The sequence below is a fragment of the Glycine max genome, chromosome 14 (genome assembly GCF_000004515.6).
Source record: "Glycine max cultivar Williams 82 chromosome 14, Glycine_max_v4.0, whole genome shotgun sequence".
NCBI lineage: Eukaryota > Viridiplantae > Streptophyta > Magnoliopsida > Fabales > Fabaceae > Glycine > Glycine max.
Window position 1 is genome coordinate 5237997 of NC_038250.2, and position 142267 is coordinate 5380263.

Below are 142267 nucleotides of genomic sequence, written 5' to 3' on the forward strand. Positions count from 1 at the left end.
ATGTGACTAAATAACTTATTTGTAATTCAGATTTTTGCAGTTTTCTTGGATGCATCGATCTTTGCTTATAGGTCCAACATGTTATTAGTATTCCATCCGTGATAATATTAAGAGTGTCTTTTTATTTTATAACTTTTAGTAATAAAAAATAATAATGATGTATATATTTAGAATCTAATATGAAACATATATCATGCTTGGTTCCACGTTTAAATGTGATTTTTCAACATTTTAAATGTAATTTTAAAAAAATAATAGTTATAGTTACCATGTCACATATCTATTGAATATCAAAGTTAATTTTAGTCCAGAAATCACGTAAAATAAAATAAGTTTCCCTCACAAGCATAAAACCAAACATGTGGATAATCTTTTTTTTTTTAATTGCGTTTGTTAGATTTGTTTTAAAGGCGTTAACTGGTATGAGTGACAAAATTTTATAACAGTAGATTCGAATATCACCTTCATAGGGAGGAAGAATTTCAAAGAAAAACTACTCATTAAAAAATTTCTTGTATTTTAAAATAATGTTTTTTTTTATAAAGTTCCTTCACAAGACTCCACCAACAATGTATTTTTTTTTATTAAAACGATGATTTCCCGTTGGTGAACTGCATTACCTTTCAGTTTGACTTTTTTTATTATAAAAAAGTCAACGACCAATTATTAGTAATATTTATTAATGGAGGTATCCTACAAAATACTTGTCACTTATATACAATAGTTCTCTGTTGTGTGATATATACTGCGATATAATTTGAAGATAATGGCTGAGTAGAGGTGATAGCAAAAAAGGGCTCAACTCAAGTTAATCATGTAACCGTGATAATTCTGACAAAACCCACTATTATTAGGTAAACGAAAACAATAGGAATACACCTGTAATACACTTTTTAAATGTATTTTTATGTTTAAATATGTTTTTGTTTTTATAATATATATATATATATATATATATATATATATATATTACTTTTACTTGACTTTATGAGTGTGCAGGTTTCATCTTTTACAAGATGTTTCACCTTTTTCTATCCTCTTATCTTGTCAAGTTATCCTCTCTTTCGTATTTATTTATTTACTTTTTTTTATATTTAGCTCCACCTCTCTTTTCTTATGAAAATTTACTAGGAGTATTTCCTTAAATAAATAAGACAATAATACATCTGCATATAATCTAGTTATCCGCTATGGTTCTTGACAGTTCACTTAAATCGCAACTTGACTCACTTTTATCTATCTTTTTTTGTTTTCAAATTCCATTCATACGCTGCGAATATAAATCGTTATCCTTTTTATTCCTTCTATCAAAGCAAACACTTTTGTTCTGTTTGTCTTCTAATTGACATGACATTCAATAAGCCAAAAAATCAAAAAAGAGTTTCCTTCATCGCACACTCTTCACACCCAGAGGAATCATCCCTATTCGATTCAATAACTTACAAATTGTACATCTCTCAGTTGTAATAGAAAGACAGCCTGACCTTCATTAAGAAATTCATCAACACAGGTGGGAGAATTTCACAAAGACATTGATAAGGAGGTGTAAATTGAGGTGTTGCAGTGTGTTGTATTATTTTGAGAATCAATCACCATTTTGATCATGAAAGTGTAACATGTTATATTAGTCTGAAAAAATAGTGTTTCTAAATAAATTCTTAAAATTTTTAGTTCTTTCATTTAATTCTTAGACTTAACTATTTATTATCATTTTGATTCTTAAATTTATGTTAATATTGTTAATTACTTCAAGTCACATTTTTTTAAAATTTTGGACTAATGCGATTGACCAATTGCACTTCCAAGAACTAATTATTTGAAATTTTCTTAGTTTCTAGAACTAATGTAACAACACTATATACTTTCTGGTAATTAAATGATGGTTTACTCGTTATTTTGATTTAAAAATGAGCTTAGGCATAAGCATAATTGTTTCTGGACTAAATTGTATCTGGGAAATTAATAGAGCAATGCCAAAGTAAAATGCCTATGTTGGCCAACCAAAAAAATCATTTTATTCCAATGTTTGGACGGCCAAGAAATGCATATATGAGTGAAGGTATTCTTCATGCTGTAGCGGACTTTTTAGCTTTACATCCATGCAAACAATGCTAAAAGGATAGGGGGGGAAAAATCATAATAATCAGATGTAGTTTTGTTCCGAACTGATTTCCAATTTTTCAGAAAAGAATCTTTGCATGCTATCCATAAACATTTGCATGAAAAGCAAATCGATCTGCTAGTTTCATCTGTTATAGTAACCACACCACATAAAAAGAAGACAAAAGTAGAAAAGAAAAAGGCTTTCTCTGTCATTAGAAGTGTGATCATCATTGTAAATTTGTAGAAGGGGCACTGAAAATTAGGAACTTCAAAAGCTATGAATAAAGAAAAAGCATTTTACAGCCATGCCTCCTTCTTTTTCTGGTTCCATATATCATATATGAACCTGGCTTTTGATCACCAACAATACTGAGACGTTTCTCTTAGCCAGCAATATAGCCATAAAGTTGGGACCAATTATATGCTCTACACAACATAGAGAATTACTTTCCGGCAAAAGGATTAATTGATGGAATGTCTTCACACCTGGCTTAGTTCTATTTCTTTCTTAAATTCACATGATTCTTAGGAGTATATAGATCTTTTTTCCAAGTGTTGTTTTCATTGGTATAATAAAGAAACAAAAATAAGTAGCTAATGCTTTAGTCTTTCTTTTTCTCCCTTTGTTTACAACATAGTATAGGTGCAAGCATCTATGTAAGGCATGGAGAAACATGGTTTTGTTGAAGATCAAAATATGTGACATTAATTAAGATGGCATCCAAGTCTAAACTTGGGCATGTGCCACTGCAGGCTCAAGAACCTTGACACTTGGCAAATTTCTCTTTTGAACCAACTGTTTCATCAGAATAAAGTGGATATCTGTTTTTAATCTCAAAAGGGGATTGTCCGTCCTCTTCAAACAGTCTCGGGACCTATAAATTAGGGCTATGACCTAAAGTTTTGAAGCATATAAGCTGAAACATCTTATCTGGCAGAATGCCAGCCTTAAAAGCTTTATGTAGCTACTAGCAAGACAAAAAAGTGCTGATTAATATTAAAATGGAAGCAAAAGGAGGAAGGAAGGCTATTTCACCCTCAACTCTCATCTTTATATTTTCTGTACTAGAAACACATAATATCCGAGTCAGACCACATGTTGGGGAGCACCTTGAAGATACGTTTTTCCACTTTTTTTCTACTTAAAATGGTAGCAGCATCTTGAAACTTAAGAGGTGGTACCTAGTTTGATGATGAAGGTTGTGAAAGTTGATGAAACTATATGCTCCTCTGTCTTTTTATTTTTTATTTGAATGTCATAATCCAATGTCCATCAAAAATATAAAATCTCAAAATATTGTTTTCACAAAACATGCTTTTAGTCTTGGCAGCTTTTGCCAAGTACCCATTACTAACTAATAATTTTCAAACCGGCAGCAGACAATTGGCAAAGTACCTCTTTCCACAGAATTGTCTATTGTTCCAGCAGATTTTTCCTCTTTGCAATATGAAATTATTCAACTAAGAAACAAATTTGATTATGCTGGTTTCGTGTAAGTTTTCATTCCTACCCGGAGCATTTTGGCTTTCCCTGACAAAAACAGGATCATTTGGGAATTTTGAATAAATCAGAATCAATTTACAAGTAATACTAGACATCACGAAAAGATACTTAATGTTGCATAACTGAAGTATTGCTACATTATTGTGTGTCAATTTTCAACTTTAAGAATATTTTATGTTAGAGATCATAGATGTTCTCTACTAAAGGCAATTCTACTCAAGCAATAAAATTACTCTGAGCCGCAAAGTTCCAGCAAAAGATTTGGATTGTGACAGTTGCATACCCATACCCAAGACTTGAACTCTAGAGTTAAAACCACTAGATAAGTTGGATCAATCAATCACATGTCAGTTAATCTATGTCCTTAGTAGAATATAATCAAAAAGTTTTTATTTCCATGCTTTATAAGTATATAATATATATGTTAATTTTGATATTTATTAATAGAGTATTAAAAAAATTGGATCCATATAAGATTTGTATATATGATAAGAAGTTTGAATTTGATGGTAAGTTTTAAAATAAGATTATCTAATAAAAAGTTATTAAATAGATAAACATTAGTGTAGTTATAGTAGCATAAATAGGTTGATTCTTTCTAGCTTGTATATATCTTTTGTTTTTAAATATTATATCCCTCCCACGACATCTTTGTTTCTTACTATATGATATATGCTAGAATCACTACAAGAGACATACAGTAAGTTAGTCAACCTTGGCATGCCAAACAGGGAAGGGATAGATTGTTAATGGAAACCTTAGCTGATTTCTGCGTTTTGAAGAGCAAGTTCAAAATTGATGTTACATTGTTACAATATCAATCACCTCTCCGTGTGTTTGGGTTCCAGTTTTGAACACACATAATTCCTAGTTTTGATGTCAAATTCATATATATAAAAATACAAAAGCTATGAATCTTGCTTTAAATTGGACGTGGATCCGTGATTAAAACACTGAGCCAAACATGCACAATTAACGTAATGAATTTAAGACAAGCAAATGAGCAGAAAGGGGTGTTGTATTCATGGCTAATGTCACATACATATTTTTATGAGTTTAATTTTGATGCACTGTTGTTAATTGATCAAAAGTCATTTTTGAATAGTAATTTTTAAGGTAATTATTATAAAATTAAAAAAAATATATATCAGTCATGATGATTTGTAATTATATTGATGCATAATATAAATCATAAGAAATGCTAAATCAGAAGGAAAAAAATCAATTTATTTGCATGGGCCATTCAGTTATGACGAAATTGTTAATCATAATACAAAATCAGAATCAAATACAAATCACCTTTTCAACTTATTGGCATAAAGAAAATAAACAAGATATCTTTGTGATGTGCCATACTAGAGTTTTCTTTTCCTTTGCTTTTGTTATTGATTAACATAGGACCGACACAAACATACACTTCAAAAAATTGAAGTCAATGCCATATGCTAGTGTTAACGGAATTTTGCTTTGTCAATGGAGCACACAACTGAAAAAGGAGCAGATAATAAATTCATCACAACAATAGGGAAGGGAGAATAAAAATTTAAAAGGAAAGAAACACGGAAAGCAAAGCATATGGACCAAAGCTGCTGAGCTGGTTTCGTTTGAAGAATCATAAAGGGTTGCAAATTCAAGTTTGTTAAAGCAAATCATTTTGCAGGATTCCCTTTGCTAGTTTGGGCTGTATTTCAAAAGTTTAATTTATATCTCCAATGAGTGTAATTTATACATCTTATCACACTGTAAAAAAATATTTAATAATATTTAACTTTATCATTATATTAATTAATAAAATAACGTGATAAAATGTAGAATTTTATTAAGGTGTGCTTGGATATAAAAAGGTAATTTTAAGAGAGGACGCTATTTTAATCAATTTTTAGAATGATGAGAATTTTTTTAAAGCAAAATTAAAAAATTTTGGATAACACTGAAAATTTAAAATAAAAGAATTTGAAAATTCTTCATCTTATTCATGGTTTCAAGGTGAACACTTCCGTCTTAAAGTTATGATGTATTCTTTCTCTTTTTTTTTTCCTCTCCCTATTTATTTCTCTTTCTCTTAATTTTAGCTTCTACAAATAATAAACTTATCACATTTATTACTTTTTTTTTTAATTAAACAATAATTTTACAGTTAAAGATAGTATTGAAATCAATAGATCAAGTTCTAAACAAATGGTTTGAAACACAAGAAATTTAAATTATTTTATCCAAATAAGGTACGCTTTTCTAATTGCTGAAAAGTGAACATGACAGATAGAAAATGGTCTGAGAGACGCCTACAAAATGTACAACGGGAGAGAACATAAATCAGAATGAAATAAAGGTGTTAGGACTCGGTAATCAAATGATTCAGAATCTGATTTCCGTTAGAGAGAAAGATCATTATGGGTAGAGATGTGATTTTCAATGAATTCTCTATACTGCATTAGAGACCTACAATGATGGACAGTGGCTGAAGAACTGCTGAACGGTTATCAGAAATGTTATTCTGATTGAAGAATATTGATGCAATAAAGACATGGAAGGAGACATGATCATTTTGAAAGTAGAATCATGAAAAAATAAAGTATAACTCTTAGTTTTAGGGAGCTCAATTGTAGAGCAGCAGAGTTTAACATGTTAATCTCACCTCTCTAGCAATAGTACTTTGCAGTTATTGTGTCTCTGATGTTACAGTTTTGTTTCAGTTTGTTGTAACAATCAATTAGAGTTAGATTAACTGCCACACTATAAATACTACTTCAGCCTTGTACAGAACAATTTAGAAACCATATGATTCAAGTTTCAATTCAAATATGTCTGGATTCTCTTTGGTCTCATTTTCTCTCACTTTCGCTTTCTTACTGGATTTCTATTTCTGAAAAAGAATGTGGGTTCTAATGCCAACCTGAGAATGAATTTTGTGAATATCTTGAAGACATTTAATTTATATTTACACAATCAGATGAGACTGTACAAGGAAATAATGAAAATAAAAAAAGGAAACCTCAATAAACATAGCCCTTAATTCCTATAATTTATCACATGCTTACCCTTTAATCCATACTAAATCAGTTTTTTTATGAGAATGAAAGCTAAAAAGAACAAGAGAAGCTAAAATCTAAGGAAAACTGAACCCATGGCATTAGCAAGCAATAAGTGATGCATGGGTGTAGGACAAGACGAAAACAAATGAAGTTTATCCTCAGAATTTGCTCCGGACTCGATAACCAATCAGCGCAAGCATTTCCTTCTGGTAGGGTGTGACTGAAAGTTAAATCTCACGAATGATATACGTACTAAATATACAATACAAAACTCGCATGAAAACGGGTGGCAATTACCTGCGATTTTTTTTTTCTATTTTCTAAGAAAAACATTTTAAAATAAATTTATTAGAAAAACTGCAATAACTGTTTATAAATTTTTCATGTGATGTTTTATAAAAATAAAACAATACAAATATACACAAAAATTGTAATTCTTTTTGTAAATTGTAATCTTTTATATATGTTTACAAAAATTATAAAAAAATATTTTAAATGTATACATTGATTCGTGTTAAGTGTAATTATGTATTTGTAAGTTATAATTCAATTTCAACTAAAGTAACAAATAAGAATCGTTACTGCGCTGTATGACATGGCTAGATGAAAAAAAAGTGCTTGAAACAACAATTTTGAATTATTACTTTATATAATTACATGTTTCATATCATGTCCAACTAAAGTAATGCTATTTTGTTGTATATGATGTCATCACTCATTGAGAGACAAAAAAAACTTTAAATCTTAAAGAAGTAATTTTAAATCGTTATTTTATATTGTTTGAGGCTTATGTGACATGTCATGTGATCAAACTAAACCATCTATGATTAAAATTGTCTCATGCCAATAAATTATATGATAACAAATCCATTTAAAAAAAAAGTTTATAGAAGTAATCCAAAAAATTCAATTAACCCTATTATGTAGGATTTGACCTTTGTCCTATTTACTTAACTTTTATCCTCATAGTATAAACCATACATTGAAACCATTTTGTCATCTCCAATCATAATGTTAAAACCACTTTAAATGCATATTGATTCAAAGCCCAAATCTAGTGTTAAATTATTAGTTCTGACCATCCCGCCAAAAGAAAAATGAAAAATACTAAACGGGAGAGGAATAAAAGTTGTACTATCTTAAATCAGTTGGAAGAAACATCAACAGTAATTAGTACCATAAACAAATATACCACCAAAAGAGAAATCTGCCACTGTTTCATTTGTTCATAATCACTACTCTCTCCACTCCTATTTGAAGACATAGTTGACTAAATTATTTTTTTAAAAAAAATAGCTAATTTAGATATTAACATTAAATTTGTCATTAATTGTAGTTATATTTTTCCAAATTTATCAATTAATATTAGTAGAAGCTTATTCATCTTATCCGATCTTCATAGGAGAGAGAAAGTGACAATTGAAAGTAACATTTAATAATATATTAAAATAAATGAGGATATTTTAGTCAAAAAAATAATTAGTACATGAGATATGAAATAAAATCTTATAATAAAGAACAAAAAAATTTGTTAATTGTCTTATAAATAAGAAGAGAGGGAGGGAGTACATTGAATTGAATTAAAATATAACAATTAGCTGTCTTAAAGGCTTTCAAGGAAAAGGAGAAACTACATTCAAGAACAAACAAAAAATTCTTGAATTGGGAGTGAACTGAACCCAGAAGAAGAATCACATAAATATAACCTCGTTTGACCAATCTGCTACGTACATAATATAGGGTGCCATACTAAACATGCAACTGAGCCAACCAGGCATAAAATTGTAGGCACGGTACATCCATTTGCCTAAGAAATCAACCGAGTATGGAGGCACCTTCATAGGTGGAACGTTCCAAGAGAAGCATGCTGACATCAGTATCTTTGATAATTCTTCGTCTCCATAATAGCTGATAAATATTTGCTTATTTTTTTTAGATACCGGCTCAGAAAAACCTCACTCAACTTCTTTGATAATTCTTCGTCTCCGTAATGGCTGTGTTGTAATACTCCCTGGAGCACTGTGTGCTTTCCTCTTCTCTTCCTTCCTTCTCTTAGCATCCGCCATAACGCACATTAAAGCAGAAGCCTTGAATATTGGCCTTGGCAAGTGCCTATGTCTGTTGAGCAAAACAAAGGAGCAATAAACACAAGACATGATTAACTGTTTTGCGAAAAATATATTTGACAGAAGTTTGTCTGTCGGGTATGTTCCTAAAAAAAATTGCTTGATTAAATCTTCTTACCTTGCAATACGGTTAACTTCAGGGAGGTGCTTATAGCGTTTCTTTATGGCTTCATGATACTCATGCTTCTTCCGTTCCCTTGGGAGAATCTGTAGCACGATCACAGGTAATCCTCAGTCAATGAAAGGTCTCTTTCGAATAGAAATAAATGTTAGGATAACTGACAGATAAACAATTGGGAGACAAACAATCGTCCCAATTATGATAATTTAAGGGTCTTAAACATAGATGATCCACAAAAATGAAAAACAAGTAAACTAAATTAAATGTATCTGGATCCTCGCAATTCTACTCCTAGTATAACCTTGTCATTAATTTGGAGCCATGAACAGAAAATTTAGGCCCTCCCTTATACTAGCTGATGTCTATGTGTACTAAAATGACAGCCATGCTACGAGCTACAATGAGTAGATCCAATTCAAAAACAAGATCAACAGAAAAATTAAATAAACGAACATAATTGAGATTCATCTACCAATGGCATAAATATTCCCCAAATGATGCTGCAGATATGTTGACACATAAATTATTTGACTCAAATTTCAGCAATACACGAGGTAAGGAAGACATCTTACTACTCCAAGTTGCTCTGATGCTTTTGCCTTCCAGAGCCTAAGGTTAGTGTCATCGCTTCCTGAAATCACATAACTTCCATCACCACTGAACTTGACACAAAATACCCTGCATAACAAAGTTAAAGATCAGCTGTCATAAGAAAATATAAATCTTAGTAAGTAAACTCTGCAAAAACAGCAATAGTATTTTGTTACGAGAAATGCTAGGAACACACTCTCTAACACACACTCTTTTGCACACACACTTCTTGGATTGGTTTAAATTTATTGAAAATGACAAATTTTTATGGGTCCCACATCACATTTAATGATTATCTCTCCTAATTTTGTGATTTTCAATAAATTTTAAGCAATTAGAAAGAGTATGTTTGAAGAAGTGTATTAGAGTGTGTTGCTAGCATTTCTCGTTGGTTACACATCCAAGGTTTACAATGGTTGAAAAGTGACACGAGTAATCAAAGACAATAGAATGTTTGATTTCGTATATAAATTAAGCGAACCTTTGCATTCTCTTAGTATGATAAATCTCCTTGCTGTGACCACCATTGTACTGGAAAATTCTGACCTACAAATGGGAGATCATTACTAGATATGAAATCATTCTTAGTATGACCAAATGCCAAGAGATTAAAAACAAAATTCAAGGAACTAACTGTTCTATCATAAGAACCAGTGACAAACTCTCGTCCAGTTGGTGAGTAGTCAACATCCATCCTGTAGAATGAAATATAAAAATGCAGGTATGATACATTCTAGAATTACCAAAAATGCAATATTTATAGAAAAAACTTCTTACACTGCAGAAACATGATCTTTGTGAACACATTTAGCTTCATCTAACTTCCTAGCATCATAGCTATAGCAGTTACCATCTTCATTTGCCTGCATGGTAATGAAATTTGTTGAAAGAATATAAAAATATCACTACTGAATATTGATAGTGTGATACAATTAAAAAAGACATTTCAACCCAACAATATCTCATGTCAGCCATAAATTCAAAACCCTAAACAATAATAGCTTCAGAACCATCAAATAATATCGTCTGATAAACTTACAGCCGTAAAATTTATGGGTTCCATGGGGTTCCAGCATATAGAATTTGTTTTGGTCTGCCACAATGAAGTTAAAAGTTATTATAATTATTAACATATTTGGAATAAACCATATTTGGAATGATAACGAGAAAAAACTAAACACTAAAAATGTTGTTGAGAAATGTGCCAATGATATAACTGTGTAATTGAAAAGCAAAAACATAGTAGGAACCTCATTTAACAGTCCAACAATTAAATTGATGGCAATAAAATAACAAAATCAAAAACTGCAGCCATAAGTCATAATTTAAATCAATAATACAAAGTAATTACCATCATTATCATTTTCCTCACTGGGGAAGACATACGCAAATCATACAGAATTATACTCCGGTCACTAAAATAAGAAAACAGGTAATTCACGCATAAGAGGTAAGTACATTAAGCCAACCAATATTTTTACTGATTTATATAGTAGATTAAAGTAAACATAATTCAAAATCTATATAAGTAAAACTTCAACAAAAAATGCATACCAAAAGAAACAAATTAGTCCTCTTATTATATATTTCTTTCCTTTCAATGAATGAGATGATTTGCATTGTTCTCCAGATTAATGACAAGTATTGGAATATATAGTAGATATCTCACTATCATGAAAATATCACAGAATAGTTTAGACTTTAGAGCATAGTTGTCAATACCATCGTCGCAGCCAACCCCTAAAGTGGGATAGCGGATTGCAGGATGACGGCTATTCTAATTTTTTTTTAACCTATTCTGAATTTTATACTTACCTATTCTAATTTTATATTTTTACATACATATAATTTGTATTATATAACAATATATGTATTGTTAAATAATACTCATATTCTTTTTTACCTAATATATAGGATTTAGAATTTTTATTATTATTATATTGTGTTTTATTTAGTTTTTATCATTATTATTAGTTAGTTGATTATATTTTTTACTACTATAATTATTAATTTGCTATATCATATATTATGCTTCATTTAGTTTATTATATTATATGTTATGCCTTAAATATTTTTTAATAGTATTATAATTATTTAGTTTACTATTAATGGTTCACAGATTTTTTTACTGCCTAACCCGTTCACAGATAACAAGGTAAAAACCCACAAAGAAACATTGGACTTGGGGCCCAAGGCCCAACAGAATAGAAAAGAGAAAAACAAACCCTAAAAGGCTAAAACCCAAAGACCCGACCCATCTAACCAGGTTCTCAGTTGGCTCTCGCCACCACTATGAAAGTGAAAGTGAAACGTGATGTTTTGAACTTTGAAATCCAAATCGCACTCAAATGGAAGAGCGAAGGTCAGCAGCAGCACAATGTGGTTCATGTTCTGCTGCTTTCAAGCTTCTGTTCAAACTTCAAAATCTAAGTTGCAGTTGTGAAACCGCAACACAGACCGCAATAGCGCCATACCACACCAGTGCTATAACGAACGCAACAGCCGCTCCTTCAATCCACCCCACAGCAGAGGTCATCGTTGCGGCAAGTGGCCACTATTGACTACATAGCTTTAGAATATCACAAATGATCCCTTATGCTGATACTAATAGGAACATTCCTTAAGACCAATGTCTACCATTCAACAACAAAAATATAAAATGGTATTTTCTCACACTAAGGAACCTATTTGTATTACAGATTCAATCATGTTGACAGTACTAGGGCTTTAATCTTGGAAATGGAACATTGAGATGCAACACTAGTCTAAAACAAGCAGTAGTATCAACTAATTAAAACAGTAGAAATGACAAATAATCAATAATTGAGAAAATAACACAAAATTCAATGAGATTAGCAAAACAATAAACAAGCAACAATACAAAAAAGATCCGGATATGTACAGGGGAAAACTGAATTGTATAATAATCAATATTGTAGTGCTCGACCTACAGGCAATCTCACATACCTAGCTGAGGTGGCCAAGAGATTTGGTTCTCCGGGATTAAACCGGACAGAAATTACTGTATCTGTCCCCCATTCAAAACTGTTTATTGGCTGAGACCTGCAGGAGGGAAGTAACAATAACATGAAATAAACATGAAATTTAGAAAAGTCAACTGTGATTTTAGTAAAATAAGTAGAGCAAACAGAAATTGATCAACACCTATTGTGATTCCATATATCTACTTGAGCACCAGCTGTGGCAAAATGCTCGCCATCCCACTGGTGATCAGCACCCCTAAAAATTAAAGAAAGCAAAACAAAGTTCAGTAAGCATAAAAAACAAACAAAATAACAAGCTTCAATATCTTCCTCTGGGATAATTTACTCCAAAACTTACCAAAATGCATTCTTCCAAACATAAACACTTGCTGGCTGCACAAAAGCAAAAATGGTTTATAAAATTGTGAGTTAGTAGAATACCCACTGGAGTTAAAAAAGAAAAAGTAAAAGAATACCAGCACAATATTTCACCTCAACAGTGCTCTTAGTTGAGTCATCTGACTCCATAAGAGTAGTAAAGGAACACTCCAGAGTCTGATACTGAGCACAAATTCCAGGTTACATCAGAAAAATTAGTTATTGAAGCTAAAAATGAGAGCTAGATATAATAGGGGGGGAATTGAAAAGGTTGATTCTTACGTGCAATCAGTTCCACATGACACAAGAATGTGTCCATCTGTTGATGCTGTCAAGCCTCGTACAGCACCACGGTGACCAGGAAACTGACAAACTATCCGTCTTTTTTTTCCAAATATAACAAGCAACAATATTAGATAAACAAGTTGATGCATAAGCAAATAAACTATTTTGTTTACATTTTAGGGAATATCATAGATAACAAGTATATCTCAAAAGAAGTATAATTTCTGTCTTATTTGTTATGAATGAACCCTAGTTTGCTGTATCAAAATATGACTTGAGAAATAAATTTATTACCTTGCAGCTAAATCCCAGAGACGAATATCTGTTAAACAGCAAAGACAAATGTTACAGGTTTTTTTATATGTATGCAACTCAACTCATCCAGCACTGTATGAAGATAACAATGTATAGCGGATTGAGCCTAATGTGCAACAGAAGGATAATGCAATAATGCATAATATCAAACACCCTATAGAAGGAAAATCAATGAAAAAGCGAACCAAAATGACACAAAAAAACAAGGATTAATAGTAAAAGTGAATGAAGATGCAAGACATTTCCCATACAACTATTTCTTATCTCTAGCCTGGAAATATGTTATGATTGATTCTGCTATTATAATGTATTATGCAATATGCAAAGAGAACCATACCAGTTTAAACAACTGTGTTTCATAATCAGCAATGGTAATGCAGTCAGAATGATAACATTTACTTACATTCTTCCCGCAAATAACAAGAAGGCTTCAAAAAAAACTAAAAGAGTAACTCTACACAGCCTAGAAAAACTTGATAGAGGTTGGCCAAATTTTCCAATATTAAAGGATGGTTGTTGGATAGATAAGTCGCAGTAGTGTTGAGTACTCAGTACTCACATATCCAAGAGTCAATATTCAATAATGATGTCAACTGTCAAGTTACTAACTCATTCTGGCAGAAGAATTCTGGTTGTCTAGTATTGGATTATGAGTTTCATATATATAGATATCTACACCCTTGAATAACAGTCTCCCCTTATCTGGGACATTTCTAGTACTTCCTGAATTTAAAATTCAGAATCCAACCCACCATATTTTGGAAATCCACAACATAGCAAAACAAATTTCCTCCTCTTCTCTTCCAACCTTCTCCATCTCCAAACCAATACTACAATTCAACTATTACTTCCTACAAGTACAAGTACACATATAGCTGCAGGGGCATAACTATATAAGGAAAAATGAAGTACCTCCATCCATCGAACTGGAGAATATCCCTTTCAACTGGCTAGGGTTTCTCGTCATACACGAAACAGCGTCTATATGCCCATCCAATGCTCCAATAAATGGTCTTGCAAAAATCTAAATCCTCAAACATTAAAAAAAACAAAAACATAATAAGGAACAGATAAAAAACTTCACATAAAAAATATAAACATACTGATTACTAAACATCAAAAAACACAAAAAAGGGAAAACCTGACCTTGTCCAACTTCACTGCATTAACAGCACGCACATACTCCACCGCTTTCTCTTGAGGACGAAGGCTGGGATCGTAATTCCGGAACACCCTCTTTCCGAAATCAAAAGGGCAACGTTAGAAAAGGAAAAAGATTGAAAATTTAATCGAATTGAGCAACTAGAAGAACGCTAGTGATGAAGGGTGGTGTGCATTGAATCACCTGAAGGTCTTGACTTCGTTCTCGGGTGAACTCATCCACGGAGCGTGATATAACTTTGACCTTCATTGTGAGTAGAAGCAGCGGAGAAGGAGAAGCCAATCAATCACTCTGTTTTGGTTCTTCAATCTCTGAATTGGAACGCAGAAAAACCCTAGGATGATTGGTGGAGGGAAGCAAGGTTCGAGGCAAAAGGGGTTTTAGAGCTGTTTGATTTACGGCTACAAAATGTAATGTGCTGTTTTCGTTATTGACACGGATACGGGTCGGGCCGAACAATTCGATCCGTTTCAATGAAAAAAATCCAAAAAAACTTTGTATCGAATGTATTACTGTTTGATGCATGCATGGTTTATTGAAAAGATTGCCACGAACACACTTTTTACATACACTTTTAAACACGTCTCATTTAATTAGATGAAGAGATTTTTTTTTTAAGTTTATTGGTTTTTAAATAATTTAAATAATAATTTATAATTAGTTAATAACAAAATTATTTTATACGTTAATATATAAATATTAAAATTTTAATTGAAATTTATCATAAATTATAAAATATTATAAGTCTTATATTTTATTTAATGTTTTTTGCTTCTGATTTATAATTTTTAATAAATTTAAATTAATAAAAAAATTGTTTGAAAAGGTGTGTTGCTAACACTCTTATTATTTATTAATAAATTAATCAATTTAATATACATGTTTATATTTGGTATAAATTAAATAATTATTATAAAGTCTAATAAATATATCATATTAAAATTATTATGATTAAATGTATAAAAAATTATAAATTTTTATTTTTATATTTGTGTATAAAATAATAGAAAATAGTAAAGAGAAATGGTATTTTGTTATGGTCATATTATTCATTTTGTTTGGTAATAAAATTTTAGGGAAAGGGAATGACTCCCAAGTTCAAGTCCAATAAGTAAAAGTTTTCGAATCGAAAAAAAACTTATATTTATATTCATTCATAAAGATGAGTGAAACTACATACAAACAAACCTACAACATATTTTTGGATATGAGATCATGTTCTACTTGACCTATCCTTGAATTGTAGTCTTATTATTTTGTGAAATCATAATGGCAGTGAAGGTTTCATTTATAATGTCATTTGTTAGGTTACTAGTGCAGTTGTGGATTATGTTTAAAAATGGGTCTGTTTATTTTTTGGTGGGCTAGAAAATATTTAATTCAACATAATCTATTACAAGTTGGTGAGTTATATGAGTTGCCTAACCAATTTTTTAAAAATAAAATAAAATATATTTTTTTCTATTTTCTATTTTTCTATTGGACAAATAGCAAATTATTTGTGAGAAGATGGGGGTAAATCTAGTATAACATAAAAAAAAATTGTTATATTGCTATTTTATTTGTCCAATTTCATATACAAGAATATAACATATTATTCGACATTTCATTAAACTCTTGAAACAACACTATCTAATTATTTAAAAAAGAGAAAAATATTGTTATACTATATTTTACCCCCATCTTTTCACGCACATTAGGTGAGCTTTTATAAGTCCCAATTTGATAATCTGTTTATATCACAATTTTCCCATTTCATCTCACTTGTTTCCCACACCGTTCTCTCTACTCCATGCATAATTAATTTTCTTATTTTCTTCTTTGCATGCTACTAAAAATGTCTCCTCGTGTTGGTGGAGCAACCTAAAACCTATAAATTAAGTAGGAAGATAATTCTCACCTCCTCACTTTTTCCACCACCAAGTTCGAGCTTGCTAGACTAATTAAGGTGAGGGAGAGGGAGAACATTGAAGCAAATTTCGGTGTGTGGAAAATGGGAATGAAGAAAACTTGAGGGTTTTGCGTTTTGATGCTGCACCCCTTGCATGTTGTATTTATTCATTAATTTCTTTGGTGTTGTTTTCATTTTGCTTGGATTCATGGCCTATATGTAAAAATCTTCCCGTTGTCCTCTGTTTCTTTTAGTTCTATTTTTTATTATGTAGTGTTTAGAAGTAAAATATGTTTGTTGGAAATCATAGTTTTTAGTGATCGAAATTTTTGAAGTTGTCAAATGGTGTTTTGATTCATGCATGGTTTGATTTCTTGATTTTCTGTGGTGTTTTATATGGTCCACCGAACTTCGGATCTATCAAAATACAGTGGCTTTGATGAAGATAAAAAAAATGTTGGTGTTGCGCATGTGTGCTTGCATTGTCGTTTAAATATTTTTGGGATCCTGCTGGATGGTTATGCATGTTGTTATTTTGAAGTTGTACTTCTAGATAAGTGTTATTTGTTTGAACTTTCCTGGCAATTTTGAGCATGGTTTTTGTTGAAGTAATGGTTGGATTACGTTCCCTTATGTGTTGGAATGGTATTCTTAATTTGTAACGTGAAACAAAGTTGATTTGGAAGCTGAAATATGGCTTAACTAGATTGAACTAAATGCACATTCTTATGCCCGTGCATGAATTGTCATTCCTCTTAATTTTTGTACAAAAATTATGGAGATATTTTAGGGAAAAAAGAAACATGCGAGAAGATGACTGTTCGGATTTTTTTTTCATGTTTAGAAAGAAGAAGAAAAAATGAATTTACATGCAGGAGCACGAGGACGTGACATAGTCAGATTTTTTTTCCGTAGAATTTTAGGAGACTTTTAATCATACAGAAATATTGCTTGAAAGCTGGATGTGTCGGGGTTCATCCTTTTAATTTTTAGAATTTTGGAACATCATTTGAGTAATTAGTAAAATTATGGTTTTAAACGAGTATTCTTGAGCTGTCTTATGTTTTTTATTTTTTTTTAAATTATTTTATATTGGTTTATAAAAGTTTAATGTGTTATATTTTGAAATAGGTTATATATATATATTAGTTCAAATATTGTTATCATTATTGTACATCGAAAATAAAACAAAATTCTTAAAAAATATATAAAATAAAAACCCTTTGATTATAAAATTATTCATAAATTTTGACAAAAAAATATAGTCATAAATATCTGTTGAGTTGATAAAACCATATAAACCATATTCTTTAGTATCTCCTAAATAAATAATAAATATATATAGGATGGTGAAAGAAAGGGAACAGTGGAGAGCAAACAAACACAGACAGACAGAGAGAGAGAAAGAGAACCAAACCAAATAAAGCTCTTGGTTGGTTCACCCTTGTGCTTATTTTTTGTTGCTGAGAAAGAGCAAAGAAGAAGAATAAGAAGAAGGTTTTGATCGGATGCGATGAGCACACAAGGACAAGTGATTGATGAGGCGGTTCTGGATGACATAATCCGGCGCCTAACGGAGGTCCGATTGGCCCGACCCGGAAAGCAGGTTCAGCTCTCCGAGTCTGAGATCAAGCAACTTTGCGTCGCTTCCAGAGACATCTTCATTAACCAGCCCAATTTGCTTGAACTCGAAGCCCCCATCAAGATTTGTGGTACCCCTTTTGCTTTCTTCTCCTTGTCTCCCCTCAATTTGCTCCCTTTTGTGTTTAGGGTTTAAAAGTACTTCTGGGTGTTTCTTGTTTGTTGCAAGTTCGAACCTTTTAGTTTTTGGGTGTCATGGGTTGATTGAAAGGAAATGTGGGTTACCCCTTTGGTTTTTTGGGCATGTGAATTTGTTTGTCAGCTTTTCTGTGTGAGCCATTCATGTTTGTTGTTATGTTGGCTGCCTAGGGTTTAACTCAACCTCTTCCTTTACCTGGGCTTGAAACCATAAGGGTGGCTTTGTCTTTAACCGAACACAATGGCATTGAGCTATTGCGAGGTCACTTGGTGGGATAATATTGGGAAAAAATCCAAGTCCCACATTGACTATAGTAGACTTTGATGCTGTCTTAGAATTTGGGTTTGGGTTTAACTCAATCCTGAAAGCTAGTAAGTGAAGTGAGGGTTGCTCCCCATTTATATACATTATTTTGGTCATATCATTAGTCAATATGGTATCTTCAACAGATAAGACTTTTGTTGTTGTTGTCGTTGTTTGTTGAATTGTTTGCTAGCTTTTGATATATTGACATGTTTTACATTGACCGCTGAGGGCCTGAGGCTAACACAACCTTCCTCTTTATGAAACCATGAGCAAAGTTTGGTCTTTAATGGAACAACATGGTGTTGAGGAATCCATGCAGCCGACCTCACTTAGCGGGATAAGATTTCTGTTGTTGTTGTTGAATTGTTTGTTAGTTTTTCTATTTAGCATTGCCTGTAGTGTTATTTTATGGCATGGTTGAGATCTCTCTCTCTTCGCTTTTTCAGGTGACATTCATGGGCAGTACAGTGATTTGTTAAGGCTATTTGAATATGGGGGTTTGCCTCCTACTGCCAATTATCTCTTTTTGGGGGACTATGTGGACCGTGGGAAGCAGAGCTTAGAAACCATATGTCTTTTGCTTGCGTATAAAATCAAATATCCAGAAAACTTTTTCCTGTTGAGGGGGAATCATGAGTGTGCTTCCATTAATAGGATTTATGGGTTTTATGATGAATGTAAGCGAAGGTTTAATGTGAGGCTTTGGAAAGCCTTTACCGACTGTTTTAACTGCCTTCCTGTGGCAGCCCTTATAGATGAAAAAATATTGTGCATGCATGGTGGTCTTTCCCCTGAACTCACAAACTTGGATGAAATCAGGAATCTACCTCGTCCTACTGCAATTCCCGACACTGGCTTGCTTTGTGATTTGCTTTGGTCTGATCCTGGTAGGGATGTGAAGGGTTGGGGTATGAATGACAGAGGAGTGTCCTACACCTTTGGCCCTGATATGGTCGCTGAATTCTTGACAAAGCATGACTTGGACCTTGTTTGTCGTGCTCACCAGGTCACTGTTTTTTTTTACAATACTCATTCAGTTTCTATAATAAAAAGGTTAAGCGTACGATGCTTTACTGGACACTGACATTATAAATTTTATGTAGGTTGTAGAGGATGGGTATGAATTCTTTGCTGATAGGAAACTTGTTACGATATTTTCAGCTCCAAACTATTGTGGTGAATTTGACAATGCTGGTGCGATGATGAGTGTGGATGAAAACTTGATGTGCTCATTTCAGATTCTTAAGCCTGCAGAGAAAAAATCAAAGTTTGTGATGTCAAACAAGATGTGATGGTTGGGACATCACTGTCAAGTAATTAACCAAGGTTTTGTTACTATTGCTTTTATTTCTTATGGTATAGGTGTGCTGACTGAGCATACATTACAAACTGCACAATATTGGTTATGTGAGATTTTTTTGTTTTTATATTGTTATTCTGCTTTTCCTTCTGACAGGAGGAACGGTTCTTATATTTTATATAAAAATGGTCAGTTACTTTTCGAAACAAAATAAGAAAGAGGATACTTTAATCATTTTTTATAATGGGGTTGCATTGATTTACTTAAAAAACCCATATCTTTTTAATCCAAGTATTGAACAAGCATTGAACTATAAGAAGGCTCAAAGCTCAGCTTAATTATATAAGGTCTAGCTGTATTTTCGAATTTGATTTATCAAATAACAAATATCATTGTAAAAGCAAATCATCTTACTGACTTACTGTTATTGCTGCATTGTCAGGGTCAAAGTTTTATATTAAGAAAATCCAGTTAAATGACTCAAATCTTTGCGATGGCCATTTGTTTAGGGTGAATTTGTTTAAACTAAGTAACTTTAAAATAAGTGTTTTTTATATAAGCGCTTTTTTATGAAGTAGATAGGATTTACTTCTTAAAATAAGCAGAAATAGTTTAGACAAAACACACTAAAAAATAAAAAAAACTTCTTATTATTAAAACAAGCGCTTATTTCAACAAATAAGTTTAAACAAATTGGCCCTTAATCTTAAAAGAAAAAGGGGTTATAGGATATAGCTTGTTTTTAAGACCCTTAATTCTCAGAAGTTTTTTTCCATATAAATTGCTGAGAAAAACTCTGAAACACTTTTTATTTTTGAGTGTTTTTTTCTTCTGAAAACTTAATAATTATAAATTTTATTAAACATATATTTTGATTAAAAAGCATTTTTTTCATAAAGACAACACAAACAAAAGGGTCCTTAGTTTGAAATGACTATATTTCTTTTGCTGCATGATGACTACCAAATGTGAAATATTCTTGTAAATGTATTTGTGAGGTTTGTGTTCTCTTGTTACTAGTTATTATGAGTTATATACACTGGTTAGTTTAATACAAAACAATATTTGGTAAGTAATTTTTCCCCTGTTGATGAAGGGTCACTCACTATTTTACACTATAAGTGCGTGTTTGGTTCAGCTTATTTTGGAGGAGTTGTAATTTATTTTTCCAACTTCACGAGAGTTTTGGAGAATAAGTGATTATTTCTTCAATAATAATCTATACCAAATGTGCACTACTTTGAAACAAAACCAACCCTCCCTTGTGTGCAAGAAACCGACAAATAATAAGTCTAAGAACAAAGCTTAGATACAATTTTTTAAATGCTTTTGGTGTTAATCAAAACTGAAGTTTCACTTCATCACTCAGCTGTTGTGTGTTAATTATTAACTTGTTATTTCCTCTTTTTATCTACTATGGTACAGATGTATTCGTGGGGTTAAATTAAATCCTGAAGATTTAGATTGAATGGTCTTAAGTTCCATCTATTCTAGGTGATGATGATGAAGAGGCAAGTTTACTGCTATAACATCCAGTCAGGCAGAGAGCATGAGGGACTACAAGAGATATTAAGCACTATTGGATGGCCATAAAAGCAAAGGCTTTTATCTTTTTATTTTTATTTTTTTCCTTGTTTCATAATTATTCTGCAACACAATATGTACATATATGTGTTGTAGATGCTGTGGAAATGACCTTATTTGCTCTGAAAGGTCCTCTTAGACTATCGATTTACACTGATAGAGCAGTTTGTGATTGTGGCCAATTTTATTCAGTTAGTAAAGGTGCAATTGCTGGATTTTATGGTTTGATATTGGTCTGTTTTTGTACTGTTTGATCAAAGATCACATGCCACTCGTTAGAATGATTGGATTTTATGGTTTGATATTGGTCTGTTTTTGTACTCTTAGTCTAATGTGTTATATTTGTTTCCTATCTTTAAAAATCAGTGTTTGGTTTATAAAATCTTTTTTTTTTCATTTTTGACAGTTATGTTCATGTTCACCGAGAATTATATTTCATAGATTTTTTTTTGGAATATCATAAATATATTTTTTATATATCTAAAATGTTCTTGAAAATAAGAGACATAATTACATTTTTACATTATAAAAAACTCTCTTTATGAGAATTTTGAATTCTCACCCTCTTTCATGGAAATTTTTATTAAAAAATGATTTTTGCAAATATTATATTTTTTAAAATGATTTTTATAATTGTCATACTAAATAATAGAAAATTAATATTCCTAACCTAACCTAACCTAAGATTCCTTCCCTATCAAAACACCCCTAAAAACAAAACACATGTTTAATCTTTAAATTTTTAAAATGCCGTAATTTTTCAAGGTAATATGTCATTTGATTATTATGTATGAATTTTTTTCTTAAAACTTCCAATATACTACAAATTAATTTTAACTTTAAAAAAAAGTTTAGATTCATTTTACCTTTCGTAATACTTAATAGAATTCATTAGTAGTAGTATCATTCTGTACGAACGTTGCAGTTGCAACTTGCAATTACAAACCAATGTAGTGCAATAAAAAAGAAGAGGTAATTTTTAAGACAAGAGTAGAGTCATTTAGAGAGAACAACAAGTCCAAGTGATCTAGAATTATTCTTTTTAAGTAAGTCGAATTTAAGTCCTGTGAATAAAAAATATTTAGAGAAAATATCCCACTAAAAATATTTAATCAAATTTTCTGGCAAAAAATATTGTAAATCTTTTTTTTTTTTCGTATAAAAAAAGGTGACCGAGAGAGCAGGGTGGGAACCGGAGACGATGGAGAGCATATAAAGGCGCCCACTCTTCATTTTTCCTTGGTTCAAAATTTTCACTCTTTCTCTCTCTTTGGCAGAGTAGAGTGTTTGTTTTTGTTTTGTAGGGTTTCAACTTTCAAATCCGCATATTTAAAATCCAAATCGGGAATGCTACCCTCGCAAAAGCGCTTCTCCTAACCCCCCCATTTCCAGTTCAAATTCCCTCCGTTTCGCGATCCGTCAATGGCGTTGTTGGCGGCCAGTGGCGGCGACACCGTCAAACTCTTCGACGCCTCCGCGGTCAAGCCCGGCGTATACACTCCTGCCGGCGATCCCTGCGCCCTCAGCTTCACCCCTTCTCCCGGTTCCCAAGTCAATTCAGTCAAGTGGAACCACACCAGTGAGTCCATCTCATCTCTTCTCCCTTTTTCGCTTTCTAGGGTTTGCATTTCCCCCATATTCTGGTCGATTGCGCTGAATTTGAGTTTTTTGCAGATTTGGTTGTGGCCAGTGCTGGAGATGATAAGAAGATCTCGCTTTGGCGGAAGAACGGGAACAGCATGGGGACCATTCCTGTCGCCGGCACTGATAGTGGAGACAACATTGAGGTCTTTTTCGGCAAATGCTTAATTATTTGATGTTTTGTTTGCAGAACATTTGATAAAGAATTGGAAATAAATTGACACAAAATGCACACAATGTAGCAATACACTTGCTCTCTCTCATGAGACAACGCTCAGAAGTCTTTTGCAGACCACAAACTTCAAATGGCGACAGCTTTTGCTTAATTACACACTATAATACATAACTGTTATCAAGGGAGTTTCTGATTCTATAACATAGAACTAACTAGGTAATAGTGCAGGATGAGTTATTTTCTATGATATACTCTATTAATACATTACTACCACTAACTCTACCCATAACCACCAATGTGACAGTGATAAGAACCTCGGGAGAACTGCATCGCAAAAGTTAGATGTTGTAGCCGGAGAGCCCATGGCCCTATAAACCCCTCACTAGCATCCCGTACTTCCAATTTGGGACACAAGTCCCATACCTTGCAATTGAATCCTGAAATCTCACCCGTGCGGGCCTGGCTATGCACTAGCCCTTTTGGCTAGTTCTGTGCAAACACTGCAATGCTGTTGTTACCACTTGTGTTGGTCATTTTCATCTGAGAGACATGGTGGAAGGCTACTTATTAGAGTTATATATCTAATACTACAGGATTTAGCTCTTCTAAAGTGAGATGCATAGAGTGAAAGAGTGACAATGTGTTCATGGTTGATTTGAATTAAAGCATTTTGTAAGCATAATCCACTTTACATTACCAGTGGACAGGCCTTGCTTCAGAGGAGTCTAATCCTATAATACTTAACTGTGCATGTTAGTTATCAGTTCCCATCAACATTGTGCCCAAATTTTAAAGCCTTGTCTTGTTCTATTTTGCCTGAACATTGTCATCTTTGCACTTGTTTGTAGTGGCTGTATTAAGAATTTCAGACATGTTAGATGTAGTGTTACTAACTTACTATCAACACAAACTTGTGTGTGAAATTCTTGGGATAAATTTAGTGATATTTTTAAGCGAAAACATCAATGAATCTCCTACAACCTTTGATTCGATTAACAGAGAATTGAACTTTGATTGCACATGAGGGGGAAGACTATCCCGTCAAAGTTGGCTCTTTTTGGCTTTTTCAGAAGAAGCAACAAAGGCAGGGAGACCCCTTTGTATAAAGCTTCTATTTCTTCTTTGGTGGTCCTTATGGGTCATAGTTTTGGCACAATCAGTCAGACAATCTGTTTCTTGTTTGTTCTTTCTGTTTTACTTCATTCATTTTTCCCCCCCTAAAACCTTTTTTTTCCTGGCAGGAATCTATATTGGCCATCAGCTTTAGCAACAAGGCATCCAGATATGTATGTTCAGGAGGAACTGGTCAAGTTGTAAGGATATGGGATTTGCAAAGGAAACGCTGTATTAAATGGCTAAAGGGTCATACTAATACTGTCACAGGTGTAATGTACAATTGTAAGGATGAACATTTGGCATCTATCAGCCTTAGTGGAGACCTAATGCTTCATAACCTTGCTTCTGGGCAAAAGGCTGCGGAGCTCAAAGATCCCAATCAACAGGTTTTTCTGCTTTGTTGAACTTGAACCTTCTTCTTGGTGCTTGGCTTTGCATGTGTATGGACTAATCTCCCATCTTTGAAATTGTAAGACCAGATGTTGAGAGTTCTTGATTATTCTCGAGTTAGTCGTCACCTTCTTGTGACTGCTGGTGATGATGGGACTGTACATTTGTGGGATACAACTGGTCGCAGCCCTAAGGTATGCAATATGCTCACTTTATAAGTATAAATAGCGTATGCTGCAAAATTCTACGAAAAATGAATTTGGTTGATATTTGAAACCATGAATTGATCTTCTCCATTCAAAATAATAATAAAGAATGCTTGTATTTGTAACATCTTTCTCTTATACAACCTTCATAATCATGTCTCAGTAATTAGTTTGGTATTATTGGAGTTTAATGAATTAGCTCTTTCTGTAGTAAGTTTCTCCTTTCATTCCTTTTAATTTGATTTCAAATGGATACCTTTTAGTTGACAGTATATATTTTCTTGATTCTTTTTCTTTTATTTTTTTTGAAAAAAAAATAGGTTTCATGGATAAAGCCGCATTCCGCACCAACTGCTGGTATTAGCTTCTCTCCATCCAATGACAAGGTTTCATTTTTCATTGCTAGTTTAAATTTTACAATATGCATAGTGAGACTGTTTCATCCTGCTGTGAACTTTTGACCCATTCTTTGGGTTACAATAATTTTGCTTTCTAATTTCTTTCTGTAATTAACAGATCATTGCTAGTGTTGGCCTTGATAAAAAAATGTACATTTATGATTCTGGATCTAGAAGACCATCATCTTACATTTCTTATGAAGCACCTTTCTCTTCGTTGGCATTTAGAGATGATGGTTGGATGCTGGCTGCTGGAACTAGTAATGGCCGTGTGGCATTCTATGATGTTCGTGGAAAACCACAACCTGTTGCTGTTCTTCACGCTTATGGTAGTTCTGAGGTAATTTTTAGCCTTATCTACTATGTTTTTGTCTAGACCAGTGTGGTTTAATCCATTTAATATTTGTCTCATCTGACAATAAGATAGATTTCATTGAAGTTAAAAATTTCTTGATGTATTTTGCATCTAACACTGACATGAACTCATGGAGCTGTGGAGACCACTTTAAGCTTACACAATTAGAATTAGTTTTTTCTCAATGCCTAATAGGGGAAAGTAGGCACTATAATCTATAGTATACAAGGTAATGCCTAAGCAATTCCCTTGATGCTCTGTAATGGGTGAGCAAGCTACCTTATTTATGTCTGTTAATATGGATGACCTGTAAAATTTATGAAGATCTTTCTTCCATAATTTGTTGAACACTAGATTTATATATTTGTGGTGCACAAATATCACAAATATATTAAGACTTAAGAAGGGGTATTGGAATTTCATGTTGATGAATAACATATATACTAAGAAAGTTCTTTAGGTCTGTTATGTCTTACAACTAATACCTGCTCCCTACTTTTTCTTGTTTACATGACTTAATCTTTTCATTTGACCAAATTTTACTTTTTCACTCATGATAAGCCATTTTTTTCAATTCATATATATGTAACTATGTATGGTAGGTCAGAGACAAAAAGTGTACTGCTCTCTAATTTCAATTACAAAATAGCTTAAAGGAGATGATGCTTGATGGCATCTGAGTATATTTATTGAGTACTGTGTTTAGTGATAATTTTGGAACAGAGTGAGGTTTTTAAACCTATTCTAGCATATATTATTGAATAGAAGAAGAATTATGACATTTAATCAAATATAGATTGAAACTTGAGTTGGTTTCTCTGTTGTGGATGATTATGCAAATGCAAAAACTAAACTCCAAGAGTCTTTCTACGCTGTGAAAAGGTGCTCCTAAAGTCATTCAATAATAAATAATTCTACCTTTAATGCAATATAAAATTATGGCGTTTTAAAATGAAGCACTAATCTCCCAATGTTAGTCAGTGATTTATTTTTGTAAAATTAATTTTCTTTTTATTCTAAATTTTTATAGCATGCAACAGGCTGTTACAAGCTTATGCTGGCAAAGGTCTAAACCAGTTGTTGTCGATGAAAGAAATTGCTCTGCAGAGACTGCTCTTGTGGGAGATACAGTTGAAGATTCAATACTAATGCCAGATCCTTTACCTTCTGCAACTTCATCAAACAATTCTCTTTCTACATCAGTGGCAAGTACTAGGAACTCTGGTTGGCTGGGTGCCTCCTTTGATGGTTCTTCACTTATGGCATCCGGCAGTGGTTTTACATCCAGCATACTAAATGCATCTACTGCCGAAGAAACTCCTCAACGAAACCATTTATGGCCAGGTGGAACCCTGTCTAGGTTGCATGCTCCCCGTGCTAGTTATAACTTCAAGGATGACATGGAGGTCTTCTCCCCTCTTGTGGATGTTCAACCATTAACACCCTCACTATGGGATGAAAATGGGATAAAGAAGGATAATTTATTTTCCGACAGGAAACCTTTGTTGTTTCCGTCATCTAGTCGAAGATTTTCAAATTCTGAGGATGGAACCAGTGATCATCCAATATCTGATTGGAAATCTGGCTCAACAACCAAGCAGGTTATTGTCTCACATGGCCCTGGTTGTGAATTTAACTGCATTATGAGATACTGATCTATAAACTTTCAATTCAAAGAGAAATAAGAATGGAACTTGTTATTGGAAAAATGGGATATGAATTGATTTGGAAACCTACTCTTGTGTTTGGAACTCGATGGAAATGGAACTGATTTGATTTGATTTTAAATATTTTACATTTTTACTTTTCCGCAAGGTAAAATTGTTTATTTATTTAAAATCAAATAAAATGCTAACAAATCCCATCATATTTGACAATTTATAAAATTAATGAAATTCATGAGATATAAAAATCAAATCATTTCCTATTTATTAACATTTCAAACAATATAAATTAAATCCCCTTTTTTGCATTCCAAACACACTTGATATTTATTTTTGACCAGGCAAATTTTGACTGATTATATTGCAATCTAATTGTAGGATATTACACAGTCTTCCTTTCCACTTGTGGGGTCAACTCCTCCCCCTCCATCTTCAAAGAATGAAGATTCTTCTATCACTCCTCCAGAAGCTTGGGGTGGTGAGCGGTTAAGTGATAAATATGCTTATACACGTCAGCCTGTCAATGCACCATCTCGTTTTGGGGTGTTGGCTTCTGCTGGTCAGACAGCAGGATCAATGTTATCTGGATTGCAGGATACATCCTCATCCGTGGGTGTTAGTTCCTATACCAGTTCAAGCCTAAGTTTTGCAAATTTACGGGCCAAGGATGCTTCTTCAAGCCAGGAAACTTCCTTGGGGTTTACTGATCACATGTTCTCTGCTCCTATGTCCATCAATACAAAAACCAGCCTTGGACAAGCAATTGATTCCCCAAAAATCCTTGATTCCCCAAGAATGTCATCTTTTAATCGAAGATTTTCTACTTATGCAGAAAGAATAAGCACTACATCTACCTTAAGCGATGGAGTGTCCCTTTCAGTTGGTTCACCTAAGATTAAGAAATCAGGAGCAGAAACCAGAGAAGAACTTCTAAATAGCTTGCTGTTGAAGTCTGATATATCTGCTCCAATAGAATCTGGCTCATTACCACTGACAAGTGTATGTTAATATTTACAAATTAATTAGATCTTATGATTGCATTGCATATATTGATCTATGTGTTTGGAAGAATATATCTGTTTTCTCTGATTCTTCATCCTAGAATCTTCCACTTCCGTGCTTCAGAATAAAGTACAGGGGTATGAATTTCATTGATATAGATTGTGTTAGTTTTGATGTTATAAAGAATGGTAGTCATATAACGTGTTTATTTTATTTGCTCTAGCATTCTTATCTTATTCATCTGTCAAATTTATGACAGGGAATAATCTCACAGCCGAAAGCATCTCAGCCAGATGCACAAGGATCTTCATTTACACTTCAGCTTTTTCAACGGACCCTGGAAGAAACTCTGGATTCCTTTCAGAAATCCATACACGAAGATATGAGAAACCTTCATATTGAAATTTTGAGACAGTTTCATATGCAAGAGGTGTGTATCTGGAATTATTGATGGTGATTTTCATTTCTTAATCACTCTCTAATTAATTGTCTCATGCAACAGACGGAAATGTCAGCTGTAATGAACTCTATTCTTGAAAACCAAGCTGAGTTGATGAAAGAAGTTAAGTCTCTTCGTCAGGAAAACCAGCAGCTCAGACAAATGCTTTGATGGGTGTGAATAAGTTCTGCAACAATTTTTTTGGGAGGGTGCCTTTGTGTCCTATCTTGTGGAGTCTTTTGTTTCTTTTGCAAACTAACAATTGATGTATGGCCTGCTGTGTCATTTTGATTGCGTCTCTTAGCTTTTAGTTGGTGGTGGTTGAAGAAAAATATCATGAGAGAATTGCTTTGTACTAGAAATAGGGCTTTGAAAAGGCTTTGAAAATGTACAGGATGATGATTCTTCCAATTACAGAAGCTTTGTTCAGTGATCCATTTCATGTTTAAAAACCTCTTCATTCTCGTAAACTATTACTTTTTTGCTTTATTTTTGTTTAGAAAACTGGGGGGGAAGAACGGTTGTTTTTTCAAATTACACTAAAACACGTGCAATATCTGAGTTGTTACTCGGTAGTAGAAAACCTTTTGCATCGAAGTTACTTTTTCCATCTGTTATTAATTTGCTGTCATGAATAGAAGACATTGGTTATGACTGTTTTATTTTTATTTGTTATACATTTTCATTTTGTTTCGATATAAATTTCAATCTGCAAGTGTATTCTTATATTAGTGCATGTTTGGATTGGCTTCCTTTCATTTGATTAAATTTTCATGAAGTACCAAAAGTTAAAAGTTGCTTCTGTAATTCACGTTTAAGTTATGTGAATGAAAATCCAAACACACTGTTAATTTATTATTATTTTTTTGTTTTATTAAAATTGTTATTCTAAGTTATTTTATATAAATCAACAAAAAATAATAAATAAATAGATAAAAAAGAATAATAATTTTATAAAATTAATTTTATATCATTATTAATTTATTTATAGAATTTGTTGTCCACTTTTAATATTATATGAAATATAAATGAAAAAAATAATCAGTTACATTAAAAAATTAAAATAATAATTGTTTTAATTTTTTTTCTTACACAACAATTATGAGACAATTGAAATATCAGGCATTAACTAATATATTAATATTATATTGATTTAACTGATCCAAAATAGAATTACAAAATTATGATGATGAAGATCACCATTGAATGAGCTATGGTAACTTCGGTGACAAGGAAAAGAATCTCATTGCATATTTAATTTTAATATTGAATAATTCTATGATTGCTATGCCATTTTTATTATATTTTTTGCACGATTAATTAATTAAAAATCATCATCCTTAATTTATAATTTATAATTAGATATAAATATAAAAAAATTAATGTATTTAATGAACTAATCTAATATAATAAAAAATACTAGAAGAATTAGCTTGACTTAATATTTGTTTATTACAAAGTTAAAAATTCAATTCTTACATTTTCTTTTTTAAAAAATAGAAAATTTAAATTTTAATACAAATCTAAAATATTTTTTGTGTCCATATATATTTAGTATTGGAACATATTTAGAATAAAACTGTCTTGTAAGGAAACATAAAATATGAATCTCAATCTTATTTAATTATTTAAAATTAATTTTTGGAGACTCTAAATGAAGTAGGAGGATAAAAATCAGCAAAAAAAAAAAAAAAAACAAAATCCAACAGTGACAACAGTATACTCTGCCAGTTAGCGTACGTAGCTGATGAATGATGAAGCTGTATGTAGTTTTCTCCAACGACAACAATTGCCAAAACAAAATAAATAGTAAATGGAATTTTTAACTTAAGACGCTTACCACAAACGACAACTTGTTCTATCTCTTTTCAATCCTTCAAATCTTAACCCCACCTTCCATTTTCACACACTCCTATCTCCTTTCAAGCAACACACTCTCTGTTTCATTCACAATTCAAACCTCAATCGCCATGTCTGACCAAGGTATTCCCTATTCATCTCCATCTATAACAACATGCTCATTCTTCTTACCTTCTGGGGTGCTTCAACTCAATTAAATTTTTTATTTTGATGATGATTATTTATTTTCTGCTGTGGGGTCTTTTCTTTTTGTGAAGAAGGTGGCAAAGGGTCTCCAAAGTCTTCGTCTTTGGGTCCATATGAAGAAGCCATGGAGGCCTTGTCGTCTTTGATCACTAGACGCACTCGTGCTGATGATAGCAACGTGGGGGATCAGTTTAGCCTGTTATATGATTACCTGAAGGTAAAAAGTTCGTGAATTGGGTCACTTTTGATGAGATATTAACAATGGTATGCATAATGCATTGTGCAATGCTATAGATGCTAGATTTGGAGGAGCCAATTGCAAATATGAAGATTATCCATGTGGCTGGGACCAAAGGGAAGGTACTTTCACTTTACTTTGGTGGTTGCTTGGAATTTGGAAATGAGAACATCATTGGAAGTACAATTTGGTTATTGCAATACTGATTGGCCTCTTATAGTTAGATATAAGTCCGGCTTAAGTGGCTTTGAATTTCTGATTCTATGCTTATGTCATTGTTAGTAATTATGTGCTTATTGTAACGATGGAAATTATTTTTTTGAACTTGTGGTTTGATAGGGATCTACCTGCACCTTCACAGAATCTATATTGCGTAACTGTGGTTTTCGCACTGGTCTCTTCACATCTCCTCACCTCATTGATATCCGAGAGAGATTTCGTTTAGATGGGTGAGTGCTTCATATTCATATGTTGATTTTTTGTGTGTTTTCCTATGTATTCATCTACTTGTGTCATTTTTCATTGAGTTAATCTGATATTTCGAATGGGAATATTGAATTCTTTGATCTTCATTGTGTCTGCCATCTATTTTGTGGAGGGTGCATACTAATTGAGCATATGAATTCTGATAATTTTCTTAAGTGATTTGTTCTGCTATGAAATTATTCTTTAGTATTGGCACTTTTGTTATTTCACTGAATTTTGCAGACCAGAGAAAACACATAGTATTGTGTCTTTAGTTGCAATATAATTACAGTTCTTTGTTTCTGCAGTATGGAAATTTGTGAAGAGAAATTTTTAGCCTACTTCTGGTGGTGTTATGATAGACTAAAGGTATGTTTCTGAGCATAAATTTCATTTGGATTTATACGGGCAGAGGTTTTGACGGGGTGGGGACCCAAGTCAGCCTTTTCTCCATTTTTATTTTGAGCCACACTAACTTGCCTTGCTGCTATATTTGTATTACTGGTTATATACTCCAATTTTATCTCTACATTTTAAAAAAAACCAAGTCCACTAGTTACTCTTATAGCGACAAAAAGAATATTTTCTGCCAACTATGTCAGAAGTTCTGAATCTATTCAACTGTTCTCTTTGGAGTTATTGTGTTGATTTCAGAAGAAAATAGTAATGGAAGAGCACCTAAATGATCCTGTTTGGTACTCTTGACAAGTTTGTGTGAACTGGTAAAGCATACAGCAGAAAGGGGTCTTAAGTGTTGTATAATTTGAGAAAAGGAACAAAGGTTGTAAGCATTGAACTCAAGGTGGTTGGTGTTAAGGCTCTATCAATTTGAATATCATATGAAACAAAGTAAAATGGAAAAAGAAGAAGAAAAAAGCATGGTTTTACTTGACAATATGGTGATTCTATAAGAATCACGTTCTGCTCTATAAACCAACACATTTTCATACTGTGACATTGATGACAATCACAACTGTGGTGTAGTATAGCAATAATACCATATAGTCAAGTTTATATTGTCAAAGTGATCATGTTACATTCTCTTTTACAATGTAACTTGATGTTCCTGCTTATAGTATTAACGTAACTGGTTTATTCATTTTGATGGTGTACAGGAAAAAACTGATGACAATATTCCAATGCCTACCTATTTTCGTTTCCTTGCTTTAGTTGCCTTCAAGATATTTGCAGCAGAGCAGGTTTGATCCCCATGCTTTAATTTCTACGAAAAATTGTTGAATATATATGTTGTTGTGAATGGTTAAAAGCTTTTTTTTCTGAAATTTTATGTAGGTCGATGTTGCTATAATGGAGGTAGGATTAGGTGGAAAATACGATGCAACAAATGTGGTATGTTCATTTTCATTTAATCAGAAATATGTTTGTCTCTAGCATTACACAACAGATTGAATAATGAGCTTTGAATCCTTTTATTTGTATTAATATTTTCTATGAAGTTAATCTAGGAACAAGTTCATGCAGATGTGTTGATATTTCAGGTTCAGTCACCTATTGTATGTGGAATAACTTCTCTTGGGTATGACCACATGGAGATTCTTGGTTAGTTTTCTATTTTTGAATTCTAGGTAATCACTAATTTAATGCATGCCATGGCTATTGTGTATGAAAATATGCATTTTGAAATTTCATATATTATAACGATACATTTTTTTCTGAATATGGTTGAACATATTGTTGCAATGCCACTAATTTGTTCAACAATTTGAGTATACTCATTCTGGATTTTATTAATAGGGAATACTCTGGGAGAAATTGCTGGTGAGAAGGCTGGCATCTTCAAGGTATTGTTTTGAAGTAGAATATTATCTTCTTTTCAAGAATAAAAAACCTTTTTGATGCCTATCTGCAATGTGCACTTTATTCCTGATAAATTCCTTTTATTTATTTACTCATTTGAGTTCAAAAAGAAACTTTTATTAATTTCTGTCACAAGAATTACATTCTCTAATCATGCTTTTATAGGGGAACAATTATCCCTAAGATAAGGAAACAAATTCCTGACTATAAATAGGAAAAAGATGATAAAAAACTAAATAGGATAATGATGGATCCCCTATGATATTTCGGTTATTTTCAACAATTTTTTTTAGAATCGGATTCCAGCTTTTACAGTGCCTCAACCTGATGAAGCAATGCATGTACTTGAAGAGAAGGCTTCTCTATTAAATGTAAGTATGTTCTTTTATGAAGTTGTTTTGCTTCTGAAATAAGTTTGAATGACTCGTCACTAGGTGTAACTGTATAAATATAATTTTGGCATGCCAATATCAAGTAAAGGGGTACAATTTGGCAATGTATTTGTTTAGGTATAAAAGTGCAAATTCATTATACATGTGATGACTTGAATAGCAATTTAGCATAGTGTATGGACATTTATTTATTCTATGAAATGATGTTATATAATTAAAACTTCATTATTAAGATTTTTGTATTATCTTGGAAAGAGAAAAATGCACTCAATGTGATTCAGCATGGCTTGTCATTCTCATGCTGCATTTCATCAACTTTGTCTTCATACTTTATGTATTTTTCCATTTGTCAGTGATCTTCTGAAAGCCAGGGTATACGTAGCATGTAATCCAAGTAGCTTTTCTGACTGCCTTTATTGAAAATGTGTGACTCTTTGGTCCTTGCATTCAACCAGATAAATCTTGCTAATTCCAGGTACCTCTTCAAGTGGTAACTCCATTAGATGCCAAATTGCTAAATGGTTTGAGACTTGGTCTTGAAGGTGAGCACCAATATTTAAATGCTGGTCTTGCCATCGCACTGTGCTTTACATGGCTGAAAAGGACTGGACATGTTGGAGATATCTATATGGAACAAACTGTAAGTTTTATAGGTAGCTCTTTTTACATCTTCATCTTCTTCTTTTACACCTTATTGCTGAAGTGATTCATCAACCTGCATGAAGGACACTTTGCCAGAGCAGTTCGTAAAAGGGTTAACAAGTGCAAGTTTGCAAGGAAGGGCTCAGATTGTTCCAGACCAACACATCAAGAGTGAAAGGTCAAATGAACTTGTTTTTTTTTTAGATGGGGCTCATAGTCCTGAAAGCATGGAAGTGTGTGCGAGGTGGTTTTCTCTAGCCATTAAAGAATACAACCCGGACCAAACCTTGTTTCATCAGCAACTTAATAATTCTAAATTGTCACATGAAGTAGTGAAGAGTACATACCACGGCGAAAGAGGATCCCAGAGAAAATCCACTCCGGTAGAGTATAGATTTAAAATCTTACTTTAAGTAGATTTATTAAAATTTAAGCACATATCACTGTAAAATAAAGTTATTCAATGTCTGTTCTGTTGAGGAGATTCCATCCACAGATGTTTTAACTGAGAATATCTAATGTTTAGTAATATCTAATGCCCTTAGTTAGAAAATCACCATATAGGGAGCCTGTCATGTGTTTTAACCTTATCTTTGGGTAAGTAAATTACTCTTAATAGGAACCATAAAAATACGGATTATCAATTTCTTCAGACTTCCTAGACCTTATCTTTTTGAAGTATATTACTTGAGACAGGCTAATGATCTTCTTGGTAAGCTTACCCCAGTCTTCTATTTAGATATCAGTTCAAAGCATTATAATAACTAAATCACCCATGGGATGTTATGTATCTGAACACTTTACTCTTATACAAGAGTTATAGTTGTACCTTTTTTATCGTGCTTGTTGTGAATTTTAGAAGTTTGTACACTGTTCTTGGATGCTATTTGACTTCCACGTATGGGAGGTGAGAAATGTTGACCATTAAACTAGGTTGCATTATCAGAAGAAATGAGATGCAAATGTGTGTCAACTGTCAAGTTTGGACACGAAACACCCTGTTTTTATGGTTTTGCGTGATATCTACTGATTCATGGGTCTTTTCTCAAATGAACCTTGTGTATCAGATATCAGGATGATCATATGCAATCTGTTGTCTTTTAATTATTTTTTTTAAAACTAGAAGCTTATCAGATAACAGAGGAAATGCTAACGCTACTATTTCTTTTTTAATAAAAAATGGTCTTTTTTTCATGAGACTTTTTTAGTTGAAGTAATTGAATTACTTGCAGATATTGCTGTTCAATTGTTTGACTGTACGAGATCCACAGTTGCTTCTTCCTCGGCTGATGAAAACGTGTGCTGATCATGGTCAGTAGCTTCTGGATTATGCTAGAACATGATTACCCAATAATGACTTAGTCCAAGATATTTAAAAAACTTTTAAGTAAAACTTAATATTTGGCATTTAAGTGGCTTTCTTCTTTAGTAGTTCTGTGATTAGTTATGTTTATTAGGAGGAAAAAGTTATGCAAATCATTTTTCCAATGACATTTCTTTCCCTGAAGAAAGTATTTTTTGTCCATGGAATAAAGGAACACTTAAATTGAAACTGTAGGTGTCTACTTCAAGAAGGCGCTCTTTGTACCAAGTTTATCTGTTTTTAATAAAGTTGGACCCCAGGCTTTTACACCGACTGATTCCAAAGTTGATCTGTCATGGCAGTTTAGTCTTCAAAGAGTTTGGGAAAATCTCATGCAAGGCAGCAAAGGTAGTGATTATTCAAGATTGTTTTGTAGCTATGGAATATAGTTAGAACCATAGATGTTGATGGCAACTACCAGGTGCAGATTCTAGTCTGTGTCTTTCAATGGGGTTGGCTAAATGATCAATCAATGGCACTGGGGTTTATCAAAAACTCATACAACTATCAAGCCTTTTCCACTAGATGGGATTGGTTACATGGATCAAATGACATAATAATGTTTATAGTTTTAACTGAACCAAATTTCAATAAACCGTTTGTTGTCTGGTAAGTTTAACGATTCTCTTGAAGTTCTACTTCGATATTTTTCTACCCCTTTTTATCAGACAACCTTTTCACATGATCAGACCACTTCTGGAGAATTTGTCATGTTATCCTTATTAGGTCTCACTCCAACTTTCTCCTAAAGGCATTCAGTCCCAACTCCCAATCTTATCTTCTTTTGTGAGTTCATTGAGATTTACTACATGATGGGAGAATTGCCATGTCTGTTTTCTACCCGTCTTTTTCCTTGTATTCCTTCACTGGTTGTGTCTTGTAAGTTAGAGGCTTTAGAATATTTTTTGACTTAAAATAATCTGTTTGTGATCACTTGGCTTAGCAGGTAGAAGTACTGACATTGTTTCTGAAGAACTAAAAGATGATATGGAAATGAGTGCCAGTAATTGTGAACATAGCACAGTGTTTTCGTCATTGCCATTGGCAATCAAATGGCTCAGGGACAGAGTGCAACAAAATCAATCAGTTCGTTTTCAGGTAACATAGATTACACTTAAGAATTGCAAATATTTGGTATCACAGGATAAGAAATTTTTAATCAATGTATGTAACTAAATATCTAATATAATGTCCATTGATTAGTTGCAAATATCTAATAAAATCTGACATCGTCACAACTTTCTGTGAGTTCACATTCTTGCATGTTTTGCTTACTTTTTTTTTCTCTCTCTAATTTATGTTGTACTTGAAAGACTTAGTGTGCGATTGTATATTCTGAGGCTTACAATGTTCTCTATTTTCTGTTCCACTTGTTAGATTTGATATGTTCGCTCTCAAAGCCCAACATATAGTGTGGGTACAGAATAGAGAATATGGATATCTACAAATAGTTCTTGAAATATATACATATTTTTTCATCAGTATAGAATTGTGATTGCAAATTTGTGTGGCTGATGCATCAGGTCCTTGTGACTGGCTCTTTACATCTTGTTGGTGACGTGTTGAACTTGGTCAAGAAGTGATTCGTGGGACAAATTTGAAGATTCCATTCTAATGCTAAAACAGTCCATAATTTGATGAGTTTTCTCTGGCATTGACATAGTCCATTGCAGGGCTAGTTGTGCACTTTGGTTTTGAAAATCCAACAGAATTTCATCAACCCAACAGCATTAGACATTCATTTGATACAATCCTATCCTTTGGTTCATTCTCAAGGATAGATACTCTTCTAAGGAAATGTACATTCGTTTGATAAATCTAGCCCATTGGTTCATTCTCACGTAAATATCTTTGTTTCTTAACAATTTCCACTAAGACACATACATTTTAATTACCACACAACTTTTGCTTGTGCAAGACTAACTTTACAATTCTCAATAACACAAACATACATTTTAATTTTCATAATACAAATACAATATATCTTATTTTTGTTTTGAGTTCTGATAAATTTTTTCGTTATTATGAGTTTTTTATATATTAAAAATTTTGTTTCAAGTCCTTGTCATTTATTAAGTAATGACATGACATCATTCGAATGATTCTTCCAATTTATATTAGTTGTTGAAATGGTATCATGTCATCACTTATCTCATGATAACGAGAATCCGAAATAAAACTTTCAATATATCATGTACTTAGGACAACAAAAAAATTATTATGGACTTAAGATAAAATTAAGTATATATCATAGACCTAAAAGTTATTAAATTACTTAATCTATAATATTAACAATTGGATAACCTTGAAATGGGAATTAAATAGATAATCATAGTTCTTTTAATCAAAAATATCTGTTTAAAATTTTTAATTGAGTAAATTACACTATCTTTTAAAGTTATACTATTTTTTTCTTACCAAGAAGTGTTTAAATTCTTAAAGGGTGATGATATTTGAACACTTAGCAAATTTCAAACATTTCATTCACACTTCTAAATTTTTTTATCTCTTTCGTTTAATCATATTATATTACTAATTAAATTAATCAGTTATTTCTTCTTTCTATTTCCCTCGAGTGTTCAAGAATTATTTTTTACTATAAGGATTATTTCTCTAAAATAAAATGGTGATGTAGGGGTGAGATAGCCCTCTCATTAAGATTGATTATGATACAAGCACAACTATTGATGAGCTTATCAATAATAAAAATAGAAAGACAAAGTAAAAGATACAGGTATGAGGTATACCCCTTACTATCCATCCTCTTTGGACAAAATATGACGAAAGCGATGGAGCACCGTTGAGTTAATGAAATGGTGAGATTGAGCAATTATTGGTCGGTTCTCATAACCCGTGAAAACCATATCATATGTGTCCAAAAATGAAGAGATCATTGAGCAATAATTGGTGCAGTGCTCTTTTTTCTCTTAAATAAAATTGTGATGTAGGGGTGAGATTGATTATGACATAGAAAGACACATGTATGATGCTTGTCAAGGAGCACCTTCGAGTTGATAAAATTCTTGTCTTTCTAACAAGTGTCCCAGGAGTGACACGTGTGTTGGGCAACACGTGGAAGGAACGACAAAAGTTAAACATAAGATTAGGTGTGGAGGCGAGTATGCATTTCAAGTTAGAATTTAACATTGATTCTATTGGATTTTCGTGTATCGAAAGCTATGGCATCTGATACATATAGTGTTGAACACATCGAAGGGCAAAGGAGGCTGGTTCCACTTGAGGTGCATACTCACCTCCACACCCAATCTTCTCATTCGCTTTTGTTGTTCCTTCCACGTGTTGCCCAACAAAAACATCACTCCTTGCGCACTTCTCACAAACACTGTCTTTTCTTTCCAACTCAACACATCCATAAACGCATGTCGTAGACGAGTCCCTCGTAACCACCACCGGCACGCACCCCACACGTAGTGCTTCCCTATGCACGACACGTCGTTCCCATACTCCACCACGCCAAACTCCTATGCCCTCAAAATCTCAGCCTCTGTGTTTGATTTAAAAGAAGGGAAGACATGTGAAAATAAAAAGAGATAAAATATTTAAATTAAAATAAAATAAAGGTAAAATTGTAAATTTATTTTTTTATTTGTCTCATAATTTGATTTTGATTTTTTATAATTTACTTTACGAATTTAATCCCCAATTCCTTTTAATCTAGTTATTTCAATCTTTAATCCCTCAATTGAACATTAATTATTTACCTTGATCATCGTGTGTCGCGCTTTCATTTGACATTAGAGTTGACTATCACATGTCGTTGCAATTTTATTAGAAATTAACGTTAATTAAGTATATGAAATTGTACAATAAAAGTTTGACATGTGACGGTCAAGGTAAAAATTTCGGAGTTGTAAACTAAAATAACATAATTGAAAAAACTTAAAAATTAAATTTATAAATTAAATTATAAGGAGATCAAAATCAAATTTTGAAATAAATAGAAAAATCAAATTTATAATTTTACCTAAAATAAAATCTTTGCGGATGCGTGTTAGGACACGCGCGAGGAAGCGCGTGGAGAGATTTAGGAAGAAAGGGAAGAAGAAAAGGTGCGCTTCCTCGGGATCTTGGGTGAGGTAGGTGCTGTTCTGCAGTGAAGAATAGAACAGAGACTCCACCGTGGTCGCGCATTTGAGTTGGGGCTTGTTTGGCTTGTACATGAACACTTTTAAATTCTGAACCATTTTCTCGTAACTGAGAAGCACGGTGGCGGGAGAGATGTAAGGAGTAAAGGAGATGAATTGTAATTGTGTTTGTGCCACCTCAACCGAGCAGCATAGTGACAATAATAGTAACGGAAACATAGAACTACAGTGTTAACAGTTCGTGAAATTTAAGGAAAAAATTATCTACTTTGGAAATTGCGAGGTTGAGGATGAAAAGAAGCACCAAAGTCAAACGTTAGTTTCAGTGTTTCCCGTACATGCATGATGCCATATCCTTCGTTGACTTTATCTGAATCATTTTATTAAATAAAATATAATTTTAAATGGTATAATTATTAATGAAAATATGAGCAACATCTTGTCTGGGTGGTGTAGTTGGTTATCACGCTAGTCTCACACACTAGAGGTCCCCGGTTCGAACCCGGGCTCAGACATTTCATGAAAATCATTTTTTTTTGTGTCAATTGGGCCTCTATTTACATGCCGTTTTTTCTTTTGCTTCTCCTCCACTTCTTTATAATATTTCTTCCTTTCAAAAATAACATTTTCCTAGAAACTAGTTTTTAGAACACCTGTTATCTAAAAAAGGTAAAATTTATCAAAGAATCATGGCGAAAGAGAAGATTGTGAGGGACAGAGGAGAAAAGAGAGGAAATGTTGAGAAAAAAAAAAGAAGAAAGAAACCAAGAAAGACACATCACACTAGTGATTTTTTTTTTTTTATCAAGCAGCAAACACAACATTCAAAGATTTATCAAGAATTAAAAAAAGATCAAAGATCAAAAAACAAAATTATTATTTTATTAATAATTCAATGCAAACGAAAAATACTTATTAACTTATCAAGAACATAAATCATATTGTCATCATAAAAAAGTAAATATTGATCATGTAAAATAATTTTACATTATCATCTAATTATATTACAAACTATGATAGATTGTCAATTTATTATCTTTTATAACAATTATATTAAAATTTATAAGTTATACTGATGTCAATTTATTAGAAATAAATAGTATAAAAGTTTTTGCACTCACAATACATATAAAAAAAGTTTTATATCATCATCCAATCACAACTCATTAGGTATGATAAGTTTATTAATTTTTATGATAATTATTTTAAAAATTATATTAATAATGAATTATAATTTAACTAGTGTAAAAGTATTTTAGATGTCATTAAACTCTTAAACTAAAACTCAAGACCTTCATAATTTAATATCTCAACCCACATGTCGGCACGTGCGCTACTGTTGAAAAGCTGAACCGAGAGTTTCGGAGCCCACAGATAGGGCCCATTCTCGTAGCCCAATGATACGAGCCTCGTTGGAAAGAGAAGCCCGGGTAATATGGAAAGTAAAAGTAATAATTATTAAATTAAAAAAAAAAAAACAGGTGTGTGTGGCCCGGCGAATTGAAATTGAAGGTGGGGTCCAATCCTGTGTATCAGAGACCACGCTCTTTTGTTTGCCGCACGTTCCTTCCAAACGACGAAACAGAAAAACAACGTTTTCTTCTGTTCTGCTATCTATCTAGGGCTCAATTCCGACTCCGATTCCGATTCCGACTCAGAACCCTTTCCATGCTTCTTTGAACTAACGAAGTTTTGTTCACGCGCCTTGTTTTCTCTGCATTGTATCCAATTCCATGGAGGAGTCTTCTTACACCGGTCTTCCCACTAGCCATTTGCTCGGTTCAGTTCCTGTGAGCAATCATCTTTGGTTTTGTCCTTTTTTCCAATTTGCGCTATTTGCATGTCACTGTTGATTCAATTCACTCTCTGCATGCTCGATCGTGTTCAGAAAATTGTTCTCATAATTTTATTTTAGGAATTAAGTTGATTGTGCGGAAGTGAATAAAATGAAGTGAAAATATGGAAATAGAAGTGTAATTGCTTGATTATACACTGATAAAATAGCAGGAGCGTGAAGTCATTTCTAAATTTAGTAAGAGAACTATGGCCTGTGTTGAATATGCTTGTGATTTTAAGTTTTTGGCATTAATTTGATTTTGTTAACTTATGGTTTTGTGATTATATGTCTTTCAAAACCTTTTGATTTTGAATTTTATGGTTCTGGTGATTTTCTGTAAAAGTAATTTTTTTTATGAACTTGTGTGATCTAAATTACTGTTTTTAGTATAAGTTATGTTTAGTGTGTTCTAATTTATTTCAATATTTTTGGTTCTGTGCTTTACCTGTTTGGTGCTCAGGCTGTCGTAACTGAAGAAAATAATGCCTCGAAACATGTGGGTATGGAGTTATATCAAATTTCTTGTTTCTTACATTTCCTAATTCTAAAGTTTAAGTGCCTCTAAAACAAATGGCTTATGAACATATATGGCGCATGTAGCCACCAGTGCGAATATGCAAATATTCCCTCCCAACAATGGAGGAGACAGAGGACCGGGATATAATACTCTTGGCAGTCCTACTGGTATATTCTCCAATTTTTGTGACTTTGAGAATTGAGATAGTTGTTTCTTTTTCTAATTTTCTCTCTTCTCTCTCGCTCTCTCTTTAAATGATTTAACAATATATTGCCTTTTTCTGGTGATGTGAGTACATGGCAGTGAGACACTAATCAGTATACTGTATTGTGAATTCATGACTTGCTGGAGGAGATTTGTTTTTTTCTTTTAGTTGTAGCTATCTTAGAACTGACCAATTTAACTAGAGCTTTCAAGCAGTTTTTTCTCCCTTTTTTTGCCTATTCACGTGATATTGTCTACTAATTTACGTGTTATATCTTCTAAAGTTTCTAAATTAGATGTCAATTACATCCATTCATAACTATTCTGAAATTGTAGAATCAGAAAACATCAATTATAATACTAGACCTTTACTCAGCTATTTTGGGGGAGAGTTAGCATATTCTATTATTTCTTTAATGTGTTACTGTTGCAAGAATGTGCTTAAAGTCATTTTCATACTCCCAAGTATGATTGCTGAAACTTTGTTCTTTTTTTTTTCCTTTGTTCTTTCTAGGCTTTGAAGCCAATTTGAACTGGTTGATTGTGTCTAAGAATTCAAAGTCAAACTTAGTAGTTATTTTATTTCCATTCTCAACCTAATATTCTACTTAAGTTATATTTTGACCCCTTTTTCCGTATGCTACTTGATGAGAAACCTATTATGCTGTTCTTAAATAAATAAAATTTAATTTTCTCTTTATACCTGCATCACAGGTGCCTCTTTTGGTTGAAATGAATCTCATTGACTAATTAATTATACATATGAATTTGAATTGTTGTTTATTTTATATTTCCTTATGTTATTCAGTATGGCAAAGTTATCATTTTTTTATCTTATTACATCTTAGTCATCAATTGCCTCTTGTTAAAACAAATTAAAATTTGCAAATATTTTAGCTATTTTTGAAATCTTATTATGAACTTTTTAATCAAAACGCCAATAGTGAGGACCAATCACCTTGAAACCAAGAAAGTTCCTCTGCGTGTTATCTTATGGACTTCCATATATCTGAAGTGTAGTTATTTAATTCTATGTTAATGATGTTAACTGCCATTAAATTTAAGCTTAATTCATGGATTACATTTACTCTGCTAGTATCTGTATAAAGAAATAGATCACCATGTCCAAACATTATTTCTAAATTCTAATTGTGGTTTTACATAACTAATAATTGCATAACTTAGTGTCATGGTTCCCTACATTAAGCCAATTGCTTTTCTGAATTTTGAATTATCTATAGACTTTAGTTTCATCATTGACCAAGATTCGCACCTTGATTGATTCTATGATCAGATTTGTGAATAGCAGCCATTTGTATTTTCATTTTTCATTGTCACTTGCTGATATAATAATGCCGTTTATTATTTCTCTTGTTTGTTCATCCATGCAGAAGCCTTTGAACAACAGCCAGCAAACAACTGGAGGGGAGTCTTTAGCATCTCATCTTATTCAGAGTATTTCAATGTAGACACGGATGTTGTCCTAATCAGATTGATAAGTTCCTTGAATCCAGTTGCTGGAGACTTTTTCAGCAAGATAGATGCTAACCCTGATTTGTGCGTTATTTTTTTGTGCCCTTGTGCTTTTATACTTTCAATTATCAAAATGGAGATACTGATTTGGATTACATATTGAAATATGGTAATTGGGGGAAATTTTAATTCAATTAAACTGTTACCATATGATTTTGGGGGAAATACCTGTCATTTTGCTTCCTGCCCCTTTTCTCTTATTTTCTGTAGATATTTGAATTAAAGGAGACATTTGCTGAGCATAACCAGATTTTCAGCGCCGTTCCCCAAAAACAATAAATAGTGCATATTAATGGATATTTAATACTAATGGTGTGAATTTTTTTTCTTCTGTTGTTATAGATATGGGCTTATATGGATCTCAACAACATTGGTTTTTGTGCTTGCCTCGCTTGGAAATCTGGCCACGTTCCTTATGCAAAAACATGTGGATAACAGTACCTCTTGGAGCTTTGACGTCAGCTATGTGAACGTGGCTGCATGCTCTATCTATGGCTATGCGATTGTGGTTCCATTGGCATACTACTTCTTCCTTCAGTATATGGGTTCAAATGCTAGCCTTATAAGGTTTTGGTGCATGTGGGGGTATTCCCTCACCATTTTCATCATGTCTTCCGTAAGTTTCTGCTTTTTGCAATATGTTAATTGTACTGGTGTGCAAATATTTATACTACAAACAATATTGCACAATTATTTATACCACACATGTTCAGTGTGGGGGATGTGGGCCTGAAGGGGAAAATGGGAATAGACAGTACCTCAACAATGTGAGGCGCTCCTCCTTTAAAGATCAAAGGACCTTTGAGCTCAAACTTTCATCCCTCCTCAGCATGTAAATTACCATTTAGAAACCAAGGCTTGGGTGGTAATAATATTGCACTGAATGGATTGCGGTGTCCAATGAATTTTTTTTCATGATTCTGTGCAGCGTAGTTATAATATATCACAATACCCAGATTGGATACATGACTTCTTTTCACATGTTGCTATCATAAAGTACGATTTAAGTTCAATCTGAATTTTTATAAGTTGTGATAGGAAATTACATCACTAGTTTGCTAATAATGCTTTAATTTTGTGGAGTCTTTCACATTGCTATCTAATTCAAACTTCTTGGGACATTTTCAGTTCCTGTTGATAATTCCTGTTGAGTTTCTACGGTGGGTTATAATCCTCCTTACGGGCGTTGCCTCAGCAAGCTTTGTTGCCTTAAACCTGAGGTCTTACATAGAAGGCAATGAACTTTCAGTGGCGATTATTGCAGCATTTTTCTTGCAAATGGCTTTGGCAATCTTCATCAAGGTTTGGTTCTTTCCGTAGCTAAAATGCACTGCAGTGTGAAGAGTAAGACCCAAACACTATCATTATGAGCTCACTTCATTGGCTAACTTTGTTCAAGACGCGAGCGGAATTGTCTGAAGCAGAATTGGTTTGTGTATTTTGAATTTACTATAATGGGATGATGGGAAAGAATTGCAGAGAGTAGTGCGATTTTTGTATCAGCTGCGTCTGAGTGTCCGAATGATTTCGGCCTATAAAGTCTTTTGGAAGACCCAATAATTTGGAAGGGGATGAACAATCATGATTTGTAGTATCTGCCTATGTTTGAGCTTCTTGCATATTTCTGTAAATATACTGCGTCAAGTTAATCTTTTTTTAATCGTTTTTTGTTTTGCGTGACGCCAAGGCAATTTGCTATTCTGGTGAATCAAATTTTGCTCATTTCAGAATTGAATCTCCTGTTTGAAAGTGACATTGTAATGCGACTCCTTTTGTAACACGCTTGCATGTTATTTTTAGTTGAATAAGTACTAGGTAGGGTGTAATAGGGTATCCTAACATTCAGTGTAATCTTGATTTGCATGCTCAGTGTTTAGTATCATCTAATTATAATTAAAATATCATTGGAAGAATTTAGCAGCTAATTTTATTTACCGTGAAAAAATCAATTGTTTTTATATCACTACTGCTAATCTAAATATACTAGTGTATTATAATTGGGTTTAAAAACATGAGAATGAAAATTACTTTCAACAACTTACTAATAACCAAAGTTTGTAAGTCAACTTACTAGTAACATGCAATGACGGATTATTGCAAGATTGTTACAAAACAAACGTTATATTGACACAAAATGTACGAAAATGAATCATTGAAGCTCTTAGAGCAACTTTAAAAATGAAAAACACAATAACTTATAAAGAATGGATAATGGACACGGGACTTTTGTCATTTTCCTATAAAGAATGGTTGCTCACGAAAAAAGTAACTCTAATTATTGTTACTCCTACAATCAAAGTGTTGAAGTAAAGCGATTAAAGCGGCTGGTATATCACAAGAAATCATTTCATTCCTAAAAATATATTTTAAAAAATGATCGCAAAAATTAGCATTTCTCAAATAAATTGGTTTAAATTACTTATTTGACTCTAGGTTTTCATTCCAAAATTTAATTGTCTTTGACAATTCGATACACTTTGAAAATGTTTTCATGTTCTTTTCGTTTTAGAAAAAAAAATACTTTGAAAATGTTTGAATAATTTTTAAAATAATATAGCAAATTTCATATTAGTTGGATTTCTTTTAATTTGAGTGCAACAATAATAATAATAATAATAGGAGTTATTATGTTTGACATATAAATGAAGTAAAAAAAATGTTTGACATATTAATTACTCCTTTTACAAATAGGAGTATAAAAAGTTTTGTGATTATACTAAACTTTTTACAAATAATGAAATTAAATTAACTTTAGAAAAAATGTATTAGTAATTTAACCAAGAACATGCAATGATGCAAGTCAACTGATACCTAACTCTAGACACAGACACAGTTAGGTGATAGGCTTATAAAAAATTAGGAATACAGCGATAAAACCAGCTGGAGCGTAAATTAATTAATTAATCATTTTTAAAATTTTGTTGATTTGAGTTTTCCAACTTTGGTTGCAGGACAACGTGAGGGTTACAAAGTACAAACTATTTAAATGGAGAATATTTTTGCCCAAGAGGGCTACACAGTTGCAGAAAATCCACATGCATTCAAAATTTCAATTGACGTATCACGTGTTCCACAAAGTTCTTATTCAAAAAATAATAGCTCATTTTTATTTGTCATGCAAAATTAACAAAAGCATATTATTATTTTTAAAATAATATTATTTTAAGAGGAAATGGTTAATTTAAGTAAATTTATTGATTTTTAAAATAATTATTTTAAAAATTATACTATCAATATGATTGAACCATATCATTCAAAATTTTATACTAATTTTATTGTGTACAATAAGGTCAACCTCAACAAAATTTAAACCTAAAATATTATATAAATTATCAAAAAAAAATTATTATTATAAGTCAACCTTGATGAGTAATTTTTTGTCATAAAAATCAATTATTGTTTTAAACACTAACATTGTGACATAAACTAAAATAATAATATTAAATTCTTAATTTAGTATATGACTATGACTAAGAGAAATTTATAATAATTCATCCATATTATTAAATTATTTGAATCACATAATATTCAACCAATTAAGTTAAATTTAATAAATGCATGACAAAAATTATAGTTATATATAGAGAGAAAAAAAAATCAAATTACATTGATAATTTTGATAAATATAATATCATTTTCATAATTTATATAAAATATAATTTGATTGATCTGACCGTTAAATTATATTTATATATTAATAAAATTATCTATATTAAATTTTGTTAAAATTGAACAACAAAATTAAGGAAGAAAAGGTGGTTTCCAACAAAAATTAATCATCAATAAGATTAATAAATACTCTATACCAATTATATAATGATAAAATAATTTACATATTTATAATTATAATTTTGTAGTATTTTTTTTACATGATTTCATAGTACTACATTAAGGAGCGATTTGCCACGAAGGTGAAAGAGAGCAACGGGGCAGGTAATGATTCGGCGGCGCTATCCACTTTGATTCCATTCGCATTCGCAGGTCTACTGTAGAATCAGCACGCAGCCATGGCGGACCGTTCTCGGAGCTTCATGAAGGACGTGAAGCGCGTGGTCATCAAGGTCGGCACCGCCGTGGTGACTCGCGAAGAGGGAAGGTTAGCGGTCGGAAGATTAGGCGCTCTCTGCGAGCAGATTAAGCAACTCAACTCTCTCGGATACGACATTATTCTTGTCTCCTCCGGCGCCGTCGGCATCGGCCGCCAACGACTCCGCTACCGCAAATTGATCAACAGTAGCTTCGCCGACCTTCAAAAACCCCAACTCGAACTCGACGGCAAGGCATGCGCCGCCGTCGGGCAGAACAGTCTCATGGCTCTCTATGATATTCTCTTCACTCAGGTAAGAAACCACTTATAAATTGTAATTACTATTACATTCATGAAAATCAAAATTTAGATTCAGTTTTGTAGATAATGTTTTTGAATCGGAATTAGAGTTTTACATCGCTAATTCTAATATAGGAATAACGCTAACTAAAAGTCTTCTAAGTTTTGTGCTATATTCATTTTCCTTGAACTGCACTTGCGGTAATTTTAATTTTTCGTTTCGCGGTTTCAGCTCGATGTGACGTCTGCTCAGCTTCTTGTGACGGATAACGATTTTCGAGATGAGGATTTCAGGAAGCAACTTACTGAGACCGTGAAATCGTTGTTATCGCTTAAGGTTATTCCGGTGTTCAATGAGAACGATGCTGTCAGTACTAGGAAGGCTCCCTATGAGGTTTGTTACTCCGCTTCCCTGATTTTGTTCGCGGAACCTACCAGTTTAAATGTGTTCTTTGTAGGTGACATGATATGATCCAAATGCTGTTGATTCTGTATCCGAGGTTTTGTCTGCCTTATATTCCATCGGTCTCATTTTATTTGTCACTTTTTTGTTTGTCTCAAATTATTTGTTACTTTAAAATATCAAGAAAGTATTGATTGATTACTTTTTTCCGATAACACTCTCAAGAAATAATAAATATACTAGTAGATGTATTGGTGCAATTCTACAGTTTAGTTAATCATTTATGAAATAAGAGTATTTGTTAATCAGATAAGATTATTTTTATCATGAGAGTAGGCATAATGAATTGTTTTTCTAGATGTGTGTATTACAAGAGAGGGATTAGCAATTTCTGTAAGGAAAAATAAGACTCATTTTTTTCCTTCTTCAACGGATTTTATTTGTTTGTTTGGAGGTCAACATTTTTCACTTGAACTTTTTGTTTTTCAGCTTGAATGTTTAGTTTGGAATTGCTACCTGGAATACTTGCTTTATTGTTTCCATTTCTATCTATTCAAGTACATCAAGTGTCATTAACGTATTTTATGTGCAGGATTCTTCTGGTATATTTTGGGATAATGATAGTTTATCTGCTCTGTTGGCCTTGGAGTTAAAAGCCGATCTTCTTGTTTTGTTGAGTGATGTAGAAGGTCTTTATAGTGGCCCTCCAAGTGACCCACATTCAAAGCTTATTCATACATATATTAAGGAGAAGCATCAGAATGAAATTACTTTTGGTGACAAGTCTAGAGTGGGAAGAGGTGGAATGACTGCCAAAGTAAAAGCTGCTGTTCATGCAGCTGATGCCGGCATTCCTGTTGTTATTACCAGGTGCACTATTATACTATATTACCGAGAAAAATTATTACTCTACTGTATTTAGGTTTTAATAAACCATTTCTTATCAGTGCTGTTTTCAATTAGAAATAGGTTAGTTAGGCCTCGACATCTTAACAGACTGTTTTGTTAAACCACAAGCAATTTTGGAAACTAAAAAAAAAATTGTTTAAATTGTTTGCACTTACCTGTTTCTTTACTCCTTATTCTTCCAATTTCCTCTTTTCTTGTCTTTTGTCCACCACATGTTTCAAGTTCATAAATTTAAATGAAAATGTGTGTACATGCCCACATAGAGAATGAGAGAATCACTTGTGAAACCCCTCCTTTTCTTTTTCATTTGTTGTTCTACCCCAAGAACCCTATGAAATCAAGTGTGTTATAAGTACACTGACTATCATCTTTACAAGTTGGTTTATCCTTGCTTCTATCTCATTTTTTTCTCCTTACAGCGGTTTTGCAGCTGAGAATATTATTAATGTTCTCCAAGGACAACGTATAGGAACTCTCTTCCATAAAGATGCACATGAGTGGGTCCAAGTAAAAGAGGTCGATGCTCGTGAGATGGCAGTTGCAGCCAGGGAATGTTCCAGAAGGCTCCAGGTATCTTTTCTATCTTCACATTTACAAAATGTCTGACAGATCATAGATATATTACTGAGATGTTAGTGAAGCAATCCTAATATCTTAATTTTACTTTGCAGGCCATATCTTCAGAAGAAAGGAAACAAATTTTACTTAAAATAGCTGATGATCTGGAAGCTAATGAAAAAATAATCAGGACTGAAAATGAAGCTGATGTTGCTGTGGCACAACAAGCAGGATATGAAAATTCCTTGGTGGCTAGGCTAGCTTTAAAACCTGGGAAGGCAAGAAAGTTAACTTCTAGAAGAAATTGTCCATATTTTAACAAACTGAAGAGTTTATGATGTTAAACTATGATAACTGACAGATTGCAAGCCTTGCAAACAACGTGCGAATTATCGCCAACATGGAAGATCCAATTGGTCAAGTATTAAAACGAACTGAGGTAATGGGAAGTTGATCTGGAAATATATATTTTGGATCATGATAGTTGCAAAACAACAGTTGCCAAGGTCACTTTATGAGTTTAATCAGCTTCTTTTCTGCATAGTATTAACATCATATTCCAATTTTACATCTTAATAGTACATAAGATAGATTTGTGTTATTCATGATCTTGTGGAAGGCAAATTAATTTAGTGTAACTGTTGCATTTTTCTGTGGTGTTTTTAATTATGAACAAATTTCTCATGGACACTCATAATTGCACCAAATCTTTTTTTACAAAATATTGATCTGTAGTGTTTCTGACAGCTACCCTTTTATTTAGCTTTCAGATGGGCTAATTTTAGAGAAGACATCATCTCCTTTGGGAGTGCTCCTTATTGTTTTTGAGTCACGCCCTGATGCTCTTGTACAGGTGAAAGCCTTTTTCAAATTTTCTCTTTCTCTTTTCACCCTTTGTTTAAACTTTGTTAAGTACTGCAGAATTTTTTCCCCAAAGGAAAAACATTCGCTCTTCATTTAATTTTGTACTTAGTGTTCAGCTTTTATATTCATTTGTTATCCTTGTTTACTGCGGTTTGCAGTATTAACCTCTAAAGGCGTTAGGGAAAATCTGTTTAAAGGCTACCAGATGAGTGAGTTTTCAAATGAGCTAGATGATATCATGGGTATGAAAATTTAACTACGATTTATATGGTCCTTAGCAGTAAAAGTAAGAGTTGAAAGAACCCTGTGTGCCTCCACTTGGGCAATAGAAGCAAAAAAGTGGAATATTTTATTGTATAGACACATGAGCTTTTTGAATTTTGTTTCGCTTCCTATTTACCAGTTAAATTTTGTTCCTGGCATGCAATTTTCCATAATCTTGAAACTGTTGTCTCATTGACTGTACTGATTCTTTTTAACCTGATGAATATAATTTTTGATAGCCAATACTTCCATGCCACTGATGATGTTGTTTTTCTATGCTAATGTATTGTGACATGGTGGTATGCTGCTGTCAGATATTTCTCATTTCATTTTGTTCCCATCCTTGAGGAGCATCATTTTTTTTTTACTTATGTTTTCCTTTCCTTTTTCTTTTTTAAATTTATGCATGTTTCCTTTTAACCTGTAAGAATGGTATGCATATGTTTGTAATTTATTAAATGAATATAAAGTTGTACTGCTAATCACTATTGATCTGTAAATAGATTTATGTTATGGTATGAATGAACCTTATGAGCCTAAAGCTGTTTGATTGATTATCTGTATTATATGCTGTTTATCAACATTTTAAGTGGTAGCTTCTTATCATCTGAACAGATAGCTTCGCTGGCAATCCGAAGTGGGAATGGGCTTCTCTTGAAAGGTGGCAAAGAAGCTAAGCGGTCAAATGCAATTTTGCACAAAGTTTGGTTTCAAATAAATTTATTTCTGAACTATTTCCAGTTTCAATTTTATTTTGTTTCACAGTTGCCATTAATAAAATATTTATGGGGATGATGCTGTATCTCTGAGATGCAGGTAATTACTGAGGCCATACCAGATACTGTTGGTGGAAAACTTATAGGACTTGTGACCTCAAGGGAAGAAATCCCTGAGCTACTTAAGGTGAACTAATCAGTGGAGCTTAATTTCAATTTCATAAGCCTGTTCACTTTAAGCATTGGCCACCTTTAAATACTTAAATTTCAGCTGGATGACGTAATTGATCTGGTGATTCCAAGAGGCAGCAACAAACTTGTTTCTCAAATCAAGAGTTCCACTAAAATTCCTGTTTTAGGTCACGCTGGTAAGACTATTATGCTTATGTTTAAATATAGGCATAAATTTTTACTCTATTTAATTTGGACTGTGTGATTTTGATTCCTCAAGTTTTTTTCAAGTCAATTAAGTACCTTTATTTTTTAAATTAAGCAAATTTGGTCCTTCTGCTAATTTTTTTCAACCTAAGACCATAATCTTATATCCTATAAAACCCTTCAAATAATATCAAATTTTTTAATAAATGTCGGAATTTTAAACTTTCAAAACTATCTACCTCAAATCCATCATAAATCCCTAAATATTTGGATATAAAATAATAATTTGAAGGTTCTAGGAGAAGCCTTTTTTATGACAATGCAATTTTGTTTAATTTCAAAATTATGACACAATTGGTTTGAACAAAATTTAAGAGATCAAAATCACTCACGTTCCAACCTAAATGGACCAAAAATGTAATTAAACCTTTAATATAATATATAATCTGTGCTTGATATTACTGTATTTCTTTTTTTGGACTAATAGTCTGCGCTATTACTAATCCAGATGGAGTTTGCCATGTCTATGTTGATAAGTCTGCTAATGTGGAGATGGCGAGGGGGATTGTACTTGATGCAAAATTAGATTATCCAGCAGCCTGCAATGCCATGGTAAACTAAATGTACTCAATGACTCTACAAGATTGGTAAAGCCAGCAATGTCTGATGTACATAACTTCTGTTTTTAAATTCCAACTTTTAGGAAACACTTCTTATCCACAAGGATTTGATAGAGAAAGGTTGGCTAAATGATATTGTTGTTGACCTACGAACTGAAGGTATGATTTATAACCATCATTCCCTCTTATTCTGTATTTTTTTTCAACTACATAGACTGCATGTTCTTGTAACACATAACAAAAGTGAATTTTGTAAATTGAACAGATTAGGAAAACTAACACTGGTTGAAGTTTATTAGGACTCACTAAATGATTTGGGTCTCACTTTCTATTTAATGAGTTTTACTTAATTTCATGATTTTCAATAAATGTCAACCAAAATTAAAAATGTGTTTAAAAGAGTGTGTTAGAAAGTGTTTTGCTAGCACTACTCTTTCTTGAATTCTCTTTCGCAAGTTATGATGAGAAGATAAACATCAATGCAGTTTGATTTTCACAGTGCTAGTGATATCTTCCAGAGTCATTTATTACTTACAGTTATATTGCAGAGCTAGTTCTGAATCCAAGTTATTGTGGACAAATCCTACTGTGAATATTATAAGCTTAAATATCTGCTGTTTAATGGTTTTGAGTTTGGCTACATATTATCTAACTTGTGAATATTTCTAAAATGAGCATTTCCTGTTTAACACAAACTATCATGTTTCAAAAAGATATTAGTGACATCGAATTGTAAACATTGATTAAGACTTAATATCTAAACAGTGTTAGCTATTTTTATTTTTTTCGATTAAAAAATATTTAAGCAATTGAAACGATCTTTTAGTTAACTTGGAAATGAAAGGCAACTCTGAGGTTGTCAGTTGTCATTTTATGGACTTCAGTTTACATAATTGTCTGATTGGCATCATTTTTTTAACATAAAAACTTATGTAATGGGGAGTCGAATGAGGCACCATACCAATTTTAAAGCATTTTCTTTTATGGTTTTTGGAATGATTAAATTATGTAAATTTATGCAGGTGTTAAATTATATGGAGGACCAAGGGCAAGTTCTCTGTTAAATATTCCACAAGCACATTCATTTCATCATGAGTACAGTTCGCTGGCTTGCACTGTTGAAATTGTGGATGACGTGTATGCAGCTATTGAACATATAAATCTTTATGGAAGGCATGTCACTGTTTTCTTCTCGATAGGAAACATGTTGAAATATATTTTGCTTTCATTTGTCTTCTTTGCTCTTCTCCATTTCAATTGACATCTATGTTAGTGTAGTGAACTTAGGTGGAAAAGTGTCATATCTTCTCTTTTCTTTTATGGCAGTGCACACACTGATTCCATCATTGCAGAAGATAAAGAAGTTGCTAATGTGTTTCTACGCCAAGTAGACAGGTAATATTTGAAATATCATGCTTCTTTTTATTTAATGAAAAAAAAATCAAGGGAAATAAAATAAAAAGATGTTTCACTCAATTCTCTACTTTGTAGCGTCTCATTATTGTGTGTAAATTTAGTTGGTCTTTGACAAAGTTGCTAATTAGTAAACACTAAACAAACATTTCCTTTAAACTATTAACTGCTTTTCAAAAAGATATCAACACATAAGTACAATGGCATTTATATAAATATTGTTCCTCTTGTATTGGCAGTGCTGCTGTTTTTCACAATGCAAGCACCAGATTTAGTGATGGGGCACGATTTGGACTGGGCGCAGAGGTATAATATTGGTTGCATTTTATTATCAATCTATTGCATTAAGGTTGTTGATTTATTATGTAATTCCCTTCTGGTTGAATAGGTTGGAATTAGTACGAGCAGGATTCATGCTCGAGGTCCAGTAGGTGTTGAGGGATTGTTAACAACAAGATGGTATGAACTCATGGTCATTTTGCTGATATTAAATTTTCGGTCCTTCATTTGTCCGTTGTCACGGATAGTGTACACTGTACATCTTAAATATCAATAACTTGCTGCTACACATCAAGGAAAGTAGCCAATCTATGACACTGCTTTATTTTAATGGAATTATTTCGTAAGACTGCTCTAGAGTCTACATCACAGTCCTAACCCACGTATGATTAATAATATAATCATAATGACATTTTATAATAAAACCCCCGAGTTGTATGTGGCATTTCCTTTGTGTTTTACTCATTGTCTTATGCCTTTTGCAAATGCAGGATACTAAAAGGAAGTGGACAAGTAGTAGATGGTGATAAAGGGATTGTCTATACCCACAAAGACCTTGCAGCTTAATTTGAATGGTCTAACTGCTTTACTTCCTTTTGTAGCCTTTTTCATTTGTTTTGACAGTTGAGAACGGTATAAAATTGTACAATTTAATAAAATAGGGTCATTTGTATCATCTGATGGTTCCTTTCCTTCAAGAATTTTTTACGTCAACAATGACAGTTTGTGATTGAATTTGTTATTTAGCGCATCCGTTTACGAATAAAGCACCACCTCTAGGAAAACACAAAATGTTAAGTGTCAGCAATGGAATCCATTTATTGCTTTGTTAACGACAATTGAATATTTATAGTTTCAGTTTTTGAGATGTTAATTTTTTTTATGCACAATGTTGTATTTTTCCCACAGAAGGGGAAGTGGTAGCCCCTACCATTCCAGGTTGGAATTGATTAAAAGACTTAAGTAGTTGGTGACTTCTAGCATGCGAAAGTGCCAAGGGTCCTGCTGCGTGCGAGAGTTTTGGGGGCCTTTAGATGTGATCTGTCGTTGAAAGTGTGTTCTGTTAAAGGTGGTCTCGCAGGTAGCTGATTGTGTTTTATATTAATTAGAAAGTCCAGCTGTATTATGTGGACAGTGGAGGTCAATATAACAACACTGCATTAGCGAGCCTCCCTTCACAAATTGCCTATTGCATATGAACATGGCGATCACAGCGCTGCCATTTAACAACACTGGATCGGCTATTTACCAACCTGAGAAGTGAGAATTGGCACGTTTCTAAATGAAGAAAGACAGCAATTTACTCAATGGAAAATAAGAGAGGTTTAAGACATGCATCCAATACATGCTTTTAGCCAAATATCAAACACGTATATCCCAGCGAAAAGTTTCTTAACAAAGCATCCCTGGGAAGGCGAATAGATAAATTTGGTAAAATCAACTTTAATTGGAGTACAGCACTGGTAATAGCATTTAAATTATTGTATCTAAATTTTGTCCATCAAATTAACCAAACATTTTCAGGCATAATCTACCTTCCATAACCAATAGGAGCTACAGCTAAACCAGTAAAATCTCCTTGGTATCTTTTCCTTCGAATGTACAGCATGTGATTAAACAAAAACTCAGCAACATTCATGCTTTTCTTCAAATGACGACAGTAAGCACATAAAAGAGACGTGAAGGCTCATGCTTGCACGAAGCTCTTGAGCTTGTTCAACCATACCAAGTACTCTTTACTGTCCTTGTTGATCATGTACTCATGCAAGAAATTGGTTGTGCTAGGCTTGATTCCTCTGATTTCTAAATACTTATGGAAGGACTTCTGCAGATTCTCATCCAAGGTCCTGCAGAAAACATTGAAACAAAAGAAGTTCAGTCAAACAAACAAGACCTCACCACAACACAACAACAACAACAACTAAATTGCAAACTCTTTCTAAATAGTTGCAGAAAAAAAGAACATACTGGAAGCCTGGTCCCTCATAAGCAACTTGATCCTCAGTGAGATCAGGATTCTTAACCGACAAGCCGTCAATAACAATCTCATCAGGGTAACCCACGCAATTAAACTCTAGATAGGGTCCATCCTTCTTATGAACACTGATTGAAAGTGGAATACTTGACTGAGCAGTTCTTTCACTCTGATTATCATTATCATCGTCATTTTCTTCCCCAGTGACCAAATCCGGCATGTGAACCTCCACCTTAATTTCCTCGTCTTGGTACGTTCTCTCGAGCATTATAGTCTGTTGTCCGGGACTATCAATTATCTTAAACGGAAAATTACCCGGAACCTCTTCAGCCTATCAACCAATTCAATTTTCAGTAAGTAAAATACTTGTTCTATTAGAATAAAGAACAAGCAATCATCATTATATGAATTGAAAAGAGAAAAAATGGAACTTACTGCGTTGTGATCATCGGTCTCCTGGGCGCATTCGATTTCGGATTCGATGACCCGGAGAAGGTTCTCATCGGAGGTTGGTTTCTTCTTGGAAGCTACAGAAGAAAAGTGGAACCTTGGAACAAACGAATCCTTGTGCTGGTGCTGGTTGATGGCGGTGAAGTGTAGAGAGCGATGACCCAGGTTGCTATTCTTCGTCAATTGACCCGCGACAGCAAGAGCCCTCGCAAAAGAACCCGACTTGCGAAGAATTGAGTTAAACGCCATTTCCAAGCACGCGAGGGTTTTACTAGGGTTTTACGATGTCCGTGTTTAGGGAAATTTTTCCAAACATTGAACGTTATATAACATGACCTGTCTTAAGGCCCAGCTGTTAATCTGGGCCCATTGTTCTTGGTTGAGCCCAACGAGGGATACCATGAAAGGCAAATGTTAAATAAACCTCGTTCAACTGTTAAATATAATCTCCTTTAACTTATTTTTTGCTAAAATATATCTTTCATCTTTGTAAATATGAGAATGTCTGAAATTTATCTTGCAAAATTTTTAACACATTTTTTGTTCTCACAAAATTGAAATATATTATTTTTTTTAACCCAAATGCATGTTTAGGTAAATATGAATCTATGATAATAACTTTTTTATATCGATTATACATATAATTGATATAAAAAAATAATCAATATAAATTTCTATTTCTAATCCTTGCTCCGGATAAAAAATAATACATTTCAATTTATTTCAATTTTTTAAAGACAAAAAACATACTAAAATTTTTATTATGAGAATGCAAAAATATATTTTATCCTTTTTTTCCTACAACTTACTCTTGTCCTTTTTCAGGAACGTGTAAGCCACACCCCTTCTCATTGTGTTCTTCCATGAACAACACACCTAACAGTTTGTACAAACCACACTCTCTCTCATGTTTCATCAACTCTTAAGTGACGCTCTGCTAATTCAATGGTAAGGAGAAAGAGGTTGAATATAGAGTTTGGGATTGGGAGAGTAGAGGTTGATTATACTATGGAGGATTTTGATTTGCACATTCAAAATTTTGAGATCTCTTTGTATGTACAAAGTTGATCCACTCATCACTTCAACATTTGTCAACATTGGTTCCGGCTTCTTGTCGTCAATGTCTCTTTGTATGCACAAGGTTGGCCTTTTTAGCCTTATTCGGTCATAATTAGGCATGGATCAAGCTTGCTTTAGTTTGGTTCGGATTGCCTAAATCTTCTATTCTAATTTTGATGAGAATGCATCTAATAATCGCACTATTTATTTTTTGATTTTTTTCTCTCTAAATATAATAGTAAAATAAAACTCCATTGTTTTTTATTTATTACACTAAAATAAATATGACAATACAAAATAATTATAATAGTAATTATTAGTCTTGAATTTCTAGAAAGGGTAAAAAAATCATCAACCGAGAAAAAATAGAGAGCTTAACAATCGCATCCTAATTTATTCATAATGAGAATGAAACTTTATAATATATAAAAAAAATCATATTAAAAATAATTACACTAATTATTTTTTTAACTAATATGAAAATTTTAATGATCCGTCCTATTTTAAAAACATTGATTAATTAAAACAATTCTATGGCTTGATATTTTTCATTGTTAATCACTTTACTACTTTACTATATGTAATTTTGTTTGTTTTTGAGGAAAAAATAGTTTTACATCACTTTCTCACTCTAATTTCAATACATAATACATTTTTTTCTCAATCTCTCTTTTCTTATATATCATATATTACCTCTTGTCCTTGTTATATGAAACAATATTTTATTTACAATGCTTAAATAAATATGATAATAAAAGTATTAAAAAAAACACTACCTCTCTTTTTCTTATATATCATAATCCTAAGTTTAAGAGAAAAGTTAAAAAAAAATCAATTTTAAAAAAATTGTTAGGCCCCACCTAAAATGTCTACAAGCTGCATAGAGTTAGGGTTAGACAATAATTTAGAAGGACAATTGCTATTTCCACTTTTCATCTTTACTAATACACTTCTTTTTTCTTTTTATTTTTCTAGATTACCATTGTAAAGGGACATTCCTCCCTCATAATTTTCTCCCTCACCTTTTGAAAAAATAGTAAAGTAGTAAAGTGATTAACAATGAAAAATATCAAGCCATAGAGTTGTTTTAATTAATCAATATTTTTAATACACTCCCCATATCTGTAAATTTACAAACTAGACTTCCTATGTTTTGTATTGTGTGCCTAGAATCCTACTATGCATCTCCCCCTCAAGTGTGAGTCTCTTCCACACGCTGCCTGGACCCACCGCTAGAAAGACATTCGATACAAGGGATCTCCAAGGCCAAGATCCATTGTCGCCATCTTACTCGTCTGAGTCGATCACCAAGTCGAACCATCGACTCTGATACCAGTTGTTGGGGAATTCGAGGGGAGTAAACACCAGGGAGATTTACACCAATGAGCCATGAGCAATCACATAAGGGTACTTGACTCACACTTTAACCCAAAACCTTAAGGCTCAGGTTTATGGGTCTTCTACTCACTTGTATGGTGCTTAACTTTTTCACTTTTACCCGATGTAGTACTTCACCTCACACTTGTACTCTAACAATCAAAATACCATACTTGTTGTAGTTGTAATAGGTTCAGGAATTATAATATTCTTGTCAAATATGTGGGGTACTTAATCATATAGTCTGAGTTGTAATAGCTCGCATTTCATGTTGAGTTAGCTCGCAGTGGTATCATGTGAAGATAATGAATTCACATGAACAAAACCATTTCCAAACTTTCTTTTGACTCAGTAAAGAAGCACTAAAGCTTGTATTATATGAATGGACAGGTAAGCAAATGTCATATAATATACCAAAATAACAGGAAATGTTCTTGTTAATACGAAAGAATCACCACTCCTATTCAAAACTGAAAACAAAATCAATATTTAAAAACTAAGTTTGGTTTTTATAAATTATATAACATTGCACCAAAAACCACCTAAATGAGACCTAATTAAGGTAGGAATTTTATAATAAAAACCAAGAGAGTAAATAAAAACAAAAATAAACAAGACCCCTTACATATCTTCATCCTTAGACAAATCTTCCTTCTTTTCCTGTCTTGGTGTAGATGTGCGATTCATGTATCTGATCTCATCAAGTAAGATAAGGCTTGGGATTGTTGTTTCTTTTCTTGCCTTGACTTTTCACGTCTTTCTTGCTTCCAGTGATGGAGATAGGAAGAGAAATAGTGTCATTAAACAAGTCGGTTTAGGCAGAGCATCCAAATGAAAGAACTTATGTTGTGATGATAATCGAAGGTTGGTTTCTTATTAAAAGCCATGTTAGAAAAGTGAAACCTCGAACCAACGATTCCAGGTGGTTCTTCTTTATCAATAGACCCGCTAGAGCAATAACCCTCACAAAAGAACACAACTTGCTTAGAATTGAGTTGAATGCCATTTTCATGCACACACACAAAGGTTTTACGACGTAGGAGAAATATTTCCAACACAAATACGGGTTTTGCTTGGGACACCAGCAGATTTGTTGGTACACCTAGCAAAATGTTTTAAATACCATTTATACCCCTAGCTTATAAATATCGTATCCTTATTTATTTTGCGTCCGATCGAGGTTTTGCATCCATTGTTTTCATTTTCGTTTATTGTATTCGTTGCCTAAGAGGTTATTGACGAGTTTGATGTTCATTGTTGTGTCATCTTTGGTGGTTGGTCGGCAAGTGGTGGTTGTGGTGGTGGCTGGTTTGGTCGGCGGTGGAGGTAAGCTTTTATTATTTTATTTCGTAAATTGGTAATCTGTAAGTTAATTTATTTTTACGAATTGGTAATCCATAAAATTAAATGAACTTACGGATTGAAAATCCGTAAAAGAGTGAATCCGTATACTTCTTACTTCTTATGGATTAGTAATCTGTATGCTTTATACGGATTACTGATCTGTATAAAGCATACGGATTCCCAATCCGTATGCTCTATACGGATCCATCATCCCCTTCGAGAATGCGCAACTCTCCCTACCATGAATGCAATGCAAGGTTAATCAAATGAAAAACTTATTGTGATGACAATGCGGCAGCACGAGCGGCGGTGGTGCGACGAAAACACCAACGATAATGAACAAGCGACGGAGGAGAAGCAACCCAAGTTTTACGCAGAAATAATGCAGTGGCAAGGAGGGGGAAATTCTGAAAGCTTTTAAAAAAAAGGACGAAGGGCATTTGTGCCATTTCACCAAACATGCTGGGTGTATCAATAGTTGGACTGGTACCCAAAACAAGTCCCCGCAAATAATATAACAAAACCGATAACCTAACTCAAGGCCCAAATGTAAATTTGGGCCCATTGTTAATAGTCCAACCCCATAAGGGGTACCGGGAATTTGGAGAATTACTTTGTGCATTCAACACTTTTTCATTTTTTTTCCAAAATTACCTGTGATAAACTTACAGATTCGTAATTCATAAACTTGTGGATTCATAATCTGCTATACGGATTGTTAATCTATATGTACGTACAAATTATGGATTTTTTTTAATTTTTTACAAAATATTTTATAAATCCACAAGCTTACAAATTATGAATAGTAAGTTTGTCTTGGGGTAATTTTGGAAAAAAAACAAAAGGTGTTAGGTGTACAAGAAACATACTGGGCTCACAGAGTAATTCCCGGGAATTTGCCCTATTTGAAAGCCCTCAATTCTTCGCGTAATTTGATTTCCCGCTCTGAAAACCCTAACTACCACTGAGACTAAGTTGAGCTGAGAAGAGAAGCTGGGAGCGAATGGGGCAGAAGCAGCGTTCGAGTTCCGATGCCGACAACGAAGTCAAGAAACGACGCCGTGTTGGTTTCTCAGGCGTTGGTGAGTTTCACTTATTTTGCCGTGATTTTTTTATTTTTGTGTTGAATTCTTCAATTCATGGTGCTGCGACGTGTATGGACATTTTGGTCGCGTTTTGTAGATTCTGGAGTTGAGGCCAAAGACTGCATCACAATCTATCTAGGTATGCTTAAAATATGCGATAATTATGTCATGTTACTTTGTAGTTCTTGATTTGGATGGTTTCGATGCAACTCGAGTATGGGATGGGGGTGGTGGTTTCTATGGAAATTGGTTGCTGACCTTATAATTTTTCCAGTAATGACTTGATTAAGTTTTTTTTTTTGTTTTTTTATTTTCCCTTTCTTTTGGGGTCTTGTGTTTCATTATCTGTGGTTTACGAGTTGAGAGTGGTGTTGTTAGTCAGCATTGAACGTAACCAGAAAGGTATTAGTTGTTTGATAAGAACATGGTCTGAGGCATAGGATATTGGGATATGTAAATAGTAATGATAATGGTAATGCCTGCTTATCTTGATGCTTGTTTGTTTATACTAGTAACGACTACTTAATTCATATTTGAATTATTGGGTTCTGTAGACACTTTTTTAATGTAGCTCGTAGATTGGACTGTGTCAGTGAGCAAGATTTCTTTGGCAGTAGTAGCTAGTATGTTCCAGCTCTTTTCCTAGCAATAGGCTTTCTCAAGCTTAGTTTGCTAAGGACATGGTCTTGCTATCAGTTTCTGGTCAAGTTCGTTTAAGTGTTCTTTTCTGCTATTTAGTTTTCTTGCTTATTTCATTGAGTTGCTTGTCAGTATGTTCTGATTTGCAATTGGCATGCATACTTTAATTTTAGTATCTGTATAATATCTGCTATTATGTACAGTTTCAAGCAAGGAAGAATTCGATGCTCCAGAGAGTTTTGTCATTCATCCTGTGGATCTGAATAGCTTTTTTGATGATGATGGGAAAATTTATGGCTATGAGGGTTTGAAGGTTGGATTCATTTTAACAACCGGAGATTCATGTTTAAAAATAACTATTTGAATGCTTAATGGTGTACAATGTCTTATTTTTTCAGCTTGTTTTGCTTCTCTTTTGCAGATTACCATCTGGGTTAGCAGCATATCATTTTATGCATATGCTGATATTACATTCCAGAGTTCATCTGATGTAAGTTTTGAATTCATTTAGACTTTAGACTAATGGGAAAAGTAACAGGCATGTTATTCTTTTACCTTGTTGATTTGTTCAGAGTTTTCTTTTGTTTTGCTTCACACATTAACACTTTTTTGAACGTGTTGCTCAATTGTTTAAGCGAGGCAAAGGGGTCACAGATTTGAAATCTGCTCTTCAGGTATGCATCAATATCTACTGGGTGACCATATGTTGACACCTTTTACTCACAAAATTGTAACTTGGTTTATTATTTTGTGCAGACAATTTTTGCTGAGACTCTTGTTGATAGCAAGGATGAATTCCTTCAGAAATATTTGGTGGATAACGACTTTGTTAGGTATTAAGTGTTTATTATTCTTTTCATTCTAAACAAAAGCTATATAGTTGCCATGCACAGTTCCTTTCCATTTTAGTATGCTACTTGAAATTCAATTTATAAAGTTGTAACGACTGTGGATGACTGTTTTAATTGATTTGCAGAACAAACATCTCAAATGGAGAAGCTTTGAAGCACAAAGCTTTCCAGGGGAACATTTCTGATTATAATCCACATACAGATTCATCTACTTCTACTGTTGAGGTTATAATTTACATTTAGGATCAATGTATTGCACTATAGGTAAAAGTTAGGTTGCTTGAGTGTGAATGCCCAGTTTAATTTTTTTTCTATGGGAAATACATACATGTTGCTTCTCATATTTTTCTATGTTTTGGGATATTATTTAATTAAATTAATGTTTTGAGACATGGAAAAACTGAAAGAGAGTAACTGTCAGAATTGCTCTGTTATGAACTATACTTGGCATTTTCTCTGTTAATGATCAGATGTTCACTGTGCAAGTTGGATGCATCTACCATGATTATCTGAAAGCAAGCATTTTTATTGTTAACTGTTGTTTCCTAATTTTCTATTGCAGTCTTGTTAATTTTCCAGTGATATTTTGTTTCCCTATGCAATGAAGGAGAGGGATTTTCAATTGAATTGCTCTCCTCTGTATTCATGTTTATGTTATGTGATGCTGAATTGCTGATGATAGTTTTATAATACTGCTATTATTTTGGAAAACTTGCTTGTCTGGTCATTAAAATTTCTCCCTTCTTGGCACAAATAGATTAGGCTAGAATGTTTGTGGTTAAGTGAACATCCACTTTTTTGTGATTTTTATTGGTAATTTTCACAAAATCTCCAGCTGTTAAATTTAGATGGTTCTTTTGTGAAAGTTCATCAGAGAAATCATGCATTTAACATTTGTGTATGGTTTACATTATCTTGTCAGCCAGTTACCTAATGCGCTTTGTATGTGATACTTGATATGCATATTTTAGGGGAAGATGAAAATGAATGCCATTTTTTTGTGTAACTTCTTTGCCAGGTTGTCCGTTTGGTGGCAGGCAACATGACTACTGGACAACTTTACAGTCATCTAATACCCCTCACACTACTTCTCGTTGATGGTAATTTTCACTTATTTTACTACTTTATGTACCCTTATTACACAATGTTTTGATTGCATGCTGCTGTAGCTTATTGTTTTTTTACCTTGTTTGCTATGTAGGTAGCAGTCCTATTGATGTTACTGATTCACAGTGGGAGCTGTATGTTTTGTGTCAGAAGAAAACTGATCCGCAGGGAGAGATCCAATGTAGGTTGATTGGTTTTACTGCTGTTTATCGATTTTATCACTATCCTGATGATTCCCGATTACGACTAAGCCAGGTTTGTAATATGCCGGACATTCAGTAAATGCTGCTATACTCTCTAAATCAGTTTTAACTTTTAACATGTTTTCTTAAAGTTCTTTGAAGTGCTTCTTTTTGCTACCTTTTGACTGGAACTTCTGTTGATGGCAGATACTGGTATTACCTCCTTACCAGCACAAGGGTTATGGTCGATTCCTTCTAGAGGTGCTATATGATGTTGCTATATCTGAAAATGTTTTTGACTTCACGGTAGAAGAGCCATTAGATCACTTCCAACATGTTCGTACTTGTGTTGACTCACTTCGCCTGCTTCAGTTTTACCCAATTCAGAATATAGTTACTAAAGCTGTTTCACTTCTGAAGCAAGGAAAGTTATCAAAGAAAGCAAATTGTCCTCGACTTTTGCCACCTCCCAGCGCAATTGAGGATGTTAGGAAAAGTCTGAAAATTAACAAGCAGCAGTTTCTCCAGTGTTGGGAGGTTTTGATCTACATTGGCCTTAATCCTGTTGACAAGAACACGGAGAACTTTGTTAGTATTATTTTGAACCGTGTTAAGTATGATATCTTAGGGAAAGATTCTGGGACGTCTGGGAAGCAGCTTATTGAAGTACCAAGTGATGTTGATCAGGAGATGTCATTTGTCATGTTCAGATCAGAAGCCAACGAAGCTAGTAGTGTGCAAATGGATGACAATCAGGCTAATCAAGAAGAGCAACTCCAGAGGTTAGTTCAGGAAAGGGTGAAAGAAATTCAGTTGATTGCGGAAAAGGTAACCCTGCATCTTGGGAGCTCAGGGGTGGTGGTTAATTAGATTTGTCCTTATAAAGATGGCATGGGATGACAAGGTCATGCATCTATGATATTGTGTGATTGTTTTCTCGTGGACCTATTAAGAGTTTGTTTTTCTGGACAAACACTCGGTAGTGTATTTGGGTTCTTCTTCTAGGATATATTTTAAGATTCTCTTATAGTATTCTGTGAAGGAACCAGTGATCTATTAAGCTGTAATTAACTGAGATTAACCACAACAAAGTTGATTGAGTGACATTCAGTTGTTATTGTCCATTCTAATACGTCTTGCTCGTACATTTTTTTGACGTGCACTAATATGATACATCCAAGAAATATGTGGGTTCTGGTTTTACTGGCCTTCCTCTTGAGTTTTATTCTTAGCTAGAAATCTTATAAAATCAAAAGCTTTGTTTCTTTGTTTCAAATCAATTAGTTTGGGGTATGAGAGGAAGAGAGGTTAAGGTTTGCTTATTTTTAAAAGTTTATTTATTTTTTTTAAAAACTATCCCTCCCCTTGTTATAATATCATTTTTAATTTTCAAGAGTTTTTGTTTTTTTATAAATGTGTTTGGCTCAACTTTTCTTTTTTAAAGAGAAGATAAAAAACTAGGCTAAACCCCACACGTTTTGTTTAGATAGCTTTTAGTGTTTTTTCTTTTTTTGCCAAATGCTTTCTTCCAGGAGCTATTTTTTGGGTCTGTTATACACTAAAAAGATATTAAAGTAGAAATAACATTTTGATTTATACTGTTGAGTATATTATAATATAAATTGGTTTAAATATACTCTTGTGACGTTATTCAGTGTAGAACTGTAGATGCCAAATATTTTTATTTTATAAGAAAATCTAATATTACAAGATTAAGTACTGTGAGCTGTGACGGATATAAAAAAAAAAGTTTGATTTGTCCCGATTATCCTTGTGATGTCATAATCAAATCTTTGACGGATCTGGATTTGGTATTGTTCTTAAGCCACCCACCCATTAATTAAACGCCATTATCGGCTAGATAATTAACCTTTAGATAGATAAATTCACCTTTTTTTTTGTGAATTGAAAAATAAATTCACTATGCGCCCAAGCGTCACGTACTAACCTGAGTTAAATCATCATTCATCACCCATTATTTTCTCTTTTGTTATTTCTGTCACTTTAAGTTTTCATAAAGCAACGCCTCGTATTCTTTTTGTGAAAGTCATTGTTGGAAATGTATGTGTAGCATTTTCGTCTGTCGTGAGCTCCAAAGATTGCTGCAATAATGAAATCATGCTCCACCTCTATTCACCGGGTTGAAAATTTTCTAATATAGACAAATATAAAGGCATTGAATAATAATAATAATAATAATAAAGGCAGGGCCGTACAACCAAAAGTTTCTGTTCTTCTAATGTGACATAGCTTCAGAGGCAATTATCCACTACTACTAGCACCAAAAACCAAAAAAACAAATAAAAAAGACGCAATTTTCCATAAATTTTTGAGCCAGGCGTTGCGCAAACGTACCACTATCGCATGAGAAAATTATTGTTGCAAATAATAATTATTTAGGAAAAAAAGTTTAAGTAAGTTGAGTTATGGAAATTTACCAGTCTCAAGTTTACATCTTGTGTGGCCCTTGTTTATGTAATGCATTTTATCTGTTTGGTACTTTGGTTAACAAGAATGAGCAACTATGTACATTGAAATATATATTTCACTCGTTGTATTATTAGAAAAAGAAGTAATCTAAGAATATTATAATAAAAGTAGATTTATTCTTAGATTTCTTCTTTTTATGATAATGACCTAACAACGAACCTAATTGTCAAATTTGTAGCAATACTAGATTACCCCAGTAAGTAGATTAAAATACGTCCTTAGTTTCATGTTAGTGAGAGATGCTGCAATGGCTGGCGAGAAACAACTAACCAATAATCTACATCTCACTATCACCGTTTTTTTCCTATAAATAATTCTACGACAAAACACTCTTGCAATCCCAATCGAGCTAATGGATAAAAATCGAAACTTCTAATAGTTTTTTTTTTTTTTTTCCAATGGTTAAGATGAGTCTATCTACAATTTTCCGAGGAATTCATTGATACACCATGCTTACAATCATTTCCAACGATGTTTTCGTAGTGTTGAAAATATCTAGTTTTGTTGTGTTATGACCCCTCCGTCACATGTTCTGCCAGTAGAAGTAGGCCTCACTGGCTCGACCCCATAACATAGAATTCTTTTTATATCAATTCATAATATGGAAATCTACCTGTTTATGATAATGACCTAACAACTAACCTAATTGTCAAATTTGTAGCAATATTAGATTACCCCAGTAAGATGTAGATTAAAATTCGTCCTTAGTTTCATGTTAGTGAGAGATGCAATGGCTGGCGAGAAACAAGTAAACAATAATTTATTTCTATACACACTGAAAATACACAACGACCACACTGAAAATACATCAATGCAATGGCGTCACTCATTCTAATCCAAAAACTGACTTATAGAAAGGAAAGAAATGCCATGAAGTAAAAAGGAAAACCAAATGAAACGGACAAACATATTCCAGACTCAATAATTTTTCTACCTCCTCACCACATGGTACCAATTTGAACATCATTGACCTCACTCACATGACAATCTCCGGCTTCAGAATATTTGACTTGATCTCCTTGTGCGGCAAAACAACACCACCATTGCTGTAAATTTCATCACATACATGGACATCTTCTCCAAGGATGGTCATATTATCCACTCGAGCCCATTGCCCAACAGTTGAATGCCACCCAACAATACTGCTGGATACACAAGCATGCTTCTTAACTCGGACTCCACGCATTATTGTGCAGCTTTTGAGTCTAACACCTTGCTCAATAACGCAGCCAGGACCAATAGCAACATCAGGTCCAATGAGGCATCCCTCGCCAATTTTGGCTGTCTCATCCACAATGACATTCCCTACAATTTGAGAGCCACTGGCCAACTTAGAAGATGACTTCTTCCTCAATGAGTCCAGGTAAAGCCTCAGGCCAGCAATATAATCCCTCGGTTGTCCAATGTCCATCCAAAATCCTGGCAGGACCATTGCATATAGCTTTTTCTCGGAAGCAATCTTTGGAAACACCTCTTTCTCGATAGAAGTGGGCCTCAGTTCAATTCGATCCAAAACAGAGGGGTTCAGCAGGTAAATTCCAGCATTGATTTTGTTACCAACAAACAATTTCGGTTTTTCAACAAATTTATCAACCTGCCCTGTGCTCTCTTCCATCACAACCACGCCGTACTTTGATGGCTCGTCAACCTACACAAGTAGATGAAAAATGATATTGGATTCTCCAACTTGTATGCATAGTCTTAAATGTCAGCAATGGGATTTTATGTTTCTGTCAAATCGATTACCTTGGTTACCATTATGGAAGCCTCTCCTCCATGGTTTTTATGGAATTCAATCATTTCTTTGAGTGGATACTCACTGATAACATCACTGTTGAGAACAAAAAAGGGTTCTCCAGAGTCATCTATCAGCTTATCCCTGGCAAGAGCCAGAGGACCTGCTGTTCCCAATGGTTCAGTTTCCTGAGAACATGTGATCTTGATGCCGAGCTTTGTTTCAAAATCCTTCAAGAAATTCAACATAACCTGCAGTATGGAAGTATTACACCAAATTAAAAATAAATAAACTTTAGCCATATAAATATTTTTAAGCATTGACTAAAACAATGTTGCAAGGAGAGACATCTTTACCTCTGGTTGGTAGTTGATGGCTAGCACCACCTCAGTAACTCCAATGGCCTTAAGGGCCTCTATCTGAAAAACAAGCCAAATTAAAAGGTAAATCAGTAGGCTACACAATTATGTAAAATTAAGGAAATAGAAATAAAGGATACATACTCATGCTATATGCACACACAATGTCTTTTTTCATTTTTTATCAGATATCTAGAATATATAAATCAGATTTTTTTTCCCTAAAAAAATTGATAGATCTCTGTTAAATAGAAGGGAGGGCATCAAATGCTGCATGGAAAAGGGATTCTACAAGAAAAAAAATCCTTAACTCATTTCTATAAATAACAGATGTAAACCTTCCACAAAAAAGAAAAGACTTAAAATAGCTTTTTACCTGATGCAGAATCATAGGTTTGTTAGCAAAATCAACAAGAGGCTTAGGAAAACTGAGTGTCAGTGGCCTCAGCCTTGTTCCAAACCCCCCAACCAGAATCAATGCCTTCATTGTGATGTGCCCTTAGCTTTTCCTGTAAATTTATATATTAGAAGTAGATCAAGATACGTAAACAGAGAATACAATCTGGAATATGAGCACATAGTTACCAATTTGTCCTATAAATATCAATACCCGGAAAGAAAGAAAAACTTGCGCATAACACCTAAATGAACAACTGGCAAGTAAGTTGAACCTGAGCTAGCAAGTAATCTTCTGAGTCTGACACAGATCCATTTACGTGTCACTATGTGAAAAATAAGCTAGAGCTTGAACGTAAAAACACACGGAAGTTTTGACCATATATGAAAAACAACGACACAATCCACCGATACACAGCTAAAGTTTTTAATGAGAATGACAAAGTGGCTGAAGTCTGATGCAAGCTGCTCCATAAATGGCGCCAAATATACGCTCGAATCAAGGTGCATGGTAAAATATTTGGTATTATATGGCAGTTAAAGTATGCGGCCATTTCCTTCTTTCAATGGGAGAAATTTTCACATATAGATTTTCATTAAAAGAAAATATCCACTTGAGAATCTTTTGAAGTGAAACCATTGCATTAATTCAGTATGAGAACCAAATACACACTTCAAATGGGAGCATTTGGCTACTCTGTCAACAACATTTGAAGCCAAAAATAAATGAAACAAAAGAGTTAAAAGTAAAATTCGTGACATAAATGAAAAAAAGGATTGCAATAAGATCACATGAATTGGTTTGAACAAGCATTATTGCATGACATATATTTGCAACTGAATAGTTTATCCAACGTTTTTGCAAATGAAAAACCCTTACTCCACCACATTACTCTATTTTTTTTATGACATATAATTCAAATCCTCTGTATCAGGTTCAATAAGAAATTTCACAAATCCATGAAAATTTTAGTGAAATTGCTGAACAGAGAAATCAATTGAACACAAAACGAAAGGAAAAAGAACAACAACAACAGAGAGAGAAAGGGAGTTACGTTCCACACAGCACCAGATCTGAGTAACACACTGTAATATCTATCATCAGAAATCAAAATCAGAGCGAAAATTCCAAACCAAAAAAAAAATAAAAATCAGGAGCACGAACGTTGCTATTAAATAATCAGAATTCAGAAAGAACGTGCATGCATTGATTGATTAGAATTTAGAACAGAGCAAAAGCGAAACGGCAATAGCATTGTTAGAATGAGAATTACCTATAGATTAGATTCGCGAGAGAATGAAAAACCGAACTGAGTCGACCCCAACCCGGACCGAGTCAATGCGGCGAGTCGGAATCCAGAACTAGAATGAATTGAAGAAGAGAAGTGAAGAACCCCCACGTCCACTTGCGTCTCGCTGACTTCCTCTATATATAACAACACGCACGCGCCAACGATAATTCTAACTACTCTTTTCTCATTTATCTTTTATCATTTATCATTTATTTATTTATCTCTTTCTAATTTACTCTCTTCGACTAAAATTAAAAAGAACTCTTTCAAATTTACTAATATCATCATTTAATTGATTAATTAATAATTATGTATTGTTGTTTTCAGTTTTGATTTGACCACAGTTCAATCAATACTGTTTCATTTAACATTATTCATTTTGCTTCTTCATGAATTTTATTTAATTAATAACTCTATATTTAAATATATTTTTTATGCTCAACGCACCAATGATTGCTAGAATAATGATAAAAAAAGAATTGCTAGAATAATTGCAACAAATATATCTTACTGTCAATTTATGATTGGATAAATGATATATTTTCTTTGCGTTAATATCTATTCTTTATATTTTAGCTATCACTATGAGCTTGCTTTAAAATAAGAGGAATGGTAATAGTATATTTTTTTAATAATTTTATTATTGATTTAAATTTATTAAAAACATAAAGTCAAGATGAGAACCCATTAAATAAAAAGTTAAATCTATAAAAAAAAATTGCAACTACAATAAATATCATTCAATAATTAAAAAACGTGGTTCAAAAAGTGTTTACTGATGATAATATTTTAAAAAAATAATTATCCAATGGGCGTGCGCGTAGTTTCCCTTATTTGGGTGTCGGTGACTTCCTCCGTAGTTTCGGATTTTGGCCAGTTGCTCTGTTTGTGTTAATTTCAATCTTCTTTTGTTTTCGTAAATCGTAATTATAACCTCTTACTTGCTTATTATTATTATATTTGTACTTTATAAGCTACCAAAATTTGTGCCTTCTTCACCCTTTCTGTTCTCTATATGATTGTGATTGTACCATGTGATCGAAATTTCCTTTCCTGTTCAATTCTTCTTTTTCCTTCTTTTTTTATTTAATCTGGATGTAAATTAAATGTATAGTATTTATTTAAAATTTTATCTTATTCTTATCACAAATACTAATAAAATAATTCGGTGATAGTTTCATCACAATTTTAAATAATACTAATGTGAAAAAGCTTTCTGTTACTATCTATTTAAGATAGATTAGACATGCAAGTTAAATTCAAACTTCTGATATTTATACTACTTTTCATTTTTGTTTTTAAATACCCTCCTTTAAATATAATTCAACAGATCTTTTAACAATAATTCGAATATTATTAATTCACTATGTTATGACGGTTGGTTTAGTTTAACTATTTAAATAAATTCACAATTGACATTTCCCAATCGTGGCGGTAATTGTGGCCAAAATGGCATATTCCTGTGTTAGATACTCTACATTTTTTTTCTCCCTCTTAAATAATTATTCTCATGCTTTGATTTGATAGTCAAAAACAGTTTTGTTCTTTCTAAAATATCTGAACATAAAGATAAAAATAATAAATTAGAATAGATAAGTAGTTAAGATTATAAGATAAAGATAAAATGAGAATGGTTTGAGATGATTGAATTTTTTTGTTTAATTTTTTTAAAGGATTTTTGGGTTAATTTTTAAATTAAATTAAATTTGAAATTACAATTAAGAAGTATACTTTAAAATAAATCATTTGAGTCGATTAGAGTGAGAATAAATTCTAAAACTCTCTTATTTAATAATAACTCTTAAAAATATTATTCTTTTCAAGAATAACTCCTACAAATATTCTTATTTCTTAAAATTTATAATATGGGGTTTTTTTTATTATTAATTTTCCTTAAACTTGGTCACCCTAACATCAGTGACATGGTATTTCTTGTGGTCTGGTTCACTCACAATATATTTTTAAAATTAAAAGGTTATGGCTTTCTTATGTTCATTTATGTTGTTTCCTATATTTTTCTATTAAATAAGTGAATAAAATAAAAATTCTATAAAATTTAAATTTTACTATAAAAACCTGACTTTTTTGTTTGTATATTTTCGTGGGCAATAAAATTCCTCACCAAAGTAGTAGAAATTAACGACAGATTTTGCTTGAATCAGAACAAGGGGTGGCATAGTCAACATCAATTTTTTTAAAAAGTTTTACTTAAATTGTTATATAAAATTATTTTTGCTACTCCTCTCCTATCTCAAAAAATATAAAAAAAATTGTTTTATTAATCTAATTATTCTGTTTTCTCATATACATTATTCTTATACTTAAGACAATATTATATATATATATATATATATATATATATATATATATATATATATATATATATATAAACATTAAATTTTTTACATGTCTTAAACTCATGAAATTTTAATTTTTTTTATTAAGTATTATCTTTTTGTTGTCCCCCTTTAAATAAAAATGTTGCCATGTTATTTTAATTGACTATAGTGGGTTTAGAACTAAAATATTAGGGGTTGTGTGATGGTGTGAGACATATCTGATATATGTTTTTTTTTTCCTTCTGAAATAATTAAGGTATTCTAATAATTAAAAGTTATGAGATTAATTTTTGAGAAGTGAAGTAAGTTTTATCACTTTCAATAAAAAAAAATTCATACGCAAGGAATTCAACTTTGTTGGTGATTTATGTTATTTTAAATTTTCTTTAAATTGGAGTCAAATTCTCGAAAGGGGTGATTTCATGTAAATGACGTAACTATACGTGTTGAATTTTGAATTCCCTTTGACATTATGATAGGTCTTAGATCTGGTCATGTTGCTCTTTTGGGACATTGAGCGCCTTGGTCTTATTCTTTACTATTAGATTTGATCAATGCATGTGCGATGATGCATGAGAAAAATACGAAAAACCATACATTGAATAAAATAATTTTCATTTTTATACATTAGAAACTTTTTTCAAATCTTCTGCTAGGTATGAGAAAACTGATGATTGGATAAGCTCAGGATCAAAGTCATTTTGTTCCAACTATGGTTAAATGAATTGCTATATTTTAACAACACCCTTCTAGTTATTGAAAAACTTGTACAAACGGTATAATTTTATTGTTATATATGATTTACTTGCATAAAATAAACACAACTGAAAATAAAAAGAAATATTTGTCTTTATTTATTCATTTTCAAATATTATTTTCTAAATTTGATCAATCTCAATTTATGTTATTAATACAATTTTTGTAATATTTATATATTTGAATTTTGTAAATTTGAGTTTTAACGTAATATATTAAATAAATGTACTATATTGATAATTATTTATTTAAATATAAAAAAACCAGTAATTGCTGGTACGTGAGCTTGAAATTCTGAACATAAAATTCAATATGTCATTGTCATGTGAGCAACTGTTTTTTTTTTTCATTGGCAAAAAGTAATTGTTAATTTGTGAGTGAGTGAGAGGGATTTTATTTCTCCCTTACATATCTTTACATCTTTACGTTGATAACTTTACATAATTTAACCCAATGTGACATTGTGGATTTTAGTAGAAATTAAACTTTGCATGTAAAATTGTACTACTGTAGACAATAACAGCTTCCCAACCCACACGTGGCGCAGATAAGCTGTCACGGAGTATTATTAAAATGCTTCTGCTGCAAAGCCAACATTGCTATTATTCAAATGAAGTAACTTGACCCATATGCCAGCAATGAATTCAGTGCCAGTGCATTCACTTCCAAAATCGGACACCCCAATTGCTTCATGTTATGTAAACCCTACGTCATAATGTTACTTCTCCTGTAAACAATGCATATCATGTGTATAGAAAAATGATTTAGTGTCAAGGATATATATGTATAATAAATATTGCTACTGTTCAGAATATAATGAATCTTTCTATTTTTACTTTTTAAAGAATACTATAATTTTATATTCTCTTTCTATATTATTAAATTTGCATGCAATGACATAAAAAATTATATAATTTAAACAAATAATTTAAACATCATTTATATGATTATTTTTCTTGATTGGATCTTACGAATTTTTTTTTTGAACATGTTGACTAAAGAATCAATAAATTAAATAATTTCACTAAAAGTCAAGGTATAATTATATTAATAATATCAAACATTATATTTTCTAATAATTTTAGTTTTGTTTTGTTAATAAATTCTTTAAGAATACCAACATTAATTTAAGTGAAATCAGATTTGATTTCTCATAAGGTATCATGTCTTTGAGAAAAAAAAGTAATTAAAGATGGTTAATCAAATTTATTGACAAATATCATTCATCAACAAAACTGATAAAATACAATATGATTAACATAGAAAATATTTAACAACATATATTAACAACCTTTCTTCTATATACGAAAGAAAAGGTTTTGACCCTTTGACAAACACTGTCCAACAAAAGTTATTTTGATATTAGCTACCTCACCTATTTGATTTTGATTAAGAGGCCATTACTAAAACTAGTGTGCGGCAAGATCAAGATCCAACTACTGTGATGCCAACCACAAGATTAGCATAAATACTAGGTTGAATAAATGAGGGGAATTTATTTGGCTACCGATTTTTTAATGGTCTCCACAAATTGATAGTTCCATTTTTCAAATATTAGTTCGTTGCTGATTAGTGATTAGTAACCGGTTGCAAATTGGAAACCGCGATTTTGTCTTATAAGCTACACAATATAACATACCACTCTCAAACGATGATGTGATGAGAAGAGCCCAATTTATGGTCTAAGACAGTCTTATTTAAGCCATTGACTGTGAAATTGGAGAAGCACCAGAAATATGGATCCGAGAGCATCTTCTCTGAGAGCTAATTGACTGTTAGGCCCAGCTTCGCTTTCATGGAATGATTCCTACTTGTTATGTTTTGTTTTCCACCAAAAAGAAAAGAAAAACTACTTTTACATTATTCGGATGACAAAATTAGGAAATAAGTAAGAAAAAGTTAACCATAATATCCAAATTTTTGTTCTACATTCTAGTTTTGTTGAAAATGCTTCATACTTTCATCTAAAAAAAAAAAGAAAATCCTTCTTCTTGCATCTTGTTGGCTGTTTTATTTTGGTTCAGACAAAAAACTATTGGCTCAAAATGATGGAAGAGGAAGTCCCATCAGAGGAGTCTTTCTTGGGGGCCTATGGAAGTTGAAAGAGTCCATGACAAAAAGGGAAGAAACACGTTAATTTTGTAGACATGGAATATTTGAATTTTATCCCATGAATCTTAAGAAAAAAAGAATTTGATCTGGATTGAAATTTAGCGAAAGCAAAAATGTTATGAATGATATCAAATCGTGTATTAATGAAAGTATCATATTATTGATTTTATGGTCAAAATGCTAATAACAAAAAGGAGTCAATTAAATCAAAAAGTAGTTGAGCTGGATTGAGATAGGCTCTACCCTAATATTAATCAAGTTAACAATATTTTAAACAATACGATCCAGTGTCATAGGAAAAGCCCAATCCAATATGAAAAATACTCATTGGATCTATTAAACAAAGAAAGACTTAAATAAATTCGAATCAAATCCTCAGCATATTGTTGAGCCTCAAACATTCAGCTAACTAACTAAATGAGAGTGTAATCACTCTACTTTCACTAACAGATGGAACAAGCCGAGACCAGTAAGAAGCCAATAATCCATTACAAACAAAAGGAAGTTGAGTACGTGTTTAGTTTAGCCTTACGAAATTAATTCTGAATTTATAATTAATTTTAAATATATTTTTATATGTTTGATTTTTTATGGAAAAGAATTAAAATTGATTTTGGGTCTATAATTGATTCCGGATAACATCCAAACATAAATCGCATTACTTTAAAATTAACTTTAACCACAATCAATTTTATCAACTTTTATCCAAACGCACGCTGAATACATGTTTAGTTTAGTGTTAGAAAATTAATTCTAAATTCATAATTAATTTTGAATATATTTCTATATATTTGATTTCTCAATGAAAAATAATTCAAAATTGATTTTGGATTTAAAATTGATTCTGGACTAAAGTAATTTTAAAAGAACTTCTACATTGAATCCAAAATTTTATATTTAATTTTACTCATAACTTGATTTTATAATAAAACATCCAAACATAAATCATATTACTTCAAAATCAATTTTAACCACGATAAATTTTACCAACCCTCATCCAAACACACGGTGAATTGGGTAAAATATGGTTGCACATACTAATTTAAAGGATTACATTTATACCTACCCAACTATTACATGCCAGCATACTAACTTCCGGTGCATATAACTTTACTGGACAGTTTATACAATAAAATAAAATATACATAATGGTTAAGAATGTTACATAGGTGGAAAATACTTCCTTCCAAGCCAGATATCACTCTTCTAGTCTTCTGTGGTGTTAAATACTGGAGCTAGTCACGGTTATTCACACGCCATGAAACAATACAAACATGTATGATGCCTATGTTATGTATACCACTGCCCGTATGTTCATATACATTGCCGAACCACTATCTAACAATTGGGTCAAGAGCCTCTGATAAACCATGACATCAAGTGGGGGACTCGGCCAGAAGAAGAGTATGCCACCAACCACAAGCAACATTTTTGGGTACACAACCTTCAATGATGACTTCAGAAGGAATGTTTCGGTCAATTACGTCACCGAGGCCCAGCTGCAACGCCCAGAAATCACAACTTAGAAGAGATGATTCCACGACAATGTTACTAATACCCAACACTACTCCTAACTTAAAATAAATGTGGTCAGATAGAAAATTCCAATAGTGTTCGCAGTTTAAAAGATGAAATAAAAAGATATTTGTATAACGGTAGTGTGATATAATCACCTGTCCATATTTGTTCCATCCCCAGCAGAAAACTTTTCCACCCTCTTGAAGAACAGAAACAAAAGAAAGAAAACTAATTAGAATCTATAAAAATTAGACATGCCAATTTACATACATGTTTTTAATTGCCAATAAAATAAAAAAAATTCAACAACACTTATTCACAAGACCTTGATAACTATTGCAAAAGTAAAAACAGTAATGTACTATATGAATTTAAAGTTTTGCCAGCAATCTTATTCGGCATGATATTTAACTAATTCATGATAAACCCTCTCCAAGGATTTTTCAGTTTTACTAGCACCATTGTCATTAAATGACTTCAATAATGGAAGCCTAACTTGACTAGGCAGCTATGAAAATGACATAAGCAGGTGTATAGTGTTTATAGGATGGTATACCTGTTACTAAAGCAGTGTGGCGAGCACCGCAAGATATATTCTTTGCACGCAAATTATCCAAACTCGGAGAATCCAGTAGTCTTGGTAGAGTCTGCTTAAAAATTGAAGTTAACAATTAAAAAACTGAAATTACAGATTGCCTCTTATAGAATTGTCAATACCACATGCTTAACAGGTCTTTCAGTGACATCAATATTTATGATGAATGCACAATCACAGTACACTGGTGATTGATATAATCTAGTAATTATGTTTTGTTTTAGCGACAAACTGAGTAGTGAATCTATGGGATGACACTAATTACAGCATACCTCAGCTTGATCAGCACCAGTTCCCAACTGCCCAAACTGATTCTCACCAAATGCATACACATCACCATCAGCAGATGTACAGACTGTATGCCACAGTCCTGCAGCAACTCTCTCTATGTGGATACCCAATATGGAAGATACACAAGTTGGGCTTAGTTCATCATCGGTAATTCCTTGCCCACACTTGATAAAAAACAAGATGACATAAATAAAGTATAGTGAACAACACCATGCATTGACCAACAGGTGACAAGAAATATGAAATATTGTAAAGGAATAGAATAGATAATCCCTTGTTAGAGTGAACCACATCTTCAACATCTACATTGCTTTTGTCCACCATATTCTACTTTACCTTCAGATTGATCCTTAAGAATGGTTAGGGGATGACAGTATCCAAGCAGTTCTGTAGATGAATATATTTCAACCAAGTATAGTATAATTTAGTTCGGTTCACGTGTACGATAAATACTTCCACAATCTCAGGCAAGTGAAAGCAAAATTTTAATCAGGTACGAGTTGCACTTCACATTTTTCACAGTACCAAGGAAGTATTAGATTGAAAAATAAACAACAGGATGTTGGTGACATGACATGCAAAGTGAAGTAATTCTGAGCATGGTGTGCTCCTCATTATCAAGGGTCACCCTATTATCTGATAACATCTGAATGATAAAAGGACTGGAAAAAAAAAGTAAAACTAATTTCTCATGAAAATAAATTCAACGCCAAATTGGAGCTGGACAAGAGAGGGTTTAAGTTCAGTGGCTTACAAGAATACTGCATCAGAATGGGATTTTCTAATATTAGGATTTAGGAACCATGCGAGCAAACTACAGGGTTGCAAACATCAGAAGATTTTATTTACAATAGATACTGACAAAAATTGCTAAAATGGAAAAGCTCTGGAAGTTTGATCTGTTATAACATACCCAATACATCAAAAGTCTTTTCTACAGAGCCATGAAAAAAAAAATTGGGAATATGCAGGTGACAGTATATAATTACTAATTCAGCAAGTTTCATTGCCAAATAGAATATGAACTTGCAGTAGTACAAAATAATATTCTAGTTCACTTTAAATTTTACCTGTCCATAGAGTCCCCAACCAAAAGTAAGCAAGGCTCCAGCATCTGTCAGCTCAACAGATAGATATTCCAATATTAGCACATATGAATTTACCAAAGATAACATATAAGAGATTTTGGAAACAAAATAAGCTAACTAAGCAAGTTTCTATGATACTGATAGTATAAATTAACTCCTAATCTAGTATCCAACACAACAGTATTTATAGATAATTATTTTCACAAGTCTATGGATATTTTGTTAAGATATTATTTCTCCTTCTTGTCAAATCATACAATTCCTGGCCAGTCCATTCCATCCATTAAGAAACTAGGTTTCTCCTTCTAAACAGTAAACACCACTAAGCACAACATTTAACACCAGGTAGGTAAATTACAACATTATAAACAAAGCATATGGATGTTTTCATTTTAGGTTCTTTAAAGTAACTAAAATGCAGTCCAGTTGAGTTGCTGAATAGACCGACACATATGTACCTGTAATTACTGCACTATGTCGACCTCCGCAAGCAATTCTCTTTATATAACTTCCAGGAACTCTAAAAGTTTGTCCCTCTGAATCCATGTTTCCTCGAGCCAGTGTAGCAGATCTATCTTTACTATAATAAGAGGAATCAATACAAGGAACAAGATGAGGAGTGGAAACCATGCGTATTCTGGAACCCAAACCAAGCTGCCCTTCACCTCCATAGCCCCAAGCCCACACCAGTCCTGTATCTGAAACTCTCAGAAAACTAGAATCAATGATAAGTCTTAGACATCATAGTTGATGCTTCAACCAAACCACGCTACACAATGGGAAGAGTAACATACATAAAATCTTAGATTTATGTGTAAAAATACTCCATAAAAAGGTCCTGTACCTGATAACGCTAGCGTATGACGTCCACCAGCAGCAACACTAGCTATCCTTATCCCTGGATTTAGTGTGACTAGACACGGGAATGCTGTCAGACTATCATCACTGGATGACGAGCTTTCAGCTGTTTGCTTTGCTGAAGACACTCTCCTTCGCTTTGTACTTTCTTCTCCACTGTTACTGGAGGCAGTACCTCCAGTAGATCTTGAGCCTTGAGAACGAGGGCTCACTATTGCAAAACAACTCCAAATCAGTCACCAAGAACAAGGGCTCATGGTCCCCCCCAGGGAGGGATCATTGGAGGAAGTACATCCAGGTGGGGAATGAGGGTTCATCATAGAGGGTAAAACCATAAAACCTTTTTTCTTCTTTCTTTTCAGATTCCAAAGATTCTATCATATATCCCCCACTCCTTTTTTGGTGCACCTTGGCATGCTTAGACCTCTCCTTGGGAGGGACGGCTAGCTGTACATAAACGGTCATCATAAAGAGGTCAAACATACCTTGCTCTGTGGACACTTGACTATGCCTTCCTGGCACATCTTTCTCAAGACTTACCCCTGTTGATGGTTCACCAAATACCCTCCCAGAGGGAATACATTCTTTCCATCCCCATGTATAAACTGCTCCATGTTCTGCTAAGGAAAAACAAAACATATTTATAGATTGATACTCAAAAGAAAACTTTGCTTAATGGAAAAGACATAAAACTCTTTCCCAATAGGATGATATTGTTGAATTTATTTTTGACGTTACTTTCTAAAGCAATATGAAAAGGCCATTTAGAAAATCAAAACTAGAGGTTCTATTTTAGTTTAGGCCTTCTCCTTTTAGTCTCCATCTCGTTTCTTCTTCATCTTCATTTTCTCTCAGGGAGGCATGGTAAGGAAATCCACCTTACCTGTTACAGCAACACAATGAGCCCATCCTGCTGCAGCTTTTACAATAGAGGCTTCCGTTGGAAGAGGGAAAGGCTCTGGAGTTTCCTTTATAAATAAACAAGAAAAGTTAGTTTGTTGGCAAAGAAAAAAAGAGATAAAAAGAGAGAGAAAACTGGGTCATTCTATTCTATACATAGTTATGCATTACCCCATGCTTGCCAGAAGTCACATAGCTTTGGCCTAGATCATCTGTTGAGCCCCATGTGATGAGCTTCCCCGATTCTGATTAAGGACGTGCACGTGAGCAATGGTGAATGCTTTATACAAATAAAATGGTAAAAGAAAACAAGCGAATAGAGAGATAAAGGAACCAAATACGTACACACGAGCATTGAAAGAAAAAACATGGCCTTAACCCCAAATACACCCAATTAAATTATTTAGAACAACATCAACACAAGGAAGTATTACAATGCATTCCATAAGAATGAGGAGCAAGAGATTGGCAAAAAGTAGTCTCAAAGTGAGACAGTAGTGAAAACCTTACAAAATTCCAAACAACCTGTCAAACTTATCTACTTGGATTTGAGTATTTAACCAACCTAACAAAATACGACCCCATCAAAGTTCAAAAGCAATACTTTATTTAATCAAATTCAAATTATAAAAAAAAATACAAAAATCACTGTTCAGTCAGACACAACTTAAGAGAAAGAGCCCCCTACAAAAACTTGGGTAAAATGTTATTTAGATACTTCAATTTCGGTCAAAATTGGTTTTAATCCCAATATATAAACTTCATCTTTCTTTATAACTTAGAATAGTTGGATGAGAGATGAAATTCACTAATTATCAATAATACGAACACCAAAATTATTACTTTTAAAATATAGGAAGTAAGACCAATTTTGACCGAAAACTGATACAGAAAAAAAATAAAAACTCCAATGAGAATAAAATCAGAGAATGAAGCTGAAGCTGCTGAACTGAGTTGATTTTCTGCTTCACCCTTCCATCAACAGAGCTCAACAACTTGCCCTAAACCTGCTTAATTTTCAAATCCAAACCATTTTTGAAGAAACAAAAGGGACCAACCAGACCACATGGAAAACAAAGCCTCCAATTCTTTTTTTTTTTTTTAAAAAAAAAAGAGCAAAGGAACAGTGACACACCAGATATAGCAATAGCGAATCCACAGCCACCGCCGCAAACATCATTCCAAGAGTAATCACACGGCGGAACCCTAACGGCAACCGGCGTCAAGAGGGGCGTCCTCTGCGGCAGAGCTCCGGGAAGGTAGCCCCACATGTAAAGCACTGTCTGCAATGCCCCTTCCTCGCTTCCCCCACCATTATTGATGGCCATTCCCACTTCCAATTCCAAAGGTCAACAACACAACACAAACACTGTCACACACTTTTTATTTTCTGGCCGTTTCTTCTCGTTGAAGAGAGAGAAAGAGGAGCTTTTGTTTGTGTCTGCCTTTGTTACTTCGGAGTTTGGAGTGGCCAACACATAAAACGAACGAATCATTTTCAGCGGAAGGAGGGTGCCACGTCGGATGCCCACGTGGTTGCTCTTCCACGTGGCGTCGTGCTGCCCGCTAGATTCCTCCGCCATTTCTAGCCACGAGTTCCCGCCGAAGTTTCTGAAAGGGCACGCGCGTTCTGTGATACCGTGTTCACTCATTTTGTCGCCACGTGTTTGATGTAAGTAAAATCTCCAATCATGTGTCGCCACGTGGCATTTTGGAGACCCGTAATGGAAAACACATCATCATTTACCTAGTGAAAAAAATTATTTGATGAAATGCTGAACTTTATAATGATGTTTGTAAGAGTTGTCATGCATGAATACATAAAATTATTTGGAATAGAGTTATATTATAGGCAAGTAAATTAATGACTTAATGTCAATTTTCATCTTTCGTAATTATTTTATTTTGGTTTATTAAATTTTAAACGTTTAATTTTAATTATTTATGTTTCTGAAATTTTATTTTAATTCATTTTTGTGTTTTTCATCAACAAATTTATTACTTAATTAAGTTTTAAATTTTAAAATAATTAATTTAATATCTTTGAGAACCCAGGAATCTCTTTGAGAACCCAACCCCAAAGAAGCCTGCTTATGCAACGTATCTCTTAAACTTAAACCCCCAAAGAAAAACCCTCTCCCCAAGAAGCAAAAGAACACCCACTAATCCAATCGTTTATCGGATTATATTGATCGATACAATAACTATGAACATTCAAATCAAGTTAATTTAATTATTTTAAACTGATTTGGTTAATTGATTTTTATACTTAACATTCCAACCAATTGAAATATTATAATTAAATAATTTTTTTACATGCATTAACATATAATTAAAATTTTATATAAAATAGACGACAAATGAAGATAAAAATTGAAAAAATATAATGATATATTTTTGTCTTAACGCGATGATCAAAACCAACCCGATTCAATCTTTATTAGATTGCTATGGTTCAGATTAACTCTAAGAAAAACTTATACCAAACCAATTCAATTAAACATGACTAGTTTGAGTTTGATTTTACCTTAGACTTAAATCAATCTAACTCATGAACACCCAATACACTTTCAAACTCCCCACTTTCTCAATTAACACACTTTTTTTTTTTTATTCTCTCTTCTCTCATTATCTCCATAAATAACTTATGAGCTAATTAAATGTTCCTTTATAAAAAATATTATTAATTGGTGCGACTTTTATTTGTAGTTAGTTTTTTTTTGTGTTTTCCATACTTGTAACAAGAAAAAAATAATTATTTGTAGGGATTAAAATTCTAGTTACTTAATAATTTTATCAAATATTAAAAAAATTAAAAAATCTATTTAAAAAAATTCGTACCCAAAATGATGCTATTTGTGAGATTAATTATTGTTACTTCTTTTTTTTGTCTTTGATTAGATATCTGTTGGATAGCATTTATTTACTCAGTTTCAAATATATTGTTCTGTATATTTATTTTAGTTTTAAAAAACGAATAATAACAATCAGTTTAAAAAATTTATAAATGATATTCTTTTTCTTAATTGCCACTTTTTCATTGAATCACTATTTAGTTACGGACAAAAAGATTTCTCATTTGATTCTCACGTATTAATGCACCAAAACAAATTATTCCCATGTGTTTTTGGTATATATAGCAAACATTATCACACAAATATTATGACGCATGGTTTCTTCAAGAAAAAATTTAAAGAAAAAACAGAGAATATGCATTTTCTATTAAGCCAGATTGCGTTTTCTTCTTGTCCTTTTCTCCTTCCTTTTGCATGTTGAGCTACTTTCAGCCTGTGCCTTCATGAACTTTCTCTTTTCTCCCCCATTTTTTCTTTATTACTGTGCTCCTGCTCCTTAGTTAGTTCTGTGTGTACACAGTGCCAATAGTGACCACAATTCAGAAATCTGATTTATTTTTTGGAGGGTATCCTCCAAAACTCTCTGTTACCAAGATTTTGTGAGAGATACCTTAAGATGATTTTTTGTAGCACAGCACAGTTAAGAATCACTCATGAAGGTGTCATATATGTGCACACGAGTACAAAACATATACGCATTAATTTTGTATATATAACAGTTTTGACGTTGGTTACACCCACGCTCTCTCTTTGGCCACGAATAAGATTCAGTTAGACAGTTACACAATCATTTTGTGTCGTTGTTAAAGGTTTTAATCACAGACCACAACCACAAATAAGAAATAACATTTTGTTGCATAACGATGAAATGCCCACACAAACTTTTTAATAAAAAAACCAGTCTGATTAGTTGGCTTGACAGGGATCTTCAAGTTCTACAGCCTTCTTGATTTTGAATTATTGCGCATCATTTAATTTATGATGCTTTATGGACCTCTTTTGTTAGATTGTGATATGTTCTTTGTGTGATTTTTTATATTCCCACTCATGAAAAAACCTTTTAATAAAAAAGTTTACTATCTGAAATAAAATTACAAGTATGATTTACTCACTATCTAAAATTAAAAAGTTGTCTATCTTAAGTATCCTATTCAAGAGTTTAAAATAATAATAAATAAATTTTTTAAAAAAATTTAAGTTTCAGTCACTAAATATGATAGTGACCTATAAACAAGGTCATTTAAACCACAATTAATAACTGATTTTGCAACCAAATTTATAAATTAGTTGCTACAATTGATATTTTAGCACCCAAAAACATCAATCACTAAATTGGCCTTTATTGATCATTAGTGTTGTAATGAGATTTCCTTTGATAAAGAAGAACTAAAGAAATATAAATGAGGTGAAAATTTATTGTTGAATTCCTACAAATTCTTTCTCTCAAGTCTTTGTATTTTTTTTTAAAAATCAGCAAAAAGAAACTTCATTAAGAGGAAATAGGTTACCAGGAATACTCATCCCTTACAAACCATGGAAACAGTCAAAGGTTTTATAAGCTAATACCTCCTCTTGCTTAACTGTATAAACATCTTGCAAGCTATGTTCATACTTATTATACTATATTTACACTCCATATCCTGACAGAATTTTGTACATTGTATTTCCTATCATAATTGGTAACCAATAGTTATATCCCTAACTAGCTATTCTCTGTACCTAGTTGGTTTCCTATCTTCATGCATTGGTATGCTCTTAGCAATTGACCCTTCTTGCTCAATTTGTTGCCCATCCCAAATATTGTCACGTTGTTATGTCAACATTTTGGTAGATGTTCATATTTTATTAGTTGCAAAATGTAATTGGCAATGTTATTAAAATCAAATTAGGCATTGACTCAATCAAGATATCAAGACAATGGGTCATTGGTCGATAATAACATAGCTTCTGACTTAGTGGGTATGCGTTTTAATTATTTTCAACAACTTATCTTTATAAAAACATCCTACAACTTCCTTTCCACCTCCATACTCATAAGCTACTTTCATAAATTTAATCAAAGAAACTCTTTTAAATACTTCATAATTCTCAAACTTGTGCTTCAACTACTTATTTCAACCCGGTACATGAATGTAGTATGCTATTTTTCATTTGCTCTTCAAGTGTTGTCACTTTCTAAAATCTATTTTGCCATTAATATGTATCTTCCATTACTTTCAATCATTTATTTCTCAAATGACTTTCCATATCTTCATAGAAATCATTTCTAACTTTTGGCATATTCTTTCGCGTGCTTCCAATGCAAATTTGGTCTGTTCTACCATATCACCTCACTACCTGATTATACTTAACATGGACATGTGTCCCACAAAAGTAGAACAACAATGGAAAGATCCCAAAATTCTCATGTAGTATTATTACTTGTTAGATCTCTATAACTATATTATTAAAAACTTAAATTTAATTCAGGTTTCCAAGTACATGAATATTATGTATAAGTTCGGTAGTTGGGAAAGCTCGTTGTCAGTAACTAACTTATTTCACTGTCACAAGATTATATTTTTCATATTTTCAAAAAACTTTTTTTTTTTTGCTTAAAACTGGTAAAGTCACCAATTGGGCTCTGACAGCTGTCCCTGTCAAGACTCAACCTACAGGCCCAGCCCAATAAAAACTAATGCAGACATGTAGCCTCTAAAGATACATGACTTGTGTAGGTTAGAAATAAAAAGGACAAAAATAAATGAGAAATAGAGTATAAAAGATATGTTTAAATGAATTAAAAATAAGAAGAAGTAAAAAAAATTTCTCTTCGTTTGTTTGAACGATTCGAAGAGAAAATAAAATAAATAATAAATTATATCAAAATATTTTGTTAAATAAAAAATAAACATTTTTTCCCACAAAATATATTTATTATTTTTAATTTTAATGTTATTTTTGTGGGGTTACCATGATCGTGTCTCGACAAGTCTCACTAATAGTAAAAAAAAGACCGGGCCTCACAATTTAGATAAGGAAGCCTGTGGTTAAGATTGTTTTGGTAATAATTAGCTGCAGTCAGATCCATGACAAGGCGGTGGGTAATTGCTTCAACGTCGTTTATCAAGAATAATCTCGTGAAGTCGCATTCAGTCATGGCCCCTTTACACGTGATTTCACGTTTGAACTTTGGGCCTTGACAACAACGGTGGTACCATTAGAAAAAGCATGGTAACAGTGAAGCATCATATTAGGGCCCATTAAGTTTGAACTATTGGATGTTTCCCTTGACAATCATTGGACAGCCAATTTTAGGATGAGCGATCGTGCATTTTCATCTAATTATAAACCACTGTAAGTAGTCAGTTAATTCATTTTTATAGTAATTTTTCATTGGTTGTAGTGTAAAAATTTAAATTAGAGATGCATGAACATTAAACCTAAACTATTTCACCAAAATCATACATACTGAATATACGTGACAATGATAGAACAGAATGAAAACAAAAATCATGGTAGGAATAAGTGAAAAACTCCATATGAAAGAAAAACAACTTGTTGTTCATAAAATGAAAACACTTAAATTTTGCAATTGGCTTTCATAAAATTTAGCATTTCTATTTGTTAACAACTTGTTGTTCATAAAATGAAAGCCCAATAATCTCATAAAAGTACGATGAAAGTCCACTATGAATATTATATCACTAGCTAAACCAATCTCATAATTTTGAATAATTTTATCGCATTATAGAACAAGAAAATGAAAGTAGAAAATAAATAAGGACATAAAAGAAATGAAAGTGATAAATTGTTTGCTTACACTCCTATCACCTCCACTAGCAAACAATCTCCATTGAATCTGTGCATTGATGGCCAAGGAAAAATCTTTATTCCATCTTATCTGTAAAATAATTTTTTGTTTCCATACTATAATTACCTAACTAAATCACCACTGGTGAATATCAAATATAAATATGGAATGTTAAAATTTTCATATACTCTTTATGATCTTGCTAATATCGTAGAACTACTGTTGCTTCCATAAAAGCAAGATCAATTGTTGGATCCCACTGACCACAAATGTTTGCCTGATCAATGCAAAATCTTGTTCTTCTGAAGCAAAGTATGTTCTCTTATTTTCCCCAACTCAAAAAGTGAAAAACTTCTTGGAGTGTCAAAACTTGGAGCAGAGATGCCTATGAATACTCCAAAAGACAGCAGCAGTGCGACACCTGTTTTCATAAGAATCTCCTTTTCATTTCTATATGACATTTAATCTGGTGTAAACGCCAGAGGCTCATAAAATGATCTATATCCGAGCTTCATGCACAAAAGAATATAAACATCACTAGAAAAACAACTATGGTTCCCACTATACATTAATTTTGCTGTCTGATCACACTTACCTGATGAAACCAATCCAATAAACATGAATATTGAATAATTGAGCTGAGACAGCTGAGTGCCACTTGATCCAATATTCCTCACCTCGAAAACTTCCAATAAAACAATCTTTAGCTCCACACAACTCATAAAGCTATTCAACAACTTTTGGGACATACCCTTCCCTTTTGAGTTCCTCATAGAGCAAATCAATAATGTTACTTAGATCTATAGAGTCAAGGCATAAACCATCACCAGCGTGAAATTCATGCAAGTGATTCTCAACTTCAATCCAGCTACAACCAGGAGTTTTAGTAATACCCTTCTGTCTCATCAACAATCTCATCCTTGCTGAATCTTCCCACATGTTCAGATTTGCATATATTTTTGATGAGATAATATAATTCCCAGAATTTGAAGGATCCACCTCCAGAATCATCCGTATAACCCGTTCACCTATATCTACATTTTTTTTACTTCGACAGGCACCAAGCAGAGCACCTAATGTAACCTTGTCTGGTTTTTCGGGCATTTTCTCAATTAGATCCCAGGCCTCGTATAAATGACCAGCACGAGCCAAAAGATCAACCATACAAGAGTAGTGCTCAATTTTTGGTACCAATCCAAACAATGTGCTCATCATATCAAACAATCTATAGCCCTCATTAACAAGGCCTGCATGCACACAAGCAGAAAGCAACCCTACAAATGTTATATCATTAGGACGGGCACCTCCACCCTCATCTGACATGCACTGAAATAGTGATAGCGCCTCCTTGGCTTTTCCATGAGAAGCAAGTGCTGAGATCATTGCATTCCAAGAAGCTTCATTTTTTTGGGGCATTTCTTTGAAAACTCTCTGTGCACTGGCCAAACTCCCACACTTAGCATACATATCAATTAACGCAGTAGCCACAAAAATATCATGCTGAAATCCTCGTTGCGATGCATATTCATCAATCTGTTTCCCCAAATCCAGAGCGCCAATGGTGGCACATGCAGAGAGCACTGCAGTCAAGGTAATTTTATTTTCAGTAACACAGTCCTCCTTCATAGCATGGAATAAAGAGATTGCTTCATCCGCCATTCCATTCTGAGCATATCTGTCAAGATGTGAAAATCACAGGATAAATTAAAAATAAAAATAAATTGAGTTTGCAGGAAAACCAAGACAGATCCATGGATACAACCCGTGACGTGGAAACAGCATAATATGGACATGGATAGAATTTATCTAATAATTGTATTATTCACGGAAGTTCTGGTATTAAACTTTGAAAATCAAAGTATAAAACAAGTAAAATGAACCTAGGGTCATTCAAATTGTCCATGCCTCCATGAAGTATTTGACATGACACAGGTACTATTTTGAAGTGTCTCTGCCTGCACTTCTTTGACATGCACAAAGCATACTCAAACCCACTATCTAACCCTACATGCACATCCATACATATATGATAATGCTCATACAAGCCATACAAGACATGGATAAATTTCTCCGTAAAATAGTTTAATTCAGCTTTTGGATAAGCAAAATGGGAGAACTTCTATAAATTAGCTTATGCATAAGCTAAGTTTAGTTCATTGGAGAAGCTTATTTCGTTTTTCTTTCTTATTTTCTTCTCCCAAATGCCTAAGGAGAAGTTTTATCTAAACAGATTAATCTCTGGTAAGAGTTAGTTTGAACAACATACTGACTCACCCTGATATAACAGCATTCCACGTGATGACATCTCTTGCAGCCATGCCATCAAAGATCCTTCTAGCGGACCCCAAATCCCCGCATTTAGCATACATACTAATCAGAGCAGAACCAATATACGAGTTAAGAGTCATGCCACGTTCCACAACAAACCCCTCCACCCACCTCCCCAACTCCAAGTCCCCCAACTCACCGCAAGCCCCGAGCACACTCACCAGGCTCATCTCATCCGGCTCAAACCCATCCCTCCTCCCCATCTCCCCAAACACCTCCACGGCCTCCCTGGCGCAGCCCGCCTTCGCGTACCCGGCGATCATGGAGTTCCACGACACCAAGTCCCTGCGGGGAATTTCATCGAACACCTTGCGCGCGAACGCGACGCGGCCGCAGCGTGAGTACATGGTAATGAGGGAGTGGGTGGTGTGGGGGTCGGAGTGGAGGGCGAGCTTGAAGACGAGGGAGTGGGCGGCGCGGGCGGGGGAGAGGACGGCGAGGTTGGCGCAGGAGAGGAAGAAGAAGGGGAAGGTGAAGTTGTTTGGGGAGAGGGAGAGGGACATCATGCGGTGGAAGAGGGTGAGGGCGAGAGGGTAGTGGTGCCAGGTGGTGGTGAGGGCGCGGATCATGATGTTGAAGGCGTAGTCGTTGGGGTGGGGAGCGATGTGGGAGAAGAGAAGGGACGCATAGGTGAAGTTTTTGAGGTGTATGGCCTTGGAGAGAAGGTGGTTGTTGGGGCTGTGGATGGAGGACTTCACCACCATTTGGGCGTGAACCTGTTGGAGCGTCTTGCTTGATGAACATTGCTTCGCTAAGAAAACTAGACACTTGCACTTGCCGCCAACTGCTACATTTTCAAATGCCAGCTGCCGCCCGCCAACCATCCTCCGCTACCTCACTCCGTTATGTCAGTTACCACACTATTACTATGAGAAATATTTCTCACCTATTAGACCATGAGATACTAATTAGACACATTTTGTGAAAGCAAAAATATACCTATGATCAAAAAAGAGGATTAGAAAGAAATGAATGTTCAAATATCATTCTTCATATTAAAATCAAATAACATTATATTGAATCAAAGATCAAATAATTATCTTTATCTATCATTTATAATGATCATTGTTGTGCTTTCTTATAGAGTGTTCAAAATCAAACTAAATTATTTGTAAACCGTTTAATTGATTCAAAAAAATTAAAAATCATAAAAATAAGAAATGACATATTTTTTTTGTAATTTTATTCAATTTTCAGATGTTATTATAAAAAATTAAACAGATAAGATATTATAATTATATTGATTTTTTATTGTGATAATTAATGATAAATGTTAAATAATTTATTACTTTACATTTGTTTTATAATCAAAATGTATATTTTATTTTCATAAGTTAAAAAGGATGTACTAAAATTGTTAAAAAAATAATGTTGAATATCAAATGATGCACAAATTACTATTATATTACAAAAAAATAGTTGGTAATATTTTTTATATAATTTTAAATAAAATTGAATATAATAATTTTTAATTAAAACATGTTAAAAAAATTAATAAAAATAAAATTCATTTTTAAAATTATATAGCATATATAATAATTATGTAATTTTAGTTGATATATTTAAATTATGATAATATACTAAAAATTAATAAAATCATGAAATCTAAGCGAAAAGATTGATTTGATTTAATTCAAATGTTATATTTTAATTGAATGAAACGTGTATATTTATTTTATTTAGTTTGAATGATTTTTTATCTAAAAATTGAATTAAATGACACCTCCAACACCCTTACATTCACATGAGTTTACTTACAATGAGTTTGTTTTACACAAATCACGTGTTTCAAAGCATGTTGAACGTAATTTATGTGAGAGGAAGTCTTGATATTGAATCGTGGAATCAAACACCATCTTACATTAGTGAGGGATGCAAGTTTATCCTTTCATTTAAAAAATCATAAATATTTTTTTTACAAAAAAATATAAAAAACCTTATATTTTTTGTTTTTATATATTTAAATCTACTGTTTTTTTATTGTTATAAGTTATTTCCGCTGACTCAGGTCCTGATTATGCTGATGAATAGATGAGTAGGGTATGATAATTTTCTTTGAGCATCAATAGCTTCTATGGTGAGATGAAACGGCTGTAATGAAAAATGAAAATGGCAGGTAAAGACGATTTATAAGTCTATGATTTAATAAAATAGTGTTTTTTAACATTATTTTCTGAGAAAAAAAGTTGTGCATTAATAATAAAAGAGAAAAAGAATTATGTATTGATAGTATAAATTAAATTGTTTTTATATTGTCAATATATAGACTTTAAATTCATAATAAAATAATTGTATATCATTATTCAATCATAAAATAACATATACGATAAGTTATTAATATTTATAATAATTATCTTAAAAGTGATTATTTGTAATCAAAAGAAAATATAAATTATCTTATAGTTACAAAGCATATCATTAAACTCTTATTTAATTTTATTGCTATTATTTTATAATATTTTAAATGAGATGACAATATCTCATAAGATGAATCTAATAACACGTAAAATAAATAAAGTTAAATACATATATTTTAATTAAATTTAACAATTTAAAATTAATTTTATCAAAATCAATACGGCTGAAGCATTAATTCCACCATATCATTTTGTTTATCAGCAATTCCACCATACCATACCCCTTTGTTCAATATCTATCTCCTTGAGACACACTAAGATTCTATTCCAGTTTTAATTTTAATACACATAAAAACAAATCAATTTGCAGACAGCTTTATTCTATATATTGTGAGCTATCAAAGTCGTATCAACCGCCCTTAAATTAATAAAGGCTTTATTCTTTGTGTCAAGTTTCTCTTGGTTGCATGCAAACACTTTCTAATGGAAAGTTATCTAGCTAGATAGGAAAAAACATAAGAGAATAATAAAATACAATGCCACTCAATTGGAATGATCGCTCCCATTTCCCTGCATTACCATTGATCCCCTCTATATAAGCTCGCGAGTAAGGCCTCATTTTGAACCACAAAAAATTGGACACTAATTGTTCATACAGAAATATGGATTTCCATAGCATAAACCATCTCTCCCCATTTGGTTTTAGAGTGTTTGCAAGAAGAGGCAGGGAGTGATTTGCAGCCAAGAATGACTTGCCGGAATGCATATATATGCATTAGGTACCAACATATATAGTTGTATTGTATAATTTCGGGCAAGTTGTTTTTGGCTACATTTATCTCTCTTCTTTTCTTGTAAAACTTCATAAATCCTTATTTTTTTTTTGGAGGACATATATATTCTTTATGATAAACAACATCAAGAAAGGTAAGCGATTATATAACTTATTGCTTTTCAGAATTGATAGAAAAATAATAATTGCTTGTTGTATGCAAGACATAAATGTTTAATGCGTGTTTGTCATAGTGTTGAAGTCAATGCAAAGCATAAGCAACACACGTTTTTTTGGCTTTTTTTTGTATCGGAATGTCAAATTTTACCATTGAATGCGGTTGCAACGTGTTTCCAAACACAGTGTCAATTTTTGTTTTTTATTTACTTATATCTTTCTCATGTGCTGGAGTATTTATAAGTTCTGATAAAAAAATGAATATTTATAAGTCAGGACAGTAAGATTCATTGATCCAATGATCCATCTCTAACTTCAATCTATATATATGAAATGTATATAAATAAACTAATACTTTTATTTATAGGGGTAGAGTTGTTGAAGAAGCATCCATGTTTACCACTGATATTTAGAGAGCAATATTTATTGTTTTCCTAAATGTATAGAAGAGCTCATAATCTCAGTGGAACAATCATAAGACAATGCTTGAAAAGGTATTGTCTAGCTAATGTAGTAGATGATTCTTTGCAATGAGTTGATGTACTCCTTGTATGACTTAACAATGGTTTCGTCCTCGCTAATAAAAAAAAAAAAGAATAATAGAATATATGTCTTTCCTTGTGATAATAATATACATTATCTTACTCGTGAAAAACTCAACTCACAAGAATGCCAACAAAATCAACACATCCACGTGATTTAAGGACCTATAAATCATTCATATTAATAACGAATTGAAGGATTGATGTACTTCATAATAGTTTATAAACACTTAATTTAATAAATTTAAATTAATAAACTTTACCGTAAAACTTATTAGAATAAATTAATAAATAAAGGTGCTAATAAGCAGCCGGATAATATATAGAAGGCATGGAGCACGAACACACTACTAATCTACTATAAGATTCCATGGTTAATGTGATGGTTAATTATAATTAAGGAGTTTGGACTTAATAAATATTTGGAGTATATGGCCGTAATCAAGAATAATTGACAAATGTAAATTAGGACTGGGTAGAAAATGACCCCAAAGGCGTCAATTTGTTCTTGGCGTGTATTGTCCTGATTATTGACGACGTCCATGCATATAAATGTTTAAACGTATAATGATTTGATTGATAAGCAATGTGAAATCAATTTATGATTTTCAAAGTCAATGATTATTTGTTCCACAGAATTAGTGGCCTGTCAACCCGTGTTTGGAACTTATTCGATTTTATGTCTTCTCAACCTTTTAATATAAAGTGAATATAATATCTTTTTCTTCGTTTTTTTACACATATTTCTACCTTATGATTTTGCTGCTGAAGTTTCTGGAAGGGGCCAATTGGGTAGCCACAACTCCTTGCGGCCTTGCCAAGCCCTGCCCTGCTTATGTTCATGCATGGAACCGTCAATATATATATGTTGGGGATGCGATAGAAGAGACGACAATTAATTGTTCCTTGTTAGAGATGCAGTGCATAATTAATCCCAAAATTAGACGACGCAACTTAATAATTTAAAAGAACATAAATTGTAATTAAACATTAATCTTTCTATGATTGGTCTGTACGAAGCACTGGTTGGAAGTATATATATATTTGATATGTCAATTATGTTTTTAATTAGGTGTATAGCAGAAACAGTGACTGACAGGTTTCATATAAAATCTCAGTAAGTTTTGGGTCATATTTTTTCTCACATAGGAATCAAACATAATTCATATATGATATTCAACCTGTATTAAATTCCATTGATGTTAGGTCTATATGATATAACTGTAGAACTTATATATAGGAGATGGCTGGGACATATGATAGGTGAATATGTAAATGAGCTGTGGTACACCTTGCAACTTCATTAGTATACTATCTTCTTTTGGTATCTTTGATGTTTTAGTTTTTTATTTTTTCTCAAAATACTTGATGTTTTAAGATTTCAAAATTTAATTAATGTATTTTTCTCAAATATACTTTTATTTAATATTATTCACCACAAATAATATAAGTATCAAAGATTAAGGTAATTTTTACGGAAAAGATCAATATATTAAATAAGAATATTTTGACTATAATATAACAATTTTTAATTTTATTAAATATTTCTTAGTAGAATAACCTTAACATAAAAAAAGGTGAATAAGGATAAAAAAGAAATTGAACTTGCAACGAAAAGTTACAATCATTATTGATAAGTAGGCGTCAATACATGAAATGGTCAATCATGATAATTGCATAAGTTCTCTCTTTCCAACAATAATATTCCGGTTGACATGCACACATTTTTTAGATACTATTCCCACGTAAAAGCAACCCAATCCTTCAATTCCACTGGTAAAGGAGTATCTTGTTCAAAGTTAGGCCTTGTAAAATATTTTATAATACTACATACACAACAAAAATTACTTTCCGTGAATGATATTTTGTCAAAAAAGTAATTATTCAAAATAATAGTAGATGATGTGAATAGCAAAAGAATGAGTGGGAATAATAGCCTTCATTAATATAATGTAGTTGACATGATGCATTGACCTTAATTTCTAATGAGATTGACCAAACAGGCAACAGTACAAACAGCACCTAGGCAAAGCCTTGAAAAATAGTGATAAATGACTTATTAAACAAGATATATAGAAATCTCTATATATTAAATATTATATTAATATTTTTTTTCTTATCATATCACTTTTAGTATTGACTAAACTTTTTTATTTCCTGCCAAATCTTAATTGTTCATGTGAATGGTCAGAATAGACGATAACATAACAAAAAAAAGTTCAATAATTAACTTTGTTATTACTTTAATAATATTGATTAATTTTATCTTTTTCTACATTTATATAAATTATTTACATATAATATTACACAATACTCAGCCAAAACAACATGAATACAATTTTATATACATAAATCATAATTATTTGTAATCATTAAATTTACTTAGAAATGCTTAAAAATTTCTATATCAATCTTTATGTAATTCAACAACTACAAGCTAGAATAAATTGCTAGTCTCATTACATGTTTCTTCTAATTAAGGATTCAATATTCATTATTTGTACCATGAAGGTTTGCAAGCTATAACCTTTGGTGGCATTTGTAATTCAATGCTTAACTTTTTTAGATCAAGTGCAATGCTTAATTGTTTATTGTCATTCATAACTTTTTCTTTTATTATTTCACTTAATTTCTTAGACACTTGCATGCAAGTACACTTGTCATGAGGTACTCAAACTGCTAAGTTAATGCATGAGAGATGGTACACCAACCCATTAATGTGATACCCCTCATCCCAATGGAACCTAAGATTAATTTATTAACTATCCGTCAGAGCATTGATTATATATATATATATATATATGTATAAGAATTACAGTTAATAATAAATAACAACTTGAAAAACTATGAAAAGCCCCCAAAAGAATAACAACAATGATAGGTTCTTTCATATGCCTCTACACTAACCAAGATACACAGATCAGGACATGCCCCAGGGGAAGCTTGATTGGCTCCTCAAGGAATATGGCTTGCCTACAGGTGATGATTTGGCCTACAAAAGAGAGTTTGCTATGGGTGCTTTTCTTTGACCTAAGTATTGAGTCAACTTGTTACGTATAATGCAATAATTAAGGTGTTTGAATGATTATATATAAATAGGAAATTTCAGTATAGTTTATATATGCTACTTTATTCAACTTGTAATGTATATTGTTATTTGTGATGTCTAAATTGGGTAGTTCAATAAGTATTTTCTCACTACTCCATCTTTTACACATAGATGATTTTTAACAAATACTCTGTTAAGTCTTTTTGGTACATTGAATACAGGAAGTTTATCATGCAAGTGAAGGGAACATTGCCTTCATAATAGAAAAAAAGTGTTAAGAACACTCTCAAATTCTTTTGGACATTCTTTTTTATTGGTTAGAATTTCATTTTTATAATTTTTTATGAATTTCTGCCAATAAAAATAAACATATCCAGAAAAGTATGTTAAAGAACATATTCTTAACATTTCTCACTAACCAACATGCTTAAATTAAAATATGTAAGAAAAAAAATATCAAAGCAAATAGCATGGAGAAGACTCCAATAATGGTAGGAACAATACCTTACAAATTATGTCATTATTCTCTAAGCAATAGTTTCAATGAAATCAATCATGAGTAAATAACACTTATTATTGGAATAACTTTCCATTTTCTTAACAAGAAACATTACGTACTCTTATAAGAAATGGAAGAAATTAGAGTTGAAAGAACCAATGAAACTATATGAACTACTAGGGAATTGGATTTTCTCGTGCAACTTACCTCTCCAGCAATGTTTTTAGTCCTTGTATATAATTACACGAATGAGAATAAAAGTTAAAAGACATGCCTAAAAGAAGACTCTTTATGAATGATGATCCTGATCCTCTCTCCGTCAAAGGGAAATGAAAAAACTATTATATACTTTTAAATATTTGTGCTACTTTCATATATATAGTAATAAATATTTAAATTATATAATTAAAATTTCTTATAAATAAATAATCTTAAATATATAATTAAAATTCATAATATATAATAGTGTTTTAGGTTATACATTTTATTTTATATGATTAAATTTCTATAAATAAATTGGAGAGAGCCGAAGAGGTAAGTCGTAGGAGAGGATCCAATCCCATTATTAGTACTCATTTATGCTATGACCACCAATAAGTCCAATAAATAAACTGAGTCCTAATCCAAGGAGATCAAACAATATATATATATATATATATATATATATATATATATATATTATATTTATGATAAATAATATTGTGACATAAGGCAATTAAGAAAATTATAGATGTCCATGTGTGCAAGAGTACATGTATGTATAATGATAGACCTGGATAATGATTGGTTTAAGATGGTTGAGAGATATTTTAATTTTATGGAGTTTGGCCTTCCTACCCTTTCAATATTTTTTAATTTTCAGTTGATGTTATTGTTTATCATTACACCCCGTGTTGCTACCTTGATGTCTAAAGTGAAGCATCCACCACAGTTGTCAATGTTGATGCCAAAAGCAAATGTTTTTATTGAGCATCTCTTATTTTTTTCATAAGAGATGGTGAAGGTTGCACTCTGATCACCAATGAATTTGTCTATGAACAGATATGGAAAACAAATATGATCTGTTTGATATTGACCCTTTACTATCAAACAGCTAAAATAAAGAAAGATTAACATAGGGAGAGATGTATAGTGGAATATATCAGGAAAACAAAAGACATTCCTCTTCATCGGCAACCCTAACCCAAGCAGTGCAAACTAACCTTTCTCTAAATAGCAACAACGAAATTCTGTACAACAACACCCTTCTATTCCTCACCAGACTGGCGATATCACCGAGAACATCTTTAACAACAACGACAACAACTTGCTCAACGGAGGGGTCAGTTTCTTGGTCACAAACACCAATCATCTCAGCAACGTTAGGATTTTTGTGGACACCTAGAAGGCAAAGCGACGATGTGCAAAGTCGTAGAAGATGCAGGCGTGGTGGTGGGAGATGTGCATGCCGCCGCCGAGGCTGAAGAGGTTGACGTCAACGTTGATGGTGGACTTCTTAGAGTCATGACCGAGGACGATGGAGTAGGTCTGCATGTAGTTCTCGAAGTCCTTGCTCAGGAGCTTTTCGAACACAACTTCCACGTTGCGGCTCGCTGCCACCACGGTTGACATCACCAGAGGATTGGTGTTAGAATTGAAATTGGCGAAAAGAGAGAGCAGAGGGTCTAGGTTGATCAGAGAAGAAAGGAGGTGAGTGTTGCTAAAAATGATAATAATTCTCACTTTTGTTTTGTTAAGTCTTTCTAACATAGAAAGTTAGTTGGTTAGTTAATAATGAATGTAATCAAGTTATTAGTGAGGAACCAAAATACAAAATACAATTAGTCTTTGTCTCTTTTATATAAATACTATTTCATTGTTTTTTCAATTTAATTTTTTCCGATTCTTTCATTCTCCTTATTCTGTTAGTTTTGCTTCTCTCTTAATCTCTCTCACTTTTATCCTCCCTCAAGTTACCTCTTTGTTCGTGTGTGTGCAAGAACAGCAAGTTCTAACACGTGTGAGAGTGGACAAGAAGGGAATGGGGAATTTTAATTGGTTTGAAGAAGCTTCAATTTGGTGTTTGGGATCAGATAGTGAGAAGTAGTTGTCGGTGAAGAGAAATATCTTTTTTTTTATGAAATATTTAGTGCCTGTCTTCCTATGGTAATCATCCTTTATCTAAGCTGTTGATGGTAAAGGGTCAATATCTAACATGTTATATTTGTTTTGCATGGTGAGAGACCAATACTTAGCCCATGTCTATAATAAAGTGGTTGTTGTAGGATGACCGAAGCTTGTGCACATTATGATGCCTAAATTTGGAGACAAAGGAACATTGCTATTTATAACCTTATTTTGTTAAAAGCATATGCCAATTCAAGCTATCTTGAGTCATTTTTAGTATCAGCACTTGAATTTATGTTGTATGAACTCAAGTTAATTAGAGATGAAAAAAACCATGTGTAATTAAAACCCTGATTATGATACATACTTGGATGAATAATGTGAAAGATTTCCCCACTGCTTTATCTTCTTTTTTATTTATCTTCCTTTTTATTTGAACAGATACGAGGCTAGAGATACTACTTTGTTTAATTAAAACTTCATGGATTTTTATGTGGTGAATTTATAATAAAGTTGGTTCTTAATTTTGAATGTCTAAAAAAAATTAAAAATAATCTAAGTAACACATTGACGAGAGATAATGTTAAGATATAATATATAAATGGAGGTCTATTTATATTTATTATGCATAATTTAATTAAATTGTGACATACAATTATATTTAATTTAAAATGAATAGGCAACTAAGAAAATTATAGATGTGCATGCATGTGTGCATATGCCTTCGTGTATAACGATAAATGAATTGTGGTTGATTTGTTTGAGGTGATTGAGAAATATATTTTGCCTAATAATTAAGAAAATGTGTGAAAATGCACTTTCAAAGAAAAAAAAGTGTTAAAAATATATAATTGAGAGAGTGATGAATTTTAATTTGTAATGTAAGAATAAATTTTTTCATAATCTGATTTTTAACCTATGTTAAACCAAATAAAAGTGATGTACATCATAATAATAAATATTTTTCCTATAAATATTATTTTCCTAAGCAATTTCATAACAAGTATTTTAATTTCAACAAGTATCGGGAAAAAATATTTTTTATACACAAGTACTTAATTATATAAATTAAATCCACTTTATCATAAAAACAAAGTGACCTTAAAATAAATCAAGTTCATTTAAAAATGTAAAATCAATATTTTATTTGATTTAAATGTGAAGATTACATTTATGTTATAAAAAATAATATCCTAAAATAATAAAATTTGATAAAACTTAAAATAGAATAAAATTTACTTTGAGTTTAAAGATGATAACATATTCTTATTATTTTCGTAATCATGATATATGATAAATATTTAATTTTATATAATTAAAATTTATAATAATATTTATAAATATATAAATTATATTTTAAATTTATAATAAATAATTTAAATTGTGATATATTATTATTTTTAGCTATTGATAATATAAGAGAAAAACTATTTAAATTATTTTAAAGATAAAAGATGATATATTGAAAAAAGATAAATAACTAAGAAGATTAAAATGTATAAATATTAAAAAAATTATAAATAATGTGATAGTTGAATAAATGATATTTGTATAGGAAAATTCTAATTTACTACTGCTGTGTGGTGCGGTTAAACAAATCTACTTGGTTTCTGGTATTCCTAGCGGCGCACTTATTGAACTCAATCTTTTACTCTTATCATCACTTTCATATCACACTTTCTTCCCTTCCTCTTCATCGAAACGATATCGTTTGGATTCATCATGAAGGCCTCAATCTCCAGCAATGGCGATTTTCTCAAGATCGCGTTCTTCTTCCTCTTCGTGGCCTTCACGTTCTTCTTCGTCGGCAAGCACTTCTCCGACAGCTCCTCCCAGCAGCTAATCTTCTTCTCCGCCACCACCGCCGCCGCCTCCACTACCACCACCGCCGAGGTCACCATATCCCCCAACTTCAACCAATTCTTTAACGTCGCCGCCCTAATCGAAGCCCAGACCCCCAAAACCAACCCCTCCCAACAACCTCCTCCCCCTCCCCCTCCGCCGGAGCTTCTCGACACGATCAAGCGCTTCGGCATCCTCAATGACAACGGCACCATGTCCGACGACTTCGAGATCGGGCATTTCGAGGAGGGGTTGCCGGAGGATTGGGGAAACGACACCGTCGTCGAGGATTCCGTCTCCGCTCCCAGAATCGCTGTGAGCAAGTTCGGGATGTGTCCGCGCGGCATGAGCGAGCATATACCGTGTTTGGATAACGCCGGCGCGATTCGGAGACTCAAGTCGACGCAGAGAGGGGAGAATTTCGAGAGGCATTGTCCGGAAGAGGGGAAACGACTCAATTGCTTGGTTCCGCCGCCTAAGGGATACCGTCCTCCTATTCCGTGGCCCAGAAGCCGCGATGAGGTACCAATTTAGTGCGTCTTTGTTTGAATCACTTTATATTAACTACTACTGCTAATGCTTTACTGTTTTTAATTTTACGTGTTTAATTGCCATGCATTGTCATCCTTTAAACCATCATTTAAATCACTGCTTAGTTAGTTGTTTTGAAGTCAAAGCGATTCTAATTAGTAGTGAATCTTCATATCTTAACATATTTTAATTGGATTTTAATGTCAATCAGAAATCATAGTTGATGTGACTTTTAAAGTGGTTATAATAAAAAGTCAGCAAACATGCTGCTCTGTGAATGGTAGTTTTGTGGTTAGATGACAGCCTTTATACAGGTAAGACGGTAGTGCATCTACTATTTACTCTCCTAATTAAATTCTTAATATATATAGGAGTATATGGTTATACTTACATTTAGTAACATTTGACCACTTTATCATGTCATTGTCATCTTACTCACTAATATGATGTGGTGATAAAGTGAATTCTTATTAGATGTCTTTATACAAATATTGTTTATTGGCACTATATAAATTAAACTCTTATTTTTTTATTGGATTTTTTGAGAAAAGTTTTTAAAAAAGAAAAGGATTATTTTCTAAAAAAGAGTGGTTCCCAGACCTGCACTTATATAAGTAACATTTTTATGACTAACTTTTAGAATTTACTCGATTTTCTGTTTTGGTGGGGTGGGGATGCTAGTACCTTGGTTTCTTAATGTAATGTTATGTTTTGCTATTGTAGGTCTGGTACAATAATGTTCCTCACACTCGTCTTGTTGAAGATAAAGGGGGTCAAAACTGGATTACCAGAGGCAAGGATAAGTTCAGGTTTCCTGGGGGTGGTACGCAATTTATACATGGAGCAGATCAATACTTAGACCATATTTCTGAGGTTGATATATATTATATGCTTTGGTTTTGCTTTTAAGGAAGGTGTAGGTGCATCTTCTTTGATGATTCTGATGTTTTTATGTCATGGTTTTGTAGATGGTTCCTGATATTAAGTTTGGGCAGAATATAAGAGTTGCTCTTGATGTCGGCTGTGGTGTAGCTAGTTTTGGCGCATACTTGTTGTCGCGAAATGTCATAACCATGTCTGTTGCTCCCAAGGATGTTCATGAGAATCAGATCCAGTTTGCTCTTGAGCGTGGTGTGCCGGCAATGGTGGCTGCATATGCAACTAAGCGTTTATTATATCCAAGTCAAGCTTTTGACTTGATACATTGTTCACGCTGTAGAATTAATTGGACTCGAGATGGTATGATCTCCAGCAGCTAATTGACCAGTGGGAGTGCATGTTGAATTTAGTTATAAGTTTCCTTCCTACTAAGAAAAATAATAGCTAGTTATTGTGTATGCAGATTTGATAGCAATTTTAACCTGATACAGTGGTTAGCTTGATAGTAAAAAGGGAATTGAAGGGGGAGGGAGACCGGGAGAGGGGGGGCGGGGGAGAGCAGGACTCTTTTCTGAATGCGTTAAATCTTATTACTTCAATTTCAATGTGCTCCTCCAATCTCTATGTTGGTTGCTCACTTGGAATTTCTTCTGACACCTCTTTTTTTTACTTGTGGTGAAGATGGTATTTTGCTGCTAGAAGTTAATAGGATGCTAAGGGCAGGAGGGTACTTTGTTTGGGCTGCCCAACCGGTTTATAAACATGAGGAAGTTTTAGAAGAACAATGGAAAGGTATCATTCAGCTTGATTTCCATTCATAAATTAAATTCATTGAAGCCTTTCAGCTGTAGAGTTATTGTATTTATCGATTGCTTAGTTTTGTACCTTGGTATTAATGTTAACATTTTCTGACATGGTGTACCATCCAAATTATTTGTTATCATCAGAGATGCTTAATCTTACTACTCGTCTATGCTGGAAGTTATTGAAAAAAGATGGGTATGTCGCAATATGGCAGAAACCTTCTGAAAATAGCTGCTATCTAAACCGTGAGGCAAGAACTCAACCACCACTGTGTGACCAAAGTGATGACCCCGACAATGTTTGGTATTGTGTTCTGGCCTTCCTGATCTACAGATGATTATATGATTAATGCCATGACAGATTGAACATATGTAAAATTTCCATACTATCATCATCTTATGCGATAGAGCTTCTGAGGTTAGGAACTACGATTTTTTTTGGGGTTATAGGGAAATAAATTGAAATTTCATTTTGATGATAAACTAGCTAGAATTTCATTATCAACAATTTCACTGAGGCCTTTATATGAATTTTTTTAATATTCAATATATATTTTCTTTAATATGTTTACCTTTTAGGTGAATTACCAAAGCATGCACCAAAATTATGGACCCTTAACATTATGCCCACCGTTGGAAAAATATTGATAAGTTATATTGTTTTTAATAATTGAACAATTTGGTCCAAGCTTCATGAATCATGATAGCTTATCGTGCACCAGTGCTTTATCAAAAAATTACAATCCCAAATATTGATGATTTCATTATTTGCTTGATTAATTTAGGTATGTTAATCTAAAACCATGCATCTCTCAATTGCCTGAGAATGGATATGGAGCAAATGTTGCCCGATGGCCTGTACGCTTGCATACACCACCTGATAGGCTTCAAAGCATAAAATTTGATGCTTTCATATCCAGAAATGAGCTTTTTAGGGCAGAATCAAAATATTGGCATGAGATAATAGGAGGCTATGTACGTGCTTTACGCTGGAAGAAGATGAGATTAAGAAATGTTATGGACATGAGAGCTGGTTTTGGAGGGTATTGTCTTTATCCTATTTCCTTTTTCTTGTTATAATATGAATTTAGGATTTTCTGATTAGTATTTTCAATATATTTGCGTGCTTTACAGATTTGCAGCTGCACTGATTGATCAGAGTATGGACAGCTGGGTTATGAATGTTGTTCCTATTAGTGGTCCAAACACCTTGCCTGTCATATATGACCGTGGGCTGATTGGAGTTATGCATGACTGGTATTTTATTGAACTTATTTAATATTTTATTAAACACATACTTAATGACCTGTACCAATATTTTGTGAATGTGTCAGTGTCAGAAAGTTGTAATATTTCTCTTATGATTTCTAATTCAGGTGTGAACCATTTGACACCTACCCGAGAACCTATGATTTACTGCATGCTGCAAACCTGCTTTCTGTTGAGAAGAAAAGGTACCTTTTCTCCTTTCGTTGCTCTTCTATCTTTTTATGGGTAATTTTGTGTTTGTGTTGATAAAAACAAAAAATGAGTAGTGTATTGAAAATATGTCAGGTTGACCTGTGAGATAGCTCGACAGATATTTACCTCCTTTTCTGTCCGTTTATTTTTGTTTTTGATCTGCTGTCCATAGGATTAGGAAGCATACTTCACTACTCTACATATTATTTCTCTCAAGCAGAGTAAAATGGATTGGATATCTGATCTGTTACTCATCCTTCCATGCATAGTAATCTTCTAAGCATAGACTGATGTTATTAAATTCAGACACGCATGCCTTAGTAATATTCATCTAAAGTCCATCTAGAAATAAGTTATATTTGTATTTTCATACTTCATTGTTCATTTAGAGCATGTATTATGACTTCATCAATGCTTATTGCACATAACTAGTTCAAGTTTACTTTGTTTTTGGTTTTGTGTGTTGTAACTTGTTAGTGCTTTTTGCAGTGATTCTTTACTATTGTTGCATTTTTCTCTTGTCAGATGCAATTTGTCATCAATTATGCTTGAGATGGATCGGATACTAAGGCCCGGTGGAAGAGCATACATACGTGATACTCTTGCCATCATGGATGAGCTTATAGAGATTGGCAAGGCTATGGGCTGGCAAGTGTCATTGCGAGATACAGCTGAGGGTCCTCATGCAAGTTATAGGGTCTTGGTTTGTGATAAGCACCTTCGTTAATGCAAACTAGCTCACTTTCTTGTTTTTTATCTCTGCAATGGGGAAATCAACAGAATAGGGTCACACTCATTTTAGTAGAGAAGAATAGGAGGACGATGCAAGTGTAAATATCACTTCCTTGGTTTTGTCTGCTGGTTCTTGACATCAGATCGCCAGAGCAGCTGGGGTAGGCATAGTGTGCATCATTTAACTTGTTTATAAAATTCAATTTATGTGTGTATTACCAAGATATTAGGCCGAACATCTGTCATATTTAAGTTAAACGGGCTTTCTCTGGATTTTGATATTATTATCCAAACAGGTTTGTATTCTGTTTCTCACTATCTCTCGTGGCTGGGGGTTTCTCTCCACTTCACTCCTAGATCTGTTGAGTATTTTAACTTTATGGAAACTTGCTATGAAAATAAGCGTGGATAATCATAAATCCATGACTTATTCAGTTTGTTGTAACCAATGGTAATATGTTTCATGCGTTACTCTACTCACCCTCATTGAATTGCATACTACATGCATGTTTGATTTTCTTTTAGAAGTAGTTCCAATGCTTCCAGACGTCAAAGCAACAAAAGATTTTATTTTATTTTTTTAAAATATCCTAATATAACACCAAAAAAGATGGATATTTATTCCTTTTTGTTGAAAAATACGCTATTTACAGAGTGTGGCAAGACTTCACGATTTTCATTTATTACCAAAAGTGGGCGGGTTGCCTAAAGTATTTTTAAATTTAGATAAAATTTAAAGAATAAGGAGTATAATATTTAAAATCATGAAAGAGGTATAATTTAACAGATTTAAAAGAAAAAATATTTTTCAGTATAATACAAACATTTTTGTATTTAAATTGACTATGTCCATTCTCTGCACAATTATGACTTATACAGTAGAGAAAAAGTTTAAGGTACGTGGGAAGGCTTGAATACTATAAGAAGAAATTATCAACTGATTTTGGGTCATTGTGGTTTCAGGTTTCTGTTATTATTTACATGCACGTAATTAAGTGTCACTCTTTTTTTATATAAATTTTAAACTTTAAACATGTGTTGGATAACTAAAAAAAAGCATGTATTAGATAAACATTTATGGATAAATGATTTTTGTTTTTGGTGGAATATGGATAAATGATTTAAAATCATCTAATAATTACTCATATAAGAGTCTTTTGGTGACCAAGATATATGTTAAAATAAAATAAGATATACATTAATTCTATTCAATTTTAAGTACATATCAGATAACAAATTAGATAATATTATGTATTACCTTTTAAAAAATAAAATATTATATATTATGTTTTGGTAGGAGTGTTCATTAATTCGGTTCAATCGGACGAATGCAATGATCCAAACCCAATCAATTAGATTGATTTGGATTTTTTTCTTGTTCGAATTGGATCCAAACTAAACTAATTAAAATTAGAATCAACTTGAGCCAAACTAATTATACATTTATTTTTTTAATGCTTAACTTTCACACTATCATGCGTCTTTTTAATCTTTTCATTGTGTTTCACTTTAATTTATCATTAAAATCAATGTTTATGTTGACTAATTTAGTTTATTTCCTTTCTATTATTATATATAGATAGAGTTTTATGATTTAATCGGTCAAGTGTTATTTTTTTATAATTTATGCTATTATTTAGTTAGTATAATTCTATTACATTCAAATATGTAGTTTATAATATTTTATGATAGCATTATTTGTCAAATTTGAGACAAATACATGTCATTTTTTAATTTTTCAAAATTTATTTGTTTTTGTTAGATATCTAATAATCTGAACCTAACCATTCATCATCAGGTTGGTTTGATTCGGGTTAGGCTAAACAAAATCTAAAATCAATTAATTCGGATGTTATTCTTTCACAAATCTGAACCAAACTGATCAGGAAATACCCTATGTTTTAGATTTCATATGAACCAAAAAATTATTACTTTTTTTTATCATATTTTTAGCTTAAAATAATCATGTGCTTTTTATAATAAAATTTCATTTGTATTTTATCAGAACAATATGTAAATTTAGAATATTTAGTTTTTTTTAGAGAAGGATATTTACTTAATAGAGGCATTTTTGACAAAAAATTTAAAGGAAAAAAGAACCAGAGGCCAGAATTAAAGGGGTTCATACGAAGCTTGATGAAAAAAATTACTTCTGACCTTGTCTACTCCACTTTGAGAAGCGCCTTCAATGTCAGTATAATGAAGTTTTAGCGCGCAAGAGGAGCTACTGTGATTCCAGAAATGAATTGGATAAAATTTGTAAATAAAAATTCAAAATTTTTCCGTACTCAAACGGTTATCAGGAGAAGACAGAATAAGATCACGGGATTATTTATTGATGGTATTTGGTGCACAGATAGCTTGCTACTCAGAAATGATGCTAATAATTTTTTCAAACAGTTGTTCCAGATATCTGATACTTGTTTTCCCTCTAGCCTTGTGTTTCAGGATATTCCAAAAATTTCCACTTAGTGTTACAAGACCCTTCTTCTTCCGGTGTCCAATGAAGAAATCAGAGATGCTATGTCCTCCATGAACCCATACAAGGCTCCAGGTCAGGATGGTTTTCAAGCTATTTTTTACCAAAAACATTGGCATGTGGTTGGTCATGATATTTGCAATTTTGTGAGTAATGTTTTTTTTTCTGGTAACTTTCCTCATGACCTTGCAAATACTATTATTGTGCCAATTCCTAAGGTTGATAGTCCAACTTCTCAGTGCGTTTGGATAGATAATTTTGTGAGTAATTTTATACATAATTTAAATTTTAAAAATTTTAAAACAGAATTTTAAACAACTAAAAATATAGAATTTTAATTTCATTCTAAAAGGTGAGAAATTAAAATTCTTCTTGATCAAAGAACTTTCCAAAACGTTTGCGTATTTCCTTTATAACCTTCATCTTGTCTTCCACTTGAACGTTCCCGAAATCTCGTTCTTAAACTCGTGACTCTTCCCCTACGCCGATGATCCTCTTCTTCAAGAAATACTGTTTGAGCTCGCAGAGCGTCGATCGGATGCAGGCATAAGGGGTACGTAGAACTGCACTCGTCAGTCAGGGGAACAGCCGTCGCTGCCCATCACGCGGCAAAGATGCTTGTTGGCACGAAGGGCTTAGGCTACGTCTTGCGTCGTTGATTGAATGTTGTGATCGGGTGTGGTGATGTATGTCGTTGTTTCCTGGTTTCCCTGCGACTCCCCATGTCACATCAGTATTCTTTCCTTTGAAAGCACATCAATCATATTTTTTCTTCTCTTTGCATTCATTTTTTTTCACCCTCACAATTTTAATTTTTTTATCCAAAACACAAAATTTTGAAAATAAAAGAATTTCAATCAAAGTATTTAAAATTCTTAAAATTTTAAATTTGTCAAAATTTTAAATTTCCTCATCCAAACACACTTAAAGAAATTTCGACCAATTAGCAATGTGTTGTTCAAAGTTATCTAGTCCATAGGATCGGGCCTCATTTGGATTCTATGATTGGCCCACTTCAGAGCAATTTTATTCTAGGGAGGGGAACCACAAACAATGCCCTTATTGCTTAAGAAGTTCTTCATCACATGCATAAAAAAAAGGGTAAGAAAGGATATCTTCTGTTCAAATTGGATTTTGAGAAATCTTATGATAGGGTGGATTGGGAGTTCTTGAAAATTACTCTTTCTGATTTTGGCTTTCCGGAGCATATTATTAACATGAATTACACTACTACTAATTTATCCCTATGGTGGAATAGTGAAATTCTTGACTTCTTTGTTCCTAGAAGGGGGTCTTCGGTAGGGTGATCCTATGTCCCCATATCTCTTCCTTCTTTGTATGGAAAAACTTGCTATCATGATTCAAGAAAGAGTAGGCAAGGGGGATTGGCATCCATTTCATATTTCTAATAATGGTCCTCCTATATCCCATCTTTTCTTTGCGGACGACTATCTCCTTATGGTTGAAGCTAAATGCGGTCAGGTAAAAATGTTGAAAGAAGTTCTGGATCAATTTTGCTTAGCCTTGGGGTTGAAAGTTAATATGCATAAATCTATTTTCCTTGCTTCAAAAAATATTCCAAGGAGAAGAATTGGAAAATTTACCTCAATTATAGGTTTCCATAATACTAGTAATTTGGGTAAATATTTGGGATTTCCGTTACTAACCGGAAAAGTGAAGAACAGTGATTTCTCTTTCATTCTCGATAGAATTCATGGTAGATTACAAGGCTGGAAGAGCAAGTTGCTTAACTGGGCAGGAAGAGTTACTTTGGCAAAATAGTCCTCTCAACTATCCCAACTTGTCATGCATAACATGTGGCTACCAGAGGGAATCTGTAATAGCATTGACAAAAGTATACCTGGTTTCATTTGTATTGGTATGTGCCGAGAATCAAATGTGGCACTCCTAGGAAAACACGTGTGGTATATCTTCCATGATCCGCACAAGCTAGCAATTCACCAGCTAATTGATAAATATTTGCCTTCCAATAATCTGTTGACTGCCACCAACACCAAAGGTTGCTCCTATACATGGAAATCTATTATAAAGGCTTTTGATGAGCCAAAGACAGCTTTCAAGTATCGAGTTGGATGAAGGGCCAATTTGCACTCAACTAGATTATATCAATATGAATGACACACAACTCCGTTTAAAAGACGTCCTTGTCAATGGATGTTGGAATTGGAGTTTGATTTAGTCTTTTATTCCTAACCATATAAAACAACAAATGTTGTCTATCACTCTTGATGGAAACACAGAATATATGATCATTTGGGGACCATCTCCCTCAGGAACCTATATACTGCCAAATCTGCCTATGATTGGTTGATTAATGAGCCTGTTATTCAATTTAATACTTACTGAGAGCTGGAACTGGGTCTGGAAGCTTGACATACCAGAAAATATCAAACATTTATCTTGGCTAGTTCTTCACAATAGCCTACCAACTAACTCATATGCTGCGGGATTGTTTTCGGGCAAAACAAATTTGGACATCAATTGGCTTTGGCAACACATCACGCTTTTTCTCGATGGATGGTGGCACTTGGTATAAGACCCAACTTCAGCAGCATCATGGAGTCCTCTTTGCGTGTACTTGCTGGTTCATATGGAAAAGCCGCAATGTAGAGCTCTTTGAAGATACAGCATGGAGTTTGTGGTTCACGCTCATTCAGATCCAGTCAACATATCAAATTCTTATCAGTAATCATCATCTAGCACCTACTAAGGACTCGTCGCTTGGTGGCTTGCTCTCCTTCAGAGGGTGTAGTTTACATTCGTCCCCAGCATCTGCAACTTTCTGTTTTAGCAGACGCAGTGGGTGTAGTCTACATCCGTTCTTAGTTTTTTTTTTTTTTTTTTCCCTTTGGACGGTTTGTTTCTTATTTTCTTCGTTGATAAAGAAAAAAAAGTAAGATACATTTATTTAACCTTTTATCTCTAAAGGTATAATTCATTAAAAAATGTATTCTTTAAAGATGAAAATATAAAATTTAGTCTTCAAAAATATAAAAAGTGCAACAAATATATCTCGTCGGTAACTTTCATTTGTCACCATTAATAAAATAACCTATGTGACATAGAGAGATTAATTTGTTAATGAAATGATTGTTAAGGTGATCATCTCTAATTGCCAACACAGGGGCACATTTATCGTATAATATTTTCTTGACTTTTCGTCTTTTCACTCTTTAGGAATAGGATAAATAGTTACTTCTGTCCCTAAATGTGTAATTCGCTAACAAATTTATCCTTTAAAGATGAAAATACAAAATTTGGTCACCGAGAATGTACAAAATGCAACAAATATATTCATACATTAATTTTTGTTTGTCATCATTAATAAAATAGTTTACGTGATACAAAGGGACGAATTTGTCACTAAAATAATTATCAAGATAATGTGAGTGACTCTTACATATAATTGATTAGTTAATGTTAATTGTCTTACAACCACCTCCACTTAGGCCTCTAAGACAAATTTTCTCATATGGAGTATCTCATAACAAGAACCAATCGAATTACATGAACTTCATACCCACACCAGGATTGTCCAACTGTCAAGATTCAAAGAAGTGAAATGAGACATATTTATATTTTATTTATAGTAGATTATGACTAATTATTATAATTTTGAAAAGGTTGTCATGTTTGATACACTGTTAGAATGCTTATTTTGATAAATTAGTACAATGTTTATTTTGAATAATTTTTATTGTGATAGAAAAATTATGATTGATAATTAATATTATCGTTATTATTATGTTTGCCAATATATTTTTTTAAGTAATTATTGTAATGTTATGCTTGTGATGATAAAAAATTGTGAAAATATACCCTAAAGTTATATTTTATCCTTATATGAAATAAAATTTTGGATCTAAAAAATTAGTCTAATAGAAAAATACTGACATTTTTTGTCTAATAATGATAACTTATTGACATTTTGGTCCAATGAAACGTACTGACATTTAGGTCCAAAAAAATTATTGACATTTTCCTCCAATAAAAAAATATTGACATTTTTGTCCAACAAAAAATTAATGATATTTACATCCAAAAATGATATCTTACTGACATTTTCGTCCAATATAATTAACATGACTACCTTGACAATCATTTTAGTAACAAATTTGTCCATATGTGTCACGAAAACTATTTTATTAATGGTGACAGACGAAAGTTAACGATCAGATATATATATCGCACTTTTTACACTTTTAGGGACTAAATTTTGTATTTTCATCTTTAAAAAAGATGCATTTGTCAACGAATTATATGTTCAAAGACAAAAGTAACTATTTATCCTTTACTTAACAATGGAATACCAAAAGCAAAACTATTGTAGCAGAATTACAATTTATTTAAATAATTTTTTTTGCATAAGTTTGTTTTGATTATAAAATCTTTTTTTGGGTAAATAGTCACTTTTTGTCCCTGAATGTGTAATTCGCTGACAAATACGTCTCTAAAAGATGAAAATACAAAATTTAGTCCTCAAAAGTGTAAAAAGTACGACAAATATATATGACCGTTAACTTTCGTCTGTCACCGCTAATAAAATAACATAGGTGGCACAGAGGAACAAATTTGTCACTGAAATGATTATCAACGTAGTCATATCTAATTGCCAGCATAGAAGCATATTTACCATATAATATTTTTTTGACTTTTCATCTTTTCACTCCGCTGACAAATGCGTCCCTAAAAGATGAAAATGTAAAATTTAGTCCCCAAAAGTGTAAAAAAGTGCAACAAATATATCCGAACATTAACAATAGATTGTGACTAATTATTATAAATTGGGTACACAATCACTTTTGTCTCTGAATGTATAATTCGCTAACAAATGCGTCTCTGAAAGATGAAAATATAAAATTTAGTCCCCAAAAATATAAAAAGTGCAACAAATATATCCGACCGTTAACTTCTGTTTGTCACCGTTAATAAAATTGCTTACGTGACACAGAGGGACAAATTTGTCACTGAAATGATTACCAACGTGATCATCTCTAATTGTCAGTATAGGGACATATTTGTCATATAATTTTTTTTTATTTTTCGTCTTCCCAATCCGCTGACTAATGGATGCCTGAAAGATGAAAATTCAAAATTTAATTCCCGAAAGTCTGTGCAACAAATATATCCAGACATTAATAATAGATTGTAACTAATTATTATAATTTTAAAATATGTATAATTATTGTGACAAAATCTTGGGAGAGCATTATCACACCGGTAAGTGTCTTTTCCATTATATAATTTTAAAGTTTCATCAACGGATGAAACATGCATAAAATATTACCAATAGAAGTGATTTTTTATTGTTTTGGCGAATTTTTCTTACTTTTCTTCAACTAAAAAAATCAATTCTTTGGTTGTTCACTCTTGAATAAATGCTATCAACACAGGAAAAAAAATTCACTGTAAAATGATAAGAAAATCATTATTTCTGTTTAATCAAATAATATTTATTTAATTATTTACAAATATGAATGTCTATTAGTATATCTAATGACATCAAATTACAAATTATAACAAAAATTTGTTGATTTTTTTAAAAAAATTAAATCATACACAATTATTTTTTATTGATTGATCATCTAGCAAATCATAACCTTAAAAAAAATCATTCCAAAAAAGGTGAGTGTTTTTTATAAATTAAAAGTGTCATTACAATTACAATTTTTCCTGAAAATTATTCATGGATCTAATTTAACTATAATGCTTTACAATAAGCATTTTTTTTACTCAAACCTTTCATCAAGCATGGAAGTGTAAAAAAATTTATTTATAGTTTATAAAATGAGAATTCTTTTTTTTTCTTTTAGACTCAATTTAATTTACAAGTTTGTTAAATTTTTTTTGCAACAATCATTATAAATTTTTTCAAATTATAATAATTAGTCACAATCTACTATTAACGTTTGGATATATTTGTGGCACTTCTTATATTTTTCGAGACTAAATTTTGTATTTTCATCTTTCAAGACATATTTGTCAGCGCGGAGTGAGAAGACGAAAAGTAAAAAAAAAATATTATATGACAAATATGTCCCTATGTCAATTAGAGATGAACATGTTGACAATCATTTCATTGACAAATTTGACATTTGTGCCACATAAGTTATTTTATTAACGATGGTGATTGATGGAAGTTAACGGTCGAATATATTTGTCACATGTTTTATTCTTTTGAGGACTAAATCTTTATTTTTTAGGGACACACTTATCAGCAGATTATACATTCATAGATAAAAGTGACTATCTTTTTTTTTAATTACAACAAGTCTTTAAAAATAAATTATGTTATTATTGATAAAATCTTTTTCCATTTTTTACAATTATTATTATTATTTATCTTTTTACATGTTCGGACGAGCGTTCAGTCTTCCAGTCATGTTCTTCATTTGCCCCGAAGCTGTAGCGTTCCGAAATACTATCTGTTAGTACTTAGCAGCCACAACACCTTCTCTTACTTGTCTTGCTCAAGGGCAAAGAAGAGTGGAAGCAATCTTATTTTTATTATGGTACACTCTGTTCTCTATTTCTTCATTTCTTCTACACCGCTAACGCCCTCTTTTCATTTTGTTTTTGCAAAAAAACTCTCTTTTTACTTAATTACACTGTGTGGTACGGTATCGGTTGGATAATTTTCTGAGTTTTATCCATTTGTTTACATATAGCAGCAGAAGTGAACGGTTGGGGGAGACAACCCTTTTTCTGATTACATTTGTTCCTTCTTTATTTTTTATTTATTCAGGTTTGCTGATTAATTTTGCAAAATTTTGATACTTCATGTGCCTACCCATCAGTAATGATTTTAGTTTTTCAAGTTTGAAACACTGAATTTGTGCTGATATTGTTTCGATGAGTGACATTTCTCGTTTTTCTAGTGTGAAATACTAATTTGTGTTGATATTGTTTAGGTGTTTAGTTGATCGTGGTGGATGCTTTTTGAGATGGATCTCAGGCATTTTAGAAGTGAATTCTTGCCCACAACACTTAATCCATCTTCAACCTACCTCCAATTTTCTCCCCTTAGACCTTTGCACAAAACCCTAAACCTAAAATTCCAATCACAGAAACGCTTTGCAGTTGTTTCATTCTCCCAAAGGCCTAAAACAATTAGTGAATTCTCAATTTTGGGGCAGAATTCATGGTGCACAAGGGACCTCAGATCTTATGCTGGCCGTAGCAAGAAGTCTGGTGGTGCTGGCTCCTCTGGCGGTCGAATTGAAGGCAATGCCGAGTTCCGGAGACGGTTGAAGCGCAATGCCAGGGCAAGAAGCAAGAAGTACGCCGAGTCTCTATTCTACCGGCTGAAAAACCCGAAGGGGGGTGGGAACTATCCCGATAACTTCACCGAGGATGAGCTCCAACAAATTGGCCTCGGCTATGATCGAATGGTCCGGTTCATGGAGAAGGATGACCCAAATTTACGTCATCCGTATGATTGGTACAAATATGGTCAATATGGACCCTATTCTTGGCGTGGAGTTGTTGTTGGCGAGCCAGTTCGGGGTCGGTTCTCCGATGAGTGTGTGACAATAATCAGTGAAGTGAAGGACCATGAGGAGTGGGAGCAGATTGAACAAGGTGAAATGGCTGAAGAGTATGGGGAAAAATTGAAGCAGCTGGATCAAAGTAAATTAAAGTATTTTTGGGTATTTGTAAGGCACCCAAGATGGAGAATTTCAGAGCTTCCTTGGCAACAATGGACGTTAGTTAGCGAAGTAGTGCTTGAAGCTGGTAAGCAGAGATTAGATAAGTGGAATTTGATGGGTAGACTTGGGAACAAGGCTAGGTCATCGATAGGGCAATGTGCTGCATGGATGAGACCTGATATTGTATATGTGAAGAAGCCAGTTTTCCAGTGTAGGTTTGAGCCACAGGATGACTTTTTCAAGCCAATAATTCCATTTCTGAATCCTAAAACAGAACAGGATTTTCTTTTTGAGTTAGAGAATGATGATGGTAGTGTTGAGTTGTGTACTTATTTTGGTGGATTGTGTAAGATTGTGAAGGTAAATCAAAAGGCATTTGTCGATGATGTGGTGAATGCATATCAGAAATTGAGTGATGAGAAAAAGTCAAAATGTTTGGAGTTTCTGTTGAAAAATCATCCAGTGGAATTGTTGCATCCATATACTAAAGAGTGGAAGGCTAAGTTGGAAGAGATGGAGCTGGGTTGTGATGCTCCTGATGAAGAAGATGATGCTATTGTTGATGATCCCGATGAAACTGAAGTTCTAGATTGGATTGAGGATGAAGGTAGTGATGATGATACTAACATTACCGATGACGATGAGGATGAAGAGGAGCTGATTGATGATGATGATGATGATGGCGATGAAGACCAAGATCTAGTCATGGACATGGAAGAAAGTGAAGATGGAAAATTTCATGCCATGGAAGAGGATACACTTGATGAGGATGAGAAGGACTTTAACTGGAATGAGGAGTTCCAAAAGGCATTAAGTAGTGGAGAAGCAATGGAGAATCTGGCAAAGAAGGCTCTTGAGTTCAATAAGAAGTTGAATAAGAATCAATTTATGATGAACAAAGTAGAGGAAGAAACAGCGCTCTCAGTAGATGGAGACGAAACTGCCTTGAGAGGCAAGCGAGCAAAGGTCAGTCAAGAAGAGTGGAAGTATATTGGAGTTGGTCCATGGAGAAAAAAGATTAAGAAGAGCAAAATTCCTCCAGAGCTATTTTTGCGAGCGGTTGTTAGACCATTCACTTACAGAAATCTTGTTAAAGAGATTGTTTTAACTAGGCATGCAATTTTGGATGGTGAAATTGGTGCCTAAGTTTAAGACATTTGTCCTTAATGGGGAGGCCATAGTGTTGTGTACTTGTGTAGGAAGGATGTTGACAAGTCTTTAGATGGTTCAGCATTATTCAATTCCCATCATGTTGTTAAAGTTGAGAAAATAGAGTAGACTGAAATATTTTTAGTGACTTGTCTTTTATGCTTACCTAGTTGCTGAAAAGAATGAAGTATATGCATATAACAGCAGACAACATCAAATTTGGATTACTTGAAAAACTATTTCTATTCATTTATAATTGTGTTTAGGTTAACCACAATTTTCATTGAAATGCACAAGTACAATGAAAATGCAAAAAGCACTTCAGACTGCCACGTTAGATGGGCACCAACATTCCCAAGTTGTGACTTGAAGGCTAATCTGGCCCTTAACTGAGTTGTTTGGCAATTTACCTCATCCAAACTAAGTGTCAAGTGACTTTCTTGAAGCATTTTCAAATTTTCTTTTAAAGATCTTTAGTCCTTTCTAATTGTTTACTTTTATAAACAACTTTCTCATGTACTCCTTTCATTCAGTTTTCCTCAAATGTTTCTGTTTAAATGTTACATAACTACGGGGTGATAATTTTGAGCCACCTTATAAATTCCAGCAATAGAATACAATAGCAGGATGATGATTAATGTAAACTTGGACGGTGCCAAGTTAAGCATCGATATCGGTAACTGACCATTTGAATAATTTGGTTTCTATGTTAAATATGCTCACATTAACTATAAAATCGTTAGGTCCTTCACATGGATTTCAAAGGTTCCACATTAACTCTCATAGCTTTTGTAATTGGTCTAGTACTTGAAATTTGTTGCAGATCAAAAAGTCATCATATTAATATTTAGATTAAATTGTAATTTTGATCTTCTTATAATTTTAAATTTATAATTTTAATTTTTTTATTTTTAAATCAAAACATTTAGTTCACTTATTTTTTAAAATAAGTAATTCTGGTCATTTTCTCGGTTAACCATCCAAAGTCAACATTGATTTTAATGTGATATATTGGTACTGATGTGACATTTATGTAGGTTATTGATATAACGTTTATGTGACAAAGAGTTAAAAAAGTAAAAAATAAAAAATGTTTTAATAGGAATTGAATTCATAATTTTTTATTGAAAAAAGGTAATAAACTATTAAGACATTTACTTTGTTTAGTTAATCTTATAAATATTATTTTCTATGTATAACTAGTTAAGAGATATTAATTTTTTTCAAATTATAAAAAATATAAATTAAAAAAAATTAATATATAAATATTTTAATTTTATTTTATATCATTATATATATATATATATTATTTTGAATAGTTTACATAATTTTAATCTAATTTTATCCATTTATAATTAAATTTCATAAATTAATAAAGTATAATATTGAGATATCTTGTTGAATTAGAATAAGTTCGACAGAATCATGAAATCTTGAGGATCTTTTAGATTTTTTACATAAATTATTTTGTAAACTAATTTTAATATATAAATTATTTTTACTCCAATTATATAAATCAACATAATTGCATCAATTAATATGTAACAATACATGTAAATTTATTTTAATATGTAAATTATGTTTATTTTATTATAAAAATTAATAAATTTTAATATTTAATTTTTTATGAAATTTACACGTTAATATTTTTGTTTTGACTATAAAAAAATTAGTTACTAAATTAGTTTTTTAATACCGATTATATAAATCAAGAAAATTAAAAAATAGTTTGTACATTATTTATATAAATTATTTTGTCTAATTTATGAAAAATATGTAATTTATTTATATATATAAATAATACAATTTTTTTTATTTATAAAAAAGTAATAATTTTTAAATTTTTTAGATTATTTAAATATTATTTTAAATTTATGTAATTTGTATAAGTTACATAAAATAAATTTTTAAATAATCTGTATATTAGTTTATTATAATTTTTTAAAAATTATAATAAAATAAGAACAAATTTTTATATATAATAATTTATTAATTTATATTAAAATAAAATTTATAATAAAAATAAATACATGTAAAATTAAATATTAAATATTTTATTTTTCATTTACAAATTTTTATAATTCGAAAAAAATTAATAACTCTTGAGTAATAATATATTTTAAATAGTATTTATAACATTAACTAAACAAAATAAGTGTGTTAATGATTTATTATTTTATTTTTAAATAAAAAGTGACGAGTTCAAATTCCTTGAGCTTATGTTTATGTTTTGAAGATCTCATCTTCTTTCTTAATCCAAGTGATAATCTTGTGGTTAGAACCTAAGAGGTACCAAAGTCAGTCAAAATACAAAATGTAACTGGATCCACAAGACTGCTATTAAAAAGTAAAAACTTGTATGCAGATAATAAATGCAGAGGCAAGTTCAGATTATAAAAGCATCACTATTAGTTATATTTTTGCAGAAAGATGATAGCTTTATGAGTACTGAAATTGTGAGATCACATGCCACCTGCGAGAATAGCCAACCTTTCCACCATGTTTATAGCCAAAGGGTATTTTTGAAGAGAGAGAGAGAGAGAGAGGATAGTGTAAAAGCATTAGAAGTGTAAATAGCAATTTCCTTTTCTTAGGGCCCTTGATTTTAGCCCAAAGAAGTTGAATGTTCTGGCCCACCAACTCGCCAATCTTCTTTCACTGTTGATTTTGGAGTTAAGCTGAGGTGATGCATTAACAGCGATATGGCAATAGATTTCAGGTTGCTTCCTGCACTTCCAAGTTATTTCCTGTAACCTTTCTGAATTTTTTTTTTTTTACCTTCTTTATTGATCATTTCAAAAGCTTAAAAAAGGATACATTCTGGAATGTAATTTTACATTTCGGATTAATCATTTCAAAAGCCAAAAAGGGATGCAAGAAACAACTTGGAGGTGCAAGAAGCAACAACCAAGATTCCAATAGTATAAATTATACTATTGGACCAGAAAATATAAAACTTACCAATGATTAATCAACTATTATTATTCTCCCACTTCGTCATTGCTTACAACATTATTCCTTATGGAAAGTATATTTAGGAAATCACCAAAAGTGGAACACTCATGGTCATTCTCATCATGAAAGCCATGCAAGTTTTAGGTATGCGGTAACTTGCTTTAGGAATAAAATCGTATCTAATGTTTTTGCCTTCTCGAAGTTTTAGATATCTGGTCAATATCATTCGTGTGCACTTCCACACAAATTAGATCATACGGATGCTGTTGCTTCATTAAAAAATATATATCTTTATCGCTGGTTCTCAAACAGTACCTGACTCTTGTTAATTTCCTGCTTTAAATTATACCTTGTTACCCCTTTTCTCCATTTTAGCCACTGGATTTTGAGACATTCTTTGTAATTATAATGTTTGACTTATGGCAAATATACAAAGTTTTCTCTTTCAAGAATTGGTTATACAAAAATCTTTCATGTAGATTTTGACTATATAATTTGATCTTTACCTAATCGGTTTCAATACTTGTTTATATTAGAAAGAATTAAAATGCTACCCGCGGTTTTATTGTAATGTCGCTATGCTATGGTATACATAATTAATTTATAGACTTTGACACACACGTATATATAACACACGACAGTTTCACCGTCAATGAATTGTGGATCACAACTTCAAGTTAAATAACTGAAAAATTATCAACGTTTAGGTCGTCAAAATTAAATATTGCCATCCCCTTCCTATCCTTTTCTTGAGAGAAAAAAAAAAAACCTTACTCAATCCCAGAGTCTCTGCTTTTTAGTCTCTTTTGAAACAATTTGTCCATCCGTTTGGCGGTTTCAAGTTGTAATTATATGATCCTGGATATTTAGAAACAGGTTGGACCCATATATCTTAAATATTTTATCATTTATGATTGAACCATCTCTTGTCTTGTTTCTAATAAAGAAAAAAAAAATAGAACATTTTGTATAAAGAAATAATAATAATCACAATGAGTAAGTATCACTGTATCAGTACAAAACTAGCTTGTTGGACTTGCAGAATATAGTTGAAACTTGCAGGATCATTCACGATATTATTTTTTTTACTTGATGGACCCATTACCATGCATAAGCTTTTATTTTTATTTAACAAATTGGTGTGGCTTCACCTTTTAATATTAATATTTATGTATGGTTGGTTTGTGATTTGAATTTACTTATATAATCATATTTGTTTTCATTGATAAGAAGAGGAAAAATTGACGATGAATGTTTTCGTAGCCCAAAAATAATAGCCAAGTTCGGGCCCACCACTTCACTTAATTATTTTAAATTTGCAAAATGGATCTCAAACCTGAGGCCTTTTCTTTGGGCCAATATCTTTGTCCCAATTATCTTAGCTGAATGTCCTGGCCCACCAAGTGTTTCCAGTGTTTATTTTGTAGTGATGCTGAGGTCATAGCATTGGCAGCACATTAGTAATAGAGTCTATGTTTAAATATGTTTTTTTATGATGCCAGCAAATTAATATTTTTATGATGGAAGTTAACGGCAGGGATTAAAAGTAAAAAGTTTAAAAGTTACAGAAATGATTTCAAAAAGAAAAATTTACAAGAACGAAAATAAAAATATTAAATTACAGGAAAAAAATATTTAAACTTAAATTTTTAATCGTGGGAGGAAGCGTTGGAGCTGAAAAAACTTGCCAATGATTAAGAAACAACAAGGTGGTCTGATAGAGTTGTCTTTGACATGAACTACCCGAATCTGATGCTCCCAAGTAAGAAGTAAAATCAAACTTCGTCAAACGCTTTCTTGTTTATTAATTTTTTGTAGTGTAATATTGTTTATTAAATTTGGATTTGGATGAATGGTTTTTCAACCATTATTCCCCCACTTCAGCGTTATTGCTTACAACATTATTCCTTATGGATAGTGTATTTAGGCAATCATCAAAAGTGGAACATCCACGGTCAATCTCATCATCAAAGTCGTGGAAACTTTAAAAATGTAGCAACATACTTCTGGAATAAAAACAAATAGTCTATTTGAAGCTTTGAACATTTTTTTAAAAAAAAGCTTATAATAAAATAAAACAAATGAATTAAATTAACTTGCATACTTGAATCTTTTAAAAACCTTTTTCAATTAACTTTTTATTCATGTAACTAAGTTTTATCTGAGGCTTAGGAGACCTGATCCATGAACATTTAAGTGAGAAAAAGTGTAATTTGTGGTCTTAAATTTGTCCTTGGGATTCTTAATTACTCGCGCTTCCCTTATTTTGTAATGGTAGCCTAAGCCTTTAAATCCCCATTAATTGTCATTATGGGTATTTGTAACAGTAATTCATGAGCGATTATTATAGCTTCAGAGGATGTTATGGGCTGATGGCAGACCACTGGTGAGCTACAACTTCTTTATGAATTAATACTCATAAACTTGATAAAGCTTAATATATTTATTATTTTGTCTTAAAAGAAGTTTTAACTGTAGAGTTTTATAATTAAAAAAAATCATAACTTAAAAAGTTAATCTAAACTGAGTCTTAATAGTTATGTCTTCTCTCTTCTTTTGTTATTTTTTTCAGCGACTCTTTACATCAATGTTAGAGAAGCGTGTGTACTTCTCCTTGAATTAGAACATACGGATGCTTCTTCTTTTATGTTTTTTCTTTTCTTTTCTTTTCCCCTTTCTCAAACGGTACCTAACTCGTGTGAATTTCCTTCATAAAATTAAACATGGTCACCCCTTTTCTCCATTTTGGCTAGTTTGATTGGGACACTCTTCGTATTTGATTCTGTGCCAAGGTTTGGATAGGATAATATTATTGAAGCTAATATTCTTATCCAATTCTATGTATGCCAAAGTGCCCAACGAGGAATAGGAATGTGGTTTATTCATGTTCTTAGCTTACCTTAAGCTTTTTGTTTCATTTCAACCTTATCCTCACAATGGTTCGTTCACACAAAATCATCACTATAGGTGATATGAAACTAAAATTACTTCGTTAAACCACCGAAAACTAAGAGATAAATGTTAATATTGTTAAATAAAGTTCAATTCAAGACATGAAAAATGACAATATTCTCATAGAAAAAAGAGTAAAATATAAGTTTTGATCTGAAGTGGATGAGATAGTTGACTTGACCGAAGTACAATGAACTTGTCTAATTTGTCTGATCTCTTCAATCAGAGCTGATATATTCTTGTACAATTGTAGAGCTCAAGTGAACAGGGTGAAACAACTACAAAGATATTTTTTGATGCTCAAGTCACTAAAAATCTCAAACAAAGATCAAAGATAATAAATGCCTACTTGTAACATTGTCATTAGTAGAATTTGTAAGAGCAAATGTGGGCTGGATTTCTATATTTAAGGCCCATATATCATATATGGTCGGTAAAGAGAAATTACACACTATTTAGGATATTATTCGACTAAAGTCAACATTTCAAAGAATGCAGCTTCAATATCCAAATTAGCTCCTGAGCCTCATCCGTAATTAATCGAGATTTTAGGGGGAAAAATCATCGTTCATCATTCAAATTAAGTTGCAGCTCTGAGAGTAGCTCCATTTTCGTTTAAACAGAATTCCCACAAAACAATATCATACTATTATTCAGGAAGATCAAAGTCACGTTCTCTAAAATGTGCCTTGTCATGTCTAGAAAGTGGAGTGGACCAATGGGATAAATTATAAACTGCATGTCCAAAAGTTTGATTGGTTGAATTGTTGAACCTCGAAAGTGGGGATTGACTAATGAAATTCATGGCTTTAGAAATATCTATGATGAGAATTGAGGACATTTTAGGTGGCAATCTACTTATCAAATCATGTCTGATTTTGTTATCTGCTCACCCCTCATGGTGCCTCAAGCGTTCTTTTGCCCCATATCTAATATAACATAAATTTCAAAGCTAGTGGTTGAGTCTCACAGGCACCATTTGAGGATGTCATGCCATGCGTGATGCATCCCTTGTTGCTGTATCAACAAAGCTTGAGAAACAAAACCTAATTTCCAAACTAGGTAAGCTAATAGCGCTTAAGAAAACATTAGTTGTTAACTCGTTATATATTTATTTAAGGTCAAATTCAAGTTTTCTACTAGAAATAATAATAAAAGAAAAAGATTACACAGTATCAATGTAAAATTTTTTATATAATTATTCAATCATAATTTACTATATATAATAAATTTATTTATTTTTAAAATAATTTAAACAAAAAATTATAATTAAATTATAATATAAAAATATTTTTCATTATCCGTGCGCATTAAACTCTAATAATAATAAACAAATATATCAAAACAGAAAACGTATTCCTAGATGTAACTAGTCCATGACCAAAAGCACATTAAATCCGAGCAAATCTAGTCCAGCTAAGTGATGGTGACACTAAAAAAAGGAGATGAATGCTACGTGTCTACCTTTGGTTAACTTCGAGAATGGATCCCACATGTTTATTTATTATTAGTGCTACAAAACAGGAACCGAATCCAATATAAATATTATATTCGTTTATTTATTTATTTTTCTTTTAATTCTTTTAACAAAATTACGTGGTATTTTGTTTTAGGATTTATTCATAAGTAACAGTTTGACGTTTTTTTGAAACGTGCCTGAGCAAACTACAAAGTTAACATTCAACCAATTTCTGAGTAGAAATAATATAATAAGGTTCCATAAATTTGTTTTTCAATTGACATTAATTTCAATATTATTTCCTTCCCTTATTAGTTTGTTTGCTTGCTTGACTCGTGATCGTGTACAAAAAAAAAAACCTTGTAGGCATTAATTATTGAGTTGTAACATTTATCCATCCACGACAGCTTCGTCTTCAATAATACAACGCCTTTTATTGAAAAAAATGAATTATTATTATTTGAATATATATATATATATATATATATATATATATATGTGTGTGTGTGTGTGTGTGTGAATAGAAACGATAGATTCAAATTAAGTCTCCCGGAAGTTTGAAAAAAGAAAGTATTACAAGCCAAGTTCAGTTAATGCTTATTATTATTAATTGATGCTATTGTCAAATAGTACGCCCATGAATTTCATCTCTATGGAAAGTTTAATAAATGTTCATTTTTATCACTTCCTCCTTCTTATTATAATTATCATATAAAAAAAATTTATAATAATATTACCTCTATTTTTATGTATAAGAAACAAGAATTTGATCCATCAAGAACAAAAGTGATTAAATTAATTAACTTTAATTAATACTTTTTTCATCAAAAAAATAAGTGTTGTATTTGAAAAAAAAAATGTTTCGAAAGTACAATCATAAAAACTAAATTGCAACTTAATTATATTCGCAATGATGTTATAATCTCTATTGTGATTAGATCACTCTAGATTATTTGAATTTCTTACATAAATTGAATAAAATATGAAGAACTTATCCGAAATAAGGTACCTATTAAAACATTGTCCTATGCCTGACAAAGATGATAATCTAAGATGGTTAAACACATTTGTTTTAACATCTTTTCTTCATGGTCAAAATTTTCACCTTCGAAAATGATGCATATTGTTTCCCTTGTTATCTTTTCAACAAAAGATCAAATAAGTTTGATAGACATGATAACTTGCGTATATCAGTAAAAATGAGTAAATGGAACAGTGTGTATTGCATGAAATAGTGTGTCCAAATGCAGATTGACTGAGTAGAGTAGTATGAGTAAGTTAGTTAGAGAGAAAAAATTTTATGATTTATGATCAAGCAAAATACATTCATTGCGAATCAATTACATTTTCGATCTAATAAAGCAACAAAGCCGACCATAAGTTTGGTTTATGGTTAAACCAGTTGGACTAGCTTGAGTCTAATGACTATGATCTTCTGCATTTCATTATTGATGCTCATTAATAATCAAATTTGAAGAATGAAACTCCTCTCACATAAATTTCACCCTCTCCAAGATTTTACCCATAACAATAAGCGAAATAGATTTATCCCCACCCTTTCCTTATTACCCCAAACAAAGGTAAAGGTACTCATAAGTTTAATTTGCTTCAAGATAGAAGAGCTATATGCCAATAATGGCTAGAGTAACTGAAAGGGTATGTAAAAATGAAAATTGACATGGTTGAATTCACATGTTGGTCTTCTTTTCACGAAAAAAACTGTTTTCTGTTCATGTTTTATACTCTGCCTTTTATAGTTATTACAAAAGAGATAAGAAACAAAAAATTTGGAATAAAATAAATAGAAAGAGATAAAGAATAAACAATAAAAATAGAATAAATCTATACAACTTGAAATTGACCTGGGTGAATCAACATATTGACCTTTTCTTTTTACGAGAAACTTAATTTTTTTATTTGTATTATTTGATTTCTTATAATAAAATAAAATGTAAGAAAAAAGAACATAAATTTATAGCATAGAGAGATAAAAGGATATTATTAAACTACGCTAGCAGTAGTATAAGAGTAAAATGCCTTTTTAATATACCAAACAACGTTATTTTTCCTATTTAATTAAAAGTAACTGAAGTATTGAGAATTTTTTATTTCAAGTCTTGCCAAAAAAAATACGCAAATTCAACTCATCTTTATGTTACATGTAATTATACTTTTACAAGTATCAATAGACGTATTTTATAATCATGGACGACAAACCGTAATAGAATAGCATTCCGGCAAAACCCCACAGTAAAAACGTACATTCCCTCTCAGAGAGTGTTTTTTTTTTTTTATCATTAAATGCACTCACTCAGAGAATGTGTTTGAAAAGGAAAATGAAAATAACATAACAGAAAATTTTGTATTTTTTTTAATGAAACTTGCACTTTTTAAACTATATTTTAATTTAAAATGCTTTTATTTTTATATTCTAAATCAAACACACCATTATTAATGCAAACCAAACAACAAAATTGGCGCGTTTATAGATCCAAGCTGGGTTTCAATTTCAATTATATATCTAATTACAACAAAAACAACGGTGTTTCAGGAGGCTGATTTACCTCTTGGTTGACACACTAATTGTTTTCACTACTCTTAAAATTTCCCATAATTTGTTGATAATTTTTCTGACAATTACAAATTTCACACACCCCCGTTGATTAAAATACCTATCTACGAGTACTATTTTAATTACAATCACAAGAAATCAGTAAAGCACCACGCAACACCCTGCATTTTCTTCCCCTTTCTTTTGTCAAAAACAAAATTCCACAACATCGGGTGTCCACGCACAGTTCCCATTTTAGGTTCTCCTCAAATCAACCACCACCACGCTCACATTGTCGGAACTCTGCCTAACCAACGCCAATTTGGTCAGCAGAATGGAGGCGTTGGAGCAAGCCTTGTCGGAGCAGTCCACCGCCATCTCCCTCCTCGGAGACGAGGGCGGCGATGGCGGCTTCTGCGCGTTCAGACACATCCGCACCACTTTGCATGCGATGTCGTTTTGCACTGTGTCCCATAGCCCATCACTCCCTAATATCAAACACTCATCCTCCTCACTACGCTCAGTTACCGTTACCTCCGGTTCCGAAATTACATACGGCTTCAGATAATTGTCCCCTGCACAACACAAAACACAAAACACGACAACGTTAATAATTCAGAATGATAGAGATACAAGGTTGGTCTAAATTGTAAAGAAAGAAAAGAAGGAAAAAGGGAAGGACATAGGTTATGGGTTGGAATCCCATCCCAACAAACAACCAACATTCGCCAATAAAATAAAATAAATAAGAACCCTCCAATCTGCTATAATGCGCCGCGCGTGTATTTATTGATTACTCACCTATGGCTCTGGACATAGCCAACACCCCAAGCACTCTAGGTCCGTCCCAATATATCACGCGCCCTCCCGCTACTTGGATCCGAAGCAACTCGTCGGGTCGGTCCGGCTGCTCAAAATAAAAACCGAACCCAAATCCAAACCAAAAAGGTTAGTCATTAGTGCACATGCCCAACACACACACACACACACACAAACGAACCAACTTTTTATCCTCCACTATACAACAGTGGAGCCACGACAATCAACCCAAATGACTCGCGCGTGTGGGGAACGTGCCAACCATATCAATTCAGATCCCAAACCAATAAACGCATGATAAAGAAAACTCTTCATTATTAGTATTGGTTGGTTATTTACCTTGTGATCGTCGGAGAGTGGGACGGCTACGTTGTTGCGGCAAAGCACGGCGCGTGAGTCGCCGCAGTTTGCCACGATGATTTTCTCCGGCGTGACGACGGCCACAACTGCGGTGGAGCCCACAGCGTCGCAGTGCGGGGTCTGAAGCTCGCACCTGCAACTTGGAGTCTCGTTGTTCTGACTCCACCTTAAAACCTCTTCGTCCATGCGCGCGAAACACTTTTTCATCGTTGATTCCCATTCCAAATTCTCCTTCGCTTGGTGAACCTCTTCCTTCACTATCTCGTGTAACCTCTCCTTGCACATCGTCGCAACCTATATATATATATAAAAACACGTTAACTAATTAGCAAACCAGATCCGAGAAAATAAAATTAAAAAAACGGACTAGAATTTTAAAATTTATAATTTAGCATTTACATGTGAGCAACCGTGGCCGTCGAAAACAGCGAAGAAATGAAACCCTAATTTTTTATCATGAGATAAAGTTTCTTGGCAAAACGATGGACGGACCGAAACGGCGTCTTCCATGTCCCTCCTCCTTCCACAAACGGACGTTACCCCATACCTCGGATACTCCTCGACAACTGTTGGACTTGTGGAGTCCAACGTTGGACTCTTCGAAGAATAATTCGGAACAACCTCAACTACCTTCGATTTGGAACTATGAACCGCGTTATCGCACTCCCTTGCCGGAGAAGCGCGCCTATCCAGCCTCTGGCGCTTCCGGCTGTTCTCCAGCGGCGGGACTGACACGTCAGCAGCTATGTATTTCAAGGGCAAAAGGTCCAAACTCCGGCGTGCGGAAGGGCGTGAGGTGGGTTCGATGGGAGAAGAAGTCTCGGCGGCTTCTCCAACAACTCCACAGCAAATCCCAGCCATTCCAAAACGAAAACCAGAAATAAAAAAAGAAAAAACTTTTATTTGTATAAATACTGAACTCTCTTTGAGGTTAGCGAAAAGGGAGAAAAAAAATGAAAAGCAAGTGGGGAACGAACGAACGAACGAACGGTTATGAGTCTTATATGGGAAATGAAACGCAGGATCGACTGAAATGGCGTTGGGAGAGAAGCTTTTGAAGAGGGGAAACGGGGCAGGCACCTGGGGGCCACACACCCTGCCCGTCACCGTCACGGGCATCACCCGACACATACAGTTGGAATGACGTCGAACCATTTAATACCCAGATGCAATCCCAGCCCTTCATCGTACCTCTCCAAACCTCTTATTCCGACACGTGGTGCTGTCTTTTATGATCCAACACGTGGACCAATCGGAAGGATCCACGGTAGGTCGAAACTTGTTCCTTTTCTGACACGCATGTGGTCCTTTACCAACACTCTCTCTCTCACCCGCTCAATATTATTCCTTCTTAATTTCTCTCCTTCGCATTTTTTATTTTTTCTCTTTTCACTCTGACACCGACCGGAGGATGCTACCACGTGGCGACATCGTAGAATACGAAATTCTTGTTTGATTCTGATCTCGCATCGTTGACGCCTCACAAGTCGCATCAAAACATCATTCTCGTTTTTATTTGATTATACCCGCGAAAAATTTACTGCAATAGTAAAAGGAATATTTATATTTCATTACATCATTTTATTTTTTTATTAGTTTTTAAATTTTTATTATTTTTTCTAATATTATTCATTATTCTCATATTTTTAATTTTTTAAAAAAACTTTTGATTTTTTTTATAGTTAAAATAGGTAGAACACATAGTACCTCTCTCCACTAATTAAGTTTAAAAAATTAAGCCAAAAGGCAATACGTGGATTTTCTTTTCAAATGATTTTTGTTTGAAATGATTTTTATACTATGAAACAGGTCTAAGTCTAACACTCTAACGTATTTATTGATTTTATCAGGGATATGAAACAGGTCTAAGTCTAACTCTTAAAAAAAAATAGTGTGTCTCATATCTCTATTATATTACTTTTATAATTTATTCAATTTTCTTCTCAACTTTCTTTTTTATTTATTTCACACGACCAAATTTAATCTTAAAAAGTTAGTCACTCCGTTTCTTTTTAATTGTTGGAGTTTCGGAAAAGTTTTATTTTTATTTTTACAAAATAAGATTAAATTACAAATAAAAAGGAATGGAGGTAGGAGTAGATTGAAGAGAAGAAATGGAAAAAGGTGGTAAATGTGTGTGAAGTTTGAAGATTGTCCATTGAAGACGTGTAGGATGGCATGTGAAAGGTGCACCAATATCTCAGGTTCCCAAAATTGCTTACTGGACGCGTGGCCACTACCTACGTGGACCCACGACACGTTCCCCTTTCCACCACTTTTATTTCATGCTAATTACTCCCTTTCTGCCATTTCATTTCATATCTCTCTTTTAAATAATGCACACACGCAATTCATTACGATTAATACTTTTAAAACATTCTTCAAACACCTTTTATTTGTTTTTAGAATAAATACTATTATTATTATTTTGAGATATTAAATATTTTTATTTTTATTTAATATTTTATTCAAGTATTAAAAATATTTATAAAAAAAGTAATATTATTCATTAGTTATACTATTTTCACAATAAAATAATTTTATTTCACTAAAATATTTTTATCAACTGCATTAAACAGTTATAACTATATATTTATTAATGTAATTACTTCGTAAGGATATTACTAAAAAGAGTAATTACTAATATTTCTATTTTATGTTTAAAGTGACAAATAATTTTAAACAGAAAAAATATTTAAAAAGTGACTAACAAAATGAGACAAAGAAAGTAGTATATTAAAGTGTTATTTAAAATATTGGAAAAAAGTTCAAAAAAATATTATTGATATATATCATGTTATAATTTTTAAAGAATGTTTACTGTGATTTTTAATTTTAACTTTTGCGACAAATCTAACTTAATTGATTAAATAACCTAGATGAATTAGTATAAATTTTGTGGTACTTAGAATTTGATTATTATTGATATAAAAAATTCAATTGCTTTAAAATTTACTCTAATATTAAAATATTTTTATTTTAATACCAATTCTTTTAAAAAAATACCAATCTTGTTTTTTATATATATTTTTATTAGTCATGTCATCGTTTTATAAAGAATAAAATAAATAGAAATAAAAATTAAAACCAAATAACTTTATATTATAAAGAGATGTTTGTTTCACGATATGACGTTGTATCCTCAAGAATCGCATTTCTAAAAATATTATAACTAAACCTTACATTAACTTTTGACATTTTTAGGAATACATTTTAAATTTTAAAATTAATAAATTGAAGTACAAATGGAAATTGTATGGGTTGGAAAATAATATTCTCACTCCTTCATATGTGAATAAAAAGTAAAAAGTGTGTTAATATAAAAATGTAAGTTTTTTTAAATAAAATATACTCAAAGATATTTTTTTATTGCCTGTTAATATATTAAATATATGAGTAAATAATTCTATAATGTAAGAAGATTTCGTAAAATAATGGTCCAATAAAATTAAGTTATTGAAGTCAAAATTTTATTATCAATACTTTAACCAATATTCTAAAATTAGTATTAATATAAAGAGTGCTTAACTTAATTAATTGAATAATATGTCTAAATTATTATAAACACGTTAACACAGTCTTCCATTTTTATGTGGAAGAAAATCACCGTTAATAACACCTTTGCTTTTAAAATTTGCAAATTAATGTCAGTTTCTGCCGTCCACTTGCAAATTAATGTCTATATATATATATATATATATATATATACTGGGATATAAAATATATTTTAAAATATGTTATATAATATTTTTCCAAAAAACATGTTCAGGCAGGTGAAGTTATTTTTCACTCAAATATGTTTTTAGTTTGTATAAATTTATGGTTTGCATTTAGTTTCTAGTCTTTCAAAAAATTAATACTAGTTTAGTTTTCATAAATCACACTGGTAAATTGTTATTATTCTTGATATTGGATAAATGGTCTCTAGGATTTGAGACACTTAGCTAGAAATATTTGCGTGTTTATGTAATTTAGTTGTTTTTGGGTTAAATATTGAGTTGTATTTGTCCTCAACCCGTATCATATTGAAGCTGAACATTCTTAAGAGGATTCTCTATATCCTAATCCATTTGTTATTCCAAGATCTTGAGATCAATGTCCTAGGCAATTACAATAGGTCCAGGGGGTGTGGGCATAGGACTATATATCTCGAGTGATAAACTCTTCAATGGTCAATCAATTATGGAGCCAATGATCGACTAATGACCTAAAGACTCATTAGCACACGACTAGGTGGATACATATCCCTACAATCTCAAGTGTAGAAGCACGGAGAGACTAAGAAATTATGATTTGTTAACATACAATTGCTCCATAACTAGCCTGTGTAGAAGTCACATGACCAAAGGATACAATTATGAAAACTAAAATCAATAGAAAAAAATAACCATAAAATCTAAAAAAATTGGCCAAATTTATGAGTATTAATATTCTCTTTTACCGTTGTATTAAATGTAAGTAGGTGAATTTTAACCAAAGTCAATCATAAAGAAAATGAGTTAAATTAAAAGGGTTCCATTCTTTTGATAGAATTTGAGAAGTTAGTATCTGGACATGTTCCTTGCAAAGTGAACAAATGTGTAAAGTCAAAGTTAATTAAGATTATAAGATGCTTTAATTGAAATAGATTTAATTGCATATTTTGACTTTTTATTTTCACAATTTCACATATTTTGTCAGTAGATTTTTTTCTCTTTTTTTTTTAATTTTACAAATTGTTATTCATTGGCCATTCATTATTTTTAATTGACTTTGACATGACAATATTAATTATTGTAACATTGACATTCTGGTTCAGTTAAATAAAAAATACACAAAAATTGAGAGAAAAGATAAAAGTATAATTTTGAATAAAACATTTATAAAAAGGATAAAAATGTTGGACGTGGGATTAAACCCTTAACTCCTTCCTTCTCCAATAGTGTCAATGTCAAAGACAGTTGATTTGTTCGTTTTAAAATATCATTACTGTATTTGTTAATTGCACTTTTTGTTTCTAAAAAATATTATCATTGTGCAAGTTTTTTTTATTTAATATTAGAAATTATTATTTTAGTTTTAAAAAATAATATAAATATTATAATATTAAAAGAAATAATATAATATAAGTGATGTGATAAAAAAATAATAGAGACGAAAAAGAAAATGAGGTGAAAAATTTAAGATGGAAAATTTATCCATTAAATGTTTTTATTTTAACTATACAAATTTATTTATTGATATTTAAGATTATAAATTATTTATATTATTTAATAATTAAAATTGAAATTAAAAAGTACAATAATGATATTTAAAAATTATTTTTTATTTAAAAATCAACAATTTAAATGTTTTAGTGACTTTTGAAGTTAAATCATTTTTCTAAAAGCTTAACTCTACCTTTTGTTTTTACCACCTTAAGTTCAAATTTTCATGTACTTTAACCCTTATTTTTTAAAACATTTATTTAGTATTTTTTTATCTGTATAGAATAATTTAAAACGATAATAATGATCTCAATTTTTGTACTCTAGTGTCATTGGTATTCTTTTATGACATTGGCAATGTTATTCTTTAATGCCATAAAGTTTAGTATCGTGTTGTTTATGGCAAATTAAAACACTGGGAGGCACTTGGCTCTGCAATTTCCAACGAAGCTCAATGTATCCCCACCATGTTGCCACGGGAAGCCCAACATACACGCGTAACAGTGGACAAATGTCACGGCTAAAACGCCGTGTTATACGGTGGGATAATAATACAATAACACCAACAATCCAACATTATACGGAAATTTTAATAAATTATTCCTTTTAATTTTTTTTCCTTATCAATAAAAAAATGTCTATCTTTTGAATAAGAATGTTTTTCTCTGGTTATTTAGTTTCTTTTATTGATGTGTTGCTTAATTTTAAAAGTAGGAAATATGACAGAAAAAAAAAGGAGACACCAGATTTGATTCCAGTATTTTTCACAGTGATTTTCCTTCAACATAATTATTTATTCTATATTTAACGTAGCAATCAATATTCAAATTCAAATTCTGAACGACTTCATATAATAATAAAATTAGAGAATTGAATTTGAGTGTCATTAAACTTGATTTTATATAATAAATGTTTGAGTATAATAAATAAAATTAATTCTGTGTCAGAATCTCAAATTGATTAAATGCGATAGAAAAGTAGCTTTGAGTTGAAATTTGAAACTTGAAAATCTACACAACATTTTATAAAAATCACAAGCAGAAGCAGTGTTTTTAACTAACAACTTTTCAGAGAGAGTTTGTATAAATATTAAGTATATAATTAAATTTTAATTTATAAGAGAAACTTAACCATTTTATTTTTATATTTCTTTTCCAATAAAAAATATAGATAATTGTTCATAGATTGAAGAATAGAGTGCAACCATTACACCTGTTACTAATTAACTGCACATAGTGGCCTTATGGTTATTTGCTGACATATTGGAGGTTTTGGCAAAAGAAGAAAAGTAATGCTATATCTTACAAAAAAAATCTTAGAAGAAAGCTCACGAATTCTAAATCAACCCATAAACATATGCATCACCATTCATAGGAGGGAAAAATAAGCATTATTATCCCCAATAAAACAACACCAATTAACATTTCGTGTGTATTGCTAGAAATTTGTTTCGCGCGTTTAAGCAATTTTCAAAGAGAAATCATGAAAAAGTTAACGAGATCTCAGCTTGTAAAGCCAACTTTACAAATCAACAAGATTTTGCCGGTCCACGTGTCAGCCTATCACCAAATTGGTTGCTCACCTGAGTCCTGACCTCATTCTACCTCTTAGCTATTTTTTTTATCAATTAATATATTTTTTAATTTCATAAAAAAATATCAACAAGTTAGAAATGCTTCTATTGTGTGGTTTATAATAAATATACTATAGGTAAGATTTTTTAAAACACTATAGGGTTTTCTTCCCTTTTCTTCACTTCTATTGTTATGATTTCTTTTATTATTGACTATTAATATTCTTGATCTTTAATCTTTACCTGCTGTAAATGCTTTTTGACTACTTTTGATGCCTTTCGTTCTTTGTGACCATACATTATATTTTCTTGATGATGGAAACTGTTTTTATTTAACTACATGTAACATTATTTCTTGGTGCTGCTTTAGATGTTAGTTTGCCGAAGTTTAATAGTAATGTGATAGGGAATGTTCCTTTCTAAATCTAATATATTTTTTCAACGTTGTGCAAGGAGATCTTTGTGATTTCTTGGGGAAAAAAAAAGAAACTTTTAAACCAACTACAAATGTGACAACACTTGATATATTTTAAGGTATTTGAAACTGTCATGCCTTGATTTTTTTTAATAGTTCTGTTTCCAGTTAGAAGAATAGTTTAATCAAAGTTTAGTTCATTACTTTCAGTTCTAGTGAATAATAAATACCAAAATTACTAAAATAATGTGATGTATGGTCAATCACTGCTGGAAACTTGAGTAATATTGTGTCATGTGAGTGTCTTGGTGGTCTCCTTATCTTTTAAAATCGTTACTAATATTTTACCGAAATGACATAAATGCTTAAATGATACTAAATTAATATTTTTGTTAGAAGAAGAAAAATGTTTCTTTAGCTATAGGTGGTGGATAAGATATCCTCCAAAGCAGGGGGGAAAGAAAAACTGAAAAAGAAACTACTCAATATATACCTCTACAATTAGAAATAATAGTCTCTACCCATTAGGCTATTTTCCTAATGGCCCACGTGATTAGGAGAAATACCATCTAAGCCCATGAATGCAATGTTCAATCACTTGGCCCAATGTCTTCACCCAAAAAATAGTTGAACTTCAATGTGAAAGAGCAAGCCCAAAGAAGTTGCACAACTTGTCCAAGCAGACCAACGCAGACAAGTATCATTGTCATCACCCACTTGAGCTGTATATTGGTGCAAAATTATTATTATTATTATTTTCACTTTACATGCAATAGTTTATGTAATCGTAATATATATATATATATATATATATATATTACGTTAAAATGATTTTAATAACTCCTGCGTTTGCGTTAGATCAAAAGATTTAATTATAATGAATTTTATTGCTATCATATATCATTATTCTTTAAAATCATTTTATAAAACTAGTTTTATAAATTTAAAAGAGGGTAGGAGAACAACTGAATAAGCTTGTGAAAGTGAAATGTCATTTGTCAAATTAAGTTTCTTCGAAAACCAATGAGTAGATTAATTACAGGACAACATGTTTGTTTAGTCGTCTTCACTGCCAAAAGTCTCCTAAAATACAGACACACGTGCTAGGTGGCTCCAATTGTCAGAACTTCTCTAGACTTTGAAGTGCCTGTATTATACTGAACTTTTGGAACAAGAGAAATACTTCCATAATATAAGCCGAAATTGATATATCTGAATTCCAACAATAAACTTAGAAGCACAAACAGAATGCATGATTCGGGTCTCCATAAAATTTAATTTAAAAATAGATATATGTATTAAAGTACAAAATATATATGCCATATGTAATTTTTTTTAATATAATCCAAACTACCCCTCCTTTTCAGCCATCTTCATTGATGATTGATCCATCTCTACAAAGTAACACCAGACTTGAGGACAATTATATGGAGATTACTCCAACATTAGACATAATAGGTAGGTTATGTAAAGCTATGCTAATGTACAATAAGAGAAAGGGTAGCTGAATTCCCCTGCAGATACACAGCAATGCCTCTCTCTGACGTTGTAAACAGGAATGAGCATGAAGTCAAACATGATATATATACTTGATCAAGTATCCTTTCAGAGACTGTGACTGTGACGTCGCCGTGTATTCTGGAGGAACGGTCTGTGTCATAACAAGGGGGCTAACACTGTTTTTGCGTTACTATAAGCGGAACACTCTCGAGCTTCCAAACATAAGGAAAATGTGGACACTTATAGGCTCCTAGCTAGTTGCTCTTTGAAGGAGGGGGCTCCCTCAGTGTACATCTACAGCCGACATGTGGATATATTGTTCCATGAGAAAAAAAAAACAACATATTAAGACACGTTAACTAGGTCTATGATATGTGATCTTCTTCTCTCTCTCTCTATGTTTCAAACTAGCTAGGCCATGTTAATTACTATAATGTTTACTACATTAATTCTCTTGTACTATAATATATTCAATTTGATTCCATGTGGTTAGTTGAGTTTTTGGACCCGTTAGGAAGAAAATGTGGAAAATAACTAGAAGGTTTGGATTTGGAAATTGTAGTGGTCATGAGGATAATTAAGATTCTAATAAGTCATGCATAGATTAACAATGTCAATGTTTAGGTGTTTTGATTGGAATTAAATATGTTGACGTGAAGATATATACTATAAAAATATATATTGTGAGTTTACACAAATATTTCATAAGATTCAGTCATTTTATCATATCATGTTATATTTAAGGAATATGAGAATTTACAAACAACCAGTACACACTGCTTAATAAACTAAAATAAACTCGTTCTGTACCATATCATCATATATGTGTATTTTACACTAACTATGAAAATTAAAGTTTTTCATAATATATGTAAATTTAAATTAGTGATAAATGCATTGTTTCATAACACTTCACACATCTCATTTCAAAGAATACAAATAAATAGTTGGATTGTAGTCGGCAAATCATTACTTGATTCAATGAAAGAGTACCCTTTTTTTTTACTTCTATTGAAACCATAATTTAAGACCTAAAATCTTGTTAAAAAATAACTTAAACTGTAATTTTAACTTGTTAAACGTATTATCTGTCGACTTTTAAATTTACATTATCCAAAGTAAGGTTTTCAACGTGCAAATTATAGTCTAATCACACCCTTTTTTGTTGAGGATATAATAGTTTTATAAGAAAATCTCTTCATAACTTTTTATTAGTGATAACTCGTGTGTAAAGGTTATTGATTATTTTGTAGAGGTTTTATGGAGAGGTTACTACTATTAGTTCTCTGGAATTTATGTAGCTGAAGTGACTTCTAATTGTCAGTTAGTGTCAGTTTCTTTCACCACTTCAATACCTTACAGTTAAATTTTCCTCCTCTCTGATTCCTGTCCGGACTTGCAGTTTTCTGGATGCTCCGACTTGTACGTGTAAACTGTAAATTACTATTGTTTGGATCAGAGACAAACAAAGATAATAATAAATTCAACCTGTATTGTTTTTTTAATTCTTACTTGATTTGTGAAAAGATTATAACTGTACAATAAAGCTATATAATTTTATGTATAACACAAGGAGAAAAAGTAAAAATAAGTTTAATTTTCATATTTAAGTTAATGTAAATATTTTTATATTATTAATCAATAAAAAATACTGTAATATTAAATATATATTTTTAGACTTTTTTTTTTATAAAAGTTAATAAACTTTTTATCATATGATACTCTTTTATTAATTAGATGATGATACTTGGCCGTCTAAACATATTTTACATTCAAAATACTTTAACTTAATTAAATTTTGAAAAATAGAGCAGATGATTATGAAATAAAAAAATATTATAAAATTAATATAACTCTATCTAAAAGTTATTATAACTTGCCTAAAAAAAAGTTATTGTAATTGTTCATCTTGTTTTTCATCTCCCTTCACATTAACCGTAGAACTCAGAAATTTCATTTTCCATTGAATTTTTTTTTGGAGTTCAAGTATATTCTTTAAATTGCTTTACTAAAGTATCTTCCTTTGTTATGTTACCTTCATTGAACTGCACACTTATCTCAAACAAACAAACAAACCATCATATATTGATGAAGGAAAAAAAGAAAAACAAAGATAGTAACATGCAACAAGAGAGAAATCACAGAATTAGTATTCAAACATTTGAAGAAGGTAAACCTTGTCATTTTAATTGAAGAGAAGCCCCTCTAATTCCCTTTGTTCTATCAACCAAAAATGGAGGATCAAGAGAGAGAGAAGGGACAAGAGGAGAATTACAAAGCAACAACACTGATAAGACTTATAAATATAACTTCACAGCAACTTCTGTTTTTACTATAAATAAATAACTACTTAACTTGCTGTTGTTTCCCTAGCCTGAGTTCAAGATCCAAGTACTCCATTCCATGTTCCACAGGTTTAAAATCCGAGCTTTTATCATTTGAACATGGCTTGAGGAAGAGAGGCTGAGAAGAAATGCTACTCTTTAGCCTCTTGCAACTATTGTTGAATCTGTCCCCACAAGGAACGGTTGGTGATGATGATTTTTGGCCAAACATTGAAGTCAGTCCCACGGACAAACTTGTTTCAACATAATTGCTACCTCCCAAGCCATTAAATTTGTACTCCCTTGCTTTGACTACCCCTTCTTGTTCTGAATTAGGAGACCCTACATGGCCCAAGATAATTGAAGAAGAAGGTGAAAAATTATGGTCGCCACAATTTTCTTGTGTGGATGATATACATGAGAGCCTGGTTGTTGTGATTGTAGTTGCAGGGCTAGAATAACAAGCATGAGTAAAACCACAATCTAACTGGGTGGAGATTTCTGGTGCAGATAAAAAGTGATGGTTATTACCTAATAATAAGGATTTGATGAAATGATCATTTTTGTGATGATTTTGTTTGAGCCTAGCCCTGTCCCTTCTGTGGATATTCATGTGACCCCCAAGGGCTTGAGCAGATTTGAAGTCTCTTGTGCAAAAGGTGCAAGAGTAAGATCTTTGAGGCCACATGCTCCCACCAAGTAATCTAGCCGCATCTTCTGCAAAAGCTCTTTCTTCCCATGAGAAATTGTTGTTAATGACATCTCCAACTGCTGCTTCAAGGTGTGAGTACTGTGGCTTCAGGATTTGTTCTCTCTTCACATACATCCAGTACTGAGAGTCATTAGATCCCTCCATGATCACATGCAAAAATATGAAGCTCGGGGTGTAGGGATTAAGAGAGAAAAATATATATGAAGGTTCTATAAGGAAGAATTAAGCAATGAAAATAGCAAACGAGTGAAGTGAGTATACATGGCCAAGAGGGTTGCATGTTCCTGAAAAGATAATTGAAAGCAACTTAGGAGTCTATAAGAGAAGAGAAAATGACTAGCTCTAGGTCTGGTTATAGGTTCTGAATCTCTTTGGCGTTTGTAGTGAAGCTGATGTTGAATTTATTATTATTATTTTTACTTTTTAATTTCATGTAAGTGTAAAGTATTTATCTATTATTAATATTTATCGAAAATGTCCGTTGATCCACCTTTATCTACCTTTACCTTTAGTGAGATTAATTTCTTGTGTTTATTCTATGTAGAAAATTCAAATTTCAATACTTTTTTAAATTGAAGAACTCATATTCAGTTTTCATTCGAATAAATGTAATTATTATTATTTGCTTGGTTTGATACAAAAGCATAGTGGGGACTCTTTTGTATCAGATTTGATTTACACGGATGAAGGAGATAACGGTTATGATAGGAAGAAATAGTGAAATACCGCTGAACTGGATCCTTGATGAAGCTTCCATCAACCCTATACTATATAGTAATAGTGTTGACTTATGCCAATATATATGACTTTTGTTTTTCTTTTACTTATTTTTGGCTAAATAGTATATTTACTGTGAAAGTGTTTTCGGAACACGAATTAAATTAATTAGAACAATAAGTTGTCTTTAATTTTGACATGTTTATATATATAATATGATATGATATATAGTTATATACAATGTTATTAATTTTTATTATATTCAAATAATGAATCGAAACTGAAAAATTACATTAAGTAAAGGTCATTTATAATTCTGAACCAGTACCGTAACCTATCTGTTGTAGGCCTGTAAGATTTTACTACGTACTTCGAGTAATTTAAGTTTTTAAAATGTTATTAAAACAAATTTACCTACCAAATAGGATTTTTTTTTATTTTTTTAATTAAAACATCTTTAGAGATTGACATGATTGTAAATTTGATATTCTTATTTATCTCAACTCATTAATTTGTTTTTCTTGTAATTTAATTTACTAATTGAGTCTTCTGGTTTTTTTAATTCGATAATTTTAATTCCTAAACCCAAATTTAAAAGTTAATCGTTAATTGTTTACGTTGATCACCACTTATTTTAATTTCATGCATCTAATTAATATTCAATAAAAGTATGATATATGACAGTTAATATAAACAATTAATATAAATAATTAACGTAAACATTTAATTTTGAGGTTGAGAATTAAAATAATGGAATTAAAAAAATGAGAGACTCACTTAGTGAATTAAATTATAAAAGATTAAATTTGTGAATTAAAATAAACAAGAAGACTAAAATTACAATTAAGACTTAGAGATTAAATACTATTATCAAAGAGTCCCCTCTCTTCCCTTAAATTAAGGTTGTTTAATTTAAAATTATTTTATAGAATACTTTAAACAAACACAAGAAAACAAAATCAAAATAGTCCATAGAGTACACATCTGCATTTCAAAGTGTTGAATTCATTTCTTTCTGTCGTCCATGAAAAAATGATATATCAAAGTTTATATGGTAGCTAAGGGTCAACCTTGGCTAGCTCATAGTCACTCCACAGAATCTTGTAGGTTTTTACTCCTATATCACATTAAGCTAGCCCTCAAATTCATAGTCAAACTAATATATGATGGGTTATATTTTTA

At 32.3% G+C, this 142267-nt stretch overlaps 14 protein-coding genes, 2 non-coding genes and 1 pseudogene across 27 annotated transcripts; 10 read left to right on the forward strand and 7 right to left on the reverse strand.

The window, feature by feature from the left end:
• Window positions 1–8209: 8209 nt before the first annotated feature.
• On the reverse strand, window positions 8210–15011 carry LOC100805473 (DDB1- and CUL4-associated factor 13-like; annotated as a pseudogene). The gene is made up of 17 exons (XR_005888447.1): window positions 14785–15011; window positions 14586–14675; window positions 14352–14463; window positions 13419–13446; window positions 13122–13220; window positions 12954–13022; window positions 12820–12854; window positions 12643–12717; window positions 12445–12540; window positions 10829–10892; window positions 10517–10570; window positions 10255–10340; window positions 10112–10172; window positions 9959–10023; window positions 9459–9564; window positions 8884–8972; window positions 8210–8757 (listed from the first exon to the last, which is right to left on the reverse strand). The product of XR_005888447.1 is annotated as a DDB1- and CUL4-associated factor 13-like (transcript).
• Window positions 15012–17837: 2826 nt separating this feature from the next.
• On the forward strand, window positions 17838–21688 carry LOC100807069 (serine/threonine-protein phosphatase PP1 isozyme 4-like). Of its 4 annotated transcripts, none has more exons than XR_005888177.1 (4): window positions 17838–18204; window positions 19025–19584; window positions 19740–19904; window positions 21304–21688. XR_005888177.1 is itself a non-coding variant. In XM_006595536.4 (4 exons), the coding sequence occupies exons 1-3, from the start codon at window positions 18006–18008 to the stop codon at window positions 19868–19870; spliced, it is 948 nt and encodes a 315-aa protein (XP_006595599.1). In that variant the 5' UTR covers window positions 17839–18005; the 3' UTR covers window positions 19871–19891; window positions 21304–21688.
• A 951-nt stretch (window positions 21689–22639) lies between these two features.
• LOC100785510 (protein NEDD1) lies at window positions 22640–29285 on the forward strand. The gene is made up of 10 exons (XM_014767094.3): window positions 22640–23041; window positions 23137–23249; window positions 24520–24780; window positions 24874–24978; window positions 25311–25376; window positions 25507–25728; window positions 26784–27344; window positions 27786–28406; window positions 28669–28839; window positions 28912–29285. Exons 1-10 carry the CDS (start codon window positions 22885–22887, stop codon window positions 29017–29019), a joined length of 2385 nt encoding a protein of 794 aa, XP_014622580.1. The 5' UTR covers window positions 22640–22884; the 3' UTR covers window positions 29020–29285.
• Window positions 29286–30602: 1317 nt separating this feature from the next.
• Window positions 30603–37629, forward strand: LOC100811863 (folylpolyglutamate synthase). Of its 4 annotated transcripts, none has more exons than XM_041009277.1 (16): window positions 30603–30831; window positions 30969–31111; window positions 31189–31254; window positions 31472–31581; window positions 31906–31966; window positions 32713–32796; window positions 32891–32947; window positions 33097–33157; window positions 33353–33399; window positions 33709–33786; window positions 34283–34447; window positions 34533–34832; window positions 35682–35760; window positions 36008–36160; window positions 36759–36910; window positions 37336–37629. In XM_041009277.1, the coding sequence occupies exons 1-16, from the start codon at window positions 30819–30821 to the stop codon at window positions 37393–37395; spliced, it is 1629 nt and encodes a 542-aa protein (XP_040865211.1). In that variant the 5' UTR covers window positions 30603–30818; the 3' UTR covers window positions 37396–37629. The 4 variants fall into 4 exon arrangements, with proteins under 4 accessions (XP_040865211.1, XP_006595892.1, XP_006595894.1 ...); XM_006595829.4 differs by having other exon boundaries at window positions 30635–30831; window positions 30966–31111; window positions 36756–36910; XM_006595831.4 differs by having other exon boundaries at window positions 30635–30831; window positions 36756–36910.
• Window positions 37630–40359: 2730 nt separating this feature from the next.
• On the forward strand, window positions 40360–40433 carry TRNAV-CAC (transfer RNA valine (anticodon CAC)). Its single transcript has one exon. It is a non-coding gene; the product is annotated as a tRNA-Val (tRNA).
• Window positions 40434–41440: 1007 nt separating this feature from the next.
• On the forward strand, window positions 41441–45808 carry LOC100813483 (protein YIPF1 homolog). 2 transcript variants are annotated; one of them, XM_006595554.4, is made up of 6 exons: window positions 41441–41708; window positions 42216–42251; window positions 42356–42439; window positions 43868–44033; window positions 44352–44625; window positions 45138–45739. In XM_006595554.4, exons 3-6 carry the CDS (start codon window positions 42370–42372, stop codon window positions 45327–45329), a joined length of 702 nt encoding a protein of 233 aa, XP_006595617.1. In that variant the 5' UTR covers window positions 41441–41708; window positions 42216–42251; window positions 42356–42369; the 3' UTR covers window positions 45330–45739. The 2 variants fall into 2 exon arrangements, with proteins under 2 accessions (XP_006595617.1, NP_001241169.1); NM_001254240.2 differs by having other exon boundaries at window positions 41494–41708; window positions 42216–42255; window positions 45138–45808.
• A 2068-nt stretch (window positions 45809–47876) lies between these two features.
• Window positions 47877–55416, forward strand: ALDH18B4 (delta-1-pyrroline-5-carboxylate synthase). The gene is made up of 17 exons (XM_003544129.5): window positions 47877–48349; window positions 48569–48730; window positions 49332–49609; window positions 50068–50218; window positions 50320–50484; window positions 50568–50645; window positions 50970–51059; window positions 51950–52036; window positions 52151–52237; window positions 52322–52418; window positions 52937–53040; window positions 53132–53207; window positions 54071–54221; window positions 54375–54443; window positions 54701–54767; window positions 54850–54920; window positions 55232–55416. The coding sequence occupies exons 1-17, from the start codon at window positions 48017–48019 to the stop codon at window positions 55305–55307; spliced, it is 2142 nt and encodes a 713-aa protein (XP_003544177.1). The 5' UTR covers window positions 47877–48016; the 3' UTR covers window positions 55308–55416.
• A 607-nt stretch (window positions 55417–56023) lies between these two features.
• On the reverse strand, window positions 56024–57461 carry LOC100818815 (uncharacterized). Its single transcript, NM_001253970.3, has 3 exons — window positions 57151–57461; window positions 56709–57046; window positions 56024–56587 (listed from the first exon to the last, which is right to left on the reverse strand). The coding sequence occupies exons 1-3, from the start codon at window positions 57412–57414 to the stop codon at window positions 56428–56430; spliced, it is 762 nt and encodes a 253-aa protein (NP_001240899.1). The 5' UTR covers window positions 57415–57461; the 3' UTR covers window positions 56024–56427.
• A 4348-nt stretch (window positions 57462–61809) lies between these two features.
• On the forward strand, window positions 61810–65913 carry LOC100820418 (histone acetyltransferase type B catalytic subunit). The gene is made up of 10 exons (XM_003544135.4): window positions 61810–62027; window positions 62128–62169; window positions 62873–62982; window positions 63091–63159; window positions 63305–63343; window positions 63426–63502; window positions 63646–63745; window positions 64539–64620; window positions 64722–64882; window positions 65017–65913. Exons 1-10 carry the CDS (start codon window positions 61949–61951, stop codon window positions 65677–65679), a joined length of 1422 nt encoding a protein of 473 aa, XP_003544183.1. The 5' UTR covers window positions 61810–61948; the 3' UTR covers window positions 65680–65913.
• Window positions 65914–68031: 2118 nt separating this feature from the next.
• GMP1 (mannose-1-phosphate guanylyltransferase 1-like) lies at window positions 68032–71175 on the reverse strand. The gene is given in 5 exon segments (NM_001289311.2): window positions 68032–68947; window positions 69046–69285; window positions 69391–69453; window positions 69770–69902; window positions 71064–71175. Coding segments are annotated over 4 exon segments (1086 nt in total). The 5' UTR covers window positions 69881–69902; window positions 71064–71175; the 3' UTR covers window positions 68032–68275.
• A 6126-nt stretch (window positions 71176–77301) lies between these two features.
• On the reverse strand, window positions 77302–83003 carry LOC100778718 (ultraviolet-B receptor UVR8). 2 transcript variants are annotated; one of them, XM_003544141.5, is made up of 11 exons: window positions 82674–83003; window positions 81710–81783; window positions 81522–81606; window positions 81124–81255; window positions 80625–80849; window positions 80239–80478; window positions 79763–79806; window positions 78674–78856; window positions 78363–78453; window positions 77962–78005; window positions 77302–77787 (listed from the first exon to the last, which is right to left on the reverse strand). In XM_003544141.5, exons 1-11 carry the CDS (start codon window positions 82864–82866, stop codon window positions 77665–77667), a joined length of 1434 nt encoding a protein of 477 aa, XP_003544189.1. In that variant the 5' UTR covers window positions 82867–83003; the 3' UTR covers window positions 77302–77664. The 2 variants fall into 2 exon arrangements, with proteins under 2 accessions (XP_003544189.1, XP_006595895.1); XM_006595832.4 differs by having other exon boundaries at window positions 81124–81258.
• A 5073-nt stretch (window positions 83004–88076) lies between these two features.
• LOC100786038 (pentatricopeptide repeat-containing protein At2g34400) lies at window positions 88077–91440 on the reverse strand. 3 transcript variants are annotated; one of them, XR_417883.4, is made up of 3 exons: window positions 90461–91440; window positions 88782–89861; window positions 88077–88607 (listed from the first exon to the last, which is right to left on the reverse strand). XR_417883.4 is itself a non-coding variant. In XM_003545201.5 (2 exons), exons 1-2 carry the CDS (start codon window positions 91336–91338, stop codon window positions 88913–88915), a joined length of 1827 nt encoding a protein of 608 aa, XP_003545249.1. In that variant the 5' UTR covers window positions 91339–91440; the 3' UTR covers window positions 88077–88912. The 3 variants fall into 3 exon arrangements, 1 of the variants encoding a protein (XP_003545249.1); XR_417882.4 differs by having other exon boundaries at window positions 88077–88695; XM_003545201.5 differs by having other exon boundaries at window positions 88077–89861.
• Window positions 91441–93599: 2159 nt separating this feature from the next.
• Window positions 93600–93713, forward strand: MIR169L (microRNA MIR169l). The gene has a single exon (NR_048880.1). It is a non-coding gene; the product is annotated as a microRNA MIR169l (primary transcript).
• A 7878-nt stretch (window positions 93714–101591) lies between these two features.
• Window positions 101592–106709, forward strand: LOC100786553 (probable methyltransferase PMT11). The gene is made up of 9 exons (XM_003545202.5): window positions 101592–102380; window positions 103113–103262; window positions 103358–103628; window positions 103950–104060; window positions 104216–104375; window positions 104857–105114; window positions 105206–105328; window positions 105448–105525; window positions 106058–106709. Exons 1-9 carry the CDS (start codon window positions 101739–101741, stop codon window positions 106257–106259), a joined length of 1995 nt encoding a protein of 664 aa, XP_003545250.1. The 5' UTR covers window positions 101592–101738; the 3' UTR covers window positions 106260–106709.
• Window positions 106710–115117: 8408 nt separating this feature from the next.
• LOC100780317 (uncharacterized) lies at window positions 115118–117710 on the forward strand. The gene is made up of 2 exons (XM_003544143.4): window positions 115118–115276; window positions 115676–117710. Exon 2 carries the CDS (start codon window positions 115697–115699, stop codon window positions 117557–117559), a length of 1863 nt encoding a protein of 620 aa, XP_003544191.1. The 5' UTR covers window positions 115118–115276; window positions 115676–115696; the 3' UTR covers window positions 117560–117710.
• Window positions 117711–127414: 9704 nt separating this feature from the next.
• LOC100781388 (protein phosphatase 2C 37) lies at window positions 127415–130005 on the reverse strand. Its single transcript, XM_003544144.4, has 4 exons — window positions 129058–130005; window positions 128638–128952; window positions 128281–128386; window positions 127415–128054 (listed from the first exon to the last, which is right to left on the reverse strand). Exons 1-4 carry the CDS (start codon window positions 129811–129813, stop codon window positions 127735–127737), a joined length of 1497 nt encoding a protein of 498 aa, XP_003544192.4. The 5' UTR covers window positions 129814–130005; the 3' UTR covers window positions 127415–127734.
• A 9517-nt stretch (window positions 130006–139522) lies between these two features.
• Window positions 139523–140698, reverse strand: LOC102660217 (zinc finger protein 10). The gene is made up of 2 exons (XM_041009313.1): window positions 140188–140698; window positions 139523–139998 (listed from the first exon to the last, which is right to left on the reverse strand). The coding sequence occupies exons 1-2, from the start codon at window positions 140510–140512 to the stop codon at window positions 139679–139681; spliced, it is 645 nt and encodes a 214-aa protein (XP_040865247.1). The 5' UTR covers window positions 140513–140698; the 3' UTR covers window positions 139523–139678.
• Window positions 140699–142267: the final 1569 nt, after the last annotated feature.

Bases quoted from the DNA above. Each gene is read 5' to 3' on its own strand.
- LOC100807069 (XM_006595536.4), top strand. From the start codon at position 18,006: ATGAGCACACAAGGACAAGTGATTGATGAGGCGGTTCTGGATGACATA. The intron at 18,205-19,024 runs GTACCCCTTTTG...TCGCTTTTTCAG, and splicing joins AGCCCCCATCAAGATTTGTG to GTGACATTCATGGGCAGTAC. The intron at 19,585-19,681 runs GTCACTGTTTTT...AATTTTATGTAG, and splicing joins TTGTTTGTCGTGCTCACCAG to GTTGTAGAGGATGGGTATGA.
- LOC100785510 (XM_014767094.3), top strand. From the start codon at position 22,885: ATGGCGTTGTTGGCGGCCAGTGGCGGCGACACCGTCAAACTCTTCGAC. The intron at 23,042-23,136 runs GTGAGTCCATCT...AGTTTTTTGCAG, and splicing joins AGTCAAGTGGAACCACACCA to ATTTGGTTGTGGCCAGTGCT. The intron at 28,840-28,911 runs GTGTGTATCTGG...CTCATGCAACAG, and splicing joins GACAGTTTCATATGCAAGAG to ACGGAAATGTCAGCTGTAAT.
- LOC100811863 (XM_006595829.4), top strand. The intron at 31,967-32,712 runs GTATGTTTCTGA...GATGGTGTACAG, and splicing joins GGTGTTATGATAGACTAAAG to GAAAAAACTGATGACAATAT. The intron at 33,158-33,352 runs GTTAGTTTTCTA...TTTTATTAATAG, and splicing joins TGACCACATGGAGATTCTTG to GGAATACTCTGGGAGAAATT.
- LOC100813483 (NM_001254240.2), top strand. From the start codon at position 41,652: ATGGAGGAGTCTTCTTACACCGGTCTTCCCACTAGCCATTTGCTCGGT. The intron at 42,440-43,867 runs GTATATTCTCCA...TCATCCATGCAG, and splicing joins TACTCTTGGCAGTCCTACTG to AAGCCTTTGAACAACAGCCA. The intron at 44,034-44,351 runs GTGCGTTATTTT...CTGTTGTTATAG, and splicing joins ATAGATGCTAACCCTGATTT to ATATGGGCTTATATGGATCT.
- ALDH18B4 (XM_003544129.5), top strand. From the start codon at position 48,017: ATGGCGGACCGTTCTCGGAGCTTCATGAAGGACGTGAAGCGCGTGGTC. The intron at 54,444-54,700 runs GTAATATTTGAA...TTGTATTGGCAG, and splicing joins TTTCTACGCCAAGTAGACAG to TGCTGCTGTTTTTCACAATG. The intron at 54,768-54,849 runs GTATAATATTGG...CTGGTTGAATAG, and splicing joins GATTTGGACTGGGCGCAGAG to GTTGGAATTAGTACGAGCAG.
- LOC100818815 (NM_001253970.3), bottom strand. From the start codon at position 57,414: ATGGCGTTTAACTCAATTCTTCGCAAGTCGGGTTCTTTTGCGAGGGCT. The intron at 57,047-57,150 runs GTAAGTTCCATT...ATTGGTTGATAG, and splicing joins AGACCGATGATCACAACGCA to GCTGAAGAGGTTCCGGGTAA. The intron at 56,588-56,708 runs GTATGTTCTTTT...TGTTTTCTGCAG, and splicing joins TATGAGGGACCAGGCTTCCA to GACCTTGGATGAGAATCTGC.
- LOC100820418 (XM_003544135.4), top strand. From the start codon at position 61,949: ATGGGGCAGAAGCAGCGTTCGAGTTCCGATGCCGACAACGAAGTCAAG. The intron at 63,503-63,645 runs GTATTAAGTGTT...ATTGATTTGCAG, and splicing joins GTGGATAACGACTTTGTTAG to AACAAACATCTCAAATGGAG. The intron at 64,883-65,016 runs GTTTGTAATATG...TGTTGATGGCAG, and splicing joins CCCGATTACGACTAAGCCAG to ATACTGGTATTACCTCCTTA.
- LOC100778718 (XM_006595832.4), bottom strand. From the start codon at position 82,866: ATGGCCATCAATAATGGTGGGGGAAGCGAGGAAGGGGCATTGCAGACA. The intron at 81,784-82,673 runs GTGTGTCACTGT...GTCCTTAATCAG, and splicing joins ATTCGCTATTGCTATATCTG to AATCGGGGAAGCTCATCACA. The intron at 80,479-80,624 runs GTACAGGACCTT...TGAGAGTTTCAG, and splicing joins TCATACGCTAGCGTTATCAG to ATACAGGACTGGTGTGGGCT.
- LOC100786038 (XM_003545201.5), bottom strand. From the start codon at position 91,338: ATGGTTGGCGGGCGGCAGCTGGCATTTGAAAATGTAGCAGTTGGCGGC. The intron at 89,862-90,460 runs GTGAGTCAGTAT...ACATCTTGACAG, and splicing joins TGGAATGCTGTTATATCAGG to ATATGCTCAGAATGGAATGG.
- LOC100786553 (XM_003545202.5), top strand. From the start codon at position 101,739: ATGAAGGCCTCAATCTCCAGCAATGGCGATTTTCTCAAGATCGCGTTC. The intron at 104,061-104,215 runs GTATCATTCAGC...TGTTATCATCAG, and splicing joins TTTAGAAGAACAATGGAAAG to AGATGCTTAATCTTACTACT. The intron at 105,329-105,447 runs GTATTTTATTGA...TTTCTAATTCAG, and splicing joins ATTGGAGTTATGCATGACTG to GTGTGAACCATTTGACACCT.
- LOC100780317 (XM_003544143.4), top strand. From the start codon at position 115,697: ATGCTTTTTGAGATGGATCTCAGGCATTTTAGAAGTGAATTCTTGCCC.
- LOC100781388 (XM_003544144.4), bottom strand. From the start codon at position 129,813: ATGGTTCGACGTCATTCCAACTGTATGTGTCGGGTGATGCCCGTGACG. The intron at 128,953-129,057 runs GTAAATGCTAAA...ATATATATATAG, and splicing joins ACGGCCACGGTTGCTCACAT to GTTGCGACGATGTGCAAGGA. The intron at 128,055-128,280 runs GTGAGTAATCAA...TGTGTTGTGCAG, and splicing joins GGCTATGTCCAGAGCCATAG to GGGACAATTATCTGAAGCCG.
- LOC102660217 (XM_041009313.1), bottom strand. From the start codon at position 140,512: ATGGAGGGATCTAATGACTCTCAGTACTGGATGTATGTGAAGAGAGAA. The intron at 139,999-140,187 runs GTAATAACCATC...TGGGCCATGTAG, and splicing joins CATCAAATCCTTATTATTAG to GGTCTCCTAATTCAGAACAA.